This window comes from Cupressus sempervirens, chromosome 7, assembly GCF_028749045.1.
Source record: "Cupressus sempervirens isolate cs-2001-9-10 chromosome 7, ASM2874904v1, whole genome shotgun sequence".
In the NCBI taxonomy this organism is placed as follows: Eukaryota; Viridiplantae; Streptophyta; class Pinopsida; order Cupressales; family Cupressaceae; genus Cupressus; species Cupressus sempervirens.
The window spans coordinates 14,833,526-14,977,704 of NC_143124.1; the positions used below are offsets into that span (position 1 = coordinate 14,833,526).

Consider the following 144,179-nt stretch of genomic DNA (forward strand, 5'->3'; position numbering starts at 1 on the left):
TTCAACCTGATGATAAGGCATTTGAACTGTAGATATACAAATAATTGTAACATCATTATTTCTTTGTCTCCACTTCTTTGCAAGAGAATCTAGTCCATTCTTTTCTTTATTTAACTCATCCATGAGGGTTACAATCCTTGTCAACTGATCATAAAAATTTGACCATTGTATTTTATCCCTCAAATATGTCACACCCTGCCTCCATTTCTCTTCCTGCTGATTTCTAAATTCTATCTGCCACTCATGTAATTTGGTTTTTTCTGCTTCAAATTCCTCTGCAGTATAGAATTGGGGTCTTTCAGGGGTGTCAGGTATCTCAATAATAGGGGTTAATCCCACAGATGACTGTGGGGGATATGCAATTCTTAGTGTACTGGATTCTCCCACTTTTCTCTTTCCAAGTACCTTTTCTAATTGAGATACCCTGTTTTCTAACTCAATTCTCCTTTTTACCTCTTGGTTATAAGCTTCCACCACTATTTCATATTTATTATGCATGTCAATCATTTCCCTCTCTCCTCTTTCCGCAGTAGCCAAGGCAAATTTAGAATAATCCACATTCATGTGGGCTGCCTGTACATTTGAAGTGTCAGCAACTCTTCTTACAATGATACTCCTTGTTAATCCTGAATCATCAGGCTGTGATGAAGTAATTCTGGATCCTCTTCTCAAGGACCACATAACAAGGGCAGCTTGATCATTGCTGAACGCTGTACCCAAGAATTCCTCTTTATTTGGATCCTGGAGTCCTAAACTATTTGAAACAGAATTAAAAATTAATGCGTCAGCAATTTCCCAATTGGGCAATAATAAAACATTAGCATTTTTTACCATCTGTCTTCCCTCATCAGGGGTTATACTTTGGAACTCTTGCACCATTTGTTCCTTTATTAGATTTTGAATGGAGGTCTCATCCATTTCTGGATGTTCTACTTTCATATTATTACACCTTTGCTCAAAAATGTACATGTTTACTCTCCACGCAAACTGATGGAAAGCCCTAGATCTTACAAAATTGTTATCAGATAAAAAATGCTGACTGGCTTGTTCCAAAACAGGGTCCAATTCCCTTCCTCTGAAATCTGCTGTAGTTAATTCAAAACTTGGTACAGGGGGTTCCTGAGGGTTCCCTTCATCAATCTCTGCTTGTGTAACAAAAATTTCTCCTTGTGACCCCATTTGTTCGAATTGCTCATTGGTGAGTTGTTCTTCCTCAATTCTTATTGGGGTTTGAGAAGGTGAGCAACTTTCATCAGGAGATTCTTCCTCCCTTATTATTCTCCTTCTTTTGGGAGAAGGTTCAGGGGGTCTTTCTTCTAGGACAGTGCTGGTGGATTCAACTATCTATTTTTCTTTATGTACAACGGGCACCTGCTGTCGGACAAGAGTATATCCTGTCTTCTTTCGTACCACCAGTGGACCTATTCCAATGTTGGGGGTGAAACCCAATTTTTCATAATTTCTCTGGCTTTATCTAGAAAAGAATTAATAAAATGCTGCTTCTTTTCATTCATTACTTCCATTATCTCAGAGAAAGTACTCATGAGCTTATGTATTTTATCTGCATTGTTTGCAACATTACTAAGAGGACTAAAATCTTTGTCAAAACAATTAATGAATTCCAAAAATTTTGAATAGACTCTCCATTTTTCTTTCTTTATTTCTTGCTCATGGAGAGAGTATTCATTTCTTATTATATCTTCAGGAAAATAGAATTCATGCCGAACTGAACGAAGCTTGATTCTCAATCTAAGGGCAGAGTTAAAGAAACCTTCTATATCACAAAAACGAGAGTGAGACACTGCCATCTTATATTGATCCAAAATTTTATGGAGAAAGACCCACCCTTCTTTAGTTATCACAAACTGGTGGGCTATAGTACAAGTAGGAAAAATTGATCCTGTCCCCCTTTTGTGCAAAAAGGCCTCCTCCACTCCTCCCAACTGCCACAAAAATTCAGCTATCCCTACCTTTAAAGGTACCTAATAGGGTAACACATGGGGTGTTCCTTTGAATCCATAGACCCTGATGACAGTTGAGACTGAATATGGGATAATATCTCCCCAATTATGTGAAACTTTTAGATTATGGGTTTTGTCCATAGGCCTGACAAGGTGCATTAATGCCTTAGGGATTTTGGGATTGTCACTCAATATTAGGCACCTTAGTTTGGAGGCAAAGTGCCTATCAAATCTAACGAAGCTAGCATTTTCTGCTTCCCAGGTCATGTCTGCACTCCATAATTGGACTGGCAGTGCTTCCCCTTCTTGTTCTCTATTTAAAACCATTTCTTTACCAAAATAAGTGGCCCCTTTAAAAAGAAACATATGCATCAATAAGGAATACTGACCCCAAACCTTTTCCACCTTTCCCTGTGCAATCCCCACCAATCCCTGATGAATCTCATTTTCCAAGTAAGATGCAAAATCAAAAATTATTTCCACACCAAAAGAAGAGATTTGGGTGATCATATACATGAAGCTCACCGGAATAAAATCTTCTTCGCCCTCTCTGAAGACTCTGCACAGGGTCCTATATATCTCCACTGCCCTGGCATTAAAGCATGATTTCTTGAATGGTTCTTTAGAAGATCATGTTATGGAGGGGAAGCCTCCAATCCGGCCTATGTGGGCTTTCAGTGCACCCTGTCTAACTACATCCCTCTTGGATATATATTCTTTTTCTAAATCTATCAAATTAATGGGCACATGATACATGGTGAGGGGTCCCAGACTGAAAACCTTCCTAATCTCCTCGGGACTGATGGTAACTAAAGCCTCACCATCCATTCTTCTTACTACCTTAGTGGCTTGGTCATAGTTTTTTGCTATAGCTTCAAGCAGGTCAAAATCCATAAACACACTGGGGACAACAAGCTTCCCAAGATCAAAATTCCATATATTGGCATGAGGGGCATATAACTTCCTTTCCGCAAACCATTTTTTGAATAAACTCAAACCAGTTTGAGAAGTTTGAGCATCCCAGACCCAATTACCCTTATCATACAATCCATCAGCTACCCTTAGCCTAGGGTTGAGTGAGGTTAACCTCTTAACTCGCACCGTTTCTACAGTAGATTGAGGAAGTAACTCAAGCAAATCATCATGCACATTTCTATCCAGGTAGTTTATTGCACCTGTAAATCCCTTCTTAGGAGGCATCTTGGGCTATCTTTTTAAAACTTAAAAGCTCACGAAGATGATGGTAGTTTTACTTACTTGAATTCTGTCTCAATTCTCCTCTGTATTCCTGCAAAATTTCCGCGAACAGATAACTTGACAAATTTTTATCAAACCTTGGCATGCTTTTCTTTCAGTAATGGCTTCTGCACAAGAATGGCTTCAAATCTTTTCTCTCGTGAAATGAAACTAATGCAATCTCTCTGTATTATACTCTGTTTTTCCTCATGGACGAAGCTTTCTTGTCTAATTAATACAGAGAGTGGCACTACATTTTTCATTTAAAACTGCGCCGTTGATTTTCAAAGATCCTACGATCATGCGGTACAAAGAGAATAACTAGGAGTTATATTTGCCATGTCAGTTATTTTACCCAATGAGAACTTGCCACGTATAGAATTCTTTCTTTTGATGGCGCTTACATTTAGACCCACTGACAACAGAGAACACGTGTCAGCATGTCGCTACTTCGTTATGCATAAAGAACAAGCACCTTGCCATGGCGAGGTGGTGACAACCGTTGATCGGATCAAGAAATGATCAAAAGATACGCTATAGGAATTCTTAAGAAAGAAGGAGGTGGTCCCAACTCGCTATGTCGCTGTAATTATCTTCCTTGCAACTCTTCATAGCGAGGTAGCGAGCTCCGTTGATCCACTTCAAGCTGACGTTCAAGATTTCTTGTACATTTAGTCAGATAGGTATTAATGAGAATCGGATCTCTGCATAGCTGGCACATGTCAAAATTTATCACAGTCATCTATCATTACATGTCATCAAAGATCTTGCCGATCTTTTTCCATTTTACAGGGCCTCGCTAACTCGCTAACGACGAAGCACCTGAATTTTTCGATAGCGAGGTAGCGAGCTCCGGCACTTAAAAGGATTCCATGCCGGAAAAAGCAAGGGTTACCCAGTAATTACTTCTATTAATTAAAACTGATTCTGACAACGGTATTTATGACTGGTCATGCCACTTGGTGTAATTATGATACAAGCAAGATGCAATGTCATCATTTTTAGATTTTCACGTGGCCTCGCTACTTCGCTAACGGTGAAGTGCCTGAATTTTTTGATAGCGAGGTGGCAAAACTTCTGGAAAAATCAACATTCCGGCTCTAATGTCAGATATTCTAGTGGGTCCCTCTCCTTTTGTTGGATGGCGAATTGCAAAGTGTACCTGCACAATAAAACATTTAATAAGCAAATCTCCGATCGTCGCATCTTCACTTTATGGTCCCACCGCTTAAAAAATTCAATACTCGCTATCTCGCTATACTTAATGAGCATGCAACTCTCAATAGTGAGGTATCGCCAGCGGTAGATCTAATCGGATCCGACGGTTGGGACAAATAGGAAGAAAGGTAACCTGGGAGAAAGGAAAAGGAATATGAAAGCATATTCGCCTCTTTTGAAATTTGAAAATTTCACGCCTGACCATTTATGAATAGGGATGAATATAGGGCTTATATGGCAATTATTTCTTATAGATGGTTTATCCAAAACCCTATGCTTCACTTAGACATAGAACATTTGACTTTTCTATGATTTAACTGAGAGTTTTTACTACAGAAAAGTCAGACCAATAGTGGCTCTGTCTGGGGATGATAGACTACTTGAGTCTATGCAAGGATTCAGAATCTATGGGAGAGCAGACCACACAGCCGGTAAAGTGACAACTTCTTCAGAGAGCACAGAGCAACACACAAAAACAAAAACTCAGACTGTACAAGGATTTACAGAAAACAGGACGACAGGAAAACCTAAAACTATTGTTCATGGAAGAAAATAAGTATTTTTTCAAGAAAAATACCTCTTCAAGAACTGTCCATGAACTGGCAATTCAAGAATATTATCAAACATATCTTTGATTATGTAAGAATCTTTACCCCAAGCATTCTCAATGAGATATGGGCCTAACCAAATGGGATCAAATTTGCCATGTTTTCCTTTATCTTCAATTCTGGTGTTCTACATTAAGACTAGGTCTCCATTTTCAAATTTCTTGTTTACAGTTCTTTTATCATAGAGTGTTTTGACTTGTAACTGCAATTTTTGATTTCTCAGAGATGCTTCTCTTCTGGCTTCGGTCAATCCTACCAATTCATTCATTCTTTCTTTCATTTCATCAGTAGTATCTTCATCATATGACTGGATGTAATTGTATAATCCCATCAAATTGTTCTGGGGCATTCTAGCTTGAATTCCATACACTAAATCAAATGGAGCCACCCCAATTGCCTTCTTTACAGTTACTCTGTCAGCCCATATTGCCAACTGTAACTTGGAATCCCATGCCCTTTTATTATCGTCCAAGGTTCTCTTAATGATTTTCAACAGGCTTTTATTTGTGGACTCAGCTTGCCCATTCCCTTGTGGATGATATGGGGCAAATGTTGTTCTTGTCATTCCATATTTATCACAAAACTTGATGAATTCCTCAGACCTAAAACACATAGCATTATCTGTGACAACTTTCTGTGGACATCCAAATCTGGAAATGATATTATTCAATAAGAAATTATTTACCACTTTACTCGTTGCATTTCTGGTAGGGATAGCCTCTACCCATTTTGTAAAGTAGTCAGTAGCAACCAGAATCCAAGAATAGCCAGTACTGGACTTGGGAAAAATTTCTCCTATGAAGTCCAGACCCCATTGTTGAAAAGGTGCTTTAGTTTCAACTGGCTTCAGTGGAGTATTTCCTAAGAATTTCATCTTTCCAGCAAATCTCTGACAAGGATCACATTTTTAAACCATAATTTGAGCATCTTTGAACAAAGTAGGCCACCAGAAACCAGCTCTCATTATCTTATGCGCAGTAGTTTTGGCCATGTAATGTCCTCCACATACTCCAGCATGCATTTCTTTCAAAATCTCTTTTGCCCTTTCTTTGTCAACACATTTCAACAGAACTCTTTCAAAGTTTCTCCACCATAAGTTATTTTGAACAATTACATACCTGATGGCTTGCAATTTAATATTCCTTTTTTCATTATCAGGCAGATGGGGAGGAACTTCCATATGTTGCAAGTAATGTATAACATTAATATACCAATCACACTGGTCCACGTCGCATAAATCAGTTTTGAAATCATCATTTACTAAGTTTATCTGATTAGCTTCCAGGTTAGTTTCGGCCATAAGTTTAGCCAAGCCTTGACCTCTTACTAACTTAGTTATCTGCATATCAATGTTAAATTCTTGGATTCTATTGATCCATCTACATCTCCTTCCTGACACTTCCTGCTGAGAGAAAATATCTTTAACTGCAACACTAGGTACAAAGGCAATAATAGTAGCGCCTACCAAATAACTTCTGAATGCTTTTACAGCCTTTACCAAAGCATATGCTTGTTTTTCATTTATTTCATACTTCAGTTCAGCATGCTGCAGGGATTTGCTAAAAAAGGCAATAGGCTACTCATACCCTTCTTGGTTTTTCTGTAATAAAACTGCAGCTACAGTATGGAATGATGCAAAAGAAAAAATATGCATGGGTTTTGTATAATCTGGGGTCCTCAACACTGGAGCATTTTTTATCACAGTTTTTATATCCTGGAAAGCCTGTGAAGGTTCACCATTCCAATCTATAACAGCTCCTTTCTTGAGCATTTTTGAAATGGGTCTACTAATTTCAGCGAAATTGGTAACAAACCTCCTCAGAAAATTAACCTGGCCAAAAAAGGACTGTATACCTTTCACGTTTTTAGGTTTAGGGACTTTATCAATAGCTATTACCCTTTCTGGGTCTATTTTTACCCCATCCTTGGACACTATGTGTCCTAATAACTTTCCTTCTGTGACCCCAAACGAGCATTTCTTTGGGTTTAGAGATACCCCATATTTCAGGGCTTTTATAAAAAAAAATTCTAAATGTTTGCAGTGATCTTCAGCCTTGTTAGAATACGTTGTAAGATCATCCTGGTACACAACCATAAATTTGTCAATATATTCATGAAATGCTACATCCATGGCTCTTTGGAAAGTAGCTCCTACATTAATCAAGCCAAAAGGCATCCTCACATACACATACGTTCCCCAAGGGGTTGTGAAAGCTATTTTGAACTGTTCACTTTCTTTTACCAGAACTTGATTATATCTAGAAAAGCCATCCATCATTGACATCAATTCAGAGCCGGTCACTTGTTGCAACATGGCTTCCATATTAGGTAAGCCATAATTATCTTTTAGAGATGCAATGTTTAGATTTCTAAAATCCACACAAAGCCTAATATCTCCATTCTTTTTTCTTACAGGAACAAGGTTTGAAACCCAAGTGGAATGCCTAATTGGTTTGATTATTCCACCTTCTCTCAGTTTTGTCAGTTCTTCCTACATTTTTGGGGCAAGGGTAGGATTGATTGGCCTCTGTTTTTGCCTAAAAGGTTTTACATGTTCTTTCAACGGTATGACATGCTGGAAAAGGTCCTCCCTATAAGCTTTAAGGTCATCATATGACCAAGCAAAAACATGCCTGTACTTTCTAAGTAGGTCAATCAATGCTTTTCTGATTTGGACCGACAGATCTTGGCTGATGTAAACCCTTTTAGGGAATTCATCCATTCCCAAATTCATTTCTTCTAGCTCCTACGGTTTGGGGTCCTTTATTCCCGATTTTACTGTCTTGGTTATCAAAAATATTCTCCAAGACTACCAACCCCTTAGGCATCTTATTTGTTTTTAATTGCATGATTTCTTGACCAAAAATGGTTTCTTTTCCATTTATGGTTTCAATCAGTCCATTGCAGTCCATCTCCTGACCATGGTATTTGTCTTCATTTAGCAAAAAATTTGTGATATCTTTGTCATCTTCAAACACTTGCCAATTTTCAATATTGTCAGGTATAGAAGGTCTGCTTTGGGCCTCAATCTGGGAGATTCTTGCAAATGATATTTATTTTGGTTTGATAGCTACATTGGCCAGAAGATCAGCCATTTTATTCTGGGTCCTATCTCTCCATGAGATCCCAAATGCATCAAAGAATTCTATTTGATCCCAGACTGCGTTTCTATATTGTTTTAATCTCCTATTTTTTGAGGAGTAGGTTCCTTTAATCTGAGAGATGATCAATTCAGAATCCCCTATGACACACAATTTCTTAATTTTGTGGTGTGTGGCCACTTTGAGACCTAGCAGCAATGCTTCATATTCAGCAATGTTATTAGTGCAAGCAAACTTCAAGGTGAATGAATACCTGAAGGTGTTATTTTCAGGGGACACAAAGACTACACTTGCCCCTGCACCCTCTTTAGAACTAGCCCCATCAAAGAAAATTGTCCACAATTTTGGTGAATTCATGCAACATTCAACCTCATTTTCAATGATATCAGGCAAGTTTTCCACTTCCTGAATAATTAATTCAGCCCTGAAAGCATTAATCTCAGTGTCTAGGAAACAGGTGGTATCTTTGTCAATTTCTTCTCCTAAGATGTGGTTAACCCTTGGTTCCCTATTTACCCTGACAGCTTTGTCCCCTATATGGAAGGTGGCATAAGTAAGGTCACATTGTAGGCTTCCCCCCATGGCGGCACTCCATTTTTTGGAAAGTAGCATCCCGTAGTGTGGGGGTATATCCACCACAAGGACAGACATGGTTAATTCTACCTCAGGAAATGCAGCCAGTTTGAATGGTAAGGCAATTATAGTACCTATTACTGGAACCTCTCTAGCATCCATCCCTCAGCATCTACCTTGCTTAGTATCCACCTTCAATCCTAGGGCTTCCATTACTTTAAAAGGCATTATAGTGTTGGAAGCTCCAGAATCTATCATACAATTTTTCAAGGTTTTCCCTTTTATGATTAGACTAAGGAAAAAAGGATCAATATCTTGTATGAACGCAACTGATGAATCATCTAAGAACATCTGAGGAATCTGGGATATAATACCATTGTCCTCTATTATTAATGGGGTCTGTTGGGCTACAGCTTGATCATCAATACTATTGTTGTTTGCTATTCCACCCAACCATGACAAAGCCTTATTATTATGCTCTTCAATTCTAAAAAGTTCAGACAAGGGTACTTTCACGGTAATTTGAGATAACATGGCAATCATATCAACAGGTTCAACCACAGTAGGTTTTACAATAGTACCTGGAATCGGAGTCTTTTGAGTAGTGGGTACCACTTTTTGCTTGACAACATCTGGTTCTGATTTCTCTAGTTGCACTACGGTCTTTGTTGCTTCACCTTTCTAAAATTGAACCTTCCTTTTTGGTTCCCATTTCTGACCCTTGTTTTCCTTGATCTTAGGCACATCTATACTGACTTTCTTGTGTTGATCATCTGTCTTATGAATGGTGTCTTTGATGAACATACTAGATGGCCTTCCTGCCTCATTATTTATTGCTCTATTTCTCAAATTGTAATTACTATGGACTTGTGAAATCATCTCGGCTGTAATTCTATCAATTTCCTCCTTGGAGGGGATTCTTAGGTTTGTGAAACCTACTTCAAAAAATATATTGCATACCTTATCTGTATCATTCTTTTCATCATCTGAAAATATTTGCTGATGATGTAACTGGTAAGTAATTCTCTGGCTGGTAACATCATTCTCAGGTTCTTCTGAATTAGAATCTATCAAATCATCAGATGTGTTCGCCATATTGCAGCTTATATCATCATGATTTTTTTCTTCTGTTTCTTCTTCTGCTTGTACTCCTTGAGCTTGGGTGAACGATTGGGCAACAAAACAATAATTAGCAGAATGAGGTGATTGGCATATAATGCACCAAGGTACATCATCATTCATATTTACAGTGTTCCTTTGCAGGGGGTCTGGGGTACACTTATCTTTCATATTTTGGGTCTGGTTGGGAACTGGTTTACCATCTTTCCATTGGGTGGTGTAAGGGTAATTCTGCATCCTAGGTTGTCTATTGAAATTGTTGTTATTCACAGGGGTTCTCTCAATAACATTTGTCTTATTGAAAATAGTGGGATTCATCTTCTTGAGCATTTCTAAAACATGGCCTATAGTAGGTTCTTCAGGCCTTTTTCCTATGGGAGTTTTGTCACCTTCCCTTTTATTATTATTCTTAGGGTTGAAAAGCTTAGGATCATCCCTCCTCCCTAATTTGCCAGAGGCCTTTCTATTATTTTCTATATTCACTGCAACTCTATAGGCATCTCTTAAAGTTTTAGGATCCTTATCTCTCAGTTGGTAGGCCATTTTGCTATCAAAGGCATTGAAATAGGTTGTAAGACAGACGTCTTCATTTAACCACATAAACTGAAATAGTTTGTACATCCCTTTCTAAAATCTCACATTGAAATCAAATGTGGATTCATTTGGATTCTTCTTGATATTTTTGAACTCATTCAACATGAATCTTGCATTAGTATTGTCCCCATATTGTTCTTTGAACAATTTCTCCAAATCACTCCATGAAGTAATACTATCATCAGGCAACCTCCTAAACCAATCCCTTGCATCCTCTATGAGTGAATGCACAAATAATTTCATCACCATGTCCTCATGTTCAACTTCATAATCATTGAGCATGTCAATGAAAATTCTCAAATGTTCTTCACCAGTAACAGCATTATTTCCAGAAAACTTAACCACTTTATCCCTTAAATCAAAAGATATGGGATGGGGGGCACCAGGAATACCGACAAATGATATTTGTCTATATTTTTTGAGGTATATAGGTTTCTTCTGGAAACCAGGAGCATTAGAGGTACTAGTTGCATTAGCTTGACTTAGGAGAGCAGCTTGGGATAGCTGTGGTGGGACAAACGGGACTTGAGTGCCAATATTGGAAGATGAGGTAGGAGCAGATTGGGGTGCTTTCTGAGTTGGGATTATGGGAGCATTAACTGGTGCAGGATTTGTAGGTGGGATAGACAAACTAGGCCATGAATTCAATGCAGAATTAGACTTTATGAATTGGATTTTCCTTCTGGTTTCTGCGGCTTGAGCTTCATTTTCAACCTTCTCAAGTTCTTTTGCAAGGTCTTCCCTCTCCTTTCGAGCCTTCTCTAGTTCTAGATCTAATTTTGATATGGAGGGTTGTATAGGTTTGCTCGGTATGGCTTGAGGCTCATTTATTTGGATTCCTATAGCCTTGCCTTTCCCTTTATCTGGAACTGTTCCAGTGGGCTCTATTGGATTAACTTGAATGGGTTTATAAGCTTGAACTTGAGCAATAATTGGTTCTTGCCTTTGATTTAGGAGTTTTTCCTGTTGTTGAACTTTAGCTCTTAGATTATCAACATTTTCAAAGACGTCCTGATGGAGAGTGGGGGTATTCTCTTCTAATTTTTTATTTTTCTCTTTCAAAGCAGCCATCCTTCTTAGCAGAGTATCTCTTTCTATTATTGCATCCAAAGTGACTCGCTCCCTTTCCTTTTCAAGACGGATGCGTTTAGCTTCTTCCTTAGCAATCCATTTCTTCAAAAATCCTATTTCAGATTGCACTTCTTTAGAATCAGCAGAGGTTGCCTCGGAATCAGTAGGGTCATCTAGATCTATAAGGTTTGGTTCCATATATGGGGCTACTCTGGGATTAAAAGGGGTATTAGATGAACTCCTAAATCCTAGCTTACAATTTATATTTGCTACAGGCCCTGGTCTTGGTGAAGCAATTCCCATAGTAGATATGTCTTTATCTTGAAAAACTCTCTGATCTGGTAATGGGGTACTTAAAATACCTCCTAAAAGTCTTGTATTTTCGGATTCAGAACTAAGCGAAGATGACTCTCTTGCTATTATCGGTTGATAATGGGAATTTACGGAGGCATTACCTCTAGGCTTCCAAGTAGGATTTGGATCTATTCTTTTCTTACTTTGGTTCTTCCTACCACCTTGGGGTAAATCAGTATACATTGATACATCGGGATTGGCTCTCATGTAAGCCCTTGTGTTTTTTCTCTTGTCAGCCATATTCTTCTTTTGTTACAATAAGCACTAGCTTCAAAACCTTGACTGAGTCGCCACCCTTTTTCGGGAAAATATAATAACACTCTTACTGACAGAAAGAAAACAATACACAAGTGGGAACAAAAATATGGCACAAAGAGATCAATGACTGATGTTGTAAAACTGCAACTCTTGCTTGTTAGATAAGACACTCGGATAAGCTGGATGCGTCAGTGTGTAGCAATGGTACTTGAGTTTATATCTTCTTTAAATCCTCAAGTTTTGATGCTAAAGATTCCCCTATAGCTACGGTCAGAATAAAGATCACACGACACATGCTTACTTATTAAGACTAAAGACAACTGCAGTACTTTTTACAGATGTGTTAGACATTCCCCAGCAGAGTCGCCATTTTGTTGGTGTTTTATTTTGATGTTAACAGTGCTAAAACTACTAGGCGACAAAAGGCTTAGTACCTAGATATCAGTACATACACAACCTAAAGAATAGCCAATTCTCATTATCACTTGCATATGCAAAGTACTAGGGCCCAACTCCAACAAAACCTTAGACGGTTTTCTACTCTTTTGGCTCTGTAAAAACCAAGGCGGGTGCACCCGGGGATGGTTCAACGATGGAATAATTGTATGAGAATTATTCTTAGTTTCATTTTGATTCTCATCTCTAAATCCTCAAACATATACGTAAATAATTGATAAACACATCCCTTGAACAGATATGGCCAAGAAATCTTCTATAGCTCTGCAGATGTTTCCAATAGCAATGGCTAAATGAAGCTAAAACAATCCATGCAGGCAAGTGCTGGCCAACTTTGAAAATCTTACAGGAAAGATAAGTGAAAACTAATTTTATGATGTATTTTGAAAAAGCCAGTCATAATATACTTCTCTTTTGGCTGAAATACTTTCGATCAGTGCCTAATCCATTGGGAACTCAGAGTCAAGTAAATTCTTAGATCTAATTTGTTGCCTTGCAACAAATTTTCATCAGCAATTCTTACTAGAATTTATCATTCAAAAATCCTTATTAACACCCAAGCAACCTCATCACATTCATCAGAGCCTTTATTTAATCCATTGAATTAACAGCAATAACAAATGGATGTACAGTCTTACTATATTGCAATCAATTGCATAAGCTTTTACTCACACAACATCAAGGTAGCTAACTATTAAAAAGGAGACAAAATTCAGAGAAGAACAGATATGGGGACAGTTCATAATTTGTATTCATTTCCTTTGAAAATGGTATATCCTTTACAAAAGACCCAGAAAAACCTTTAGAGAAGAAGCACAGTTCTTTCTACATTCATCTATATCTCAGAAATTTTGACAGAAAAAGTATACTATAAATTTCTTTCCCAAAATGTTTGGACCAAAAAAAGAACTAAGCATAATACTTAGTGAAAAGAAAATTCGGACCCATCTTTAGCCTTGGGATCTCACTTAAATAATGTGAGATGCAACAAGCTTCAGGCTACAGAAGGTGACAGGTGTCCTTCTTTTGAAAAACAAAAACAAGAATAACAGAAAGGTTGATTACAACAACAATTCTTGGCGGGTCCCTTTCTGTTATGCTTCTTGGTTGTTATGATCTGCTCTCACAATCATTCCTCATCTTCAAAGTACATACCCATAAGGTCTGTAAGTGATGTATCATCTTCTGTTACATGCAAACTTACTTTAACCTGGGGATTTTCTATATCATCATTGCTGACTACAAAAGTAACTATTACTCTTACATCTTCTTCATCATCATCTCCTGACATCTGCTCACTAAACTGATTTTTCCATCTGTTAAAAGTATCATCATCTGGCCAATCAAAATTGAGGGTTTCTCTTTGTATCTTTATTAAAGAATTGGCACTCTCCTCTAAATCATCGAATTCTTTTCTCATATCAGCATAATATAATTGTATTTTTACCAGCTCTTCATTTGTCTTTACCCAAAACCAATGGCCAGTCTCACTGATGACGTTTTTTATTCTGTTATCAAATAATTCATCCATCTCCTTTTTCCATTTGTCTTTTTCCTTTACTGTATCAACAGATTGTAAAGCACAAGGAAATAGGGTGAATTTTTTAGCAAGATATTTTGAAAAATAGAGTATCAATTTTCTCTGTAAAGAATCTCTTTTATTCTCAAAATTATCTAATTGATTTAATAAATCAAAAATCCTTTCAACCTGATGATAAGGCATTTGAACTGTAGATATACAAATAATTGTAACATCATTATTTCTCTGTCTCCACTTTTGTGCAAGAGAATCTAGTCCATTCTTTTCTTTATTTAACTCATCCATGAGGGTTACAATCCTTGTCAACTGATCATAAAAATTTGACCATTGTATTTTATCCCTCAAATATGTCACACCCTGCCTCCATTTCTCTTCCTGCTGATTTCTAAATTCTATCTGCCACTCATGTAATTTGGTTTTTTCTGCTCCAAATTCCTCTGCAGTATAGAATTGGGGTCTTTCAGGGGTGTCAGGTATCTCAATAATAGGGGTTAATCCCACAGATGACTGTGGGGGATATGCAATTCTTAGTGTACTGGATTCTCCCACTTTTCTCTTTCCAAGTACCTTTTCTAATTGAGATACCCTGTTTTCTAACTCAATTCTCCTTTTTACCTCTTGGTTATAAGCTTCCACCACTATTTCATATTTATTATGCATGTCAATCATTTCCCTCTCTCCTCTTTCCGCAGTAGCCAAGGCAAATTTAGAATAATCCACATTCATGTGGGCTGCCTGTACATTTGAAGTGTTAGCAACTCTTCTTACAATGATACTCCCTATTAATCCTGAATCATCAGGCTGTGATGAAGTAATTCTGGATCCTCTTCTCAGGGACCACATAACAAGGGTAGCTTGATCATTGCTGAACGTTGTACCCAAGACTTCCTCTTTATTTGGATCTTGGAGTCCTAAATTATTTGAAACAGAATTAAAAATTAATGCGTCAGCAATGTCCCAATTGGGCAATAATAAAACATTAGCATTTTTTACCATTTGTCTTCCCTCATCAGGGGTTATACTTTGGAACTCTTGCAACATTTGTTCCTTTATTAGATTTTGAATGGAGGTCTCATCCATTTCTGGATGTTCTGCTTTCATATTATTACACCTTTGCTCAAAAATGTGCATGTTTACTCTCCACGCAAACTGATGGAAAGCCCTAGATCTTACAAAATTCTTATCAGATAAAAAATGCTGACTGGCTTGTTCCAAAATAGGGTCCAATTCCCTTCCTCTGAAATCTGTTGTAGTTAATTCAAAACTTGGTACAGGGGGTTCCTGAGGGTTCCCTTCATCAATCTCTGCTTGTGTAACAAAAATTTCTCCTTGTGACCCCATTTGTTCGAATTGCTCATTGGTGAGCTGTTCTTCCTTAATTCTTATTGGGGTTTAAGAAGGTGAGCAACTTTCATCAGGGGATTCTTCCTCCCTTATTATTGTCCTTCTTTTGGGAGAAGGTTCAGGGGGTCTTTCTTCTAGGACAGTGCTGGTGGATTCAACTATCTATTTTTCTTTATGTACAATGGGCACCTGCTATCGGACAAGAGTATATCTTGTCTTCTTTCGTACCACCAGTGGACCTATTCCAATGTTGGGGGTGAAACCCAATTTTCTCATAATTTCTCTGGCTTTATCTGGAAAAGAATTAATAAAATGCTACTTCTTCTCATTCATTACTTCCATTATCTCAGAGAAAGTACTCATGAGCTTATGTATTTTATCTGCATTGTTTGCAGCATTACTAAGAGGACTGAAATCTTTGTCAAAACAATTAATGAATTCCAAAACTTTTGAATAGACTCTCCATTTTTCTTTCTTTATTTCTTGCTCATGGAGAGAGTATTCATTTCTTATTATATCTTCAGGAAAATAGAATTCATGCCGAACTGGACGAAGCTTGATTCTCAATCTAAGGGCAGAGTTAAAGAAACCTTCTGTATCACAAAAATGAGAGTGAGACACTGCCATCTTATATTGATCCAAAATTTTATGGAGAAAGACCCACCCTTCTTTAGTTATCACAAACTGGTGGGCTATAGTACAAGTAGGAAAAATTGATCCTGTCCCCCTTTTGTGCAAAAAGGCCTCCTCCACTCCTCCCAACTGCCACAAAAATTCAGCTATCCCTACCTTTAAAGGTACCTGATAGGGTAACACATGGGGTGTTCCTTTGAATCCATAGACCCTGATGACAGTTGAGACTGAATATGGGATAATATCTCCCCAATTATGTGAAACTTTTAGATTATGGGTTTTGTCCATAGGCCTGACAAGGTGCATTAATGCCTTAGGGATTCTGGGATTGTCACTCAATATTAGGCACCTTAGTTTGGAGGCAAAGTGCCTATCAAATCTAACGAAGCTAGCATTTTTTGCTTCCCAGGTCATGTCTACACTCCATAATTGGACTGGCAGTGCTTCCCCTTCTTGTTCTCTATTTAAAATCATTTCTTTACCAAAATAAGTGGCCCCTTTAAAAAGAAACATATGCATCAATAAGGAATACTGACCCCAAACCTTTTCCACCTTGCCCTGTGCAATCCCCACTAATCCCTGATGAATCTCATTTGCCAAGTAAGATGCAAAATCAAAAATTATTTCCACACCAAAAGAATAGATTTGGGTGATCATATACATGAAGCTCACCGGAATAAAATCTTCTTCGCCCTCTTTGAAGACTCTGCACAGGGTCCTATATATCTCCACTGCCTTGGCATTAAAGCATGATTTCTTGAATGGTTCTTTAGAAGATGATGTTATGGATGGGAGGCCTCCAATCTGGCCTATGTGGGCTTTCAGTGCACCCTGTCTAACTACATCCCTCTTGGATATATATTCTTTTTCTAAATCTATCAAATTAATGGGCACATGATACATGGTGAGGGGTCCCAGACTGAAAACCTTCCTAATCTCCTCGGGACTGATGGTAACTAAAGCCTCACCATCCATTCTTCTTACTACCTTAGTGGCTTGGTCATAGTTTTTTGCTATAGCTTCAAGCAGGTTGAAATCCATAAACACGCTGGGGACAACAAGCTTCCCAAGATCAAAATTCCATATATTGGCATGAGGGGCATATAACTTCCTTTCCGCAAACCATTTTTTGAATAAACTCAAACCAGTTTGAGAAGTTTGAGCATCCCGGACCCAATTACCCTTATCATACAATCCATCAGCTACCCTTAGCCTAGGGTTGAGTGAGGTTAACCTCTTAACTCGCACCGTTTCTATAGTAGATTCAGGAAGTAACTCAAGCAAATCATCATGCACATTTCTATCCAGGTAGTTTATTGCACCTGTAAATCCCTTCTTAGGAGGCATATTGGGCTATCTTTTTAAAACTTAAAAGCTCACGAAGATGATGGTAGTTTTACTTACTTGAATTCTATCTCAATTCTCCTCTATATTCCTGCAAAATTTCTGCGAACAGATAACTTGACAAATTTTTATCAAACCTTGGCACGCTTTTCTTTCAGTAATGGCTTCTGCACAAGAATGGCTTCAAATCTTTTCTCGCGTGAAATGAAACTAATGCAATCTCTCTGTATTATACTCTGTTTTTCCTCACAGACGAAGCTTTCTTGTCTAATTAATACAGAGAGTGGCACTACATTTTTCATTTAAAACTACGCCGTTGATCTTCAAAGATCCTACGATCATGCGGTACAAAGAGAATAACTAGGAGTTATATTTGCCATGTCAGTTATTTTACCCAATGAGAACTTGCCACGTATAGAATTCTTTCTTTTGATGGCGCTTACATTTAGACCCACTGACAATGGAGAACACGTGTCAGCATGTCGCTACTTCGTTATGCATAAAGAACAAGCACCTTGCTATGGCGAGGCGGCGACAACCGTTGATCGGATCAAGAAATGATCGAAAGATACGCTACAGGACTTCTTAAGAAAGATCGCGGTGGGCCAACTCGCTATGTCGCTGTAATTATCTTCCTTGCAACTCTTCATAGCGAGGTAGCGAGCTCCGTTGATCCACTTCAAGCTGACGTTCAAGATTTCTTGTACATTTAGTCAGATAGGTATTAATGAGAATCGGATCTCTGCATAGCTGGCACATGTCAAAATTTATCACAGTCATCTGTCATTACACGTCATCAAAGATCTTGCCGATCTTTTTCCATTTTACGAGGCCTCGCTAACTCGCTAACGGCGAAGCACCTGAATTTTCCGATAGCGAGGTAGCGAGCTCCGGCACTTAAAAGGATTTCGTGCTGGAAAAAGCAAGGGTTACCCAGTAATTACTTCTGTTAATTAAAACTGATTCTGACAATGGTATTTATGACTGGTCATGCCACCTGGTGTAATTATGATACAAGCAAGATGCAATGTCATCATTTTTAGATTTTCCCGTGGCCTCGCTACTTCGCTAACGGTGAAGTACCTGAATTTTCCGATAGCAAGGTGGCGGAACTTTCAGAAAAATCAACATTTCGGCTCTAATGTCAGATATTCTAGTGGGTCCCTCTCCTTTTTTTGGATGGCGAATTGCAAAGTGTACCTGCACAATAAAACATTTAATAAGCAAATCTCTGATCGCCGCATCTTCACTTTATGGTCCCACCGCTTAAAAAATTCAATACTCGCTATCTCGCTATACTTAATGAGCATGCAACTCTCAATAGTGAGGTATCGCCAGCGGTAGATCTAATCGGATCCGACGGTTGGGACAAATAGGAAGAAAGGTAACCTAGGAGAAAGGAAAAGGAATATGAAAGCATATTCGCCTCTTTTGAAATTTGAAAATTTCGCGCCCAACCTTTATGAATAGCGATGAATATAGGGCTTATATGGCGATTATTTCTTATAGATGGTTTATCCAAAACCCTATGCTTCACTTAGACATAGAACATTTGACTTTTCTATGATTTAACTGAGAGTTTTTACTACAGAAAAGTTAGACCAATAGTTTGAACTGAAATTCAAAGAGGAAGGAATAGGGATGCTTTTCTTTCCAATTTAGATCATTCAAGATTGTTTTTTACTTTAAAAAAATGACTCTTTGGACTTTGGTTTTCATTCAAGATTTTGTGTTCTAGTTTGCATGTTTTAAGCCCAAAAATGATATTCCTAGATTGTTTTGATGCATTATAAACCTAAGAAACATTCAATATTTTACAACAAGACATTTGTTTGGAACAAATAACAAAGCTTTTAGGATAATTTTGGCAACCATTTAGGATTCTTAATTTTCATGAGATTTTAAAAGAACTTTAAAATATTTGCAAATGAAGTTCATTTTATCCCTGATTGATGCTTTTAGTTTGATTTAGATTTTTTGTGTGCACTTTGTGTTGATTTTGAAACTTTTGAAATGGAAACTTGAAGTTCTTTTTAAGTTTCCAAAAATGAAGTGTTCCTAACTTTGCATGAATGCATCTAAAAACTTGATGTTGCAAGGATGCAAATGATTGGATTGATTTAGTTTCATTTGTTAAAAAAAAAAAAATTTTGCAATTTTTTAGTTTTTTTTAATGGATTTAAGTATGATTTGGGGGTTCATTTTAAGCACTAAAAAAAGGGGTGTATGATTTTGCTCTCTTAAAAAAATTGGCCAAGATCCCACAAGAAGAAGAAGAAGTAGTAGACAGAATAGAAGAAGAATATAGACAAGAAGAGGAAGAAGAATTCTAAGTGCTTCGTCCACCTATAAGCTTGAAAAATCTAAAAACACTCTAAATCCCATCAGAATGTTTGCAAAGAACTCTTGCTTCATCTTCTTCTTGCTTCCTTGGACCTGCAAAACTTGATTAAATGCCCCTACCAATCACCAAAACATGAAAATTACCCGAAGTTAGTACAAAACATACAATTTTGACTACAAATGATAACAAGTATGATCCATGTGGGGTCCCACCGAGCGTGCCAGAATGTATACGAAGATTAGTAATGCAAACAACATTAAATATCAAATCAAAAAGTTTTCACAAAACTAAATAAATGTAACTTCAAGATAGACTAAGATGAGCTCTCAATTGAGAATATGAGCCATTAATGGGCTCTCTTAATGAGAAGCTCTCTTGTTGAGTGGCTTTGTTTAAATAGATAGGATGTATGCTCAAGCTTATGCTTCAAAAAGGGCTTCAAATGGAGTTGGAATTTGGGTGTGAGTGTATGGTTTTGATGTAAAATGGCTTCTTAAAATGGAATTATGACTTTACTTCATGGATTTTGTTAAAATGGCTTGGGAAAAGATTCCTTGAATAAGCAAAGGGCTTGAGGGATCAAGGGCTAGGATTGAGAGGAGAGCACATGGATTGTGCTTCCTTATAGCCAATCAGGGAGTGACACATGTCATAGGGTCATTGGTTAGAGCAAGAGGGGTTGAGGGGTCAACAAATGAGGCTCAAATCTGATAAAGACCCTCATAATGACTTGTAAGAGCAATGAATGGGCTTGTAAGAGTCATTTATGACTTTGTGGGCTTCATAAAGTTTTATGGTTGGGATATTTGTGAGAGAGTTGAGATATTTTGACTTGGGTTGGATTAAGAAAGTCTTAAGCTTGACTTAGGAATGTGCAAATGATTAAGGCTTGGATTAGGCTTGGGTTAAGATTAGATTAGGCTTGTTAGAGATGGGCAAGTGGATGGCATTTAATGAGGGTGGGTGAAGGAGGAGATATTTGTTGGCTTTGGCTTGGGCTAGCAAGTCTTAATCCATGTTGAGGGAATGTGACAAGGTTAAGAGGGGATTAGGATTAGGATCAAAGATAAGTATTGACATCTTCTAGAAGAGTCTAGGCTTTGGATGAGGATGAAGACTTTCTAGAAGAGTCTAGAACTTCCTAGGATGAGGATAAAAAAGGTTATCAGAAAATAAATAAAGTTTTATTTATTTCAAGGGTTTGGGTTGAGGAGATATTTATTAAAATATTTTTAATAAACATGAGGATTAATATTTAATCTTAATTAAATATTTTGAGTTGGGATTAGGGGTAGGAAATGATGGGATTAGCCTTTAATTGAAATTAAAGAAGGATTAGAAGATTTTGGAAGAGGTTAGTGGTCTTAAGGAAATTGACCAAGTTTTGGGCAAAAAAATAAATAAATTATTTATTTTGGGATTATTGGTCAATTTATTAATTAAATAATTAATAAATAAAAAAATAATGTTTAAATAAGATTTAAACATTTTTGGGAGGGATTTCTTAATTAAATATTTCTAATTAAGATAAAGGGATTTAATGAGATAAAAATAAATTAATTAATTAAATAATTAATAAATTAATAAATGATGATGGACATTTTCAAAAAATAAAAAAAAAACTTTATTTTCTAAAAGATTTTTTAGGTGTCTACAAGGGGTAGCATTTATAGTTAAATTATTTGGAGGTATTTGTTTATCTGGGGTTGAGAAGCTTATAGCCTAGACTAGAGTAGTCTATCAGGCTGGTATTCTATCTAGAATTAATTTTACACATACCCAATCGAGAAACACTCATGGGTTACAACTTTGAGGTCTTCTGGCATCAAATGTGGTTCATAGCAGCAAAAATAACCAATATGATAGCAATAGTCAAGCAAGGGAAATAGAGCTCATAAAGGAAATAACAATAACAATAACAAGAACAAATCAAAGCCCTTTTCCTTGATTGAATGTACACAACAGTGGAAACAGCTAGTATGATAGCAACAAATTCAGCAAAACAAGGAGATACCATAGGCATGAATTGCAGGAAAATTAATGCACATCTCAGCCATCCCCATTGGCCAATAATCTCCAATATTTATTTTAGCCCTCAGTCAACCCATTTGGCATCATAAACTCCCTTCATTGCCCCTTTAGGTACCTCACATGGTCCTAGTTGCCTCTTTATTCCACCAAATCTCGCTCACATCCTCTGTTTTACCCCTACAGACCCAAAATCATCCAAAATTACCAAAACAATTCATAGATCATCCAAAAATGCAAAAAAAATTCAAAAATTGTCCAAAAATGCCAAAAAAATTCTAAAATTGCCTAAAATTGCCAAAACAATTCAAAAAATTGCCCAAAATTATCAAAGAATAAATAAATAAATAAATATTTTTTCAAAAATCAAAAGTCATCTAAAAATAGAAAAAAATTCACAACTAGCCCAAAGCTTTCAAAAGGGGGGGCAATTTCCTATCAACAACACCCCAAAATTCCTATCAATTCCTCAATTAGGCTACACAACAGAACATCAGACATTTGAACCTAACACACCACGTTGATATTAAGAAGAACCATGGTGATATCTTGAAACATTTCGTGGGACTTTGGAAAATTAGGCACAACGCGGATAGCGCAAGAGGTGCCCCCATTCCCTTCCTCTTCTTGAGAGAAACAATTCCCCGTGGATCATTAGTCTTATTTAAGTTGCAATGGCCCTGATTAGTCTAGCCTCCTTCAAAAAATATGTCAATGCTATCTTGAAAGCCCAGATATTCATCGGACTCTTTTGTCCTCGCTCAAACAAAGGCACAGAATATGTAAGCGTAAGTGTGTGAGTTTGGCTTCCCCCTCTAGTGCCTTTTTAGGCCCCTCTAGCACCTTTTTCAAGCCCCGCACATCCTTTTTAGAACCCTCCAATGCCTTTTTAGGCCCCTCTAACACTTTTTTCAAGGCCCAAGTGTCCTTTTTGGACCCCTAAAGTGCCTTTTTAGGCCCCTCAAGCAACTTTTTAGGCCCAAAGAATTTTTTTATAGAATAAATGCCTTTTTAGGCCTCTCAAATGAATTTTTCAGCCCAAACACCTTTTTATAGGCCCTGTTTTACCATTTTTCAAGACCCCCAATATCTTTTGGGTCCCCAACATGCCTTTCTCAAGTTAAAGCACCTTTTCAAGGCCCAATTTGGCCTACTTGAGACCCAAGTGTCCTCTTTTGGGCCCCAAACACCTTTTCATAAGCCTCAAGAATGCTTGTCTCATCACACACCTAGAGAAACATCCCCCATTGACCTTATTATTGTCTGTAATGGTTTGTCATATACACAGACATTTTTTCTTGCTAGTCATGGTTATCCTCACTTTATGGATGGTATTGTTGCCATTTTTACAAGAGTTAAACTATTCCAACATTTATCACAAAAACACAAAAACATTCAAATATTTATTGAACATCCCAAAAATATTTAAATATTCGAAAAAAACCACAAAAATATACAAATATATTTCGAAAATACCAAAAATACACATGACAATGCATTACAATCAACCTCAATTTTTGCAATAGTAAACACAAACTTTTTATTCTTCTACAACAGCATTAACTACATTACATCCCAACAATGTCTAGTGGATTATTTTTTATGGCCTCCTGAGGGAGATGGCACAATCGGGTATCTGATCAATGGTGTCTCTTCTAGCCTAGGTCCAAACAAAGAAGCTCCCAGTGTCAGCCCCCTACATGTCCATACCGCATCCATAGGAATTGGAAACCTTTTACCGCATAATTGCATGTTTAACAAATGTGTAAATTATTTATCTATAAATTGCATCTCCCACTAGTCCTCATGTGAGAATGCTTGATAATAATGTCCCATCCAATAAGTAGCTTCCCAATGTACCTTTGTTGTCTGGTGCATTTCCACAAACACATTCTTCACCATCTTGCTTACCCCCTATGTAGTGATCACTCATTGAGTCACATCCCACTCCTATTGTATTTGATTAGTCATCATTTGCCAATGCTTCGTGTCTTTCTTTGTCTTGCCCAAATGCTTCTACAGTTGCCTCACCTTCCCTCACTTAACACTAACCACTCTTGCAACTTCAACGCTAAGGAGTTTTCCTTCGCAATTGTTTCCCTGAATGACTTAGACTATAACTGCAATAACACTAGCTCATTCTACACACTCTCCAAACCCACCTGCACCATCTTCATCAATTCTTGCAACTGTTGAGATCTTGATCGTTCAACATGCATTCCTACATTACTTCTCTCCACTTGTGCATGTTCCACACACAACTCCATTTTGAGTGATTGCACCTGTGCCTGCTCTGCATCTACCACTGCCTGCAATTGCTTTGCCTCTATTTGTGCCCCATCCTCTTGAGCCTTCTCCATCAATCCTAGCAAAAATGTGACCTCTTGTTTTTCATTCTTTGCTCACACTCTCTCTATAGCCAACAATTTTTGCAATCCTTCCACGTCTCATGGTGATTGATCACTATCTCCCACCTCTAGTTGTGGCTCCCCCATATTTACAATGCTCATTCCCCCTTCTATTAAACCTTGTCCTAGATTCACAAGGCTTATCTACTATCACATCCCTCTTAGTACTTCACCACCACTAACACCTCCCACATCCTTTGTAGTTTCTCTTGTAGACATTTTAGGAGGCTTTATTTCCCCCACTTCTTCCTCCGCTCTTGACATACTCTTCATCTACTCACATAGACTATCCTCCACTTGTGTCATTACCATTTCATCTACTACCCCTTACAATGCCTATTGCACTATAGTCCTAGATAACATCATTAAAGCTGACAAGGGCATTTCTTTTGCCTCCATTCCTACCTCTTTGAGTTGCACCGGCCCTTGTCCTGGCTAGCTTGTCTCACCCAGACCCAAGAGTAACACTTGGAGTTCTGGTTGATCCAACCACTCCTTGGAAGTTCGCTTAATGTGTTTCCACTTATAAGAGCCTCCTCTTGGATGGAACACTATGTGTACCTTGACCAATTTTGTGCATTACCTTACGTGAGGTCTTTTATCTAACATGTGACTGGTTGGCATGCCTATTTTTATTATTTTACGGCTATAGCTTCTATTTCTTAATGATTTTCATGTTTTTCTTGTACATTGTTCATCTTTGCTGGTACTTCTCGGCATGACAAAGTATTCATATCACTATAGCTGAGCTAGTGGTGGTTGTACTTATTCACTTTTATCACATGCTCTATGATGACAATTAGTTTGCATCTCTTTGAAAAAGTGATAGTTAGTTGCACTCATCTAGTTTGCATTTTTCATCTTGGGTTCCTTGCAAAACAAATGGCTAGCACATAAACTAGAATATAATTCACTGACATTAATCAGGAATTTAATGATGGGTTATCACCAAAATGGAAAACAACATCAACATCAACCTCAAAGCGAGTTTCTGAGCACTCAATTATCATGGAATTTGTTTCTACATCCCATCCATGCTAGCATTACACATCATAAGTTCACCATTTCATCATTGTGTTATGTGACCTTTGACCCTCTGACACTTTTTCGTCACTATCAAATTGTATCACTTCATTTGCTACCTTGTGTGGCTTTTGAATCGCAAACAATATCATTTAACCACCTTCACAATTCATTCCATCATCTTTTCTCATCTTCCATCTCCTTCATTTCACCATTTCATCCATTCATTTCATGGATTTTGAATCTCAAAAGTTAGCACTCCAACTCAAAGCCTTTGAATCTCAAACAATTTCATCACCTGTCCTCCACATTTCACCATTTCATCCATTTAATTAAGTGTCTTTTGAATCACAAAAATTGACACTCCACCTCAAAGCCTTTGAATCTCAAATAGTTTCATCACATTTTCATTCAATTTCATCACATTTTCACCTCATTTTTCTTTCATTACATTTTCACTTATCATTTCATTTCATCTTATTTCATATCCTATTATTTTCTTTCATTACATTTCATATTGTTTCATTACCTTTTCCCTTATCATTCCATTTCATTACATTTACACTCCATGTCACCATTCATTCTGTTACATTTTCATTTATCATTTTGTAGATGCTTAAAATCATCCCTAAAGACTATATTAATTTATTAATATTTCCCATGACATTGTAATTAATTATTAATTAATTAATTATATTGTTCATATTCTTCTATTTATTTAATTAAATTATTTTAATTAAATGAGTTCATTCTCCTAAGTATTTAAATTTAATTTAAATACTTCTAGCCTTAATGTGTTAAATTAATTTAACACATGATCCTCCATCATCTCCTATTTAAAAATAAATTTTGTTTATTTAATCCTCACATCCTATTAATTCCTCTAAACCCATGATTAAATTAAATTTCATTTAATTTAGCCTAAAGCCTAGCCTGCACCCATCATTTTCATCCTTTTTAGCCTACTTCTTCTCTAATCCCACTTAATCATCCTAATCACTTTTTTAATCCCCCTCATTAGCCTAGGAGTGTGCTCACACATGTGAGATGGCATGCCTACACACTCCCCTTTTGTACTCTTGTGTCTCACTCTTCTTCTCAAGTTTGCTCACACATGTGTGGGTAAACTTTGAATTCTTGTCCATTTGCATGGCTTGCATGTCACCTTATGTGGCATCTACATGGATGCCACCTCACCAAGCCCTCCCTCAAGCCTATAAATAGAGGCCTTGTCTCAAGCATTTGCAACTTCCATTATTGCATTGTTACCATGTTGGTTTGAGATTTGAGCTTGCATTCATAGTTTAAGCTTGCATGGTAGTTTGAGCTTGCATTAGTAGAGTTTTCATGGTGATTTTGTAGGTGCATACTAACCATTTGGTAGCTGGTTTAGCTTTTCATTTGCATTATTAGTCTAGTTTGCTTGCATTTTCTCATCTCCATTTCATTTTCATCTTATTTTAACTTGCATATTAGTGTAGTTTCTCTTTATTGCATTTCATATCATCATCATTGAATGCCTTCAAGTATGGCTTTCTCCATAGCCATTTCTTGAGGTGTTCTTCATTTCATTGCAGCTTAGGTTCATATTTCATCATTACTCACATTTGCACATTAATTCAAGAAATTCAATACTTTTTTGTGTTTGAGAGAGCACACCAAACATATCCCCCCATCCTAACACACCAACAAGGCCTCTCATGGGTGCCCTTGTTAAACTGTAGAGGTGGCTAGAGGATTTGGTTTGTTGGCTGCTTAGAGTTGCAAAACTCAAGCAAGCATTAGTTAGTTAATGTTCTTTCATTTTGATGAGTCTTTGATACATATTTGGGGTTTTTAACTAATGTTTGTTTGTTGATTCATGCTCCCAACAGGTCATTTCTTCTAGCACACACATTCCATTTCATTATATTTCATATTGTTTCATTCCATTACATTTTCATTTTCATTTCATATTCCATTTCATTTTCATTTCCTATGCTATATCATTTCATTTTCATACCATTTCATTTCAATTCATATTCCATATCATTTCATTTTCATTTCATATTCCACATCATTTCATTTTATTTCATATTCCATTGCATTTTCATTTCCTTACTCATTGCATTTCATTATATAATCCATTCCATTTTTAGTTCATATTCTATATCATTTCATATTCCACATCATTTCATTTCATTTCATATTCCATTTCATTTTCATTTCATTTCTCATCTCATTCCACCTCATTACTCATTTTAGTTCATTTTGTTACATATTGCATTTCATTTCACTTTGTTATATATTACATTTCATTTCATTACTCATTTCATTGCATTTTCATTACTCATTTCGTTGTGTTTTCATTACATTCCCTATTTCATTTTATTAAATCACGATTCACACATTTTATCACATTTCATTTCATTACCATGACCCTCACCTTATTACAATTCATTTCCCACTTCATTTTGTTATACTGCATTACAAATCCTTTTCATTACCTCATATTATATTTCATTATATCCTATCCTATTATTTCATTCCATTGCATTTTCATTACTCATTTCATTGCATTTACATTACATATCATGTTATCACATCTCATTTCATTTCATGTCATTACATTCATGTTACCACATCACATTTTCATTACATTATTAGTAACCTACCATCTATTCTAAATCATGATCCATCTACATTAATCATTCACATATACATATACACATCTACATCCATTGCTACCATAATCATCATCACATGACAGAATAAGTCCATGATATAACAAGTGCACACATCTAAGACATTAATAAGCTTAGATATCTCATAAAGCAACATGACAATCAGACAATCCATCCAAAGACTAAAATCACATTAAAAATAAATAAAATGCATCAACATGCACATCACATGATAATATAACATGCAAGTACATAAATCAAGGATTGACCAAGTACATCAACATAAATGTCCAATGAACATCATGCTAATAATCATACATAATGAAGAATGAGGCCATAGTACAATGATAAACACTCATCCCTATGAGGGTACTTGATCTAACAGTCCCTACTCACTAGGGGCACCTGTATCCTCTTGTTTTGACTACTCTATTGCATCTGTCAATAGTTTAATTGGTCCAATCAGAGCCATCTGACTTGAAGAGACCCCATCTGTCCTTGGTGGCAATGGTGGCGATGTTGGTCCTAGTTTCATCACTACTATAAATGTCTCTAAGGTACTCAACACCTCACCCACTTGAGCCTCTATGGTACTCATCTGAGCCTCTAAATTAGTCAACCCTCTAGGACTCTCTGGTGGTGACTATGCCTCTGGCGGTACCTACAACTGTGCACCTAGTGGATCTTTGATAGGCCCTGCACTCGTGGCCTCTATCAATGGAAAAATTGTACATCCTCTAGCAATCTCACCCTCATCTACTCTACTCCATAATGCTTCCAAACCATCCCTCCTCTCACCCATGTACCACCCTAGCCGTGAATACCTTTGACTCTCCCTACACCCACTTGTCCCTGCACTAGGCCTCGTGCCACTCCCCTCTATGGTAACACCACAGCTACCTAGCCTCATCTCCCCCATGCTATGCCCACTCTGACCCTGGCTCATTGTCTCCCTCTGCCTCTCCTTGGACCATTCTCATCATCATCATCCTCTCCCCCACTTGATAGCTCATCAATACCTAGCATCAGTCCGGCCATATCTATGTACCTAGGGAAGGGATGATCCTAAAACCACCATGCATAATTCCCCTACATCCCTACATCCGCTACCCCATCTCATAAAGCCCAAGGCTATGGTGTTTCTATCATCTGTAAAAAGGCCTCTAGAAAAGCCTCATACTCTAGAGTTAGTCCCTACACCACTCTCTCTGATTGAACCCAAGCATAATATGCAATCCCCTATGACATGCCCTATTGCCGACCAAACTACCTCACCATCTTTTCAAAAATTAGGTTTTGAGGATAAATTTATTTTTTTTGTATTTTTGATTTTTTTGGTATTTTTGATGTTTTTCTCAAAGCTTTTAGACATAAAACCATTTGAGATGGATGTTATTGATAGGTTCTACTAATTCTATACCATCACAATTTGAAAGTTGATAGGTACCAGTCCTAAAGGATTCTATGATAAGGTAAGGAAAAATCCAGTTGGCTTCCCATTTTCCTTCATTTTTCCTTGGTGCTTGGTTCTTAGGGTTTTCTCTGAGCACTAGGTCACCAATCTAAAAGACATGGGGTTTAACCTTTTTATTGTAATGCCTTGATAATCTATTCTGATACACTTTGAGATGTTCATGTGTTGTATGCTAATGTTCTTCCAACAACTCTAGCTATTCTAGTTGGGCCACTCTGTAATCCTCATCTGATAGGATGTCTTGAAGAGTAACTCTCAAGGATGGGATCTCAACCTCTAAAGGGAGAATAGCTTCACAGCCATAAACTAAAGAGAAGGGTGTCACACCTATAGGCATCCTAACACTTGTCCTATAGGCCGAAAGGGTGAGGTTCAACTGTGAATGCCAATCCCTACCAATATCATTGACAATTCTTTTGAGCATGTTGATAATGGTTTTGTTGGTAGCCTCTGCTTGGCCATTTCCTTGGGGATAATAAATTGATGAAGAATGGTGTATAATGTGAAATTTTTTGCATAATTCATCAATTATTTGGTTTTTAAAATACAAGTCGTTATCTATGAGAATTGCATGAGGTATGCCAAACTGACAAATGATATGGTTGAGAATAAAAGAGGAGATCTATTTTCCCATGGAGTCAACAAGTGGCACCACTTTGACCCACTTGGTGAAATATTTGGTGGTGGTGATAATCCATTTATGCCCACCGGAGGAGGGTGGATAGATGGCTCCAATCAAATCAAAACCCCATTGCTAAAAAGGCCATGGTGTAGCCAAGGGATTTAGCTCTTGGGCTGGTGCATGAACAAGGTTACCATGGATTTGACATTTTTTGCAGGTTTTGACTAAATCAATAGAATCTTTTTCCATGGTTGGCTAGAAATAGCCCATTCAAAGAATCTTCTTTCCTATTGTGAACCCACTAGAGTGTGATCCAAAAATCCTTGCATGGACTTCCTAGAGAGCAACTCTAGACTCATCCTTTTTGAGACACCTAAATAAAGTATCATCAAGACCTTTCCTATACAGCGTATAAGCCACCTAGGTGTAACTAGAGACTTGGAAAATGAAAATTTCATTTTTGGTTATGTGAGAGGTCAGATGGAATGGTGTTATCATGGAGGTAAGATACAATGGTATTGTATCAAAGGGAATTGGAGTGTTTAGGTGGCAAACGATAAGGGAATCAGATTGAGTAAATGTAGATTGAACCACCTCTTCCACTAGGAACTCATACTACTCATGCTATTCCAAGAGTAGAAGCAAGGAGGCCAAGGTGGCCATAGCATCTGCTACTCTATTCCTTTCTCTAGGAATTTGTTCGAAAGTAATGTGAAAAAAATATGCCTTGAGTGTATTGACTATATGTTTATAAGGAAACATTTTTTCATCTTTTGTCTGATAAGTATCAATAACTTGATTGATGACTAATTGGGAGTCTCCATAAAATTCTAGGGCCATCAATTTCCATTCCAAAGCCAGTTTGAGACCCAAGACCAAAGCTTCATATTCGGCCATGTTGTTGGTGCAAGGGAAGAGTAGTTTGTAAGATTTAGGGATGGTAACACCAAGTGGCGTGATGAACAAAATACCGGCGCCTGACCCATGGTGTGTGTAGGAACCATCAAAATAAAATTTCCATGCTACTAGTTCTGTTTGAAAGATGTGCATATTAGGGAAGTCAACTAAGATAGGATTGGAACTTTCTATAGGTGCATCTACCAATTGATCGAAAATGGCCTATCCTTTTATTTTCTTCCTATCAACATACTCAATGTCAAACTCACTTAGGATCATCACCCATTTAGCTAGTCTACCTGTTAATGTTGTCTTGCTAAGAAGGTATTTGAGAGGATCAATTTTGGAGATGAGCTTGACTTTGGTAAGCAAAAACTACTGTCAGGCAAGCCTTTTCAATGAAAGAATAATTAAGCTCATAGTTGACCAAGGTGCGACTGATGTAGTAAATGGATCATTCTTTTCCTTGGTAATTTTCTTGCACCAAGAGGGATCCAATTGACTTATCCGTTATAGAATTATACAATAGTAATGGTTTGTGTGATACTAGAGGTACCAACATAGGCAGATTCATCAAATAGGTTTTAAGTGTGTCAAAAGCCTTCTGACATTGATCATCCCACTTAAAACTTATGTCTTTATGTAGCAAGTGTGTGAAAAAAGGTATACACTTTTATGCCAACTAAGAAATGAACTAGTGAACTGATTGAAGTCTACCTTGAAGAGAGCATAATTGATTTAGGTTCTTTGGAGGTTGCATACTAATTATGGCATGTACCTTCTCAGGGTCAACTTCTATCCCTTTGGCTGAAACAATTTATCTTAGGAGCTTGCCTGATTTGATGCCAAAAGTGCATTTCTTGGGGTTGAGCTTGAGTTTGAATGCTTCTAGGCAGGTGAATATTTTGTCTAGTATGGGAAGATTTTCTTCTCAACTATGGGATTTGGCAAGAATGTCATCCACATAATCTTCCATGAAGATATTCATCATATCGTGAAAGATAATGGTCATGGCCCATTGATAGGTAGCCCCAACATTCTTTAACCCAAAGGGTATTACATTCCAACAAAATGTGCCCCATGCACAAGTAATAGTTGTTTTCTCTTAATCTTCTAGTGCTATTCTGATTTGATTGTACCCTAAAAACCTATCCATGAGTGAAAACATGGAATGACCTGTTGTGAGATTGACAATGGTGTCGATATGAGGGAGGGGAAAGTCATCTTTAGGACATGCTTTGTTTAAATCCTGAAAGTTGATACAAATCCGTATGCTGCCATTCTTCTTTGATATGGGGACAATGTTGGAGATCCATGATGCATATGCTAGGGGCCAAATGAAATTGGTACTAATTAATTCTTTTAGTTCTACTTACACTAATAGAGATATATGAGGATGCATCTTTTTGAGTTTTTTTTTCACTAGCTTAACCTCCTGAGAGATGTTAAGATGGTGGAGGATTAAGGTCGGGTCTAAGTCGAGCATGTCTGCATAAGACCATGTGAAGTTTATCTATCTTTCTTTGATGAATTCAATGAATGCCTTCCTTTCTTCTGGACTCAAGGACTATGCCAAATAAATGACCTTTGGTTCTTGTTCTATGCCAAGGTTGACCAGTTCTATAGGCTCAATCAAAATAGAAGATCACTCCTCAGAATGTTTAGATAAGGTATCAATCACCCCATCTGTGGGTGCCGCAATTGGGTTTTCACCTTGGGATGCATCACTTCTATTTGTTTCTATTTTTTATCAAGATTAGCCACAACTTGGTGGTGGTCAATAAGGTTATGAGATGCTTGCCCTACTCTAGTGTGACTGAGGTCATTGATACTCGATCCGACCGTATGCTCTTCTTCCATTTGTCATTGTCGAGATGGTTCAACCGCATTAAGGTAGATGAAAACTTCACAGTCACTGTCAAAATGAGGGAGATGATGAGGCTTAGTTGTATCCTAGTTAATGATTTCAATATGGATGAGGGAAAGTAATTTGTAGTAAGGGAAGGGTTCAATGGGGTTTAAAGACATAACTTCATTAGATGGCTCATATGCTATATCTGTTAGATCTACGACATGGACTTCTTCTAGAGTGTCAGGCAAAGTAGAGCTTGTGAGAGGCTCATAGTAATCATCTTCGACTTCTACTAGGAAGAAGTCAAGAATAAGGTTTGAAATTGAAACTCTTCAATGTGTTCATCTTCTAAGCCATCCTGATGTATTTTGTTTCTTGGTGAAGTGGATCAGGAACTATGAGTTGTTCTTTGTATAGTCAAACTATCAGGGGTAGGTATGTGGACAACATCACATTCTTTATCATGGAGAAATTCCTCAAATAGTGACTCAAATTCCCATTTAGCAGAATCATCATCATCTTCATTATTGGAGGTATTTATGGGTTGTTCTTCCATGGAACGTTAACTTGAGAGGGACAAATTTACATTTATGATATCAATTATTGTTGGGCTATAACTGTCCTTTTGTTTGGGTACCCACACCAAGGTAGAAGAGGTTTGTGCCTTGTCTTGTCCATCATACCCTACCCCTGTTTTAGATTTATTGGACCTGAATTGTACCATCAAAGGTTTGATGGTTCCTTTCCTTTTCCCTATGGGACCATCTCCTATGTATCCCATCTTTTTCATTAAGTCAAAGCCTTTTCCATGTAGGTGGGAGGAGAAGTCAATGTTCTGTTGACTGATGTCTTCCACTGGGTTTGGAGGTATGCCACTTGCTTTGATAAAATGTGCATGATATGGTTTGGTCAAAGTTGGTTTTCCATTAGACCTCAAAGAGAGTGGGGGATCAAACAAGGAGACTGAGTACGCATCTACCCCTTTACGATGCAACTTGCACTTTCTATCAAATTCCTTCATCAATTTATCCATTTCTTCATAACGTAGTTGTTTAGGATCTTTTGATGATGATGCCGGTGAAAAAGCAGAAGGACTTGAACAAACCACTTTCTCTTTACCCTTAGTTGATGTTGATAAGTGGTTGCTCATTTGGTTAGTGGAGTGTGAAGTGCCCATAACTATGGACTAGCTACTAGCATCTATCAGTGTATTAGCTTCTTCTCTATTATTAGGGACAAGTGAGTTACAATATTGGGCAAAGTGTTTATCTCTGGGTATGGTTATCTCTTGACCCATGTATGGAAATTTAAGGCATTGGTGGTAGGTGGAGGGAATGGCTTGCATGTCATGAATCCATGGTCTTCCTCATAGGATGTTATAATTTAATTGTAAGTCTAAGACTTGACAAATAGTTTCTTTCATGATTGGCCCTACTCTAATTGGTAATATGACCATGCCTTTGGAGGATCTTTCTTCATCACCATAAGCCTTGATGGTAATATTTTTTCTTGGGTCAACAACATCCTCTGCATACCCGAGGGCTTTCACTAAATTGAGTATACAAATATTGAGAGTAGCCCCACCATTGACCAATGCTCACTTAACTTGGTTCCTATGGATGAATACTTCTATGTGCAATGGAGAATTTTGTGGCTATATGATAGACATGTCATCCTGAATTGAAAAGGACATGCAGTGAGGAGCAACTAAATTTTTTACCATGTTCTGGAATCTACTCACATCTAGGTCATTTGGCACTAAGGCTTTGTTGAGTATCTCTTTATGCTCCAAGGAGATTTGCAATAGTTTGAAAATGGAGATGTGTGCCAGAGTCTTTAGTAATTGGTTAACCAAGTTGTACGTTGGCATGGAGGAACTTGGAGTTGCTTGGTCAGGATTTGTCACAGGCCCTAGTAGGATAATTTTGGAGGCTTGACCTTAGGTGATGGCATTTGAGGACTATTTATTATTTTTATCTTTAATTATGATGACATTTATAGTGTCATCAAATCCAGAAATCATGCCAATGGTATTATCATAGTGGTGCACATAATTAACCTTGGTTTGCAGTGCTGCATTTTAATTGGCCTTGGAAGACTCCCCCTTTTCATGACTCATGAAGGGATTCTTGAAGGTCGTATGGTCTTTATTATTGCTGAGATTGTTTACTTCAATGGTTCCATCATTTATTATTTTTTGGATGACCCCCTTAAGGGAAAAATAATTTTTTGTTAGGTGTCCTTGATTGCGATGATAGGCACAAATGTGCTTCTCGTTCCACGATTTTTCTTGACTTGGGGTTCGTATGGTTTAGCCTCGGGTAACATGATAAGGTCATTGGCCAGGAGTGTTTGTAATGCACTCTTATAGGACACCCCTATGGGTGTGTGCTCCTTAGGTGTATCAAAAGACTAATATCTTTGTGGTGGAGGAGTTTGATTGTAAGAAACTTGTTGATTAGATCTAGAGGGAGTCTTTGTGTTACATTGAAAAAATAGGCAGGCATTATTTGGTTGAGGTGTGACAATGGGACCTGGTTGATTTAAAGGGGGTTAATTTTGAGTTTTGACATGATTGGCTTCAACTACCCCATCATTTGTAATGTTTTTATTATTGTTTCTCCACAATGATTTTTTTTTGTCAGTGGACCAATCAAAGGAATTGTGCATCTGTGTGGAATTGTTGGAGAAACCTTTACCATTTTTAGATAATTTAATTATGTCATTGTTTACCAAGGTTTCTTCCACTTTAGCGACATTTTCTAAAGTGGTTTTAAATCTTTAGGCCCTTGAAGTTGGAGCCAATAATTCATCAGTTTTGAGAGATTTTTGACAAAGATATCTATCTTTTCTTTATTTGGTATGTCTCTATGATATTTGAAAAACATGTGTCTCCATTGTTGTAGGAAGGCTTTGAATAATTCACCTAAGAGTTGTTTAGTGTTACATAGATCAATCATTGTAAACTCTCTTTCAATGTTATAAGAATATTGGGTAATGAAAACGGAGGCCAATTGATCGAAAGTTTTAATATTGGAAGGCAATTTGGAGAACCACTCCATGGCTTGCCCCCCGAGGCTCCTTGGAAATAAACACATTAGGTATGTTGTGTCATGGAAAAACTCCATACTTAGCATATAGAATTGCCTAAGGTGATCTTGTGGATCCGACGTGCCAAAATATTTATCATATTTTGGTATCTACATATTTGGAGGAAAAAATGTGAAGGTAATTCTTTTTTCGAACAGTAGGGGACACACCTTTTCGAGGCTAAACTTTGCAGGTGATTTTTTCCCTCTTTTCATCTTTTCCATTTCTAGTTGTAGGTCTTGCAATTTTTGTGTGACTACATCTAAAGGTGACTCTTCTTCATCTTGTTTCAAATTGGGCACATCAAAGTTATATGGCAATTTTGCACCTTGTTGTGGTAATGTATGTAGCACTCTTTGTGTCTTTCCAGTATCTTGTCCATGATATTGACAAGTTCGAGATTTTGTTGAAAACCTTCAATTTTAGATTCAATACTTTTGTCATCCCATACATGTGATGAACCCATTGTGGCTAGGGATTCTAAATTTCAATCAAATAAGGGTGACTCGAGAGTAACTTCGTTCTATGCACAATCTGTTGTTGTAGTAGATTTGAGGAGGTTTAGAGGTTCTATGCATTTGTTGGTTCTACTTGCTATCCTAGCACTCACTCATATGGTTGGCCATTTCAGTTTTGTTGGTACACCTATTTTCCATGGTGATATGAAAGGTGAGTTAGATCCTTTTAGTTTTTAGGGATTTTTCAAAAGTGAAAGTTTTCATTGATCATGATTTTTTTGTAGCAACAAGCTAGATTGGACATGGTGTTTGCTAATGTTGATAGGATAAGGCTTACTCTTGTAAAGTCAGGTAAAGGAATGGATGTGTGTCTCTGAATGTTCCTGGCTTGATGTGCAAAGTGAGGTAATGGTACTTGTTGGGTTGATGATGATGTGGTTTTTCTTGTTTCAAAAGATGTTCTCGATTAGACATGGAAATTCTTAGACTTCGTAAAATACCAACAAGGAAAAGGGTATCCAAATTTATTGTTTGTTCACAAGTATCATGTTTGCAGATAGCCTCTATTTCATTTTTTTTCTCAGATGTGTCACAAGAATGCTCAAATGTGTTGTTTTAGTAATCAAATGCATTGTTTCATTGTTCATATGCATTGTTCAAGTACTTAAATGCATTGTTTTCTGATTCAAATACATTGTTTTAAGTCTCAGATGCATTGTTTTATAGATATATGCATCATAATAGAGATCAAAAGCATTACAGGAGTGTTTAGATGAGTTGTTTTATGCAGTATATGCACTACTTTAAGGATTGTTCAACAATGTCTTTGTCTTAGACTTGGTTTCTTGATACCAATTTGAGGTTTGTCGTTCTGGAAGGTTTGTGATCCACACTGGTGTTCATTACTAAGTTTTAAAGCACTTCCAAGCACAATAGTAGTGAGATCAAAAAAAAATGAAAAAAAATTGCATGCACCTAGAAAATGAAAAAAAAATGACTTCCAAGCAAGGTTATCTAAGGTTGGTGACTAGTAGGTCTTAGTGTTCCAACTGTGTTAGAATTTACCTCTCCTATGACAGAGAGTTTCCCACCAATGCCAAGGAGGTTTGGTGCAATACCTTATGGGACTACTACAGGAAGGCTATGTTTTGAATGCAAGTGGCTTGCATTCGATTAGGAATAAAAGATTGGGGGAAATTTCTCTCATTGGCCCTACTAAGGCAACTCGAGAGGTAGCCCTTCTATGGCTAGATTATCCTACCTAGTGAAAAATGAAGAATAGAAGTCACAAATAGGTCTAGGAATCTGATCTCTCAAGAAGAGTGAGAGCATATCCCTACTATTTTGGCTCCCCAAACACAACAAACATGAAGATTCAATTCCCAACCCTTATACTACTGAAGACAAGGGGCTCCTAATTAGATTATGTGTGGGTTTTTTCCACGTTCAATTGTAACCGATGTTTACAGGTCAGGCATTTTGATCAACTCAAAGGAGTTGAGAGCATAGGCATACTTCTTTATCAAATCAATGAGATTGAATGTTCTTATTAAGCTATGTTTGAAAACTTAGAAATGCCACACTTTTAATTAACAAGAGTTGAGGTCCACCTACCTAATTCAAAGCTAGCAAAGGCTAGGGAATTTTATGAAGGTCTTCTTTCTTGTTGCGCACTGTTTGCAATTTAAAAGCTTGTTTGTTAACATAGAAGGGACCTGTAAGAAAAAGATATTCAAATCTAGAAGTTAGATTCAGGAAATTGCAACTTTTATCAAATGCGCTATAGAAATGCTCATATCCGTCACAGAAAACCTCATATGTGCTATTCTATCATGCAAAAGCACTATAAGAAAATAAAATGCACTATAAGATGCTTCATATGCTTTATAGAAATGATCAAATGTGTTACAAAAATATTCAGAAGCATTGTAAGAATATGCAAGTGTGTTATCGAACTATGCAAATGCGTTACAAAACAATGTAGATGCATTACAGTACTATGCAAATGCGTTACTGAACTATGCAAATGCATTACAGAACAATGTGTATGTTCTATAGTAAGATTAAATGCGAGAAAACAAAGTTCATAAGTGTTAGAATATCTCTCGAAAGTGTTGAAAGAGAATACAAAAGCATCAAAAAATTCAAATCCTGCCCTTCTATGCTCAAGAAAGACTTTGGAATGTTGTTCTTGCTGATATGAGGTCTCCCAGATGTAGTAGAACCTGTATTTGATCATATCTGTACAAGAGAATAGCCAAAAACAACATAGATCTATACTAAAATGAAAGGTTAGACTAAAAAACTTGAAAATAGAGAGGCTTTTAGTTCAGCCCCACGGTGGGCACCATTTTGTACACGGTAAGAATGCATATTCATGAAACTTTAGTGTAGAATGCAAATGGACTGATGAAAAACTATACTAGACCCAAGATATCATCATCAGAATGTAATCTCTACAAGCGTCTCATGTCTCCATCACTACAACTACTAAAATAGCTCTCAGACTAACATCTTAGTGACAGTTCTAGAATGGGATTGTGCTAAAAATGTAGATCTATAATGAAAAATGTAAGATCAATGACTAAAATGCATATTATATGTGAAATAAAACTCCTAGAAATGCTCTTGAAATGATCATACTATGAACTAATATCAACAAATGATGCTAAATAACACAAAATGATGTTAAAATGATATGAGCTTGCTACAATGAAAATGCTAAAATGATGAGTGCTAATGTGCCTATAGTGTAGACGCATAAAAACTTGGGTCCCTTGCCTCTTAGATTTCCCTCCTATTTATAGGATTTCATAAGGGGTTGTGGTAAGAACCAGGATTTTCACTTTTGACTGGGGGTGAAAGTGAAACTCAAAATATCTCATAAGAGGCTAGGAGGAAGAGTCCAACAAACTTGGTTTTGAGGATAATATGAGGATTTTTCAAATTCTTTTAAATGCTAAAAGGGAGATTTTCAATCTTGTGATGATAAAATAATTTTATTGATTTAATAAATGATTTATTTTCAACACTTTGTCTTTTTCTGCCTCCCTTTTTGAATTTCATTTTATGAATTTGAATTGTTTTCTTCCTCTTTTAAAGTTGATTTAGGTCTTGTTGATTTGATAGGTGATTAATGACCTAATGTAATTTTTGATTTAAAAGTCTATTGTGTTTCTTCTGATTTCCTCTTTTAATTTGGACTTGATCAATCAGAATTGTGTGACTTATATTTTTGCCAATTTTTGAGTGTCTACAATACCCAACAAATTTGGTATCTCTATCTGAAACTATACTCTTTGGCAGACCATGCAATCTCACCACTTCTTTGAAAAATAACTCTACTACATGAACAACATCACTAGTCTTCTTGCAAGGAATAAAATGTGCCATCTTTGAAAACCTATCAACCACCACAAAAATAGAATCATGCCCATGTTTTATCCTCGGTAATCCAAGAACAAAATCCATGCTGATATCCTCTCACAAATTCTCTAGTACAGGTAATGGTTGATACAACCTTGTATTTTGCTTCACTCCTCTTGCCATCTGACATACTTGGCAACTTTATACAAACTTCATCACATCTTACTGTAACTGTGGCCAATAATAATTTTTAGCAACCAAAGCTATAGTTTTATCTCTACCAAAATGTCCAGCCAATCCTCCACTATGCTTCTCCTTGATGAGGTTCTCTCTCATTGGACTTCTTGGAATGCACAAATGGCTTCCTTTGAACAACATATTATCTTGGATCATAAAATCCAACCATTCTGTCCTCTCAAGTGTAACAGGTTCTGTACAAGCCTTCCACGCTTCACCAAAATTAGGATCATCTAGATACAATGTACTAAGTTCCTTGAACCCAACCACCTCTATCTACATTTCTATCAAAAAAAGTTGTCTTCTAATAAGAGCATCTACAACTTTGTTAGACTTCACACTTCTACATTTCAAAATGAATGTGAAACTTTGCAAAAACTGAACCCACTTTAAATGCATTTGGTTCAATTTTTCTTGACTATTCAAGTATTGCAAAGCTTGATGATTAGTATACAAAACAAACTCCTTGGGAAGAAGATAGTGTCTCCACTTCTTCAATGCTTGAAATGTGGCATAAAATTTTTGATCATAAACATAATATTTTCTTTTTGCATCATTCAACTTCTCACTGAAATAAGCAAAGATTTACCTTCTTGGCTCAAAACAACTTCTATTGTAGTACCACTAGCATCACAATCTACTTGAAACACATTGTTAAAATCAAGAAGTGCTAAAACAAGTTGCTCAATGACTTTCTATTTCAACAGATTGAAACTCTTATCTACTCCTATAGTCCACTTAAGCTCTTTCCTATCTCCTCTCATTATTTCAGTCAAGGGTCCACAAATACTGCTAAAACTTCTTATGAACTTTCTATAAAATGTAGTGAATCCATAAAAAGATCTTACCTTTGTTGCACTCCTTGGAGTAGGCCATTCAAGGATAGCTTTCACTTTCTCTGGGTCCATTTTCAAACCTTCTCTTGAGAATACAAATGCCAGGTACACCAACTCCTTTACAAAACTGCACTTCTTTAGGTTTATCAACAACTTTTCTCCCCTTAACTTTTCAAACACATTGCGAATATGAATCAAATGTTCCTCCAATGTCTTACTAAAGATCAATATATCATCTAGGTAAACAATGACAAACTTACATAGAAACTCCTTTAGTACCTCATTCATGAGCCTCATGAAAGTGCTTGGTGCACTGGTTAGCCCAAAAGGCATGACTAACCACTCATACAGTCCTTCCCTTGTCTTGAAAGTAGTGTTCCACTCATCACCTTCTCTAATACAAATATGATGGTACCCACTCTTTAGATCTATCTTTGTGAAGTACTTAGCTCCACTCAAAAAGTTCATAATATCATCCATCCTTGGCAATGGAAATCTATACTTTATCGTGATCTTGTTGATAGTGCGAGAATCTTTCCACATTCTCCATTATCCATTCTTCTTTGGTGCTAATACTACTAGTATAGCACATCGACTCAAACTCTCTTGAATCAAACCCTTCTATAATAACTCATGAACTTGCCTGTTCAACTCTTCACTTTCTGCTGGTGTCATTCTATGCATTACTTTATTTGAAAAATTGGCTCTTGGAACCAAATCCATCTGCTAACTAATCTTCCTCATTTGGGGCAATCCATCAAGTACATTATCTGATACAATATCAGAAAACTCTTCCAACATATCTGCAACTTCTGCAGTACCTCCTCTACTTCTTCCTTACTATCTTTAGGAATTATAGCAAAACACATATGCTCATGCTTCATACCTTTAAGAAACTCTTTTCCATCAACAAAACATATTCTGGCAGCACTACATACCTTTCCTTATTTATCCTTCAATGACTTCAGCTTATGTTTCATTCCATCCTTAGTATGAGTGTAGGTATTTGCTCGCCCATCATGTACGACATGCCTATCAAACTGCCACGGCTTACCCAACAACATTTGACATATGTCCATAGGTATGGTATCAAATTGTATCTCATCCAAGTAGCTCCCAATCTTGAAATTCACTAAGCACTGCTCATTGACCATAACCTTGTAGTCACCTTGCACCCAAGCAATATAGTATGGACGTAGGTGTTTCTGTCTCTTTAGCTTCAACTTGGCGACTGTCATTTTTGACACCAGATTTTCAGTACTTCCACCATCAATAATCATATCACAATACTTATCTTCACATTTGCACCTTGTTCGAAATAAACTCCTTCTTTGATCAGGTTCATTCTCACCTCTCAGCAAGACTCTTCTATTAACTAAGACTTCTCCTCTTTCAACATCTTTAGAATGTGAAGATCTAGCATCTTCATCAACATGTGCAACTATCACCTGACCTTTTGTTCTTTGATATGTTCATCCTTGGCATTGGGTACATTCAAATGTTATATGCCCTTCCTCTCTATAGTGAAAATATTTCCCATAGAAGCCTCCTCTTCTAGATCCTTGTCCCTTGCCTCTTCCTCTCTGGTCTCTATTATTCTGATCATGGGAATGATTGGAATTGTTTCCCCTTTGGTTCTGGTTGCTACTTCTAGCCTCATCCTTGTTCTTCTGATCATCATTACAGCCTCCATAAGATTGTGTGCTAGATCTTCCACCACAACCTCTTCCACTATTCTTATTGTCAAACTTCTTGATCAGTTTCTTCTCAATTTTTAGGGAAAACTGGTATGCCTCCTCAATATTGTTCATTCGAACTAGGCTCGGTTCATCCTGAATGTTGGGCCTTAACCCATTAAGATAACAAGCGACTTTCTCCTTATCAGCTTTTGCATGGCCAATTCTAATGAGAACTTGGTAGAACTCCTCGGTATACTCTTGAACATATTTTCCCACTTGCTTCATTCCTTGCATCTTCTTCAATAGATCAAGCTCATAATCCATAGAAATGAATTGTCACTTCATTTTAGCTATTATTCGATCCCGTCTAGTGATTTTATCCTTCCCTTTCTATTTCATTCCAAATAAACCTCTTGCCACCAGATCTTTGCATGTCCCTTTAGTTTTGCCTTTGCAAACTTGACCCTATCCGGATCTTCAATATCTTCATACTCAAAGTACTCCTCTAGTTCATTAATCCAATCGATCAGCTCTTCTAGGTTAAGGTTTCCTGAAAATATGGGAACCTCAAATTTAGGTCTTTTTCCAATCTTGGAGATGGCCCTTAAAAGCCTCTCTTCCTCTGGGTTTAGAACTACCTCTACTTTGATATTTTCTTCTACTTCATCTTCATCCTCTCTTTCATCTCTTATGGGAAGATTCATTCCTCTACGCATTTGTTCTTCCAATGCTTGCATTTGTCTTTGGAGGGCTCAAAAACCCTCAAGTGTAACACCTCCAGCTCTTCCGCCACGCTCTCTTATTATTGCCACAAATGTGGAATTACAAAATTCTCAATTACAATGCTAACCCAAATGGGTACTTTCATTATAGTAACCTACAAGATAGTGCTGCGAACTATCACCCAGAGCTGTCCTAGAAAATCTTTGGGCCTTTCTTAAATAGACAATTTTATGTCACTCGGGAAGGTTCTAGATGCTTAAACTTAATATCTAGGCCCGACAGACCCTAACAATACACATAGAGTCAGCCAAATACATCCTTGACAAATTATTTTAGAAATTTTGGTAGCCCAACTTTCGAAGGCCATAACTCACAAACCGTTGCTTCGATTGGTTATTATAGCCACTTTTTAGAAATGCCAACTCCTGATCTACAAGTTTAGAACAGTGCTAGCGCCCTTCCCTTGAGTTTTCAAACCTCATCCGAGCACTTTAAGGCCTCCAATGGTGAGCCTGAAAATTTTTCTACAAATTTTTTTCACCAAAAATCCACAATAACTTCTTTGATACTTAAGCTAGAGAAATGAGGTTTTTATGGTAGGCTTATATCTCTAAAATGAACCTTCCTATAGAAAATGGGAACATTCTGAGCTCATATGATAAACTTACTAAAAATAGTAAGTTCCCATAAATAGTAACCACCCTGTCTATTAGTCCTTATTAAAATAGAAAAGGCTGAAAATAAAATATTTTTGGGTGATGCAAGATTGCCCTTACACCCAGTATGCTCCTGCATCATTTTCCTAACTTTAGCAAGCTTACTTGATTGGTTCATGTTATTTCTCTTAATTATGTGATTGCCAAACAAACTCAAGAGGAATATTAATAATGATAATGATAGATGGAACTTAGTATATGTATGTGAAAAATTAGATGGCTAGAACACTCCTCCATTTTCCCTTCTCTTCAATTAGCAATACTTTATTATTTTTATGCTTTACATGTTTAAATGTTCCAAATTGTTTCCTCACTACAAGTGTGACTTTTTCCAACTACCTCTTTTTAACCTCTTGTCTTCTTCTATTATGCTTCCTCAATGAACTTGCATATAATATTGTAAATTATATGGATTTCAATGAAGTCTTGATAGATCAATTGAATTTCTATGTTGTTATTTGATCTCTACACTTTACTTTTATTCTTGTGAAAACTATAATTTTTTGGTTAAATAATATGGTTCTATTCAACTAATTTAGACAATGTAGATACCTAAATTGATGATTCATCTTGTATTGACTATTTCTTTAATAATTCAAAAACTCTAATTTTTTGGTTAAACAATATGCTTCTACTCAACTAATTTAGACAATGTAGATACCTAAATTGATGATTCATCATGTATTGACTATTTCTTTAATAATTAATATAGTAAAGCCTTAATTATTCAATTAATGATTCAATTTTATCTCCTCTTTAATTAAAGAATAATTTATTATTTACTTAATAAAACCATTGTTCAATTGCACCTATTCATAGTTCAAACAATTTAATCATCTCTTCTTGTATAACACACCTTCAACAAAACAAATTTAATTAATCATTTACTAGAATCCTCCATCCTTTTACCAAGAACTAGATTAATAAACAAAATATTTAGTTTCTCTATTTTTCTCCACTTTTCATCAAGTTCCTCAACCATTTAGCCCTTTATTCCTCACTTGCACAACCTAATCCTAGTCAAGTCTTCTCAAACCATGCACACCTCTACAGTTGCAGTAGTCCAAAGCACATTTTCAATCTCATTCATACACTTTCTTCAACTAGATTTTTCATCACTAATTCTCCCCTTAGTCCCCCCCCCCCTCTCTCTCTCTCTCTCCCTCCTCCAATCACATGCTCAAACACTTGTGCTCCTTGCAATGTAACTCCCAATAGCTCTTAACAAATATAAACCATTAATCCCATATATCTATGGGAGGCCATCCCTACCCATTTTAACAACAATCTCACCTCAACCTTATGCTTGTGAGAATAGTAGTCATATCTAATCATCCTTGAACACAACCAATTCATCTTTGTGCAACAAGGGGTAGTTTGTTGATTGGATTTTCATATTTTCTTTGTGTTACTAACAAATATGTTTAATTATGGATTTTGATAGTATTTTAAGTAGAGTGGATCTATATTGATTTGTTTCCCCTATTTTACTAAGATTTCTATGTACATAACATGTTATGTAAGTCATATATGGATTTTTGGTTAAATGTGTTCTTTATGACATGTTTAGAGCACCAATCTATTGAAGTTTTCACACACAAGCTAGGAAATCCTCTTATTTGATGTTTGGGTGGTCTAATGCTGAACTACTACCTCTCTTAATAATCAAATCATGTTTTATTCAAGTATTGCTCATATTCCAACACATCTTAGATCTTCCTATTAATATGTTTGATTGGACTAACAAACTATATTTTAATTAATATTATTTAGATGCATTCTTTTAAAATATTATATTTCTTTACATTACTTGTTTTCTTTAGCTCACATATATAAAAAGTATGGGTCAATGAGTTTGACTCAAAAACTACACAGTTAAATCTTGATAGCAATATTACAGTTTGACTTGCTGTGGAAATTATCTCCTACTCTATAAAAAGTGCTTTTGTTTATTTTCCATAGCAACAATGTAATAAGGTTTCCCAGCTCTTAGCCATGATAGAAGGAACATTGTTTCTTGAGGTCAAATACATGTTCTTATAACTTAAAAGAAGAAAAGAAAACATACATCTGGCTGAGGCTGATTCAATGGTACTGCTAGTATAATATAGCAGTAAGAATTTTGAATACATGTAGGGCTTTCCATCCTTCATCTTTGTTCAACCTAATTATAAACCCTCTCTTTATTGGGGCTTTACCAAATTCGAACTTCCAAACACGCTTTATTTGTGTTGGGGCAGTAACCATGCATGCAGAAACATATTCTCTTGCTAGAGATTCCATACCACTCATATGGCCTGATAAAGAAGTTGGAATCACAAGACATATGATCCCTGCACTCAATGATTGTGTTTCTAATGATGCCACTGCTTTCTTCAATGAGTTACCGCTAATGTCAACCATTGAAATGTTACCAATCACATCTGATAAAAGCTTTGCAATAAATTTTTTGTCTGTTCCTTCAGCTGCTATCCCATTCACTATCAAATTCTCTGGGGCTCTCTGTAATTCAGAAAAATAACTCTGTTAACTAATTGACAACAGTGGTGCATTAGCTACAACGAATGAAGATAATTATATAGGCAAGTTAGACCACTCAATATACTATTAACTTGGACTAAATACTCTTAACTTTCGACTATGAAGAGTTCAAGGTATGAGGATAGTGAAAGTAGTTGTAAACTATTTGAAGTTTAGCTTTTGAGGTGAGGTGTGCCTGGATATTGTATTGTTTTCTTTATACTAATACAAAATTAGATGGGAATTATTCACTAAAAAAATTGAGGTGGGTTTACACGATTCTATAGGTCCTATAACAAGATTAAAAGGATACAGAAAGCCATCATCATTTACTACCTATGGTTGATCTTGCAAACTTTCGAGTCAAAAGTTTCTCAAAATTAACAGCAAATTGTCTGTCAGGAAGGTAGTAGTAGTGATAAGTACCTGTAACTGACTAATGCAACCGCATATAGCTCCATGGGCTGCTGATATATATAGATATCTTAGTCTTCTCAACTTTTCACTACCTGTGATTTTCTGCAGCTGCCAACATTTATTAATGTGAATTCTCTCCAGACTTGCTAACTCTTTAATTTCTGAGCAGCCTTCCTTTTCCAGATCACAAGGACCCAATTCAGGACTATCTTGTGTAAAATGAATCTCGACTAGGTTTTTAATGTCTCTAATCTCTAGAGAGTTAAGGCTTGGACAACTCTGACCACTAATTGAGATCTTTGATAAAGCTTCTACACCATGAGTGGCTATCTTTTCAAGACTAACCAGAGAAGCCTTAATTTTAGGCGAGCCTCTGCTCCTGTTCAAAGCAAGTTCCCCGCTTACAGACAAATATCTCAAACCTAAATTTTTAAGGTTGGTGAGATAATTAAGTGACTCTGAGAGCAATCTCCCTTCAATTACCATCGATTGACCGATTTCAAACTTTCCCATCCCATTCCAAACAGGACTAAATCTTCTAATTTTAACAATGCTTGTAATGAATTAGGGAACTGATCTTCCACTGATGTGTACTGAAGCTGAAGCTCTTTCAACTGTAAAGGGGCCTGAAATTAACAATTGATAAGTTTCAACAACTTTTTAAAAACTAATGTTATATAATTTTCAATTAATAATACTAATTCTAATGTTTCTGGATTTTTTATTTATTATATAATAAAATTCAATAGTTAGTTTCATTAATATTTTTGTGAAGAATTTTAATAAATTTTAAAAAGCTTATTATGAAAATATGACATTGTAGTTAATAAAATTAAATAATACAATTTATGGCATTCTAATAATAATAATATTATTAAAGATATCATTTGTTTCTATTTTTTATTAATAAATTTGAAAAATGTCTAGCAAAACATAATAAAATTAAATTAAAATCTAATAATTTCAATTTATGATATTATTAAATTTATAATCAATCATCTAATAATAAAATGATATACACTACATAATCATATTATATTTTAAATCTATTTACAAATTTATGTCAAAAAAATTGTATGAAAAAATAATATTCCAATGTTAATGAGATTCTTTTAAAAAAATACTTGGACAATTTTTCACTAGGTGAACCTATTATAAAAAAAAGGTATAATTAAAAATTAATTAAAAATTACTATTTTTCCTCTAAAATCTAGGTGAAACACTATACCTATTATAATGTTCTTGAAATATATTATGTTTTCACTATTTTCTAATCTAAAATTTATAAAATAGTAAAAATCTAATAGATAAGAAAGGAACAAACTAAAAAATCAATTATTTTTAAAATTGAAAAATTATCTTTAGAAATTAAAAATTATTCTAAACCAATCAATCAAACATTAATCAAACAACAAATTATGAAAAATACATTTTTTTAACATTATATGTGAATTTTTTAAAATTTTTTTTAGGTCTCTCTTTAATTCTTTGAAGTTATTTTTTAAATTCCTTAAATAATTCACATTCAATTATTGAAGTGATTACCTAATTAATCCTTTTTCTATACAAGTATGTCTGTTTGTTTTAAATTAAGAAATTGCTATTAGATTAAAGGAGCATCGCCTAGATGGAATGTGTACTAAGTAGACCACTCATTCATATGATAAATGATTTCATGTGAATCATACTCATGAACCATGGATCAATGAGTTTGACTTCATTTTTTATATGAAGAGCTCGGACGATGCTTATTGCCTACCTTACAATAAATATATAATTTAGTGGTTAGAATATATCATAATAATTGTGAATGCACTAAAAGCTCTCCATGTTGCATTTCCTCCTCAAAACTTGCTAAAAAACACAACAAAAAGGTTTATGGAACATTGAGCATTGATTATGCAATTACTACGAAAATCAAAATACAAATTTTTTTACATGTATACCAATTATACAACAATTAAAAATATAAAACTACTACAAATAAACTAAAGAACTATTCCTAATCTCAATCCTAAATGCCTTCAGTTAGTGCTAGGAACTTCACTTAGTGTCACTTGTTTTTTGGACTTCCTTTAGGTTGGAGTGGTAATGATAAAAGAGGGAGTTTAATAATTGTTTCCCTCCTCTCATGACAAAATCAACTACAACATTCTGCAACACAACTATCAGTGGCAAGAATGCTCATGAGCATGGCAGGAAGTAGTGGAATGCAACTATCAATGACAAAAATGAGCATGGTGGGAACTAGTGGAAGAACTGGTCCTTCACTAATATCACTCCTATATATGCTAGTGAATGAGCTAATTCATATGCCATTATATATGAATGGTTCTCTTAATGGTGGTTCTCTTAAGAAATTCTTGCTTCCCATGCAGAAAATGATAGGGCTTAGAGGAGAAAGCTTGGATCAGGGCACTAGGGTTTCAAAAAATCTTTTCTAAGTGTTTTTGTGCAAATAGCTAGGATCTTTGTAAGGTGTTGTAATTATGTTTTTGTTTTGTTTTGATGGATATATAATTTAGTTCATCATTTTGGAAAAATCCCAATGGTTCTTTTCTTGTTTGTTTTGTATATCCAAAGCCCCCTTCATTAAATCCAGAGGACTTCCTTGGGTGTCTCCAAAATAAAACTAAAAAAGGTGTGTGGTCCTTCTAGTCAAAAAATATCAGAAACTTTTTTTTAAATATTGACACATAGTTTTTTCCCTAAATATTCTTAAATATCTGATATGCAATCTTTTTGTGTGAATATAGATCAAATTTTTAGTGATGCAATTCTATTTTGAATGTTGATATTAATTCTATTTTGAATTGGATTTGATTGATATAAATTTCATTGGCAATTATCCAATTAAACATTGAATAATCGTTGCCACTTTCAAAAAATTTCATCTTTTCTTATTCCTAATTGGCATCTTGATTTGAACAATTCTAGAATCAATTTCATATTCAAGCACTGGAGAGGGAGTTCATCGCCACATAGAGAGAAAGTTCATCATTTTTTAGATCTATGAGTCTACAAGTACATTGGCATCTTGATTTGGATTTTGAAAAATTCAAGGCACATGCCAGTATGATGTTATGAGAGTCTGCATTGAAATCTTTAGAAAAGGCATCTTACATTAGTATGTGTTTTCTTTGTGTTGAATTTGAAACCTTCAAGGCATCTACAGTTTAAATTATATAGGTCAGGATTAATTTCTAGATACAAAATTGTCTTGTTCATGTGGCTCTTCTTGTAATCATGCTGCTTATTCTTTCTGTTATGATCTCTTCTACCTTTTTCTAGTCATGTTAATTGAGTCTTAAAATAGTTGTTCTCATTATCATCTTTTGGACTGGTTCCAACTTATTTTTACTTTTGAGGTATGGATGACAAAGTGTGGATTGTAACTTAAGAAAATGGATAAAATATCAGAATTATGGTCATTCAAAAAGTTAAATTTGTAAGCTATATATGTGATCCAATCTACTACCAGGTTTCTCTAATGTCTATGCATAACCCTGAGTAAACTCAAAGTCCCTCAAGTAGGTTAATGTTACCATTCTCTTAATATGTAAGGTGCCTCCAAAAGACATGGCTTTAGATTTTGGGTGGCCCATGATGTAGAAAAGAATTGATCTTTATCTTCATTCTAAATAAGGCTTCAAAAATATTAAACAATGAAATATTTCAAATGGAAATGATATGTTTGATAAGTGTTAGAGTAAATAATTATTTTTTATTTATTTATTCTTTTACTTAAGTTTACTTAGGTTAATGCATTTAGTCAATAGTTATAGCCTAGGAGTTGTTGACAACATGAGAGTTTGTTCCTATCTAGTCATACTTATCCTCTCACCTTGATCAAGGATATTCCAACTTTTGTGGACATATGCTTAGTTGTCAACCTTATCTTCTAGAACTTTCTAGCTTGTTCTACAAGCTTCCTTGAGGCCTTTATATTTGGTCTCTCTCATTGTAAATTCATACGATTTTCACATCGCAATTTCATTTTCTTATTGTGAAATATCTTTTCTCACTTTGTTGAACTGCTCCAAGCTCTTGTTCCTTCTTCTTTGATTTTTCTCTAGCAAGTTATTTGCATGCAAGTGATCTTGGTGAGCTGTGAAGTTGGATTTCATCAACTTCTACATGGTATTAGAGCCTTCTTGTTGCTTCTTGGCTAAAGAATTTTTGAAGCCGTTATTCAGAGACACAAACCCTAGTTTTTTTGTGATTTTTTCTTCAATCAAGAGGAAGAGCATTTTTTCAATGTTTGGAGAAAAATGAGAAAGAGGGTTTGACATAATAGATCTAACATTTTTTGGGCTTTTTTTCTTTATTTTTTTGAGGTGCGATAGCAGTGATTCAGAAAAAATAAATGCAGAGGTCATTTTCAAATAGTGATATCTCCCTCATACAGACTCATTTTTTTGAGCAATTATTTTTGTTTTGGGCTAGAATTTTGTGATTTACACATTGGTGTAGGAAGTTTGACATCTCTATTCTTGAATTTTTTTGCAACTCAAAAATCCCATTTTTTACACCTTCAAAGGCTTCATTTGGGCTCATATGGACACATATTTCAATGCTAGTTTTTAAAAAAGTGCATGATTTATTGTCTACTTTCTAGATCTAGAATCAGTTTGGAGTAATATTGAGCTTCTATTGTTAATGTTGAAGTAGAGGCTTCAATTTCCTCCCTCTCTGCATCCAAAATCTAGGTTCTTTTCTCAATTTTTGTGATTTCTATAATTGTTTCTTTGGTATTTGAGGGATATATTTATTAGTTGTTGGGGGGGGGGGGGGGGGGGGTAGGCATTTTCTTTTCTATAATTTACTTCAGAATAGACCCTTCTGCTTCTATCTTCTTCTCTCAATGTCAAATCCTTCTATGACCCAGCTCATGCCACACAACTATTACACTTGGAAAGCACAAATGACTAGGCTTCTCATGTCACAAGGTTTATGGTCATGTCTGGATGAGAACCAACCTCCTCTAACATGCCCTTTTGAGGTTTTTTAGCATAGAAATAAAATGGATGAGGCCATGGGATTGATTTTACTAGACATCTCAGATAGTCTTCCATTTCACTTGGATGGTTTGACCACTCTGCGTTCTATTTGGATGAAATTCTAGAATTTTTTTGGCACAGTGAATGAGCTTTGGGCACTTCAGCTTGATGTAGAATTGACATATTTGATACCTACCAACTTCCCCACCATTGAGGACTTCTTGATGAAGTTCAAATCTCTATGTACACTTTTGTAGGGATGTAGGAAAAACAAGATTGATGATGAGTGTATCTTTTTAATACTCTCCAAGTTGTGAGGCCAATATCAGATCTTCTCTTCTACTTTCTACTCCATTATGGATGCCTTGGGTGATAGACATAGGATGCCTTCATTTGAGATATTTGTGATTAGCTAACTCATGAAAAGTCTAAGATTAATTAGATGGATTCACTTTCAAGTTCACAATCGCAAGCATTGCTTGCCAAGGATACACAGGAGTAGAAGCCGAAGTAGATATCAGATTCCTCTTCTACTAGTTCATCATCATCTTCTAAGAAGAAGGAGAAAAAGAAGACTAAGACTCATACCTATTCCTATTGTTAGAAAGGATCTCATGATGAGGCACATTGTTTTCAAAAGAGATTTGATGGCTATGAGAAACAAATTGCAGATTTGCAACCTCTTCTCTAGAAAAGTGTTGTTTCCTCCCCATCCTCTTCTACCTCACAAGGGTCTACTTTTCAATCGTCTTCCACACCTTTGAAATCTACACTAGATCTTGGAAAGGGTCATGCATTACAGGCATCCTTTGCATGCTCTTCATAGGTCCCTTGGATACTAGATTCAAGTGCTTCTCAACATATGACATCTTCTTAAGATGTCTTCTCTACTCTTGTGGCTTCTCCTATTCCTCATATTCTCATGGGGAATAACACTACCTTACTAGTTTGTGGGAAATGTTCAGTTTCCATCTAGGATGGTATATTCAATGATGTATTGTATGTTCCATCTTTGTTTTCCAACCTTCTCTCAATTTCTTAGATTACACACAATGGATTAGGGAAGACAGTTGAGTTCATTGCCAATTTAGTCTTCATTCAGGATCGTGTCATAGGAGGCCTTATTGCTACAAGGATAGTTGATTCTTTCACCTATCTTTACACCTTACACTTTTACCCACCATCTCTATTTTTAGAGCATGGCTCTTCTCTTTCATAGGAGCATGATGTGGTGTAGGCTGGATACTTGAACCTTTGTATTGTTCCTGACTTCCCTATTTTGATTGCCACACCACATCTAGTTGAGGGCTTTTCTCCTCTAAAAGATTCTTCTTCTACTCTACCTAATCCTCTAGTTTCATTGATTGAGCCTCCAGGTCCACATGTTGCATATACTATAGCAGACATTCATGCCAGTCTCATCACACCTGCCTTGGGTATTCCATTTTAGGATCCTCCTACTTTTTCCTTTGGGAATCAGCTAGGCCTTCCAGTTTCCCCTCTCATTCAAGGGTTCCCTTATTATGTGCCCTTGTTCCTTCTGCATTGGAATTTCATTGGTTCCATCATTTCTACTAGAGCTCCAACATTCTAGGGGTTCTTTAGTGTCTATTCTCATGGGGGGACTAGTTGTACTTATAGTTTTGAGAGAGTCTCTTGAGCCATTTCCAGTGGAATTTTTCCTTGGTCTTGTTGAGGCCTTCCTTCCTTGTTTTTTTAGCATGTTTATTCTTACCTCTTTTTAGGGGAGGGTTTGTCCCATGAGGTTTTCCCTCTTTCCCTACTTTTAGAGGTTGCATTTCTTTTCTTTGTACATGGGTACCTAAGATGGCCTAGTTGTTGAGACCCATCCTACATTTCATCTTAGCTTTTTATGAGCTTAAGGCATTCCCCTAAGTTGCAGTTAAGGGAGGGTGTTAGAGTAAATAATTATTTATTCTTTTACTTAAGTTTACTTAGGTTAATGCATTTAATTAATAGTTGTAGTCTAGGAGTTGTTGACAACATGGGAGTTTGTTCCTATCTAGTCATACTTATCCTCTTGCCTTGATCGAGGATATTCCACCTTTAGTGGATGTATGCTTAGTTGTCAACCTTATCTTCTAGCACTTTCTAGCTTGTTCTACAAGCTTCTTTGAGGCCTTTACATTCTGTCTCTCTCATTGTAAATTCATATCATTTTCACATAGCAATTTCATTTTCTTATTGTGAAATATCTTTTCTCACTTTGTTGAATTGCTCCAAGCCCTTGTTGCTTCTTCAGTTTCTCTTTAGCAAGCTATTTACATGTAGGTGATCTTGGCAAGTTGTAAAGTTGGCTTTCATCAAATTCTATAATAAGCACCTTCTTTTGAGGAAGTTTGGTAGGATATTAGAAAATCTTAAAGATAAAAAACTTTTATATATCAATCATTATAGTTTTTTGCTCCATGGCTTTGTGCTGATAAAAAATGAAGTTGACATAATGTTGGTAGTAAGTCTTAAAAAAAAGAATTTAAATTCGGCATCAGTAGAGTTTTGTAGAGAAAAATTTCTTAGGATTACATGTAATAGAAAGTTCATGAGCTCCCCAGAAAAGAAAGATATTGAAGTTTGTGTTATTAGAGTTTGATGTAGTAAAATTGCTTAACATTGCCTATAATAGAAGTTCCATTAGGTCCCATACTTTGAGGCAATGCAAATATTATAATTTTCTTAGTGTTTCTGTTTGATGGAGCCTCTAATAATTAATGAGCATTGTTATGTGATGCCCCTTAGGATGGGGTCCCTTCCTCAGATATTTCAAGCATACATGGACACTGGCATCAATCTTGTAGGGGTTTCAAGCTTGCATATCTCTAACACAAATTTCTTTGATTAGATAGAATGTGAATGTATTTTTTCATACCCACCACATTCTCTTTGAATTCACATTCTAGTATACCTAAGCTCTACACTATCCCATCTCTATTAGATATCCATATTTTAGAGTTATTAAGAGTTGTGTATGGGTTCTAGGTGTTCTTTGAGAACCTTCCTAAAGAGTTCTTGCTCAAACTCATGGCCACCATTTTTAAATAAAATGGGAATGGAATATTATCACACTCAAACAAAGGACCATATGTTTCAAGTCCTTCCCTTTCCAAACCATTCTTAAAATTTTGTTTTTGGGTGTGCATGTGCCTTAAATGTAGTAGTTTGAGTTGTAGGTTGTGAAAGGTTTCCCCTCTATTCACTTCACTATTGGCCTCAATTTTTAGGTATAAGGTAGTCACTTATTATCTAATAAGAACATAATTCAAATGTTTCCATTCTTTTGATATTTAATGAATCTGCAATCATTGATGGTGGATCAACGTGACATACTATCATGCTAGACAATGCTATGTATCTAACTATTACTACAACTTTCCCTAATGATGTGGCTATTAAAAGGAGGATATAGTTGTTATAGGTAGTCATTTTTTTATTGTTAGAAAGTGATTAAAGTTGTGCAATAAGAAGAAGAGATGTATTGAAGGTAGCAAGTAATATAAGCTTAGAATCTCAAAACAATTGTTGTTATATCTACATGTTGTAGTAGATACCAATCACTTCACAAGGATGACCACTATGTAGGCATTAAAAATCTTAAAGATTGATTTGGATCCTGGTAACCATAAAAGCATCCTATCTTGTGATTTCTTGAGAACAAGCAATCTTTGGCTAGGTAAGTTGTAATTTCCCTGTATGTTGCTGGTATTCATGCAAAGTTACATGTTGTTTAATGTTCTTGAGGGCCTCACAAGGCTAGTGTGCTCACAAGATTTGTACCCCTACTATGCTATTGTGCTCATTGGTCTAGACTATTTGCAATGTTGTTGTGTTCATGTCAAGAATGAGATCCTCAATTTTTGGCCTCACTTGTTTATACACATAATAGAAATTAAATATAAATCATAATAAGATTGCATTTCTATAATTTAGCATGCATATAAGCTTTCATATTTCTTAAGCTAAATTACTGCATTCTTTGGATCAAGGTCACATTCTTCTTCACATACCCACTTGGTTGGGTTTTGAGATGTTGAAAATGTGTGTTATCAAACACAATGCATAAATGATAAAAGAAAAGGACACCATGATAAGATATGAAATTTAAAGAAGTCAAGCTATCTAGCTTCTTGAAATATAAGCATGCAATCCTGACGGCCTAAGATAACTCTATGATCATAAGATTCTTAGATAAATTGTTTGAAAAGTATTGTTGGTAGGGATGTAGTGTTTTATTAAGTGTTATATGTGTTCCAACACTTATGACATACACAAATGCATGCAATTTTATACTTGTATTCAATTCTTTTGCTCATTTGACCACCATTTTTGCGCTTCTAAATATTTTTGATGTAGATAACAAGGGAGACATCAACAAAAGTGGTATTGTCTTAGCAAGTGATATATCCTTATAAAAAAGAAAGCCCTAGTAGATTTATATTCTCTAAAAAAAGGGTACCATATCCCATGCATTATTCTTCTTTAATGTTGCCATGTCTTTGTTCATGGTAGGTTACAAGATTTTCGAATCTTTTGACATTTTTCTAGTAGTGTTGTATGGTGGATCATAAATGGTTGCTAATTTTTTTTAAAAATATTGTCAATTGCAAATTTGTCCTTGTCTGTCACTAATTGTCCCTTTTTTATTGAATTGTAACCAAGTTAAGAGCAAGGAAGAGATTGATTTATAGATTTTTTTGTAATAAGAAGATGAATGGTTGAGATTCAATTCTTATAATAAAATTTGGTGAAGGAATATGAAAATGATTAATTACATGACTAAGCAAAAACATGATTCATTTAATCAACTAATAATAAGATGGTATACCCCTTTTAAACCAACACATATTTTCCATACTCTATGTACTCCCAGTCTTTCACCACCTCTTCTCTTTTGTTAAAATTTTAAAATAATCAATAGTATGATATTTAAAATAAAAAAATAATATTTTTGGGAGGGTCTACTAACCTCCCCTATTCCCTTGACAATTGATAGTTGCATAGATCGATAGTTACATGGATAGACAGTCAGATGAAAACCCATAAATGTAGGCTGGAAAAGGCCCTGCATAGATTGAATCATGCACCTCATGTGCTCCTGCTCTCATTTATAAATATCATTTTTTTTTCAAATTTTAACTATATTGAATTTGTACCCAGTTTTGTTTCCAAGTCTGAGTCTGAGTTAAAATCCATCTCGTGAACTCAGTACTAAGTCCAATTCTTGTAACAATAGAATAAAAATGATAGTGGACTTATACATGAGCAATGTAAAATATATCATAGTCCTTTGAAAGATTGTAAGCATATATGGCAACATTTGCTACATGCTCATTTTTATAATCAACCAATGTCAATACCAAGTCAAATCCAAAAAATATTTGAAAGTTTTAAAGATTGAATAGAGGAAACAAGAACCTTTCAATTGAATTACTTGAAAGCAATATTTAAGGTCTGCATTGATTCTGAGAATAAAAATGAGAGGAACCACAATAGTATGTCTACTTTTAACAAGGATTTGATAACTGGTGAAGATAGAGCATTTGTTATGATGTATCAAAAAGATCTTCCTCTACATTCAAGTAAAAAGTTTGACTTACATAAGGTATCATCATTAAGCATAGTTTGTGTATACTAGAGAATTTGACCTGTTGGAAGCAAGAGTAAACAAAAAAACATTAGCCAATGTGCATATTTCAAATGTTGAACAATGAAAAGAAACTAACTAACATTTACTTGAGTTTTGCAACTCAAAGCAACCAAAAAAATTAAGTCCTCAAGCAACCTCAAACAGCTCAACAAAGACACCCATGAGAGGCCTTGCTGGTGTGTTAGATTGGAGGGATGTTTGTGTGCTCTCCCAAAACACAACTATGGTGAATCTCTTGATATTCAAATGCAAATGTGATGATGAAACTATGCTATATGGATGAAGAACACCTCAAACAATAGCTATGGTAGAAGCCATGCTTGAGAGCATTCAAGGAAGTGGAGATGGATGCAAGAAAATAAACTAATCTAACAATGCAAGATGAAATGAAAACTAACAAATACCAAACGTTAGTATGCATGCAACTTTAGAAAATCACTACAAAGCTCAAATGGAAAACTAGCATGATAACAATGCATGTGAGGGAGATGAAAATACTTGAGAAAAAGACTCTATTTATAGGCATGAGAGAGGCCCTGGTGAGGTGGAATCTATGTGGCAACCACATAGGTGTCACAAGGAGACATGTAAGAAAGTCATGCAAATGGTCAACATTCAAAGTTTGCTCACACATGTGTGAGCAAACTTGGAGAGAGGAGTGGGTGACAAAGCTGTAAGAGGTGTGAGAAGTATGAGGGGTGTGGGAAGTGTGAGTGGTCCTCACACATGTGTGAGCACACACTTAGGCTTAAGAATGGGTTTAGCAAGATGATTAAGATAATTAAGTGGGATTTAGGTAGTGGGTAGGCTTAGAAAGATGAAAATGATGGTTGTAGACTAGATTTTTAGGCTAGGTTTAAGATTAAATTAAATAGGATTTAATTTAATCAAGGTTTAGAGAAATTAATGAGATGGAGGGGATTAAATAAATAAGATTTATTTAAAAGGGGGATTTATGGAGGATCATGCATTAAATAAATTTAACGCATTAGGGATGAAAGTATTTAAATTAAATTTAAATACCTTAAGAAAGTGAACCTATTTAATTAAATAAGTAGAAGAATATGACAAATATAATTAGTTAATAAATAATTAATTATAATGTCAAGGGTAATATTAAATAAACTAATATAGTCTTTTGGGATGATTTTAAGTGTCTACATTTTGCCCCTCTTTGATATGATGTCAAGATGACATCATATCAAAAATATATATATATAGATTGCCCTAGAGAAGGTAGGAGTCCTAAGAGCAATGATAGAGGAGGAGGGTTCCCCCTTACAAAAATAGCGCCAAAAATAAATTTGGGCAATTTTTGCAAAAAAGGTCTTTAGAAAAAATGAAATAGGAGAAAAATGGAAGAAATGAAGACATTGCATGACCTATGGGAAAATAGAGGATAGACACAACTCAAGGAAGACACAGGCTCAAAAGGGGGCCTCAAAGGGCCTATATAAGCCTCTAAGGGGCTCAAAGAAGGTCATTTGCACACTTAGAGAGTAGAGAATCCAGAGCAAAGATGGACCCTATTGATTGATTGCAGCTTCACAAGCATGTCTGGGAGCACCAACGATCAGCCAACATGGGCCCACTAGTGAGTCATCTGATCCTCTTTGTCAATTTGTGATTACAGTAGGTTAGATGCATTTATTGTGCCATAAATAGGGCAAAAACATAGTCAGGGAGGAGGCAATAGTCTCTACCTTATCATCTGCACAGATGACAAAATGGAGACCACGACATCTACGGAGATGATAGACTGGGGAGAGGGGGTTCGTAGAGATGATAGGGTGCATCTCATCATCTATGTGGATGACAAAAGGGGTAAAAGGGAAGTGGAGATGATGATCTACTATTTGTGGTCTTTGTAGACAATAAAATGCAGCCACCAACAAAAAATTAGCATCATTACAACTATTGGAGATGATGAAATGATGTCTCTACGAACTGCCATTTGTGTTAATTAGTGTCTATGCCAATCAACATCTCTAAAGATTAGCATCTACACCGATCAACATTTACTCAAATTGGCATCTGCATCAATTGAGACAAATTAGTAGAGGACGAGGTAGGATGACCCATTTTGGGGATGGCATAGGCTAAAGAGACTAATCCTCTGCATTTCTATGCTGCAGGAGGAGATGGTAGTTTTCAGGTCAAGGGAACATTATCCTTCGACGATAGTGGTAGAGGACAGATTAATAGAGGTGGACTTGGGGCACATCTAACTATGTGGACTAGAGTACGTGCACAAGTGGCTGGACCTGAGGGCACACTCAACACAGCTATTGGCACTTATTGAGTGATGGCATACACCCACTATGAGCTTCCATCTGCCTACTAAAGAGGTGACAGTCACACTACTGGATGTGTGGCAAATTTTGTGAGTGCCCATCTAGGGAGCATATCTAGAGTAGATGTTGGAGGGTTTAGATCCATTTTTGTAGGAGTGCTTCGATAGGAAACAATAGAGACTACCAATCTAGAGATCATGGCTGACTTGGAGAGGGGCACTAGAGCAGAGATTGTCCAGATTAGTTCTGTATCTAACTTCTCTCATCTAGAGGATTGTACTAGACCATGCTAGGCATGGCTTTCCCATTGGGTGGGTGTGGGTGTTGAGCAAGCTACTACAGGATAACAGTGTTGTATACTATTGGGGCCAAACCATTCTAACAGAGCTCTATCATGATTTGCACATGTGTGCATATAGGACTCAAAGGATATGGGGCTAGGTTTGACACTACTAATGGTATGATCCTAGGAGCACATCGAAGTCATGTGGCCTATTACAAAATAGGAGACTAGACATCCTAGAAATCCATTTGCCTATAGATATCAGCCACTTATTTAGTACACCTCCATAGAGTCTATGGGATTTTTGTGGCACTGCTTGGATGGGATCATCATGTTTGACTAGATGCCATATGATAGGGTGGAGTGATGGGATACAATGTTCACAGTAGGCAGAGAGGATGACTCTAAGGATCAGATGTATCTCCCCTATATATAGATAGACTACTAGCTAATTGAGAGATCCATGCATGTGATCATGTGGTATATGCCCTCTAGGGTGCAACAATAGTTTGGCAAAGTCTAGGATGTGGTTCCTAAAAGGTTTCTATACCTTGTCATGTCACAAGAGTATGGAAGGCTGTGGGTTCATGGGACCACCATGTAGCTAGGATAGAGTTCATGGTTGGCTATGCAACTAGTGCCCTAGGTACATGGTAGGATTGGGGAGATGTTGGGATGACACTAGCTTATGAGCAGTGGTGGACAAAACACCAGTCGATCAGACTGATAGTGTTGGGGGCACCACCATTGACAAAGTAGGCATGTAGAGATTGGGATAGAGTAGGGGATGGTGGGCAAGTAGCTATGATTCCACCACCAGTATAAGGAGCATTATAAGGGTTGTGAGACATAGAGCCTATGTGAGGAGAGCTCCAGGGCTAGTACTAGCACAAGCACTAGCACCAGTATAGGCACTAGCATAGGGGCTAGTAGAGGACCTAGATATAGTCAAGGAAGTGTGGGATAGTCTCTGTATGAAGGATTCTCAACTCCAAGGTGTGGCACAGGGAGACTAGGCCTGAGTAGATAGCGCGCAGTAGGCCTTAGTAGCCTTACAGGTAGAGATCTAGTTATAGAGGGCCAAGATAAATAGTGCACAGGAGGTCCTAGCAGCCTTACAAGCATGGGTGGATGTAGTAGAGTTTGCATATTTCCAAATGTAGGAGGAGGTTGATGAGCTCACCGAGATAGAGACCCTCTGGTGAGAGGTGGCCACTCTACGAGCCGAGCGAGACACTCATTAGGCACAGCTGAACAAATACCAAAGGTAGTGAGATATAGCTAGATAGATGCTACAACCTAGGGCAACTGTCATAGTGATACAAGAGGCCATGGCAGGCAGCCAAGCAAAGGCACGAGTAGTTAGAGAGGTAGCATATTACAGATCACTATATCATGATGCCATGCCTATCGATCAATAGTAGCCAGAATTTCAAAGAGGCTCAAGCTCATGGACCATTAGAGGTAGGGCTAGGTTAGAGCAGTCTATGGGACAACACTGACTCCATGAGGGGGTGACATAGGTGGGGTAGGGCCCTCATAGCCAGCAGCGTGCTTTTGTATAGCGAGTAGTTTTGATAGATATGTGCAGATGTAGCGAGTTTTTGATGATACATTTGTACTACATAATTTTATGTATATGGACTATACAAACATTATTTTGATATATATATGACATGATTTGATGGCCCTATGTGTATGGATTAGCCTATGATATATGCATATGATGACTAATGTGTGTATGATGCAAGTTGACTGGTGACTATAGATGTATGCATTGTGTTATTTTTACATATATGGATGCACTATATGCACTATGAGATGTTTTTATGATGTATATGCCACTATATATGATGTTTAGAATGGATCTATGTAATTAATTAATGTAATGAATTAATGATACAATCTAATTAAATAAAAAAAATGCCTAATGAACATGACAATGAAATGTATCCTAATAAGACACTAATGAATGCAACATAAAATGAAAATGTAATATGAATGAACCTAAGGAATGATCATCTGTCAAAACTCCTCACTTGTAGAAACCAAGTAGTGTAGCGTAGGAGGGGGAATAAATAGGACCCTTGTCTCAAGCATTGCTCAATGAAAACCTATACTACATGAACCCTAACTACATGATACCAAGAGATTCAGTTGTGTTTATATGAAAGAGCACACCTTAGTTTGATTTTGCAAACAAGTTTATGCATTATATGCTATAAAAGCATAAATGACATGACTCTTTTGCATAGACTAGAGACTTTAGAACAATAGGTGTGGTTTGCATAGCCATTTATGATCAAATGTCATATACACCCTAGAGAGGTCTAGGTACATCCAAAGTACTTTTAGGGATCTTTGGTGGAACATGTACTAACCCGTTGCCACCAGTGTGTGCTACATTAACATAACTTGTAACTGACACATATGTATTAAAGCCTTAAAAATAGATCATACCACAAACAACATGTGTAGTCAATGAGATCCATTTAGGTATGACCAAAATATGGAAGATCATGGCACACCATAAAAGGCTTCCACTAACACACAAAATGAAATCAACCAAAAAGAGACCTCATGACCAAGTGGTCATTTAGTCCACAGTTCTTGCCAAGAACCTTAGGTCTAGAAGTGAATGTTGTAATGCCACCTATAGGAAGGATTCATCCTATGAAAGTTTGTTTTGTTTGTCATTAATGATCAAAAATTGTGTGTTTATTTTTGGCAAATGCTATGAAAAGCACAAGTTTCATGAATCATTAAGTCTCAAAGGTGATTTTGTTTAAGTTATATTGTGGTCACTGTTGTGGGAAAAGCTTAGTGTAATGGCATTGCAACAAACACTCGATGGGAAAATGCTTTGTGGACTAGAGGTCTTTGGAAAAATGGGAGTGAAATGAAGCCTCATAGACAAGAGGTTTTTTTACTAGATGCATGAAAAGCATAAGCGAGATAAGACTTTGCACAAATAGGAAGATGAAATGGTGGAATGGGGTGAAGTGAAATGATCCTTATAGATAATGGATCAAAATGCTTTTTTTGGGAACTTTTTCTTATTTTTAGTCTTTTTTTAGGAACATTTTATGAATTTGTTTGGATTTTTCTAATTTTTTTGTATTTTTGTGTGACTATAAGAACACTGTATAGGAACTGCAAAACTCAAGCTTAGAATCGCTTGAGATGTTGGATATTTATAGGCTCAGGGAGCGAATTTCGCTCTAGAGTGGCAATTTGATATGCCTCAGAACCAGATTTGGCTATAATGATAAATGAACCAAGCCAATTAGCTTCAAATTTTCCTTTCTTTTCATGGTTCTAGAGATTCTTCATGTTACGCTGCAAAACTAAGTCACCCACCTCAAATTCTTGTGGCTTGACTTTCTTGTGATACTGAAGCTAAAGGTGATTTTGATATATGTGGAGGTGGTTTAGGGCATCAAGGCATCTCTCATTAAGGAGTTGCAGCTTTTGCAGGAAAGAAACTCTATATTCTATTTTGGACATCAGATTCTTGAGAGAGATTATAAGGGAAGGGAGCTCAATTTTGATGGGTAATATAGCCTTAGAACCATAAACAAGGGAAAATGGAGTGACTCCTATGGGGGTAAAAATGGAGGTATGGTAGGCCCAAAGGGTGAGAGTGATTTGGAGTTGCCAATCACGGCCAACTGCATCAATGGTTTTCTTTAGGATTTTCAAAATGTTTTTATTGATAGCTTCAGCTTGGCCATTGCCTTGGGGGTAGTATTTGGTAGAAAAATGCTGGGCGATTCCAAATTTCTTACATAATATGGAAACTTCCTAATTTTTGAAAGGCATTCCATTATTAGTCATGATATCTTAAGGTATACCAAAATGATAGATAATGTAGTTCAAGATGAACTCCAAAATCTATTTTCCAGTGGTGTAGGTTAATGGGATAGCCTCGATCCACTTTGTGAAATACTCAATGGTGGCAATAATATACTTGTGGCCATTTGTAGAATTTGGGTATGCTTGACCAACAAGATTGAATCCCCAGTAGGAAAAGGGTCATGGGGTGATGGTGAGTTGGAGATCTTGGGTGGGAGCATGTATCAAATTGCCATGCTACTGACAAGGAACATATCTCTTCAAAAAATGATATGCATCTGCTTCCATAGTAGGCCAATAGTAACCCGTTCTAAGAAGCTTTTTTGCTAGTGTAAGGCCACTAGAATGGGCACCACAAATTCCTTGGTGGACCTCTTCTAACTTCATTCTAGCTTCATCTAAACTGAGACATAAGAGGAGGATTCCATCAAAGTGTTTTTGGAAAAGTGCGTCACCTAGAATGGTATATCGAGTTGTGCAATGGATGAAGGTTTTGCTTTGATTTGGGGTGAGGGCTATGGGAATGGTTTTGTGATGTAAATAGGCAAAAAAATTGACATACCATGGAGTCTCAGGACCAACAATCTCACACACCAACTTTGAATCAGTTTGCTCATAAGCAAGAGTAAAAAGATTCTCAACAATAACTCACATTTAAGACTATATTTAGGCATGGCAATCATGGAGGCAATAATATCCATAGCATCTATTGCCTTGTTATTGTCCCATGGGATCTAATAAAAAACTAGGTCTATGAAGTTTTGTTTAAGATCCCCAACTATCTTGTGGTATGGTAACAACTTCTCATCATTTGTGTGGTATTCATCGGTAACTTGTTTAATGACCAATTGTGAGTCTCCAAAGACAAGAAGGCTTTTGATATTTCATCTGATAGCTTGACACAACCCTATGAATAATCCTTCATGCTCAACTATATTGTTTTTTCAAGAGAATGAAATTTTATAAGTCTTAGGAATGAGGTCCCCTTGCGGTGTAATAAATAAAATTCCTACCCGCGATCCCTTTTGTGTGAAGGAACCATCAAAGAATAACTTCCAAGTTGTAGTAAGGCTAACAGTCATAATGGTGTCATTTGGAAAGTTTTCTACTATGGGATGGTCTCCTAAAAGAGGAGCTTTAGCAATCTAATCTACAATTACTTATCCCTTAATGGCCTTGCATTCCTTATTGTCAAATTCACTTAAAATCAAGACCCATTTTGTAGCTCGACTAGTTAGGGAGGCTTTTGATAGCAAATATTTGAGTGAATCTATCTTGAAAATGAGATGTGTAGTATGATTAAGCATGTATTGGCATAGCTTCTGCATGCAAAAGACTACTGCCAAACAAGCTTGCTCAATAGCAGTGTAGTTCAACTCATAACCAACTAGTGTTTGACTAAGATAATATATAGCTTACTCATTACCATTATCGTCTAGTTGTGCTAAAAGGGCACCTAAGGAAACTAAAGTGGCTGAAATGTATATGATCAATAGTCGTCCTACAATTGGAGGGACTAGAACTAGAGGATTAGGCAAGTATGCCTTAATTTGTTCAAATGTTTTCTAACATAGACAATCTCACTGAAACTTAGTGTCTTTATGAAGCAAATGTTGAATTGGATGGACCTTATCTACTAATTGAGCCACAAATCATCTAATGTACTATAACTTTCCCTAAAAACTATGAAGTTGTTTCAATGTGGTAGGTGGAGGCATTTCCATGATGGCTTTTGCTTTTGTAGGATCTACCTCAATACAGGCTTAATACAATATAACCTAACAACTTTTTGGATTTGACCCCAAAAACACATTTCTTTGGATTTAGGCACACTTTATATTTCTCCAACCTTTCAAAAATGGTGGTGAGCACATCAATGTGGGATTCATGTGTCTTTGATTTTCCTAGGATGTCATCAACATAGTCCTCCATTATGACATGTAGAAGATCATGGAATATTGTAGTCATTGCACGTTGATAAGTGACACCAGCATTTTTAAGCCAAAAGGCATGACCTAATAAAAAAAGGTTCCCCATGGGGTGGTAAATGCCATTTTATGTTGATCTTCTTCTATAATTTTGATTTGGTTGTAACCAGAGAAACCATCCATCAAAGGAAATATCTCATGTTTGGCAGTCAAATCCACTATGATATCTATGTTAGGAAGTGGAAAATCATCCTTGGGACATGCAAGATTTAAATCTCAAAAATATAAACAAACACAGATGCCCCTAGATGCTTTTCCTATAGGAACAATGTTGGAGACCCACTCGACATAATCAATAGGATGGATAAACTTTTCCTCTAACATTTTCTGCAATTCTGCTTTGACCAAAAGTGCTACCTTAGGATGCATTTTTTGTAACATTTGCTTCATTAGTTTAATCTTGGTATCTACTATCAAGTGATGCACAACCAAATCTATTTCTAAACTAGGCATATCTCTATATGTCCATGAAAAATTGATTTTACCCTTTTTCAAGAATTTAGTCATTGTCTTTTGTTCTTTAGGACTTAGGGTAGTAGCAATGTAGGTGATTTTTGGATTATCCTCTATACCCAAGTTGATTGGAATCGTGTCTTCATTCAAAATAGATGACTTTTCTGGTGCTAATTATCTGAATGGAAAGTCAACCTCTCCCTCTTTTAGTGCCTTTAGGAGGTTTTCACCAGAAGATACGTCCTTTATTCTATCTTTTTCTTCATCCAAAAGTGCCCTAGAAGAGTTTTCACTACAAGATGTTTCTTTTATTTTTCCATTTTTATTTTCTTTTTCACTTTTGTGACTAAGAGAGTTGACTTGGATACCAAAGTAGGATTCCTTATTGTATTGGATCTCATATTTGTAATCTTAGAGATTCTTAAGGCCAAAGAGCACCATCACTGCTTCATTAGACTTACAAATATCGAGAGCTGGTGGTGTGTCTTGAAGGTCCCAATCTATCATGTCAGGGTTGGTGAGAGGTAGGTCAGGGGATGAAAGGTTGGCTATGGCAATGGCATGGATATGGTTATCTAGGTCATCCTCAATGTATTGAAAGGTTATTTCAAAGAATTCCTCCTCTTCAATCTCAAAATTAGATTCAACTATACAATAGTTGTCAGCAAAGGATACCTTGGGTTTGATGGAGCCCAAACCACATCCTTTAGGATAGCTATTAGCCTCAAGGGGTTTTCTAATTCCATCTTCCTTTGGTCCAAGGCTGGTACCATGATATCCCATATTTTTGATAATGGGAGGGGCCTTAACATATTTATCCTTGGGGAATTCCATAGGTTCATCTTTTCCATCAAAATATAGCCAATCTAGGATATTAGATTCCATGTGCTCATCACTAAGTGAACCCTAATGTTAAAATGTTGTCTTGCTAACTTGCATAGTATCCTTATCTGTAGAAGGTGGTAATTGTGAAGGTTTTCCAAAGGAACAGGGGGAGAGTGGTAGTTTTCCAACACACAAGGCATTTTCAAACTTATACTCTCCCATTCCTAAATCAGTAAAAGTAACCTTCTTTCTTGTAGTATTGACATTAGTATCTTCCACCTTTTCTTTTCCTTTGCAGGAATTGGAATCATTATTGGATAACTATAGCACTATTGTGGAAGGTGATTTTATTATTGTGAGAGGCTTTGGTATAACCTTAGCAAACTCATTGATTGGACAAAAATTTGCTAGTGCACCTTCCAACCTTTTACAAAATGAAAAGGGGTGGGATCGCTTAGGATTGTGACCTCTCTTCCTTGGTGAGGAAATTTCAAGCATTGATGGTAGGTAGATGGTACCACTTTAGTGTATGTATCCAAGGTTGACCAAGCAAAATGTTATATGGAAAATCTAAGTCTAAGATATGGCATTTGGTATTTATGACAACTGGCCCTACCTTGAGTGGTAACATGATAACTCCTTTTGATTTTCTTTCTCTTTCATCATATGCTTTGATTATTATCCTTTTATTGACATCTAGGAGGTTTTCTAGTAGTCCCAAGAAATGAATCATCTTCAATGTACATAGGTTCACACTAGATCCATTATCTATAAGGATTCTTTTAATCTTATGTCACTGTATAAGGACTTCAATGTGGAGTGACAAATTATGGTGAGGATCAAGACCTTGGAAATCTTTGTCTATGAAGACAAGGTGTTGTTGTGCGGCAAGGTTTTCAATCATGGTGATGAATTGGGAGGCATTAATGTTTTCAAGAACACGAGACTGTAAAAGAGCCTTCTCTAAAATTTCTTTGTGGATGGGTGATGTGGTGAGGAGCTCAAGAATGGATATTTGTGCAGGAGTCTTACCTAGCTGGGTCAACACATCATAGCAAGAAGCAAGCCTTTGTGAGGTGGATGGCACAGTAGGTACATGTGGAATTGATGGATTAGGGGGGTTGGGAGTCACATCTTGAAAAGTAATTCTTCCCTGTTGAGTGGTTGCATCACAATCAACTACTTATAGGACAAGGGTATTCATGTGAGTGTCTACCTCTTCAATGCAGCCACACATGGAGTGCAAACCACATATATCATTGGTTTCTATTTTACCACACAAGGAATCAAACCTTGATATGTGGTTAGTAGAATAGTCATAAGGTAGTGCATTTGATGTGGAAGCTTAATTTGCATTGTTCATATTGTTGTTTCCATTGTTGTTATTGTCATTGGTGTGATCAGGAAATGGCTTTTGAAATATTATTAGCTTAGCATTTTTAGAGGATGACCCTCCTTCTACCTCAATTTCTCCATCATCAACAAGATTTTGAATGAAGACTTTGAGTTTTATACACTTTTTTGTGTCATGTCCTTTGATGCGATGGTATTTGCAATATTCATTTTCCCTATACCATTTTGATTTGGGTTGATTTTCATCAAAGGACCGTGTGTTGGGAAATACCATCAAATTGTGATCCACTAGTTTTTGGAATATGGCTTCTAAGGATTCATGAAAGTTAGTAAACTTTCTATTATGATCATAGTCATGATTATAATTTTTGTTTTTGTTAGGGAAAATTTTTGTTTGATTGCAAGATTGCTGATTTTTTTTATTTTGATTGTGATGGTTTAAATTGTTGTTGTTTTAGTTATGCTAGTTATTGTTGTTTCTTCCCTAAAGGTTTTGTATATTTTTAACATCAGTGACCCCATCGTGTGTGACACCTTTGTTCTTGGACCAGAATTTGTATTTTCTATTGTTGATTGTGTCATTTTTTGAGGATAATGAGCTATAATATTTAATAACACCTTTGTCTAAAAGCCCATTTTCAATGTTTTTGTCTTTCTTGACTAATGTAGTGAAGTCTTCAGGGTTATCCATCTTCATGTGAAAAGACATCTCTGATATCAATTTTTTGATAAATATATCCACAAGGTGGGAATCCTCAATTTTCTAGGGCATGCGGTTAGCAAGATGCCTCCACCATTGTAGAAAATTGGCAAATGTTTCACCATTTCATTGTTTTGTGTTGCACAAGTCACTTAATGAGGCATGGTGTTCAATGTTGTAAGAGTATTGTGCTACAAAATTCCCTCTTAAATCATTGAAAGAGGTAATGGAACCCTTGGATAAGTTCATTAGCCACTCTAATGCAGGGCTGCCAAGACTTCATGTGCAGAGCCTCTTAAGATAATCTTCATTATAGGTTACTTCTTGACACAAAACTGAGAATTCCTTGAGATATGTGATAGGACATGTTTCTCCCATGTATTTGTCAAATTTAGGAATCTCAAAGTTTTGTGGGAATGGTATCATGCTAATGGATCTATCAAATGAAAAGGGACAAACCTCCTCAAAAGAGAAATCCTTCACCCCTTTGTTGATCATGGAATGTACCAAGTGTCAAAGTTCCTACAACTAATGGGCTAAATCTTGGTTTGGTTGGACTTGTGACTATTAAGAATTTTCAATCCTACCTCCCAAGCTATAGGGAGTTCTAGACATATTATGAGGTGGTGGGAGTGCTCCACTTTGCCAATGTATTGATATGCAGTCATTGGAATTGGCATAGATGCCTTTGCCATACTTGTCAGAATTTGCAAATAAGTAGAATATATTGGTTGTGTTAGAATTTCCATCTGTTGAGTAAACATTTTCCCAATGTTTAAGCATCCCACAATTGGACTTGTTAAGGTGGACTGCAGAATACTAGCATGCATAGTAGTTTTGGGTATGGCACTAATGATTTGTTGGATATGTAATACACTTAATTGGAATGTCAGTTGTGTGGTGCCACTTGATGTAGATATAGCACTACTTGTCACTGTGGGCCCTTGGCTAGATGCTTGGGTTGTGTTTGGCAATATGGGAGCACCACCCTTTATAATCTGTGTAAACAAGGTGCTCTCATCAAAGCTTGTAGGGATATTAACACCATCTTTAACCAAGTTTAGGAAGATCTCAGATTTGTTTTCCATAATAGATTTTTCCATCATTTTGACACTGTATGGATCTACAAAGAACATTTGGACATGATTAGGGATATTGTTGTTGTCAATAGGGTTTTCCTCTTAGTAAACTTCTTTGTCATCATTTCCCAAGGTGGTGCAGCAAAAAGGATCTTCTAATTCTTGTGTGGATGTTAAGCTAGGCATGCCAAAGTTTGAACTAGATGGAAATCCTCTCCCCAATGATGTTGAGTGTGGAGGAAAAGGATTCTCCATCTCTTTTTTCCTTAATGACTTCATTAAGTGAGAAATGGGATTAAATGTGAATCTGTTAGATCGTGTATGTACCATATAATAGTGACCAATCCAATGGGTGGAAGTCTATGGAAGAAATAGAGGAATGTGTGGGAGAACTGCTGAACCCTACACAATGAAAGGGGCCAATAACCTAGATGTAAAAAAGGACCTTGATTTAGCAAATAAAGTGTGATAATAGGCTAAAAGTATCCTTCTACCAAAGATGGTCAAGTGATCTTTAGGAAAGATAGGACACCAAATTGACTATACACTATTTGGAGATGGACTTGTGATCCCAAATGAGTGATAGGTGTTTGCTTGTGAATAAAAGGTCTAATGTTATAATCTTGGAAGGTGTTCTTATGTCAAAGTCTTTCGGTTCAAATGATCAAGCTTTCTAGACAAAGTTTGCAAATGGAAGACTAGAAGTTTAGAAAAATAAGGTTGATGTGGAAAATGAAGGCATGGTGGTCACTTATGCAGTTAACTCAATCCTCACTTACTAGGAACAAAAACCTAGGATTTACTCCTAGGAAGGTAGACCAATTTCAAATTTTAACATTGTACTCAATTCTATCATAATAGTCTTCTTTAGCTTCTTCTTTTTGGACGTCTTTGATAGCGTATTAGAATTTTTTATCACCATGTGCTAGGTTTTTCCTTTCCTTGTAGACAAATGGTTTGGACAATTTCACCTTCTTATGTTTGACTTTGTTGGTCATGGCAGGAACAAAAAAAAACCCAATTTCAAGCACAAATTACAACTAGACTCAACCAATTTCAACTGCTCGACTAATATAGAACTCTTGAAAATAACTATGAGTCAAAAGGACCCACTTACCACTATTTCACTCACTAAAGTTTAGCTCACCATTTCACTTGTTTTTGCACTTGTTTGATGTTTGGTGTTAGTTTTTGAATGTTTAAAAAAATAGGCATGTAGAACATGCCAATAATCCTAATAAGGTTGCAACTAGGATGTACAAGGCTTATCTAAAGGGCATCCTCGATATACACAAGGTACCTAAGGCCCAAATTTGTAGATGAAAGAAAATAATGCCACACAGCTGGGAGGAGATGGTAACCCAAATCTCCACCTTCACTTCCCAAAGGTATTAAGTTCTTTGGGGTTTAGCCAAGAGTGACAAGATTTTGCTTCCAAGAGAGGTGTCTTTTGATTCACCTCCCAATTCTTATACTCTGCCAAGAAACTGGAGTTGAGGTCATTCCAAGGGGTGATGAAATCCCCAAGCAGGCCTCCTAAAAAAACAAAAAAACAAGAACACTTATTTCTTGTGCACCCAAGATCACCTGAAGGTGCAAGGGGAGAGAATACGTAAGTGGACTCAAGGTTTAAAAGACACTTGTTCTATCCCAATGAAGCTTTAGGTTTTGTAATCTATTTTGAAGACACATGTGTTTATAGCATATAATGTTCTTTCCAACTTGAAATCATCATCAACTTAAGTAAAAGTGTAAATTCATCAACAAGAAAGTAAATTTCTTGTGAACATAAGAAAATTGACAAAAATGAAACCAATTCCCTTAAGTCATTCAAGATTGTGTGAATTTATTTTAAGCACCAAATCCAAAGGTTTGCTGTCCTAGATATTCACGTTAATTTTCTTAAGGCATTCAAGAGTGTGTGAGTTCATTTTAAGCACCAAGACCAAATGTTTGCTATCCTAAACATGCATTCCAATGAAAAGATTGTTCATTATTTTAATGGCATTCAAGAGTGTGTTTGCTACCTAAACATCCATTCCAATGAAATATGAATAAATTCTTTTAAGGCATTCAAGATTAGATGTAAAGTTTTTCTTTAAAATATTCAAGAGTGTGTTTGGAATATACTCATTAATTTGCAACATGCATTCAAAAGACAAGTGGTTATATCATGCAAGTTTATTGACCTTTAATCCTAAAGTGATGAAAATCAGTTCAAATTTCCTAAGTGATAAAAATCACTATGGGTTTTTTTAAAGTCTTCCAAGGTCTATTTCCTATATCAAAACTCATTAGTAATCCTTGAAAACCACTAGTCAATGAGAAATGTGTTTAAAAATTAATGATTCTACCAAAAATCATAGACAACAATTCATAGGTGTAGATGACAAAACATGTAGACGCTGAAATACACATATGCCAAAACTCATAGACAATAAACCATGCAAATGTTAGGGGGAAAAAAAGGTACGACTTGCAATCAGTACTTTTGTCACACACAGATGATAGTTTAAGGATCAAAGATGCTAAAACACATAGATGACAAAAGACACCCAACACACAACATAGATGACAGTTTGAAAAATGAAGAGATAGAATGTTATGCGCAAATGATAGTATGAAAAATGCAGATGATAGCTAGTTAAGCATAGATGACAGATCAATTTCTCAAATTAAAAAATTTCCCACAATGCAGACAATAGAATAACCTATGCAGATGCTAAAACTAGGTTTTCAGATGTAACATGGGTGGATTAAAGCAAGTGCAGAGATGTTGGTCTACATAGATGACATTGTATTCTGTATAGATGACAATGTGAGGTTTTAATAACTAGTTATGGTTTTCTTAACAAATTTTTGAATGGAAACTAGGGATGTGGGTCCCACCGGGCGTGCCAAAATGTATACTAGAGAATTTGACCTATTGGAAGCAAGAGAAAACAAATAAACATTAGCTAATGTGCATATTTCAAATGTTGAATGATGAAAAAAAACTAACAAACATTTTCTTGAATTTTGCAACTCAAACTAACCAAAAAAATCAAGTCCTCAAGCAACCTCAAATAGCTCAACAAATGCACCCATGAGAGGCCTTGTTAGTGTGTTGGATTGGAGGGATGTTAGTGTGCTCTCCCAAAATACAACTATGGTGAATCTCTTGATATTGAAATGCAAATGTGATGATGAAACTATGCTATATGGATGAAGAACACCTCAAACAATGGTTATGGAAGAAGCCATGCTTGAGAGCATTCAAGGAAGTGGAGATGGATGTAAGAAAATAAACTAATCTAACAATGAAAGATGAAATGAAAACTAATCTAACAATGTAAGATGAAATAAAAACTAACAACTACCAAAGGTTAGTATGCATGCAACTCTAGAAAAGCACTACAAAGCTCAAATGGCAAACTAGCATGATAACAATGCATGTGAGGGAGATAAAAATGCTTGAGACAAGGGCTCTATTTAAAGGCTTGAGAGAGGCCCTGGTGAGGTGGAATCTATGTGGCAGCCACATAGGTGCCACAAGGAGACATGTAAGAAAGTCATGCAAATGGTCAACATTCAAAGTTTTCTCACACATGTGTGAGAAAACTTGGAGAGAGAAGTGGGGGACAAAGTTGTAAGAGGTGTGAGAAGTGTGAGGGGTGTGGGAAGTGTGAGTGGTATTCACACATGTGTGAGCACACACTTAGGATTAAGAAGGGGTTTAGCAAGATGATTAAGGTAATTAAGTGGGATTTAGGTAGTGGGTAGGCTTAGAAGGATGAAAATGATGGTTGTAGACTAGGTTTTTAGGCTAGGTTTAAGATTAAATTAAATAGGATTTAATTTAATCAAGGTTTAGAGAAATTAATGAGATGGAGGCGATTAAATAAAGAAGATTTATTTAAAAGGGGGATTCATGGAGGATTATGCATTAAATAAATTTAATAGATTAGGGATGAAAGTATTTAAATTAAATTTAGATACCTTAAGAAAGTGAACCTATTTAATTAAATAAGTAGAAGAATATGAAAAATATAATTAATTAATTATAATGTCAAGGGCAATATTAAATAAATTAATATAGTCTTTTGGGATGATTTTAAGCATCTACAGTTTGAAGTTTAACTTAATGTATGGATGATAGCTTAGTGGGCCATGAATGATAATCCTTGTAGCACAACTTTTAAAGTTGAATTTGATGCATAGAGTGTAAATCATTGAACTACCATAGTCTACATTTTTTATTACATTTTTTGTAATACTTTTGGTTGTGGATGGGAAAAGTTCTTATGGATAAATAATTTTGAACTGTTAAATAAAAATGAAAGCTATCTCATCAAAAAAAGTGTCATTGGGAAGCCAAAGTCAAATAGTGGATATTATATAACAAGGTTATACTTGAACATAATTGCACTTGAATTGGAGTGAACTATCAAGGGTGGCATTGGTAATGATGACACAATAATTGACATTTGCATGCACCACTAAAAAATAATGGATAGACTAGGTTGCTCACTAGGAAGAATGGATAGACAGCTACTCTTCGGATAGTTTAGATGGCTGGTGTATGAAAAAAATATATCATAGGAGGCACCAACCTCGTGACCTCCCCCCTTTCTCCCTAGTGACAACTAGGAGCAAGGTTAAGGCTGATGTTGGGATAACTCCCAAGCAACTTAGTAGGAAGAAATCCAACCAACTATTGCAAGAAGAAACCAAAAGAAACTTGGCAGAAGGGAGCCAGAGAACCATCAAGGAATTCCCAAGAAGCAAGAAATGAAGGTCATTTCTTGGAACATTAAGGGCCTCAATAGGGCTCATAAACATGAACTCATCAGAAATTTGATCAGAGATCAAAGACCCGATTTTTTGCTAATCTAGGAAACTAAGATGAAAAGGGATTTGGTAAACAAGATTTCTTTTAGTAAATCCATGAACAGTGAAGCCACAGATTTGGAAGGAGCCTTGGGAGGGGTGATGATTCTTTATAATAGTAGGGCATTAAAGATGTGCCCCATTTATTTTGTTGAGAATGTTCTGCTTTACAAGGTGTCCCATATCCATAGTGATGACTCTTGGTTCATTTTAAACTTGTATGCCCCTAATACAAAAAGGGAAAGGAAAGCTTTCCGGGACAAGATCTCAGTGTTCTTTTCTAACTACAAAATTAACAAAGGGATAGTTATGGGAGATTTTAATTCTCCTCTCACAAATGGCAAAAAAAGTGGAGGTCTTGCCCTAGATTAGGACAGCAAGCTCGACCTCTCCAACTTCATCCTCAACCTAGCTTTCATGGATCTAGACCTCTTGGGGGGAAGATTCACCTTGTCTAACAGAAGAGTTGGTGGGGAATGCATCTAGGTCTATCTTGACAGAGCTCTCATCTCTCTTGGGTGGCTACAGACTCACTCTTGTAGACTCTCCCTTCTCCCCAAAGTTGGCTCTAACCACTCTCCTATTTCTCTCTTTGTTAGCCCCCTGGCTGTCAAAAGGAATTTCCCCTTCTGTTTTGAGAAAATGTGGACTTCTCACTAGGATCTAGAATCTAAGATAACTTCTTGGTGGAATATTGAGGTTGAAGGTACCGCAATGTTCAGGGTTGCCCAGAAATTGAAGAATGTGAAAAGAAAAATTTAAGTTTGGAACAAGTCTGAATTTAGTCACATTTTCTAGGATAAAGACAAAAAGACAAACCAGCTCTATATCATTCAGGAAGAAATTCAGCACAATGGATATAATGACAAGAATAGGTAGGAAGAACAAGCCATCCTCTCTGACCTCCACAACATAATATCTAAGGAAGAACATTATTGGAAACAAAGATCTAGAGTCAGCTGGTTGAAAGAAGGTGACTAGAACTCTCATTTCTTCCATTTGACTACGCTCAAACATTGTGCAAACAATAGGATCACAAGCATTAAGAAAGGCTAGGACCTTCTTTACAAGGAAGATGAAATTGTGGATGAAGTTGTTTAGTTCTTCTCATCCCTCCTTTCCAAGGACCCCTCTCTGTCGGTGATTGATCAAGCTGAAATTCTATTGGCAATCCCTTCATTATTGCAACTACACCACAATTCTATGTTCAAAGCTATCCCCTCCTAGGAGGAAATCTTCTAGGCTCTTAACTCTCTTTTAGGGGACAAAGCTCCTAGTTCAAATGGTTTCCTGACTTTCTTTTTTTAGACCTACTGGGAGGTGGTCAAAAGGGACATTACTAAGGCTATCCAAGAATTCTTTGGGGCCAAAAATCTTTTGAAAGAGCTCAACACCACTGTCCTGGTTCTCATTCCTAAGATTTTGGGGGCTAATACACTAGACAAGTTCAGGTCTATTAGTCTATGCAATTCCTTTTACAAAATCGTCTCTAAGGTTCTTACCACTAGACTCCTCAGCATTCTTCCCTTGATTATCTCCCCTCAGAAAATTGGTTTTTTCCCTGGTAGGAAAATTCTTGACTCTATTGTCATGGTTCACGAGGTCATCCACTCTCTAGAAGCTGGCAAGAAGGAAAGCTTTTTGCTAAAGTTGGATATGTATAAAGCCTATGATAGGGTGGATTGTAATTTTCTCATGGAGGTCCTTCAGGCATTTGGTTTTGATGCTCAGGTATGCAAGATTATCTCTCAACTTGTCTCCTCTCCATCTTTATCTATTTTGGTTAACTCCCCCTCTCATTTCTTCTTCCCTTCGAGAGGACTAAGGCAGGGTGACCCCATCTCCCCTATTCTCTTTATCATTCTGGCTAAATTCCTGGGAAGACTCATCGACATGAAATGTTAGGATAGGAGTTTGTAGGGTCTCAAGCCCTCTTCAGGCCCCTCAACCTTCTCTCACCAAAAATTCATGGATGACACCATCTTGGGGGGAGAAGCTACTATCTGTGAAGCCAGAGCTTTCAAGGGAATTCTGAACACCTACACCAGGGGTTTAGGTCAAGCTATTAACTGAGAGAAGAGCTCAATTTTCTTCATCAACACCCCTTTGGAGAGACAAAGGAAAATTGCACAAATTTTGGGAAGCAGCATATGATCCCTGCCAGCCAACTATCTTGGCCTGCCCTTGGGCTCTAGACCCTCGGACTCCTTCTGGAATGGTATCATTGATAGATTCAATAAGAAACTTGTTGGATGGAAAGGGGCCACCCTTAGCCAAGCTAGCAACTGTACCCTGGTGAAATCCATATCTTAGAACCTCCCCACTTATGCTTTAAGCCTCTTTGGAATCCCTGCCAAACATGCAGATAGAATCTAGAAGATTAGAGGGACTTCATCTGGTTAGGGGCTGATGACCATAAGAGATATCACCTTGTCGCTTGGGACCTCATTTGTCTTCCAAAATTCTATGGAGATCTAGGCATCAGAAAGATTAAACACCTCAACAAAGCCCTTTGGCCAAATAGTTATGGTGTATCTTTCAAAGCATAGGTGTTTGGAGGGATATCCTGACCGAGAAATATTTGAGAAGATAATCCTTTAACTTCTTGATAAAAGAGACTGAGATTCCCCAGGGGTCCTATATCTAGAATGGGATCTTAAAGGCTAGACCCCTGGACAAGTCAAAAGCCAAATGGAAAGTTGGCAAAGGGGATAATATCTTATTTTGGTAGGATAATTGGACTAGTCAGGAACCTCTTATCAACCACCCCATTTATGGAAGATGGGTAGAACAGTGCATTGAAAGTTATGGTATGCAAGTCAATAATTACAGAATTGGTCAAGGTTGGCAGGACCTCTCTGAGCTATCCCCGAACCTTATCCCTTTGATGATTTTTTTGAATGCCACCCACATCAACAACAATAGGGACTCTATCATTTGGGGTGATAACTTGGATGGGCTTTTCTCTATTGCCTCTAGCTACTTCTCCTTATGGGCCAGAATGGAGAAGCCATTGTGGGCCAATGCCTAGATTTTTGGCCTCACTCCCAAAATTAATATCTTTTTCTGCCTGCTACTATAAGATAAAATTCTTACCCTGGACAATTTATCCAAGAAAGGCCAATTCATCCTCAAATAGGTGCAACCTTTGCAAGCTTAACCTGGAATAGGTAAATCACCTATTCATCCTCTGCCCCTATTCCTCTAAGGTGTAGAATCTTCTAACCAGGGATCTTGGTTTCAGCTAGTGCCCTCTTGCCAACATCCAAGACTTCTTTTGCCAGTGGAGAAGCCACCACTCTATTTTAGATACTCAGTTTTTTAGCTCCTAGATTCTCCCACACTTTTGTTGGGGAATCTAGAAAGAGCGCAACAACCAAATCTTTAAAGACAAAGAGGCTCTTGATTTCATAATTTTAGAGAAAAGTGAAGGTCTAACTATGGAGAATTTTTCGATTACAAAGGGAGGAAACATCAAGCAAGGAGGGAACAGTAAATCCAAGAAGAAAGATAGGGACAAGAGAAGATAGGAAGCAAGATGGTCCTTCCCCCCTAAGGACTAGAACAAAGCCAACTTTGATGGGGCGGCTAAGGGGAATCCTAGACTAGTTGGTAGTGGTGGCATCATTAGAAATTGTTCAAGAAGAGGAATTGCAACTATTTCTTTCCCTCTTGGTCACTAGACCAATAACTTTGCTGAAGCCAGTGTGGCCAGAAAGATTGTTAAGTTGGCCCTGGCTTCCAGGATCAAGAGCCTATGGCTTGAGGGTGACTCCCTAAACATTATCAATTTCATCAAAGGACATGCCCCGCCCTCTTGGATGATTGCTAACATCATTGAAGACCTTAGATCTGACTTGGGAAAGTTCAAAAGGACTTTCATCAACCACACTTATGGAGAAGCCAACTCAATTGCTGACTGGTTCACTGATGATGTCATTATTAGAAACTCGGTGATGACATGGATGAACAGAGATGAAATCCCAATAGTGGCGATTGAGTTACTCTAGTAGGATTAAATCTACGGTACTAATATCACCCCTTTTTAATTATCGAAAGATATGTCAAATCACACATAAGAAGGAGTGTAATTAGAAGTCATGCGGAGCTCTTTTCAATTCATAATCACATGTATGGATGGCACATTTTGAGGGCTGACATGAACAGAACCACCAAAAATCATAATTATATTTTTTTTTTAGTATCTCAAGGAAAACTAAGCTTAGCATTTTTGCTAGAGGAATAGGGTTTATAGAGCTAAAGTCTGCCATGGTAGGGGAAAGGATCAAAAGAGAGCCTTAGGGGGAAACAAAGAAGTTGAAGGGGAAGGAGAAGGTTTGGCACAAGCTCGAAAAAGGGGTTATAACTAGATTCATGGAGAAGCTTCATGGCTTTGACGTTGGGGTTACTAAGGGGATGGTGGAAACATGGAACAATAGGAAAGTCAAAATAGATGGTGTCATACACCAAATCACTGAGGGTTTGATAGTGGAGGTGACAAAAATCTCTCAGGTTGGCATAAACTTCTTCAGGGATAAAAAGATGTTAGCCAATGCTATTAGCAAATTTGGCAAGGACGATGTTGAGAGGAACAAACTTATCAAGATAGACACTTACTATGAGATGGAATCCATCAAAAAATTATGGAGGTATGTTCTCAGGATTCTCATTGAGTATATCACTCTTGACTCCAAGTTTGATAGGATAAGAACGCACCATTTTGTGTTGCTTAACCACTTTAGGCATGCTGTTAAAATTTCCTTTCCTTTCTTTCTTTTCACCTCCATGTCTAAGAATATTGAGGGTTTCAAGAGAAAACCCATCACTAATCCTTCCCTCCACAAAGGTCTTCTCCTCTTGGTTTATAAGTTTTTGAAAGCTCAAACCAGGGGAAAATCCCTCGGTGACCTAGGTAATGCTTTGGAAGACACTGCCAGTTTGGACTCTGAGGATGTTCAAGTTGTTAAATCTGAGGATAGGGATTATTCCACCAAAGTAATCTCTACTGCCCACCACTTTCCCAATAGAAAGATCCCTAGAGCTCTCCCCCCATTCTTCCCAAGCCTGAGCCCCAAGAGGAGAAAGAAGATAGTGAAGAAGAAGAGGAGATTGAGTTTGAGTCTGAGGATGAGGAAAAGTCAAAGGGGAAGGACACTATGAAGGATGAGGATAAGGGGTGGGAGAGAGATAGGGAGGAAACCCTCGATACCCTCGATGGTCCCCTGGATAACCCCAAAAAAAGAAAAGCAGACCAAGTCCTGCTTCAGGAAGACCCTATCACCTTGACCTCTGAGACCCCTAGTCCTATCTCACCCTCTTCCCTACCTAAGGAGAAGAATGTGGAAAAATGTGGGGAGGTGATAAGAAAGGATAGGAGGAGGGCTTGGAGGAATTTTAACATGGATACTGCTAGGTTGGGAATTATCAGAGAGCCAATGAACATCTAGGTGATGGAGAACCTCGATGGCAGAACCCATTATGATGAGCTCATTGACCCCACTCTTTTGGTCTTGTCTGATAACACATGAGAATTTGGCTTTGACCTTTTGGACAATGTGAAGAATGACATGATAGATAACTTTCAATCTCTCAAATGGTTGTTTCAAGAAATTGAGGATCTTAAGGAAAAGAATATCTAGGATAGCAGCTAGAGCCCCCATAGAGTCTAGGAGAACACTAGAATGATGAATGACCAGGATGATAGCCAAAAGCACTATAGCAGCCAGGACTCCAAAAATGATCAAGAGGATAGATTTTCCCTAGTTGAACAGAAAGTCCAGAGGTTAGACAACATCATCCAGATTCTAACTAATCAAATTGTGGATACTCTGCACACTTTGAATGAAAACATTGTCAACCTAGCGGATACTCTTATGAGAGTTGGCATCGGGGGGAACATGGGGAAGATGACTAGCCATAACATTGGTAAGGAAGAGGCTGATCTGAATAATGGCAGGGACCAGGTGGATCATTTGGACCAGGAGGAAGCCAAGAACATTAACTAGGAAGGAGGGAAAAACCAGAAGGATAATGAAGCTGCAGAAACTTTGTAGGATCTGGATAAGGAGAACCATTAGGTTTGGTTTTCCTTGTCAATCTAGTGGTTGGATTTTGCCTCATGGCCTGTAGCCTTTTGTTTCTTTTTGGCTATTGGTTGTTGTTTCGTGTTTTGCTAGACATTAATCTCTTAACCTTTTGCTATAAAAATTTTGGGTTTCAGGTCCCTGTAAAACCTATTTTTCTTAGTAAAAAAATAATAATAAGAGCCATAGAAAACAATAGGAAGGTTTTTGTTGGATGCTTTTTAATAGAATTGGTTAAATATATCTACAGAGATAAGTGTGAGTGATGTCTAGATATAACCCCAACATGTGAACTAGCAATAGAAATAGAACTTAGGAGATCTATTATAAAGGTAGTCACTGAGCCTCCTTTCAATTTCAATGGCATATATGTAGGATACTTAAAAATGAATGATGATGATAAATGATTCTAACTTTTGAGTGAATTTAGTAGACCCAAGCAATTTAAATAGGCCAAAATTTTACCTTTAGATCCACTTATAGATCTATTTAATGTGCATAGTTGAGAATGTCAATGATACTACCAACCAATTCTTCTTTGTTGATGATATTCAACTTCATTTTTACTTGTTCTCCTTATTAAAATTGAAGATTCGACTGAGATACAAAGCAAGTTCATCTGATGTGTGCCTTCTAGCAAAACCATATTGTGAATCACCATATTCATCCCATCATCCAATGGAGGTGGTAGAAATTAAAGAACATTTTATACATAGGAATATATGTAGTAAATCTCAAACATTGTTCTTACCGATGACAATGAAGCATGGAAGGGCTTTAAAGTGCCTAAAAAAAAGTATGTTGTGGAGGCTATGCTACAATAACTAGGAATCAATGGACCAAATTTACTTCTCTCTAGGGCTACAAGGTTTTGGATAAGATTCATGATTGTGAAAAAATCCTAATAAATTTTTGATAGCCATGGAGGAATAAATGCTCATAAGTATATAACAATTTTCAATTTACTTCTTTCACAGATCTCCAATTGGTATGCATACAACTTTATACATGTTTAGCTCAAGGAAAGGGGATAATCTTTTATAGATAATACCTTCTATATTTTGTATCACAAGACAAATTAGTACAGGGAAAGTCCAACATCATAGTGGTATGTAGAACTTGAGTAGCTGAGGCATATCGAAGAGGACCAAGATGTAGGAGCCAAAGATCTCAAAAGATTTTGATGAGGAGGATATCAAAATATACCCATTTGATGTTGGCTTTATTCATTGAGATATTTGATTTCCAATGCCAAATTTGCAACTTCAAACTTGTTATCCTCTAGATAGGGAGAAAAAGATGTTGCTATTGGGGAAGGGAGCAAGAAGATTGATACAAACTGCATTAAAGTTTGCACTACTGTGATTAGGAATATAATATCAATGAACCAAGAAATCATGAATATAAGATTGAAATCATAGGATTGCATAATTATACCTACATAATAATGTTTCTTAAAATGTTGACAACATAAAACAACATGGAGTTTATTTAACAAGATCAAGTACAAATAGAAACATTGAAAAATTACCATCTTTTCTATCATGAGAAATGTTTAATTGAAAATGAAGAAATTTAGTGAAGCAAAAAATGAAACTAAAAATAAAATTATTCATTATAAATGAGCATATCAATCACCTCAAATTTTTTTAATTTTCATAGGGACGTCTCTATCCTAGAAGTGGAGATTACGTACTCATCATTGTTTGACACAGCCACACACGGGATCTATTTTTCTGGATCCTTGTAATGTGAATCATGTGTTGTTTTTTGACTAGTTGATCCCAAGGGAAACCTAGTTGAATTGGTAAATTTCACCTGAAAACAAGTTCCTAATACAGTCAAATTAAATGTATACATTCATTTAAAATAAACTCGTTTCCAAGTATAACTAAAATGTTTTTCTAAGAATCTGCACTTTCCCAGTTGGATTCACATCATTACATCTCCATGTCCAACACTTGCAAAAAGAATTGGATTCTAAAGCTAGGACACTAGAACAAGAGTTTGTATTTAATATTTGAACAATCTATAGAGAAAAATAAGGAAAATTATAGGTACAGAAGAGAACAAGCAAATGAGATTCTGCATTTCCCCTTAATAGTTTTATCTACCATGTAGAGGATGAGAGCTTTCATTTCCCTTGGACAATCCATTTGGTAATATGTGAATTTGATAATGGATTGGATGAGACACATTTGATAGGAACAATTTTCTTATCTTGTTTGCATCCTTGTCATGAACACGTTGTTTGGCATCAATTGGCCACTTGATATCAACATTATTCTGTATGTGTAACATCTAATGTAGTTAATTGTGGAATTCAAGAAATGGCTATTTTAGAAGCTTATGCACATAAAATAGTTATAATATCATATTGTATTAAATCCATTAAGAATGTAGAACAATTTCATGTGACTACCTTGAAATAGGTTGCCTTGTACTTTACGTCCATATTTTGCATATACTAAAGCACCCCTTAACATGAAAATAATTCACACCACTCTTAATATAATTTTTCAAACATCAAACCACAATCAAGGGTTGGATCACAACTACATCTTTGATACTATCTTATATTAAGTCAAGTTACCATCAAATTGCACCAACATAAATGTTGAAAGGGGTGTTGTGTATTGCTATCTAGTTTTCCCCAACAAATTTAGAGATATAAGTAGTTCAAAATTCCAATATACCATACATAATCAACATTAAAGGCATTTGTAAAAAGTGTAGATAAATTTTTTCCCGTAAGTTTAAAAAAGTTAAAGATTATTTTCTTTTAAATGCTCAATGAAAAGGGTATGTGCAGGATCATGGTGTGCCAAAAAGAGGTGATCTAAAAAATATGTAGTTTTGAAATGCCTCAAAGTATTTCAAAATCTATTCTAACTTTTTTCCCACCCATCCTAATACCAAACCAAAATATTAATACCTTTATAAGGCCTAGTATTTCTTTGGATACCAACCCTACATGTTCAACTTAAAAAATGTCCCGAAAACATGTTTTTGGCTTGTTCTTGTGTAGTTTTTACTTCAAACATGTGTCTGATGACCTTTTTTTCACCCAAATTTGATGAAATAAAAAGGGTTTCTTAAGCATGTTCTTATTTTTCCATAAATTTAATGTCTATCAAATTACAAGTTTAGTAAGTAATTATTATTCATTTTCTAATGGAATTATGCATAAAGTGTTGATTGGCACATTGATTGAAAAACAAATATAACTTTCAAATAATATAACATTTTTGAAATCCAAAAGATGTGTCACATTATACACTTCTTCTACTATAAGAAAAATAAAAAATAAATTAAATTATATAAATTTTTGAATTAGTTAAGGTGGTCAGACATGAGAGATTTTTAATTTTGAAAATAGTATAGTAGAAAATTCAAAATTAATTATTTATTTGGAATAAAAATATCCAAAAATATGTGTCACATCTAGGCATGAGTTTACTTCTTACATCTACAATCTTACTTAAAAATATTATCATTTGATTTTGATTAAGATGGTTCGGCATATGCCTAGTTCTTATTTTCGTCCCAAAATTTTTGTACTATTGCATTAAAATTCAAAATTTTGACCAAACAATTTATTTTTTCTTCAGATAAGGCCTAGTAGTTCATAAAGTAAATTCAATTTCCTATAGATTATTTTCTCATAACTTTTTGATTGAAAGTTCATAAAAAGTTTAAAATTGCACATCAAGTTGACATAACCCTAATTTGTTGATTTTTCATTGCCACTTAAGGGCATAGTTTGGTTAACCATGATCCTGCACATACCCAAAACCTTCATTTGAATATGATAGTCCAAAGTGTACATTGTGACTTGATCTTACAACATACTAGATATGGAACTACATAATATAACTTCACGGTTAAAATTTATTTTTAAAAAATTATTTAAATAAATAAAATAATAAAAATGCCTCCATTAAATCTCTCTAACACTTCTTCTAGAGTGGGGTAGTTGAGAGAGGATTTAAGGGGAATAAAATACTATTAGGTGTAGATAACATGGTTATATTTAAGGTTATTAGTTTGAAGATATTGGCAATGGAATGACATCCTAGGTAACATTTTGAGTGTAGGGGAAAGCTAGTTTTAGTGCAGATTGTAAATTGAAATTATTTAAGGGGTAGAGGCAAGGATGTCCAAGAATGTCCCAAACTAGATGAAGCCTTAAGACTAAGTTCTGATACTCCTAAGAAGGTCATCCTAGTTGTGTTAGAGTTTATAGGGTGCTCCTCTTCTCTCAGTGGTGCTATCAGAGTTAATCCCTAGAATATAGAAGCAGTTGTTGATGCCATCAATGTAGCTCTCACCATGCATGCAGTTGAGTAATAGTTGTGCCATGAAAAATTAATTATCAAGCTCATAGCTTTAAATGTGATCTAGTAAGGGCATGTGGGGATCACTATAAGAGAAGGTGTTGAGGTATTGGATTTGGATTGGGGTTCAGAGTTGTGTCTCTAGGTCCAAACTTCAAAAATCTTTCTGTTGAGCATATACTCTCTACATACAAGATGGGTAACTATAGAGAAATTTTGTTGGACTATGACACCTCATACTTTTATCATTAATACCCCCAATGTAGATGTCCTATTTTTTATAAATAGCTTGTGTAATGATTTAAAGAATATAGTCTTTATTATTAGTGGAAGAGGTTGGAAACCTTTGAGTGAATGGTTTTCTCCATGTCAGAAGTTAGGAATTGTAGTGTAACATGCCCTACTACTAGCAGGGAGGAACAAATAGATTTTAAAAAACAATGTGAACTTTTTTTTTACCATAGGTAATACACCTTACATTGAATTTGAAGAAAACAAAGGTATGGCTCTTCCACTCTTGCATTACATTGCTACCCATGTCTAATTATAGTGCACCCTACTACTAGTATGGAGCAACTAATATATTTAAAAAATAATAATCATAATTATAGGTAGTACATCTTGGCATTGAATTTGAAGATAACAAAGGCTTTTCCACTCTTGCATAACATTTCCATACATGCCTGAATATAGTACACCATGAAGATATATTATTTTAAAGACAACATAAACTTCTTTACCATTATATAGGTAGTTCACGTTGGTGGTATTGAATTTGAAGATAACAAAGGCATTGGTAGGGAATTTTTTTTTTTTTTTTTCATTCAATATAGTTATATTTTATATTTTAAAATTATTTTAACTTTCCTAGTTTTACTCTATATATATATATATATATATATATATATATATATATATATATATATATATATATATATATATATATATATATATATATATATATATATATATATATATATATATATATATATATATATATATATATATATCTTACTTTGTATGTCAATTTTTAAATTTACTTTATCATTTCATATTTTAGATTTTAATATAGAATGAAATAAAAAGATGAATTCTTTACATTTTTAGTATTTTTTTTTTTTAAATATGTCCTTTTGTGGTTGTTGCTCTTTTGTGAAAAAATGGGCTTGTATTGGATCTCTTGTTTATGCCCTGTTATTGTTCAAAAAAGTACTTTGCATAGAATTTACTTGCAAACATATGTGCCTACGATTTCTCTTTGGGTTTCCCTCTTTTAATGTATTTTTTTTATGAAATCTGCAACTACTCTATGTAGGCCACGAGGATTTCTAACAATTTTTTTTGTTGATGTTATAACTTTAACAATAAAACTCTTGTTTTATTCTCTGCAACTCAAAACTACTTTCAAAATATGTAACATTGCCCCATGCTTCTAACTTATGTTGACTCTACCATAGATCTAGAATAATTTAATGTCTTCTTGACATGCATTTCTTTTTAGAAAAAAATTGGGCATCTTGAATCAAGTTTTTTTCTATCATGTTTTCACAAGAAGTTTGAAGGTTTCTATCTTTATACAGATGACCAACACTTTTGCTGTATTTTTGAAATATTTGAATGAGGGATTCCAATACTAATAGTTCATGGGTATTTTTTGTACACTTCATTCCTCCTTTTGTTCTCTACTAAATCTGTGGTATTTAATGGGTCAAAGGTTTCCTCTATTAGGATAGATGTATTTCTCCATCCCTCTGTTTCTGTATGCCTAATAAGAAACGATGGTTTAAGTTTAAAAACAACATTCCCTAAATAAAATAATATGCAATGGGGGTGATAGGTAATTTGGTTTGCCTTGTAAGCTGATTAGTAGGTTCAAAGCATGTCAGATTTTGTTAGTACAAAATAGGCATTGAGTTCAGAAATAACATCGATAAAAATGGACCAGAAAAATAAATCTCAAGGATCTCAACTAATGTCTCCTAACCAAACCTTTGCATTTTTTTGTCTTCCAATTCTCAATTTTTTTCAACTCATCACCATCCTGGTGTAGGAGCACCTCAATTTGTCTTACAAGACTTAGTATTGGGTCATGGACATAGAATAAGGGTTTAGTAGTAACCCAAGTGTGTGATTTTTCTCTATCAAATGGTTTGTGTTACATCTTGTAATTATTTCCTTGCTAAAACTCCAAACAGTTAGAAGAGCTTCCTAGCTAGTCAAAAGCTAGTCAAGTGGTCAAGTAGCCCAAACATGGTCAAAAGAATGGAGATAGTTGGACTAGGGTATGATAAGTCTTAAAGAAACATGAGACACTAATTTTGCATCCATTTGTGGCAAGGAAGCCAAATGTTGTCAAAAATTGTCAATTTTGCAAAAATTGGAAAATTCAAGCTAGGCAAATTAGTTGTGTTTGAAAAATGAGACCATGAATAGTTACCTCCACCTCCTCAAGAATTTTAATGAGTGCTAAAATATATTTAAGCCTTTTTTAAATAAAAAATGGGCAGTTGTACAGTTGGAAGGTAAACATTGTACAGAGAATGAAAAACTAAGTTTTTGACTAAAAATATGGTAGTAACACCTTTCATTCATGTGATCAGGAATTGGATTTTTTGTTTTGTTGTAAATAGTATTTATTACTTGTTGTTGCTTAGGTCTATACAAATTTTGGTTGAATTTTGTTGAGTTTTACTTGTATTTTCTTCAAGTTCTTCAAGTGATACCAGATTTTTGCTATAACTGGACAATCTTTACAAAATGTGGTGAAAGCCATTGTTTTCACCCTATGGATTGAGCCAAATAGAGGCAATCGATCAGAGTTTGGGAAACTTCTTATGTTGCATTATGGGTGAGAATCCTAAACAATGGGACTTGGCATTGCCATAACAAATCTGGACCAATTTAGAGGGTAAAATAAGTATATAGAAATTTATCATGGATCACCTATGTGTTTTTCTTGTATTTAATTACTAGAGCCAACTTCTAAGTTAAATTCTCTAAGTATTAAAGGATGGGGTTTTTGGTTTGAGGATTGTGATATATCTAAAATATCATGACAGATTTGAATTAATCTTTTTATGAGTGTTAAATTATGAATTTGAAGACATTTCAAATCTTTAGCATCAAGAAGATATTTTATAAGGTACTTGTACTTATTCTATTTTCTAATTGCATACTTGATTGTAATTTGTAATAGCCAAATTAAATGTCAAAACATTATGATTTTGTGAACAAAAGTTAGTAAGGTTCTTGTAACTTAGACTTACATGAAGTTAATGTTGCCTATATCTGCTAAGATTAGTATTGCAAATAATTTTTTCATGGATCAACAAGTTAATATACTTTGTTAGTAAATTCATGCACATTGTTTCATAAAATAACTCTAAGGTAAAAGTATAAAAAATAGGTTAATAGGAAACAAGCCAACACCTTAAATTTGTAATATTCACATTTGAATATAAATATATATTAATGAAATTGAATGTAATGTTCTAAAGTCTTAAAGTATTTAATTTTGATTAACAAATATTTGGAATGTCTTTCTTCTTTTCTTTGATATATTGAATTGTTTAAGATCAAGGAACCTAAAAATGATATATGAAATCATACATCATCATTACAAAATCTAGGCTTGATGAGTAGTTGAACCAAAATTATTTATATGTACAATCCTATTATCTTCATTTTACTGCTAGTTTTGGCAACCCTATTATATAGGGTTATCTAGACTCTATATGTTCATAAGTAGTCCGAAGGAAAAATGTAGAGATTGAGGAAAATTACATAGGTCTCATGACCCCCCAACCTCAAACTTACAATTTCACAATGTACATTCAATGTTGGAACCTTTTCAACCACCTTCCCCTCAAGCAAGCTAGGAACCTTCACTACTACCTCCACTTTCATCACATTGTCATCATTGCAACATTGTAACACCATGTACTTATAATTTCATGATGTACATTCAATATTTAAACCTTGTCACCCACCTTTTCTTCCATCAAGCTAGGAATCTTGATTTCTACCTCGACTTCCATCATATCATAATTATAAATACTTCTAAGGGAGTAAATTTTAGGCTTAGGACAATTTCTTCAACAACATGTTGGGGAAAGAGTTGTTACCTCTTTAATAAAATGTTCCAAACAATTAAAATGGACTTCAAACTAGTAGTAGGAAGTTGCTAGATGTAATGAGGCCAAATCCATTCACTGAGGCTAGTGGCTAGATGTGTACTAGATAGACATTTGGGGAATAATAAAGTGATTCTTAATGTTATTTAATGGGTATCTACCTTAATACCTTCTGATAAAGGTTTTAAAAACCTAATCCTTGGCAATGAAAAATAGAGTCCATTTGAAGAGCGTGGAAAATATTTTCTTATCTACTTGTTTTAGTCACATTGCAATTAGCATCCAAACCAAGGAACATGGGGACTTGTTAAAGGAGATGTACTAGCTCTAGTGGTCAACCACATCCGAGGCATTCTATTTAGTTGATGATATAAATCATGTTCTTAAGTGATTATTGCATGGAATTAATGTTACTTAGAAGTTCATACTATCTAAAAAATTGTGGGAAAATGGATTCATTTATTAGTGCTTGCATATCCCTTTGAACTGATTTATAATCAAATTGTGTCTAATATTTATGTTTAGCCATCTAAATATTGACGATATGGTTTCCCAATGATAGAATAGAAGAAGATAATTATAATTATTTGAATTAGAATATATTATTTTGGAATGTGATTAAAATTTTGGTAGCTAAAAATCTAGTATAGCCCATATAGATGTCGAGCTATAGTGTGTGCTAAGCCAGAAATTCAATACGTGCTAAGTGAACTTTAGACATCAAGCAAGTATCAAGTGCTGAGTGATAAGTGATGCCGAGTCACTATAGGTGCCAAGAAAAGTATAGATGTCAAGTGAAATAGAATTACTATAGGAGTTGAGTGACACAGAATTCCTATATGTGCTGACCATCAGCAATTAGTAAGTGTTGAGTAACATAGAATCAACATATGAGTTTTTGTCTTCACAAACTCAAATGTAAACAATTTTTGAGTTGACTAAGGATGAATCTCAAAGGATCTTGAAGATAAGATCAAATCTTTTGCATTACTTATGTAATCAACATGTAGCCAATAAGAAAAATGGAGAAAGCATGCAACCACTAGGAAAAGTGAAAGAATTGAGTGGGAAAAGAAGAATGAATATTGATCGTAGATTCATACCTAACCCTAAGTCTTTGAAGCCTTTAAAAGGAGGAAAAATCCCCATTGTGTGTACACATGAGTAAGATTTTATGGGAGAATGCTAGAAAAGTACAGACGGGTGTAAAGACTTAAAAAAAGTAGAACAACATTGCAAAATTTAGTTGATCAAGAACAAAGTATCATAAATTTGAGGAGAGACATATCAGATTAAGGAAGGATCAGAACAGATAGAGAAAAACAAAGATTTGGAATCAGCAATTGAAGATTGCAAGTCATTAGGTCAAAACTTTCTAATACTCTATAGCCATTGTATTAGGAATGAAAAATCCTATGACGATAGGTTGGTCTAATAGCCATGTTGTAAGCCTTTCAACAATGTGCTAAATCCTTTAACAGGGTAACATTCCAAGTGAGTGTTTGTAAATCCTTTAACCAGGTCACTTTTAACAGGGTGTAAAGTCTTTAATAGGACATGCCTTTCATAGGGTAAACCATTGGAAGTGGTCTAACTTTTTAACCTTAAACAATTACATATTGTTGTAGTGATACTTTGTGGGTATCATTTCCACCCCAATTCTACTTTCTCATTCTTGGAGGGTTTTTAGGTTACTAAAATCTTGTGTTATCTATTTTCATGCATGTCTTTACTTTCATGTTTATTATATGAATTAGATGCATGTGAATGATTTCAGCTAAAAGGTTTTAGACGTTAAATATTGTTACTTTTGATTCAACCCCCCCTCAGAAGTAAATCCTCCCACTTGTAAATTCCAACAATTGGTATCAGAGCCAAGTTCTCACAAGGAGGAGCCTTATAGCTCGGAGAAAAGATCTAGAAATGGAAGTCTACAAACTTGGGAAGGTCATAGAAGATCAAGTGATTGATATAAAACTTTCTTTACATACTTTAGAAGAAGCCAAGGAAGAACTAAGAAAATCTCTAAAGAGAAGAAGAGAGATTGCCATACTTGAGAATGATACACAATACAAGGAGATTGACACCTCAAAATTGTTTGCAAATGGAAATTCCAAAGAGTTTGATACAACAATAGTAGACCTAATGGAGAAGAATAGAGACCAAGTAGAAGAAATTAGAACACTCAAGCTTGAACAAGAATCACAAGCCATGATGCTTTGTGAAGTGACTGAATAGAAGAAAAGAGCCATTAAAGATAAGGTTATGCTAGAGGATAACAAGAAAATCTTGCCAATAGACTAGAAGAAAAGTCAATTGAACTTGCAAGAATTTCAAACATCCAACTAGACACCCTAAGCCAAATGATGAATGCACATCATGAACTGAATGTCAAGGGCATTGAGATCTCTAAACTGAAGATGCAAAATGAACAACTGCAAAATGACTTGAAAAGAGAGAAAGAGATAGCAAAAATCTTCAACAAACTCAATGAGACCATTAAGTACTTTGAGCAGCTACTAAAATCACCAAGGACTAGCAATGATACTTCAGGATTAGGATACACTAGCACTAAAAAAGGAGAGTAATCCAAGACTACAAAAGAAAGAAGTAATAAAGGTAAGAACACTAAACCTACTTGTCATTTTTGTGGTAAAAAAGGACATACCTCTAATGTGTGTAGGAGAAAGAACACCCATTAGCATGACAAACCTAAAAATGTGGGTCACTGTCATAAGTGCAACAAGAAAGGACATCAAGCACATGACTTTAGGACTAAGACTATTAGAACACCAAGATTTGAAGGTCACTGCTACAATTACAAGATGTATAGACATAGAGCTTTTGAGTGCAGATCAAAGCCTATGTGCACACCTAATTAGCTAGCAAGGGGAAATAACCATGGACATTACTATGATTAGGACTACAACACTAGGTATAGCTATCATTACTGTTAGGAATATGGGAACATTCCTAAAAATTGCATAAGAAATTTTTTTAGTGGAAACTACAACAAATGGTTAAGTCAAACCAAATGTTTCAATTGTTTGAAGATTGGTCATATCAGTAGAAATTTCCCAACAAGGTCAAAGGCACCCAACCTAGAGATCAATAAAGGAAATAGAAGGTGGATGTTGAACACATCAGAGGAGAAATGAATAATACATGGAAGAAGAAAGATGGGAGCAGTACATCAAATGAAGGGACCACTTCACCTATAAGGTCAAGTGATCACACTTCAACCAACTAAGAAAAAGAAGCTATATGGAACTAATATACAAAGCTTTATCATACATCCGTTCTTAAACAAGCAAGTACTAAAAAGGAAAAGACCATCATGAATAGAGATGCAAAGTTAAGACTTCAAGATTTCATCAATGTTGTTGAGTTAGAAAAAGTTACCTTTAGATGTTGAGTAAAATTTTAGTACAAGCCAAGTTAAGAGCCAAAATCAGTAGAAGCCAAATGATTAGTCATAGCCAAGTTGGTACTGAAAGCCAAGTAAAGAGAAATTTTAGTTGAAGCTGAGTGAGGGGAACTTTAATGGATGTCAAGTGTTCAAAAATCAATGGAAACCAAATAATGCAGAAATGCTTAAGAAGCCAAGTGGATAGCTATAAATGCACTGAGCATTAAATGCTGTGAAATTAGGGTATATTACTGCATTTTGAATCATTTTTATTCATCACAAACAAAAAGAAAATATGAAGAAGAGTGCAACATGATTTTAAAGTAGAGAATCTAGCATTTGAGCAGATTTCAACAGTGATTCAGCACAATTTCTTCGATTCAAGGTATTTACACTAGCATTAAGCTACGCAGTTTTAAATTTCTTCATGATTAAAACCCTAGGTAGCACAAATGTCATCTAGTTTTAGGAAACCATATAAGAAAGAGGCATTTAAGGTTCAACTAGTGTCAAATGAAGTGAACAACTAGATTTCCAACCAATCCCAGAAGTGGTATACAAAAATGACCCAGCTAGAATCCTATTTGTTATACCTCCTAAAGTAGTTATGGTCCAAGATGTTAGGAGATGTTACAACTGAAAAATTGGAGCCATAGGAGATATGGAGATGAGGGAAGCCTATGAAAAATTGTATGAAAATGGAGTATTGAAAAATGAATACCAGATCATTGAGAAGAAGGGTTTGACATATGCCCTAGAATTCCCCATAGTTTTCAAAATTGAATAGATCAGGATAATGCTCAACATGATTCATGATGGAAGTTTATGGTTGGAGGATGTTCTAGTAAAAATAAAAAGAGGATTGTGCATAGAGTAACAAGGTATCCAACTCTAAATCAACTAGAAAATCTTAGAAGTGATTCCAAGGAAGCAATTGAGAAGAACACAGGTGCCAAATGGAACAAGAGAGGAATGACAATAGACACTATCTAAGACCCTCTTGTTGACTTTTCTATTAGGGTTATTGCACATAAATTTTATCAATCTAGCAGACTTAACAGTGTACCATCCATTGCAGTGGATGTTGGTTACAAACTAGTGAAAAAGGATCATACCTATGATCTTGCAAAACTACAATTGCAACAAATCAATGAGAACTTAGCAGCAATAAGGAGAACGAAGGCAGCACAATGCAAAATTGGTGCAATTTTGATTTGTATATTTTTCTAGGTACAAAATGAATTTCCATCCTTTGGAAAAGTTGTATGGAAATCAAATAGGTCTATAGTAGCTTAAGTAAACAAATACATTGAACAAATGGGAGATAATTTTGAAGATTTCATGAAGACCATGAAAAAAAGGCTAACAATACCAGTTTCATTGGTAAAACAACATGTAAGTGATGTATGTTTTCTCTTAGATATTGATTATATTAGATGGCTAAGACCTATTGGCTATGAGATAAATATAGATGAGGCATGTGCAACTATAACTACATTATTAGCTAAGGAAATGGACAAGAGTGCACCACCTTTTGGTACTTACGATGTGGTGAGATCAAAGGTGGATATGGAGTTGAAGACTAACTCCACACTAAAGAAAAAGGATAAACTTGTAAAGAAGCTCAAAGCCAAATTTGGTGAGGGCATTGCAGAAGAAGAAGAGGAAGATGAAGAAGCTAAAGATGATGAAGAAGAACAAGGATAGGAGACACTTGCATTAACCCAAGGCATGGGTGAGGATACAAAAGAAAATGAAGGTATTGAGTAGGAAGCACCCAAGACTAAACCTAAGAAGAGAAAAGCACAAAAATAGCCAGCTGCACAGCCCAAAGGGAAGAAGAAAGCAACAAAGCTAAGCCTAATCAAGCCAACTACAAGGGTAGACACTAGGGAAACAATAAAAGTGGCTAAAGAATAGGAAAAACAAGAAGACATAGAGAAAGGAGGGCCTGTAGAAAAGAAAAGAAGAAAATATGTTGCACCCCCAGAGTTAGATGAAGAAAAGAAAAAATTTGACAATGATCAATTCATATTGGTAAGACATTCCACCAAATTTAATTTGGAAATTGTTTGTGATAATATTAGGGATAATGCAGATTTAACTAGTTTAAAGATCATTGATTTTAATAAATTTCCAAGAGAAGAATAGAACATAGTGGAAGAGTCTATCTACACTATGATGGCCAAGTTCAAGACCACCCCACTTGAACTTGACAATTCTATGCTTAAGGAGCTAAGCTCCATTGTAGAAAATAAATTGCATTACTGCCTAAATATGGAGAAGGAAATAAGGGAGTCAACATTGGCTTGTGTGATGCCTGACCTAACTAAAGGTCAAATAAGAAAGGATAGTAAGAAACATGAGAGAAAATTTGCACCCAAATACAAAGCCTTTAGTATTTTACAAAATAAAATTGAGGATGTTGTAAAGAAACCCACACAATGTGGAAATTGATTTATGGGTTGACAATAGTCAAAGAAGGCCAAGAAGATCCCTTTGAGGGAAGAAATGATGAAGAGGAAGAGGAAAATGAAAAAGAGGAAGAAGGAGAGAAAGAAAAAGAAGAGGTGACAATGGACAAAGAGACACATAAAGGTGATGAGGCAACAACTGAGGAGCAACAGCAACAGAAAAGTGTCCAAGACACCCAATTGCCACCACCCAGTCCCACATACAATAGCTACATCTATAAAAATAGTAATTGTGAAAGATGTTCCTAACATCTAAGGTTAGAACATCAATCCATTGACTATAGAGGATCTCAAAAGATCCTTCACCAAACAATATTGCAATCACAATTGTGCACAAATCCTATTTTGGTGAGTGTAGAAGAGTTACAAAAATTTGTAGTAGAAATTACCAAGGAGAAGGTGACCATGCAAGAACCACCTCCAAAACCTCCCACAACTATAAATGATCAACCAAAAGAGCAAGTAAGGTTGATCCATAGTGATAGTAACAACAACCGCTGAGGAGTTAGCAAAGGAGTAGATAGGACAAAAGGTTCCTACAGGATAAAGCCAAGGTGCACCTCCTCAAATAATTGTCATTGATCATTATAGAAGAGAAGTCGATAAGGAAGAGGAGAAAACCTCTAAGGAAAGAGAGCAAGAGGCAATACAAACATTGGTTAATCTACCTACTACGGGGACTCCTACCAAGGAGCCAAGCACTGATGTAGTACCCCTGCAAATTTTAGCACTAGGCTCAAGCTCCACCAAGGTAGCAAGGGTACTTCACTATGGAGACCCTACACTTGATGAAGAAATAGTCATACCAAGTTATGAATACAAAATAGTGAACCTGGCACACATGAATGAAGTGTGAGAGGCACTTGAGAGAAAGAAGAAGTAGGAGATACTTAGAAATGAGTATAGACAAAAGAAACCATTAGTAGAAATCAAAGACATATTCCTTGATGCATTTATCTTTCTCCTACCTAATGAAACAAAGCCCATCATGAAGAAATTGTCCAATATAGTGGACCAAGTACAAAATGAAGACCTTGATACTAATGTCAAATTATTAGAATGGTTTGAAAATAAATTTCAAATGAAGGTTAATGAGAATATATCTAGTGAGATAGCCCTATCACAAGTTGAACTAGCTAAAAAGGTTGAGAAAGTTAAAACAATACTTGAGAACATATTCTCATTGTACTCCAAATTGTATGATTCATCATATTTCACACAAGAAACTAGCCAAGGAATACTAAGCTTGGAGAGGAACCTTAAGATATCTAGCACATAGCTACTTAAGGATCTAGCTCAAAGTGAGAAGCATTTTGCCACAACGCTTCAGAGACAGAAGGAACTAGTTGTATTAACAGTAGAAGAGGCTAATGTCAAAGCCAAACTAATACAAATTCAATCTGCAATCACCTTGCATTTGGAAGCACTACATAAGGAAGTGGCCTATGAAGAAAATGTTTTAAAGAAAGACCCTAATATTTCTACCTTAGAAGGCCTTGTACATCTTGCAGTAGAGACAACCATCCAGCTCAAAGCACTAGAAATTTCCTTAGATAATTGGGACACTTATCTAAAGATGATAATGGAGGTAAACAAATTTTTTTGGGTTGAATATTCCATTCATTCTTAGGACCTTTTGACATAAGTGTCAAAAAGAGGGAGATATTCATGTAAGGGGGAGATATAATAAATATAGGAGATAATAAGAATGGATGTGTAAATAAAGGGAGTAATACTCAAAGAGTGAGAGATTCAAATTTTGAATTTTAAGGAGAGATAAGGAAATAAAGCCAAAAGGACAATAAAAATTGCAAGAAGATGTGAAAGGGGGAGCAGAAACAAAGGGGGAGTACAAGTTTTTGAAGTTTTGTACATATGATGAACAGAATGTGTAGTATACTCATAGAAACTAGACTCATAATGCTTAGTTAAGTGTTTTTTCCACTCATGTCAAAGGGATAGATTGTTGGTCTCAAATTGGTTTTGACAATTGAGTTTCAACACACTTAACTAATTCTCAAGATGATGCCGAGTATAATATAGATGATGAGCTACAGTGTGTGCCAAACAAGAAATTCAACAGGTGTTGAGTGAACTTCAAATGCTGAGCAAGTATCAAGTGCTAAGTGATAAGTGATGTCGAGTCACTATAGGTTCTGAGCACAATATAGATGTCAAGAGAAATAGAATTACTATAGGAGCTGAGTGAGATAGAATTCCTATATGTGTCGAGCATCAACAATTAGTAAGTGTCGAGTAACATAGAATCAACATATAAGTTTGTGACTTCACAAACTTAGATGTAAACCATTTTTGAGCCAACTGAGGATGAATTTGGGAGGATCTTGAAGATAAGATTGAATCTTTTGCATTACCTATGTAATCAACATGTAGCCAATAATAAACATAGAGAAAGCATGCAACCAATAGGAAAAGTGAAAGAATTGAGTGGGAAAAGAAGAATGAATATTGATCTTAGATTCGTACCTAGCCCTAAGTCTTCAAAGCCTTTAAAAGGAGGATGAAACCCCATTGTGTGTGTGCATGAGTAAGATTTTATGGGAGAATGCTATAAAAGTGTAGAGGGGTGTAAAGACTTAGAAAAAAATAGAAAAAAATTGTAGAATTTAGTTGATCAAGAATAGAGTATCATAAATTTGAGGAGAGACATATCAAATCAAGGAAGGATCAAAATAAATAGAGTAGAAAAAGGATCTAGAATCAATAATTGAAGAATGCAAGTCATTAGGTCAAAACTTTCTAATACTCTCTAGCCATTATATTAGGAATGAAAAATCCTATGATGATAGGTTGGTCTAACAACCATGTTGTAAACCTTTCAATAAGGTGCTAAATCCTTTAATAGGGTAACATTCCAAGTGATTATTTATAAATTCTTTAACCAGGTCACTTTAAACAGGGTGTAAAGTCTTTAATAGGATAAGTCTTTCACAGGGTAGACCATTTGAAGTGGTCTAACTTTGTAACCTTAAACAATTACATATTGCTATAGTGATACTTTGTGGGTATCATCACCACACCAGTTTTACCTTCTAATTCTTGGAGGGTTTCTAGGTCACCAAAATATTGTGTTATCTATTTTCATGCATGTCTTTACTTTCATTTTTATTAGATGAATTAGATGCATGTGAATGATTTTAGCTAAAAGTTTTTAGAGGTTAAATATTGTTACTTCTGATTCACCCCTGCCTCTTAGAATTAAATCTTCCCACTTGTAACTAACACATACCATATTCATCTATAAGTACATCACAGTCAAAGCTCATTGTGATAAAAGGCCCTCCTACTGTTCGGCCAAAATTTGTGCCACCATGGTACTATAAAGAAAAATAATTGATTTATTTTTACATATTCAAAGGTTGCACACAAGAATAAGAAGAATGATAGATAGAATAAAAATTAGTTTTCTAGGAGGTAATCCAACCATATAGTAATTTACAAAGGATCCTCCTTCCTGGAAAAAGTTAGCAACTGCAAAGGCCAGGTATTTAATTGGTCTTCGAACAGTAGCACCCCCTTATTTAGTAAACTTTCAGAGAACAGTGGGAAAATTTTGATTTCACAATGAATTTTAAATAGAATCCAACATTTCTAGTTGCCAAAAATCTAAAATTCCAAGTTATGTAACATTCAAAGTTCAAAATATCATAAGAACATTAAGGATTCATAAGTTATTTTTGTACCAGCCACTCTAGGCCTCTATCCAAAATGTTGTCTTGTAGGGTTTGTTAGGTACAAATTTTTCACAGTAGAAACAATCGCAAGTGTTAATCTATTTGGGATATAGCCCACGAAAAATGTCAAAATAGTGAAAGCTCAAAGGTTAACAAAAAAATTCTAACAAAACCAAACACATGTAGATCCCTAAAAAACCTACAATTTATTATGTTTTCCTACATCCCTTTCAATTACATTCATGGTTACAAAAAATATTTTCTTGTTTGTAAGAATGCATTGCTAAGTGTTTATGTTTGAATTGCATTTATTTGGACACCATGCAAAGGTAATTTCAAGAAAAAAAGATGATGGAACTTAGGTACAAAGATATCCTCTTGTTCTTCATTCAATAGTAAAGAAAAATAGACACTCATCATCTATTGTAATTAGGGTTTAAACCAAATCTGTCTTTTTTAGCCATTGTAACATGTAGGATGGGGAGTAGATTATAGATATGAACCAAAGCATTACAATATAGGGTTCTTTTGACATGTATTATAACTAGAAATTCTTGGTAGACATGCATGAAAAATGTGGAATTGTAGATAAAGCGCCTAAATTTTTTGTTAGATGCCTCAAATAAATGTCATCTCAAGGAATATAGTGAAATGATTACAGGCAGTGCACAAACTTTGTATTTTGCAAGGAATCACTAAACATTATTCATTCACATGGATAACCCTTATTACATTTTATATATAATTAAGCATTAGGTTTTCCCAATTGATCTTCATGCCCATGTTGGCTATCTTGTAGAAAATTAAAGTATATTATTAAGATGCTAGTTATACGTTTAGTGGTTTTCTGAAAATGTTTTCTTGGTGCATGTAGATCATGTAAGAATAAACCTTAAACTCGCTGAGTATTTCCAACAACATTAGTTTTTTTTACATCATAGTAAAACTGCAACTTATGATTTTCTCATAAATATCTATATGCAGAAGTGGGAAGTTGTGGCAAAGCTCAAATAATAAGGAAATTGATGAAAGATGAGGAATTAAAAGATACTTAGATATAGTTGTATTGAAGACCATAAAATGATATATGATTTTTGAGTAAGAGAAAAATTTATGCAAACTTGTAGAAATTGACTTGGAAAACAAAGAAAACAAGGTATATCCACATTCAGTACATTTAAAACATATTACACAATTCTGAAAGGAAGCTAAGGTGCACAGAATCACTTCCTACACTAATCTTTGAGAGGATGATTATACAAATTTGACTAGCTATTGTAGAGATCTCAAGAAATGCATAACAATATAATCAAAATAAAAATGAAGTCATAACACAATGATTACCACGGGGAAACCCTTCCAGGAGAAAAACCCCAACCTCCAAAACCCACACAATGTATTCTCAAATCTGAAAGATTACAATACACTTGCAATGCAAGTTCTTATAGGAGTGCATCACCACAACTCAAACTCAAACTCAGACTCAGAGAGATACTCCTTCTCACACCAATCTTGCAAACTAAACTCGATAATTCAAACACCTCCCCAAGCCCTCCTTTTATAGTGATTTTCCACTTGGAAACCATTTGTGGTTTTACAAAACCATGGGCCAAAACAATGGGCAAAACAACCATGCCACATGTTACCCACTTGTAATTTGTAACTCCAAGAATTCCATTTTCGTCCATAATTTTGTCCTCTAGTTTAGACCCCCATAAAAGTCATATAATGATTTATTTACACTCTAAAATTAGTCCTTCTACATTGTTCTAGAGACTAGATGCATTTTTAACAACTCATACACCTTTTTTCCAACTCATAAATGAGTGGAAAACCACTACAAACAAATTCTAGAATTTTCTAAAAAAATTCTAGATTTTTCTAGAAAAAGAGCTTGCAAGTTTGAGACACAATTCTCAACATTCTACCACTTATTGAACACCTTGCAAGAGTTAGGAGATCCACAGTTTCATGGACTCAATTGCTAGGGGTCGAAAGACCAATAGACTCCAAACACCATCTAAACTTCTTTGTGCTCATGAGCTTAGTTAATACATCAGCAACATGCATCAAAGTCTCCATCTTCTCCACCTTCACCTTTCCATACTCGACCATATCTCTAACAAAATGATATTGTACATTAATGTGCTTGGTTCTGGCATGAAATGTCGGGTTCTTTGGTAGGAAGATTACACTCTGAATGTCACTATAAATTTGCATTCTACTTTGTTTGAATTCTATGTCTAAACATAGTCTCTTTAACCAAATAACTTCCTTGTAGGCATGAGTAGCTACCATATACTCTGCCTCTATAGTGGACAAAGTGACCACAACTTGTCACTTACTCATCCAATTGATTGCACCATCGAATAATGTAAACACATATGCACTGGCGGATCTTCTACTATCAACATCACCAACCCAGTCTAAATCTACATAGCCTTAAATATTCAAGGAATGCCCATATCCTATTCCATGAAAATGTATAGAGTACTCTAAGGTACCTTGCAAGTATCTAAAAACTCTTTTTACTACATCCCAAAGTGTTCTTCCTAGATTAGACATATAACAGGAAAGTACTCCCATTGCTTGGGCAATGTCTAGTCTTGTACAGACCATAGCATACATCAAACTTCCAACAACACTCTAATATGGTACTTGACTCATCTCTTCCATCTCCAATGGGGATGAAGGACACTATGAGCTAGAAAGCTTTGTTCCCATAGTAACATGAACACTCAATTGTCTAGAATCCTGCATATTGAATCTTCTCAAAATAGTACCAACATACTTACTTTGACCTAGCCAAAGGTTTCTATTTTTTCTATCTCTTATAATCTCCAGTCCCAAAATGTACCTTGCCACACCAAGATCTTTCATTTCAAACTGTTGCTAAGAGCTAAGATTTTAATTCTGTAATCAAATCTTTTCCTTTGCCAATAAACAATATGTCATCAACATATAAGGAAATAACTAGGAAATAATCACTATCAGACTTGTATATATAGTGATCAGATTTAGATCACACATATCCCAAACTCAACACATATGTATCAAACTTCTGGTACCAAATCCTAGGACTTTGTTTTAGACCATATGAGGATTTTTTCAATTTATAGACCAAATGACTTTTACCTTTCACTATAAAGTGCTCTGGCTGTGTCATATAAATTTCTTCCTCCAAACCTCCATGAAGGAAATTTTTTTTCACATCCATTTTCTCAACTTCTAGATGATATGCTACTGCAATAGAAAGTAAAAATCGAATGGATGTCATTTTTTCTATAGGAGAAAAAACTTCACCATAATCAATTCCTGCAACCTAGGAGTAACCTTTTGCAACCAATTGTTCTTTATACTTCTCAATGCTTCCATCTAAACCATCTTCCTTTTGAACACCCATTTACAACCAACATATTTCTGTCTATTAGACAATGGTACAAGGTCCCATGTGTTATTCATCTTAAGAGTTGCCATCTCTTCTTCCATGACTATCTTCTAGGACTCTAAATCATTCATACCAAGAGCCTCTTCTATAGATTTCGGTTCATCAATATTAGCATTCAAAGAAAATATACACCTTCAATCATCAGGAGAATATCCATACCTTTCTGGTGCTTTCCTCTATCTACAAGACTCTAGATCGGTTTAGTTTCAGGCTCATGATTAGATTCTGCCTCTTCCTCTAATAATTTAGAACTTGTAGAACTCTCTTCAACAACTTGTCTTTCTAAGGGCCTCGATTCAACTTTCTCAGGTGTAGCAGGAAGTTGAATCACATATTTCTTTTCTTTTATCTATTTTGGCTACACTATAATAGAAAAAGGCTCAATTTCTCTAAAAATAACACTTTTGGAGTAAAATACCTTTTGTGCAATAGGATCCCAAAGCTTGTACCCTTTCACACAATAACTATATCTTATGAAGATACATTTGACAACTTTGTTGTCCAATTTTGTGTACTTCCCTTTGGCACATGAGCATATGCCTCACAACCAAAAACTCTTAGATGTCTAAGTGAAGGCTTATGGCCCGACCATGCTACCATTGGCATCTTATCGACAAGAGCTAATGTAGGAGACCTATTTATCATGTAGCAGGCAGTGACTATAGCTTTAGCCCAAAACTTTTGTTCTAGTCTAGCTCCACTCAGTATATTCCTAGCCTTCTCCATCAAGGTCATGTTCATTCTTTCTGCAACTCCATTCTACTGTGGAGAATATAGAGTTGTCTTGTCTCTTTTAATACCACAATCTTTACAAAATGTGTCAAAATCATTGGAGAAATATTCACGACCATTATCAGTTCTCAAATTCTTTATCTTCTTTCCATTATACAACTCAACCATTGCTTTAAATTCTTTGAAACCACTAAAAACTTTAGCTTTACTTCTAAGAAAATAAACCCATGTTCTTCTAGTAAAATCATCAATGAAAGACACAATAAACTGATCTACCAATAGAAGGAACGTCAACTACACCAAATACATTTGAATGGACGAGATCCAAAATACTTGAGGACTTATGAGAACTTGAGTAAAATTGAAAACAGTTTTGTCTATGATAGATACAATGCTCACAAAAATCAAAATCAAGATTATAGTCATTCAACCCATCAACAAGATTTTTGTTCTTTTAGGTTCATAGACCTTTCTCACCTATGTGGCCAAGTCTTCAGTGCCATAACATAGTCTTCTCTATAGGTAACTTTGATTCAATAGATAGAGCACCCTTAGGTACCTAGAAACCACGACCATTTGTTGAAAGAGAAACCCTATCCTTCTCAAACAAAGTAGTCCTCTTCACAATCTTATCAAAAGTACTATTGCATGTAGATCATGTAAGAATAAACCCTAAACTCACTGAGTTTTTCCAACAACATTATTTTTTTTACATCATAGAAAAACTGTAACTTATGATTCTCTCATAAATATCTATATGCAGAATTGGGAAGTTGTGGTGAGGCTCAAATAATAAGGAAATTGATGAAAGATGAGGAATTAAAAGATACCTAGATATAGTTGTACTGAAGACCATAAAATGATGTATGATTTTTGTGTAGGAGACAAATTTATACAAATTTATAGAAATTGACTTGGAAAATAAAGAAAACAAGGTATATCCAGATTCAATACATTTAAAACATATTACACAATTCTTAAAGGAAGCTAAGGTGCATGGAATCACTTCCTACACTAATCTTTGAGAGGACGATTATGACAATTTGACTAACTATTATAGAGATTCAAGAAATGCATAACAATATAATCAAAATAAAAATGAACTCATAACATAGTAATTACCATGGGGAAACCCTTCTAGGAGAAAAACTCCAACCTCCAAAGCCCACACAATGTATTCTCAAATATGAAAGATTACAATACACTTGCAATGCAAGTTCTTACAAGAGTGCATCACCACAACTCAAACTCAAACTCAGACTCAAAGAGATACTCCTTCTAGTAGTAGTCTTGCAAACTAAACTCAATGATTCAAACACCTCCCCAAGCCCTCCTTTTATAGTGATTTTCCACTTGGAAACTATTTGTGGTTTTACAAAACCATGGGCAAAACAACCATGCCACATGTTACCCACTTGTAATTTGTAACTCCAAGAATGCCATTTTCGTCCATCATTTTGTCCTCTACTTTAGACCCTCATAAAAGTCATATAATGAGTTATTTACACTCTAAAAATAGCCCTTCTACATTGTTCTAGAGACTAGATGCATTTTTAACAACTCATACACCTTTTTCCAACTCATAAATATGTGAAAAACCATTACAAACAAATTCTATAATTTTCTAAAAAAATTCTAGAGTTTTCTAGAAAAAGAGCTTGCAAGGTTGAGACACAATTCTCAACAAATTCCAAGTTGTCATGGAATAACCATGTTGTTGTGGTAAAGTTATTGTCATGATGATGTATTAATTTTTTATGGTAAAGCCAACCTCTTATAATGCATGACAATTATTGATCAAACCCATAAGGATACTTAAGTTTAAGTGGAAATGGTTCAAGTTTTCATGAATGGAAAGATACAAAATGGCACTGTCAAATTTGGTTGAGTTAAATTTTATTTATTTTAAATAATTTGTGTTTTTAAATCATTGCCACTAACATAGTATAAGATTATCTCTTCCATCTTACTTTTATGTTTGTCATAGTCTTTAACATTCGTTATTCTCATGGATAGGTATTAAAGATCTTGCATGAGCGATAAAGCTTGTTTTGATAGTAGGACTTGGAAACTTTTGAAAAGATTGGTAAGGAATTTAGAGTTTGTTGTAAAGAATTTGATGTCAGCGAGGCCCTCTACAAAAAATTTAGAGGTAGTTTGGAACCCAAAACATGTTTATTTCATTCTTAGTAAGTTAATGTCAAATAAATGAAAGATATATCTTCTGAAAAATCATAATATCTTCTTCTTTTTATTACACTCTCTACTAAAAGTGAGTACTTTGAAGAATGATTTTTCATCTCTATTTTGAGATTTATGTGTCTTTTCTTTGAATCAAAAACTAAATTAATATTGGAATTCATAGCATCATAGATGGACCAACATCAAAGGCTTACTATAGTTCAATACCATACATATGATAACATAATAGCCAATGAGGGGAACATGGAAAAATATCGTGTCCATGAAAAAATAGGTCTTGGTGGAAAAGTAAAAAAAAGGAATGTGATCTATAATCATATGATCAGGTATGGGCATAGTGGTATAAGCCCTTGGATGGATAATTATTATGAAGATATGATAGAATTGTAGCCAGTGAGAGATGAAGATGTAACTAACATAGACAAAGTGGCAGAAAGCATAGATGAAGAGGAAGAAATGTTTGACAAAGGGTTTGAAGTGGATAGAATGTTGGATGAGGGTTTAACTGATGATTGGGCCAAGTCAATGGAGGATTTTTTAAAGCTTGTGTATGCTAATTGTAAGTTAAGTCATTTGACAACAATCCTTCAAATTCTTAACTTTCAAGTGGTGCATGTTTGGACAAATGAGAGTGTAGATCTATTATTGGCATTATTTAGTTCATTGGTACCAATTGACTCTACATTGCCAAAAAAAAAGTCAATGTAGAAATCAAATCAGCAAGCTTGGTTTGGTGTACAAGAACATCCACTCATGCATGAATGGTTGTGTATTATTTCACAAAAATCTTGTAAATGAGAGTGAGTGTCCAAAATGTTATGAATTTAGGTATAGACAATGGCCAAAATTAGTTATGGTTCCTAGAAAGGTTCTTTTCCACTTTATGATAATCCCATGATTACTTAGGATGTATAGGTGCAGAGACATTGCTAAACTTATGCAATGGCATGATCAAAATAAGAGCGCTGATGGAAAAAAATTACATGTGCCTAATTCTAAGACATGGATGGAATTTGGTAACAGGTGACATGATTTTTCTCAAGACCCTTATACTATAAGGTTGGGTTTGGCTCTAGATGGGGTGAACCCATTTTCAGATCAAAGTACTAAATGGTCAAATTAGCTAGTATTTCTAATAAATTTTAACTTTCCTCCATGGTTAGTGACTAAGCAATTTTTCTTAATGTTAACATTGATTATACTTGGAAAGAAAAGTGTGACTTTAAAAATTAAAAATGCTTGTCTAGAGCCATTATATGATTAGCTAATAGAATTTTCAAAAGGAATTGAAGAAATTAAATCTTTAATAGATGGTCCTTCAATTAGATTCACTTTAACAGCTTCCTTATTATATACAATTCATGACCTTCCTGCATATGGCACATTATCTAATCTCTTTGTTCATGGATATGATGCAGGAGCATCGAGCTTGGATTTTAGTGAAGTTATGATTTCATGGTTAGGGATGTGTTGGAGACACATTGGAGACCCTTTCCTCATGATTGCATAGAGATTGGATGGATTGAGTTGAAGTTTGAGAAATTTTTACCTTGCTGCTGGAACTGTGTTTTTCAAGTTTTTAGATGCCTATTACAAGCCATGTAACTAATTTTGCACATAGAATGAGAGGATACATGATAAAATGATTGAAGAGGACCTAGAGTACTATCTCTATTTAAGGGCACAAGTCCTAATTCATTATAGGTTGGGAAATATGGCAATTCTCCTGGAGTATCAATTTCTAGTTGTTTTGCATGATAGGATGTTGTGTGTGACTTTTGGGATGGATGCATAGATATTCTTAATGAATCAGCCTTTGTTTACTTATGGAGTTGTAGAGGACCTAAATTTATACCTTTGGTTCAAAGAATGATTTCTAATTCAATTAGAGCTATGAGATATCACATTTTTTCTTGGATATCAATTTGTAGACATTTAATTGATGTTGGAGGCCGAATTGTGGCTCTTCAAGTATTTAATGTAAGGGGTTTATTTAATTTGTAATTGCTAGGACAACTTGTGGCTTAGTTGGGTATAATTAGGGGGTCTTGTGAAGTCTTTTAGTAATTGAGGGAGAATGGAGAGTGGCTAAAGAGAGAGTTTTTCTTGAGTCTATGGATAGAGTGTCGAATGTGAGGTGGTTTAGAGCATGATTGTGATGGAGTTGTGAATGTGTGGATAGAGTTCTGAATGTGAGGTAGTGTACACTTGGATTTTGGATAAGTAGGAGTATAGACAGGGCTTTAGCTTGAAAACAAGGAGATTTCTTGGTGGGCTTGCAAGCACAAGTTTAGATTTCCTTGGTGGTTTCTTCCAGATTGTTGTTATGTTATAGATTTGGCCTAGCTGGGATTAGTGTTTGGGTTGGATCTTGAGGGATCTTGCAAATCTAATTATGTAATTGTTGTTTATATTTGTCCTTAACCTAGAAGGCCTTACAACTAGGCATATTGCATGTGATCAATTTTTTTATTAAATCAAGTATTGTAATTTGGTATAAGATCTTGCATTATTGTTTCTTATTGTTGTGTTTCCACTATGTGGTTATATTGTTGGGGGTTGGGACATCTTCTTTGGGGATTCTCCTACCTTGCACTACGTCAGGATACCATGGATGTCCCGTTTGCAAATTTAAGGATTTTGTGAGACATTCAAGAAGTTTGTGCAAGTGTATTTATTGTGGACATCGTGCTTACCTTAAAATGGATCATCCATATCATCAAAAAAATACACATTTCTATTGGAAATAGAGATGGAGTAACTGAGAGGGGAGGGGTGAATCAGTTACCACAAAAATAAATCCACAGATGCTTAGATGTCTAAAAATATAGTTGCTGCTGATACTCGGTAACCACACAAATAAATGCTAAAACTTGATAGATGTTCTGTTAACTTATAGAGCATTTAAAGTGATTAACATGCATGCATAAAGACATAACATAAACACAAGAGACACCAAATTTAATGTGGAAACCCAATTTGGGAAAAACTACCAAGTAACTAGTTACCAATTTTCACTTTTCTAAAGTGAGCCCTGTTAGGAGCCAACCCTGTTAAAGGTTACAAAACACACTGTTAGGTGTGACCCTATTAGAGGATTTAATCAGCCTGTTAGAAGTGGCCTTGTTAGAGGTCTTTAAAACAATTCAACTAAATTGTCACCTTGTTAGAGGATTTACAAAATCATTGTCAAACCAACTCTGTTAAGAGGTTTTGAATCATTGTTACAATAATTACAGAGAACAATGAAGTGATCTGAAATATATGAAACTTATCTTTGCTGAATACAGATCTTTGTTATACTTCACTAGATCCTCACTGATCGAATACAACTTTGCAGCTCCATAAGGATATCTAATCCTTCCTCAACATTCGCTTATATATTCAATATTCACTCATTCATAAATTCGCACTCTTATGCATCCACACTCTTACATATTATGAATTCACAACTTGACCTTTTATATATACCTTACAGATTGTCAAGTCAGCTCAATTACAAGTTACAACAATTGAAAAACATTAAATCAGTTGGCTGCACAAAATAATTAAACTTAATTCTTTAGAACAATAAAATTCTTTGCTGCCCGACCCAGCTCGGTGACCACTGCTCTAGAATAGTTCCTCCAGTGTTAACCAAGTGAGGCTCGGTAAACACTACAAACCTTGCACCTTCCTTTGGTGATGGAGTTAACTCGATAAACACTGACCTTCCTTCGCTTACCAAGTGAGCTCGGTAAAAGCTAACCTTCCTTCGCTTATCAAGTGAGCTTGGTAAAAGCTAACCTTCCTTCGCTTATCGAGTGAGCTTGGTAAAAGCTAACTTTCTCTTCGATGACTGAGTGAGCTTGATAGTTATTGACTTTCCCTTTGTTAACCTTGGGAGCTCGGTTAATGTTAACTTTCTGCTACAAAATTCTTTGATGCTCGAGTGAGCTCGGTAAGAGCTAACTTTCTATGTAATGTTCAGGAATGCTCGGTAGTCACTATAAATTACTTTGCTGACCATCTAAGCTTGGTAGACTCTTTCTGATGGCTGATATGACATTTGTGTAACATCAAAGATAATACACAATTAACAATTGTATCCAACAATCTCCCTCTTTGGCATTGATGGCAACACAACATGTCATAGTAGAATAAAATTTGAAAACAAGTCTTTCTCTTATATGGAAACACAATATGTCAATATAACAATTCTCCCTCTAAGATAGAAAACTCTCCCTCTTATAGTAATCTCCCTCTGTGAAGGAATTACATAGCAAACTCTTTATAGTTTGAACAAATTTCAGAGAGATATGACAGTAAAACTCTCCCTCTTTGACAACACATGCCAAAGACAACTCAACTCAAATAAATTTTAGTGTACCTTTAGTACTGATTCATATGCAATATTTCCTGATTATGCTACATCAACTCATAGATCTTCAATCTGGTATGAGTTGATGCATCACTAAAATTTTATTTTAGTGAACTTCAGATAGGGGAGTGACCCCTAACTTACCTCTTAGATATAAGAATGCATCCTTAGGTAATGGTTTTGTGAATATGTCAACAATTTATTCATTTGTATGAACATATTCCAATCTAATCTCCTTATCTTGCACCAATTCTCTGACAAAATGATATTTTATTGCAATGTGCTTGGTTTTGGAATGCATCCCTGGATTCTTAGATATGTTGATTGCACTTGTATTATCACAGAACATAACAACTGGTTCTTTGATTTCCATCTTCATGCCTTCCAACAACTATTTAAACAAAACAATATTAGAATAGTTTACTACTACAGCAACATACTCTGCCTCTATTGTAGATTGAGATGTACAATTTTGCTTTTTACTTGTCCAAGAAACCAACCTCTTTCCAAGAAAGAATGCACCTCCACTTGTACTTTTTCTGTCATCAAGATTTCCTGCCCAATCAGCATCAGTAAACACTTTCAAATCTAAATTTCTTCCAAACTTATACCATAAACCATACTCTTCAGTTCCTTTCAAATATCTCATTATTCTTTTGATTGCCATCATGTGATTTTCTCTTGGTTTTGCTGAAAATCTTGCTACAATACCAACTGCAAGGGAAATATCTGGCCTAGTATGAACTACATACTGCAACTTTCCAATCATAGATCTATACAATGTTTGATCTACTTCTTTTGATTCATCTTCCTCGGTAAGTTTTAATCCAGTACACATAGGAGTCCCAACTGGTTTACAATCTTCCATTCCAAACTTTTTCAATATCTCCTTGATGTATTTTGATTGAGTGATGTAGATACCATTTTTATTCTATTGAATTTGAAGACCAACAAAGAGTTTGATATCACCAAACATAGACATTTCAAATTCTTTGTTCATTTGTTTTGAGAATTCTTTGCACAAATCATCATTTCTTGTGAAAACAGTATCATCTACAAATATTTTTGCCAAGACAATCTTATTATTTGGTCCTTCCTTAATATACAAGCGACTATTATCATTAGTTCTTTGAAAACCAATCTGAATAAGATAGCTATGCAATCTTTCATACCATGCTCTAGGGGCTTGTTTTTAGACCGTACAATGCCTTGTGTAATTTGCAGACCATGTTCTTCTTATCTGGATCAACAAAACCTTTAGGTTGTTCAATGTAAACCTCTTCATCTAGTATACCATTGAGGAATGTTGACTTGACATCCATCTGATAAACTTTGATTCCTTTGTGAGCAGCATATGCTAGTAAGGTTCTGACTCCTTCCAATCTTGCAACAATAGCAAAAATTTCTCCATAGTCTATTCCTTCTTCTTGAGCATATCCTTTGCATACTAGTCTAGCTTTGTTTCTTGATACCTTACCATCTTCATCCAACTTGTTTTTGAATACCCACTTAGTTCCAATCACATTTTTGTCTTTGGCTCTGGGTACAAGAGTCTATGTCTTGTTTTTCTCTATCTGCACTATCTCTTCATTCATAGCCTCAATCCAACTATCATTTTCCAATGCATCTTTGATATTTCTAGGTTCAAAATCAGCAAGTAAACAAGTACCTTTCAACTTATTTCTTGTCATGGTTCCTTCAGATTTATCTCCAATGATCTGATCTGCTGAATGATGTCTCCTGACATACTTAGCTAATATAGGTTCCTTGCCTTTTGAATGGATTTCATTGTTATCTTCTTGCATTTCAACTTCAGGTTCTTTTTGTTCTAGCTCGGTAGATATTTGCTCGGGTCCTTCAAACTCGGTAGACATTGAATTTAACTTGATTTGTTGTGGCTTGGTTTGAACTTCCTGTAACTCAGTTACAAATGACTCGGGAGTAGAAGTTTCCTGATTCTCTGATGTAAATGGTACTGTATCAAGTTCAATGAAGACAAACCTTTTATAATCTTCTGGTTCCCTTTTGCTTTCTTCTTCAGTCCTTTTTGCAAACTCATCAACTTTCACATGTGCACTTTCTATGACTTTGTGAGTAGAGAAGTTCAAACATCTATATGCCTTACTTTTGCATGAGTATCCAAAGAATATACCTTCATCACCTTTAACATCAAATTTTCCTTTTCTAGATTCTTTCAAAATGTAACATTTACTTCCAAATACTTTAAGGTAACTTAAATTAGGTTTATAGCCATACCATAACTCATAGGGGGTTTTGAATGAGTCCTTCTTTAGCTGTACTCAGTTCAAGGTATAAACTGCAGTGCTAATAGCTTCCTTCCAGTATTTGATAGCAATGCTCTTTTCAATAATTAAAGTTCTTGCACAATCCATGATGGATCTGTTTCTTCTTTCAGCTATTTCATTTTGCTGGGGTGTTCCAGGGGCTGATACCTATATTTTGATTCCTCTTTCAATGCAAAATTTATTGAACTCATGTGAAATAAATTCTCCACCTCTGTCTAACCTTAAGCATTTTAATCTTTTCCCTTTTTCCTTTTCTACTCTGGCCAAATACCACTTGAACTTTTCAAATGCTTCTGATTTGTTTCTTAGATACATGACTGTCATCATTCTTGAGTAATCATCAACAAAAAGAATGAAGAACTTTTCTCTAGTATAGCTTTCAATTCCAATGGGTCCACATAAATCAGTATGCATAATTTCTAATATATCTTCAAACAGATAGTTTTTACTTTTAAAACTAGTCTTTCCCATCTTTCCAATCTGACAATTTTTGCATAGACCGACCTCAGGTTTCTTTATGTTAAGAATGCCTCTTACTTTCTTGAATTTTCTTATCTTTACTAGATTATCAAAGTTTACATGGCACAACCTTTTATGCCATAACAAAATTTCTTCAACTTGAGCAATGAAACATGAACATTCACCTAGTTCAAGATAGAATAAGTTACCTTTAGTTTGAGTACCTAATCCAATCAGCTTTCCTTTGTCATCCAGTAGTCTTGCTTTACCATGCATGAATTCTACTTTGAATCCATTATTGAGTAGTTGTGCCACACTTAACAAATTATGCTTTAGTCCTTCTACACAATAGGCATTATCACATATAAGTTCCTTGGTTAGAGAGATTCTCCCTCTTCCTTTTATACAACAAGGTTCATTGTTACCAAATCTTACACTGCCACCATCGTAGTCTTCAAAGTATTCAAACTTAGTTTTGTCACCAATCATGTGATGAGAACAACCACTATCTATGATCCATGTATCATTTTTTCTCATATGAAAAATGAGTGTCATTTCCTCATCATTATCAAATTCGTCTTTCATAGCAATGTAGACAATTGCATCTTCTTCTTCATCATTAGAATCATTAGAATCTTTAGCCATAAAACATGTTTTCTTACCTTTATCCCTTAATGATTTAAAATCTTTCTTGCCATTCCATTTGTGATCTTTCTTTTCATCTTTATTCTGCTTGTTTGGACACCTAGCTGCAATATGACCAAATTCTTCACATGAAAAACAGATTAAGGGTACTTTACCTTTGTATTTTCCTCTATCTCTAGAATATTTCCTTGCTAGAAGGGCTTCAATTACTTCAAGATCACTGTCTGAACTTTGGTTTGATTCATCTTCACTATCTAACTGAGATTTCTTTTTGCCTTTCTCCTTGAGTGAAAGTTTGGTTTCAAATGCTGATTCAATGTTCTTGGAGCTGGAACATAGTTATCAAAGTTGTCTAGTTCAAATGTAGTCAATCTTCCAACTATAGCCTCTAGATTTATCTTGTGATTTTCTTCGCATCTTCTTTCTTGAATTGCAGAAACTCTGATTGCATATATGGGAAGTAGAGTTCTGAGAAATTTACTTATAACTGTTTCTTCACTGATATCTCCTCCAGAAGCTTTGATTGCACTGACACATGCTTTAACTGTTTCAACATATTTTGCAATGTTTTCATCCTCTCTCATCCTCATTTGATTAAATTGTCCTCTCAAACTTTCTGCTTTGGCTCTTCTAACATTATCATCTCCTCCATAGATCTCTTTCATCTTTTCTCACATTTCAAAAGCAGATTTGCAGTCCTTGATATCATCAAATTATTCATAACTCAGAGTAGATGCTATATCTATCATCATAATGTTGTGAGTCTTCTTTTCAGCAATATCATTTACAGATAGTGTACCAGCTGGTTCTTCATATTTTTCATCAAGGTACTTCAGTCCTGTATCACTAATGGATGCTAGGTGAAGTCTCATTAGTCCTTGCTATGCTGAGAAGTTGTTCCTGTTAAGTCTTGGAATTTCCCTTTTGTAAGACATCCTGATCTTTGGCTTAGATCCTTGAAATCTTATCCTGCAAGCACCAAAAGCTCTGATAACAATTGTTAGAAATAGAGATGGAGTAACTGAGAGGGGAGGGGTGAATCAGTTACCACAAAAATAAATCCACAGATCCTTAGATGTCTGAAAATATAGTTGATGTTGATACTCGGTAACCACACAAATAAATGCTAAAACTTGATAGATTTTCTGTTAACTTATAGAGCATTTAAAGTGATTAACATGCATGCATAAAGAAATAACATGAACACAAGAGACACCAAATTTAACGTGGAAACCCAATTTGGGAAAAACCACCAAGTAACTAGTTCCCAATTTTCACTTTTTTGAAGTGAGCCCTATTAGGAACCAACCCTGTTAAAGGTTACAAAACACACTGTTAGGTGTGACCCTGTTAGAGGATTTAATCAGCCTGTTAGAAGTGGCCTTGTTAGAGGTCTTTAAAACAATTCAACTGAATTGTCACCTTGTTAGAGGATTTAAAAAATGGCTATCAAACCAACTCTGTTAAGAGGTTTTGAATCACTGTTACAATGATTAGAGAGCAACAATGAAGTGATCTGAAATATATGCAACTTATCTTTGCTAAATACAGATCTCTATTCTACTTCACTAGATCCTCACTGATCGAATACAACTTTGCAGCTCCATAAGGATATCTAATCCTTCCTCAACATTCACTTATATATTCAATATTTTCTCATTCATACATTCACACTCTTATGCATCCACACTCTTACATCTTATGAATTCACAACTTGACCTTTCATATATACCTTTTAGATTGTCAAGTCAGCTCAATTACAAGTTACAACAACTAAAAAACATTAAATCAGTCGGTTGCACAAAATAATTAAACTTAATTCTTTAGAACAATAAAATTCTTTGCTACCTGACCTAGCTCGGTGACCACTGCTCCAAAATAGTTTCTCCAGTGTTAACCAAGTGAGGCTCGATAAACACTGCAAACCTTGCAACTTCCTTCGGTGACCGAGTTAACTTGGTAAACACTAACCTTCCTTCACTTACCAAGTGAGCTCGGTAAAAGCTAACCTTCCTTCACTTACTGAGTGAGCTCGGTAAAAGCTAAGCTTCCTTCACTTACTGAGTGAGCTCAGTAAAAGCTAACTTTCTCTTCAATGATCAAGTGAACTCAGTAGTTATTGACTTTCCCTTTGTTAACCTTGGGAGCTCGGTTAATGTTAACTTTTTTCTACAAAATCCTTTGATGCTCGAGTGAGCTCGATAAGAGCTAACTTTCTATGTAATGTTCAGGAATGCTTGGTAGTCACTATAAATTACTTTGCTGACCATCTGAGCTCGGTAGACTCTATTTGATGGTTGATATGACATTTGTGTAACATCAAAGATAATACACAATTAACATTTGTATCCAACAATTTCAATGGTCAAGAAGAGAATCATGAAGCACCATTATCAATAAAAAGTGATTATATTATTGAGAATGGACAAAAAAGAATGTCATTTATTGAGAATAATGGGATTATTGGCAGCAAGTTTGATCCATGTAATTAAAGTGGTGTAAGATGACTGTGGATATTGTACAAGTTGCCATACTTCAAGGATATATCCATTAGGCATACTATTGACTTTATGCATATTGAAAAAAATATAGCTTTTGCTATTATAGAATCTCTTTTTGGTGCTCTTGATACTATTTCATTAGGTGAAGACTTTTCAGATATAAAGATTCGTCAAAATCTTTGGGTTGAGAAATATGATAATAAAAAATATAGAAATCAATATGCTCCTTATGCCTTGACAAGGGAACAATGTGAAAAATTCTTACAATTAATCTCTCAGACTTGCTTTGCTATGGGATATGTAAGTAGTAGCATAAAAAGTCAAGATGAAATTAATTTCTTAAGAGGCCTCAAGACTCATGACTACCATGTCATAATTGAGAATATTTTACCTATTGTGGTAAATATAAGAAGAATGACAAAGGGACCAAGATTGACAATTATAAGGTTGGGAGTTTACATGTATTAGATTCTTCAAACTTTGATAGTTTGAGGAAGGAGTTTTTTGAAGGCCTTTGTCTATTTGAAAAATAATTTCCACTAGCAATATTTAAAATTTCTATGCATCTTTTGATACATTTAGAAAATAAGCTAGAGTACTGTGGCCCAGTAAAATCGAGATGGATGTATCCTATAGGATGATATATGAAGGTTTTGAAAAAAAAATGTTTGTACTAGGGAAAAACCAAAGGCCAACATGTTTGAGGGATATTCAATGCAAGATGCCATGGCTTTTTGTATAATTTACATAATTTTTTTTTAAAATGTCAATCAACGTGTATGGGATGATGATGAAGATGAGAGAGTTACAGTTGAAATGTTAGAAGGCAATGGATTTCACTTCAAGCTATCATATCAAGAAAGAAGTGCAATACATGCCTTTGTTCTTCAGAACACATCTTTGTTTGGTAAGTGGCATAGGTAGGAAAAACTTAAGAATACTTTATTTTCTCATTTGTAGTTACATATTTATGTTATTTAGCTTACTATTTGTATGCCACTATTCTATGTAGAAAATATGAAGAAGACCATCAAATTTGGATGCAACATCAACCTCAAAAGTGTAAATGTCATAGTTTGATTATAGGGGATTCTTTTCCAAACTTTGAAGATTGGATTGCTAATGCAATCAATGATGCAAAAGAATAAGGTGAAGATATAAAAATTGAGGAAAATAATCTCTCAAAATCTCCACATATATGGTCTATACAATTTGGTGGAATGTGGGCCTATGATAGTCATTTAAGAGTGGAAGAAAAAGACAAAGGGAAGATAAATTGTGATTGTGTTGTTTGTGCTGAAATTTTTCTTGATACTGAGAATAAATTTTATGTTGGATTCATTCAAGAAATTATTCAAATGGATTTTGGTGAAAATAGTCCTATATTATTAAAATGTAAGTGGATCTGACCATCCGTAGTACAATTTGATGAGTATGGATTTGTACGTGCACATACACCATAATTTTTATCAGAAACACGTGATCTTTATGTTTCCCCACTTGAAATCAACCAATAATTCTTATTTGATGATTATAGAATCCTAGGTTGGCCATAGGTCATTCAAATAGAGTCTCATTCCAAATAAAAATTCATTGAAGTTGTTAATGTATTGCCTAATGGGAATAATGTTAATTTACAAAAAAAATTCAAAGATATGGATGAAGACAATGAGAGACTTCTTGAAGAAAATATTTTTATTTCCAATGAAGAAATTGGGAGAGAGAATGGGCCTCCCATAAGAAGACTTTCTCTTCTTTTATTTCTCGACAAAGGTTCAATAGCTTTCAAAATTCTTTCTATGTCCTCCTTAGTGTCGACTTCACACAATTTTTGAATCAAATTCTCTCTTAATTTAGTATCTTTCTCTACTACTCTTCTCTTCCTATTCAATAATCTATTATACAAATCTTTTGGAATCTTATTTTGGATACTAGCAAACCTTTTCTTCCTCAAAATCGTGTTTCTCACTATAGCATTTTCTAGCTATCTCCTATCCATGTTATAGTACAAGCTATAATATTTATTCAACTAAACAAATTATCTCTATTTATAATTTTCATGTTTAGATTATCAAACTTAGGCTTCCAAGATTTCTTACCAGTTGGTGTCCTTCCTTCTCCAACTACCTATTCAACTTTTTTTTCTCTAGTCTCTTCATCAGACTCCTCAAAGTCATTGATTTGTAGTGTCTTCCTTCTCTTTTCAAGTCCACTAGGGGTTTTCTTGACCCTTTTCTTAGAGGATGGTGTTGATTCTTGCTTAACATTTACCAATATATTTTATTTCCTTTATGTGATAGATACATCATCTTCAAGTTTCTTCTTATGCTAACCATGTTGTACTCTAACTGGTTGAACTTGTGCAACTGCTGCATAAGGTGCAGTAGGTATTTGTGAAGTAAGCCCTGCTACTATCACTTCCACAAATGGTGCTACAATGGAAATGGGTGTAGCTTCCAACACCTTAGTTTTTCCACTAGATTTCATCTCCACAACAATACTTTTGATCTCATTGAATTCTTCTCTTGTTGTGCTAGATTCCTTAAGAATGCATTCAGTCTTCTTTTCCACATTATTTTTTATCTCTTTACTATGAAGTTCAGAATGAACTTCCCTCATTTTCTCTTTATAGGTACCCCATCTTGGACATTTAATGTCCCTTTCTAACTACAATATAATATGCACATATCCTTCAACAAGTTCTTCACTTATTTCATATCCCATAGGTTCAATAAACTTCACCCTAGGTTCCACTACCTCCATACAAGTAGTGTCAGTCTCTACCATAAAACATATTTCATCTTGGTATCTCTCTATAATAGAGGGAGGGATTCTATATCTTTGCTTCATCTCTAATTGGAATCTTTTCATCATCCTATCAATGTCTTTGTCTCTGAGATTTTCTAGTCTATCCTTGTAGCATTGTGTGACCATCTTCATTGAACACTCATTACTATCCCAATTTGTCATTCCAAGAATCTAGTTGGTTGCATGGAAAAACAAATGTGTCAATAATGATTCAAATCTAGAAATTACATTCTTAGATTTCTTTAGCTTTACAATGTTGTCCAACAATTACACTTTGATAATCTCACACATGTTTACTTTCTTCTTCTCAACTTCTATTACATAAGCCATATGTAAAAATCCTGTTTGCACTGAGTTTGCTCTGCAACTATAATTCAACTTGTATCCTACAAGCTTACACAATACTCTAACTCCAATATCCTAGATTAGGTCAACTCTCATGATCCTTCCATCAAACATAGTTTCCAAGTTTGTTTCAACTGTCTTTCTTACATTCTTATCATTTACTGGAGTACAAACTTCATTACTCAAACCTGTCACCTTGTGAATTAGGTCATTGTCAATTACAATAGGAACATCTCCTACCCAAAAAATTTCTTCATGGAATCTACTTAGAATAATTCTACTCCATTCATGATTATCAAAATTCATGTAAAACAAATACTTAATTAGGTTTACTTCATTTAGGTACATGTACTCATATTTTAGGGTTAGGTCACCATTACACATGATTCCTAAATCCTTGTGAATTTTTTTTTTGATTAATAGTCCTTTTCTATTAATAAATAATATACTAAGTTTCCAATTCACAAAAAAGGGTTGGGGGATACAAGATCACCTTGTGAATAAGTTCACATGGTTGTAGCTAGAATTAGACACTATTCATAAAAAAAAACATATAAAGAAACCTTAGGTAGCCAAAGTAGTGCCTACCGAGGGTGGTGGTTCATCACGATCATGAAAGCCCCAATCACCTTTAAGATTGGGGGGAGGGTTGGAAATAGTCCAACCATTAGTATCAATAACAAGAGGATCAATGGTAGCCTCAACATCTTTTATCTCTGGCCGCAGAGGAGAAATCACCACATCCAAGCGAGGCCATTTCCTAGAAAGCACCTACCAAGCACCAGGAGGAGGAGCCAAGGACCAGCCAGAGCCACCATGGGGCAAAGAAGATAAGTTGTACCTCCATCCACCATCGCCACTACTAGAAGAGCAGTGGCGAGAATCCTAGGAGCGTAGGGTGTGCAAGTGGCAACTTGAGGAACGGTGCCACAAACAGTGGCCACAAAGTGTTGAAGTGTTTGCTAAGGCATCTGGAGGAACTCTAGCAATGGTACAGGGGGCATTTCCCCAATGATTCAATAGCTCCTATAGGTGAGCCTCCTCTAGCACAACTTTATTTGCTTGCACCTGAAACTGCACTATTACATTATTGCAAATGCACACCTTAGTGTACATGGCAATATTAATATTTAAAAAATTGTGTGTGAAAAGAACAAGATTCCTATCTCTCCACATAGTAAAAAAAATTCCATCCAAAAAGTATGCCAAATCTAGGTGAATTTTCAAGGGATTTTGGGGGAATCACCCAACATAACCATGTGCCAAGAAAAGGTTTCAGGCCTGAATGGCTTGAAAAAATCATGAATCTAGTGCCAATAATTCTAGGTACACCTACAAAACCAAAAGATATGCATGAAAGACTCTAGTTTCCCACAAAAAGGGGATCTAAGATCTAAAACCCCAATATGCTTGAGCTGAGGCCCCAAGGGAAGACATTGGAAGGTAAGACACCAAGCAAAATGGGCAATCTTGGGTTCTATAATACCATTCCCAATGATATCAAAGCATTTTCTCCATTGAGAAAGAGAAGATTGTAAATGCCATCTCTGATTAAGCATATCCACCATCGAAAGATGGGGGAAAAGCTATCTATAGCCCAGACTTGGCTTATAATTGGAAAAAGGAGTGGTAGGATACCACTTCCAATCATGCTATCAAGGCTGAATAGACTAAATACCCACTTTATGAATTAAGTGAATTGGAATTGAAGAGAGCAATAGGTCAAAAGTTTGTCCATCTAAACGAATAAGGCGGTATTGGACTTGCATATCTTCCTAGGATCTAAAACTCATGATAACCCTTGAGAAGAGATCCTTGGGAGTTTTGATGCCTCATTTGAAAAAACACAAAGGACTAGCACCTTGAGTCTTGGCAAGGGGAGTACCTTGAAGAGTAAAAAGGGGAGACCACCAAATATTCTACTGATTCAAGGAGAGGCCATTGTGGAACTCATCACTAGCCCATTGAAGCCAAGGCTTGATAGCTTCCTAGGCCTTCCATATGCTCTTGATAACAAACAAGCCCTATATGGTCACTTGCTCACACATGATGAGAAGGGTGTGGAAACTAATCTCTTTCCAAGCAGACATGTTGACAGGAAAGTCAGAAGATATGCAATGTTGAATCAAAATCTTCTAGGCTTCATCTCCAGTGATGGCATGAATAATCCATTTAGCACAAAGAGAAATGCCTTGTTTTTATGTGCAAAGCATGCCAAGACCAATAGATTCTTTTGGGAGACAACAAAAATCCCAGGCAACTCTGTGAAAGCCATGATGATTGGAACTAGAAGCCCAAAGAAAATCTCTGAGCAATCTTTCTAATTTTTGGTAAGAGGCTTTGGAGGGAGCACAACAAGAAGAATAATAAACATGAGTAGCCGCAAGAACCTTCAAGAAAATTTGGAATTTGCTAGCAAGGGAGAGTGGTTTTGTAAGCCAATAATCAAGCTTCTTGGTGATCTTGGCAAGCACAACCTTCCAAAGTTCAATAGGTGAAGCTTGGAAAGAAAAAGGAATGCAAAGAAAGCAAAAAATCTCCCCATGAGTAACCCATTTCCATTCAAACTGGCTGAGCCAAGGTGGAGTTGGCAAGAATAACTATTGGAAGCAGAGTGTTTTATGCCATTAAATAGAAGATCCAAAGGCTTGACAAAAGGTGTCCAGGCAACTTAAGGAATTGTTGATGTTTTCTTCATCCTCCAAGTGAGAAAGGAATCATCCACAAAGTGACCATTGACTAACTGGGAAGATGATTCATGTAAGGAAATATGATGAACCAGCCCAAAAGACATAGAATGAGCAAGAAAATAGCCAAATCCTTCAGCAGCAAGGACATAAAGTGTCGGTGCCAAAGGGAAACCTTGCCTAATTGAATGAAAAAGGCCAAAAGCCTTTGATTGTGACTTATTGATGGTAATGCAAGCATTAGCATTGCTAAAGAGCATCTCCATGAACTGCAAAAAATTGGGACCAAAACCTTGAGCCTGGAGTATAGCCAAATAAAGGGTCATTCAATGCAATCATAGGCTTTAGAAAAATCAATCTTTAAAAAAATAGCCTTCTATTTTGACTTGTGAGCCCACTCCATTCCTTCCTAGACAACAATGATGTTATCAAGAATATATTTGGACTTAATAAAGCCAATTTTCTTAGGGCACACAATTAAAGGCAATAGGTACCAAATTTTGAGAGAAATTGCCTTGGCAATAATCTTATAAGAGATATTCAAAAGGGTAATGGGCCTCCAATTGCAAATGTCCTCTGGATCGCCAATTTTAGGTATGAATTTGATATTTCCATTATTTATAATGGCTCCTAAGCTTTTAGTATGATAGGATTCAAGATAAACTTTGTGCAGATTAGGACCTATATGCTCCTAGAGGTATTTGTAAAATTCATAGAGAAACCCATCACACCCAAGGGATTTATCATCAGCCATGGAGAAGATAGCCTCCTTAAGGTCTCAAAGGGAAAGAAGTTGCTCACAAAAAGCACATTGCTCAACTGCAAGGCAGTTTGGAGTAACAAAGATACAATTTCTGAGAGCTTCCTCTTGAGCAACTAATTTCCTCTATGAAGCAAAAACATTTTCATAGTGATGAACAAATGCTTGAAGGATGTCAGGGAGACTAGAAAGAACAATAGTTCCTTGTTTAATTTTTTTAATCCCAACATTGGTATGATGGGCTTGAAGAGCTTGGAAGAACTCCTTCAAAGCTTTATTTCCAACCTCCAACTAGTGGAGACAGGCTTTAATCTTGGCTCCTCGAGTGACATAGTTATCAGAAACTTGTTTGTCATGGAAAATCTTGGCAAGCTAAATTTGCAAATCCACATCAAATGGATTAAGGGTGAGAGCCTTAGAGGCTTTTTTGAGTGTAAAAGTGTTGGCTTCATAAGACCACTTTCTAAAAATTGTCAACTGACACCCATAGATGTGTAGAAAATGAATAGTTCTGATAATGGCATCATTCAACCATTGAATCCATCAATTCTGAGAATGCAAATGTGGCTCCAAATTCTAGACATGTAGGATATGCATGATGGTGGAAGTATGCATCAACACAAACGTGTTGAGGAAGAACTGTGACTTGACAACTTTTGGGACAGCTGTTTGCCATGAAATGACAAAATAAATGGGATAGTGGTCAGATGATGTCACATCTGGTAGGGGAATGATAGGTAAATCATGATCCTCTAAAAAGGGAAAAAAATATTGTGTAGTAATCATGGCATGATCAAGGAATTTCAAAATGTGATCAGAGCCAAATCAAAAGTTGGGCCAAGTGTGCCAAACCCCACTATCCTAGTGGCAGTTGATATTGGGATCAAAGAGGCCCAATTTATTGTGCATGTAATACCAGGCTTCCCTTCCCTAGCTATCTAGTGCAAGGGTAGAATGCCACCTTTTCAGAGGCCACTTCAACGATATTGAAGTTACCACACATAACCCAGGTAGAAAGAGGCAAGTTGTTAGCTAGCCAACCCCACATCTAGGATCTTTCCACAACATCATTAGAAGTATAAACATTAATGACTCAAAAAGAATGACTGTTGATGGAAAGCAAGAGCCAAATAATTCTATGCATGGGGTCAAAACTGTATGAAACAATAGCACAATGAAGACGAGGTGATAAGAGAGTAATTACACCACCTTTTCCAGCTTCATGTTGAGAGGAAAACATAATGCCATCTTGCCAAATGATGCGACATGTAGAAGAGAGCATAAAACCAAAAATCTTAACTTCTTACAGATAGAAAAAATCTAAATTACCAAGTCTATGGCAAGTGTCCCAGACATAGTACTTCCAAGAGAGGTCTGTAAGACCTCGTACATTCCATGATAAAAAAAATTCATGAAAATTCTTCCATATCATCGTCATCCTCAAGAGAGAAGTAGCTATTCTCCAAGAAGGTAGAAACTTGGTTGAAGTTAGAAGGAAAATCTTCTGAACTTACAGCTCTATGTTTCACCTCTGGTATCTCTACACGTCCAAGAGGACTGTGAGAACATCGTGTTTCTTGTGGCACTATGGAAGAAGTAGCAAGAGGGGTATGAACCATAGTCGAGGCTAAAGCCCTGGAGGCTACCTTAATCCCCTGTGAACTAGCAGGGTTTGAAACTTGCAAGATAGCTAAAATGGGTGCTATAGAAACCACTTGTATTCCTATGCTAGCTGGAATTGGCACTCCTATTGGGATAAGAGGAACTATGGTGACTGTCACATAGGACTATTTAGGGGCCAAGGGATTCAAGGTAACCTTGCCCTTACACCCAACAGTAACCCATTCTTCTTTTTTCCCTTTGGCTAGCTTGGTAGGTGCTTCTTTAGGCATGGGCTTAACCATAGGTGTAGCGAAAGGGAAATCCCTAATCTTGTCTTCCATAGATTGGCACCTATAATAGGTGTTGGGGAGGTTCAAATAAAGCACCTTTTGAGAGAAGGTTTGAGCCCCAATCCGGATTTCCACATAATCCTTAAGATCCTTGGAAAGATCCACCTAGATGCAAATGCATCTCTATGGGTGAGCATTAAAAATTTTCTCAAGCTCCTTTGTGACAAATTTGTCAAGGGTTTTGGCAATGGACTCAATGAAAGGCCAACATGGCAAGGATAAACCTGGGAACTCAATCCACACAGGAACCCTATGCTTTTTATCATTAGAGACTGTGAAGTCTTGCGACCATTTTTGAAAAACTAGTAGAGACCTTGTGAATATATTCATCTCCAATACTCTCTAATTTACAACGAATGTATCTTCTAATTTTTTCTACATGAAGTACATTTGGAGGGATTTGAGAAAATGCTCCTGATGGATCATCAATAAGAGAAGCAAACAAGTGATTCTTGAATATACCTAGTTCTCTCACTCACATCACAAACATACTAGCTTGACATATTACTAACTATTGATACTAAAAATTCCAATTTAAAGCTTTTGTTGCATTTTTGGGCTTCTACAACTTCACACTTCAAATGCTTCACTTTGCACTTGAATTCACTGTGAAATTGCTCACAAATTTGTTCCAACTCTTCACATGATCAATTGGTACTAAATATCTTACTTGCATTCCTTAAGTAATTTCAAATTTAACTCTGCATTAAATGTGTGTTAGAATATATAGTCCATCAATATAACCAAGAAGGGGTTGAATTAGTTATACAATAATTATCACAATTATCAACCTTCAACAAACTTAACCACATGAGAAATATAAACTAAAACCACAACGAGATACTCATAGAAAATAACACTAGATATGTTAACTAGGAAAACCTTTGATAAGAGGGAAAACCCTAGTGGGGATGGTACCCACAAGATGATATACTAATATAAATATTCCTTGTAAGAGGATGGATCTTGTTAGGAGTTTGTTACAAAATTTAGTACATATGAGTCCCAGTTAGGAGACTTTGAATCCCTGTAAGGGGATTCCAACCCTATTAGGAGTTGTGCCAACCTTGCTAGGAGTTGTCAAAGATAGTTGGACCTAGTGCTCAAATAGCTTCAAGGTTCAAATCAATAAACCCACTATCCAAATGATCTTTGTATTATTCCTTGCATAATAATATAAATGAAATGTACTTCCTTTCTCTATCTCTGTCCTATCAACCAGACCTCTACTCCTTCTGATGTTGTAGTCAAATAAAAAATCTCGCATCTAATAATCCCTTAGATCATGTATACAAGAAAACCTAACCTATTAGGAGCATGCATAAACAAGAACATATTAGTTGTAGATGTATATCAAGGATTCAAAGTAAATCAAAATACAACTAATTATATGCTTGATTTTTAAAACCTAATGCAACCGAAAAGAAAGATTCCTAATGCAACCTTAGAGTAGCTTAACAAGGGCACCCACAAGAGGCCTTATTGCTATGCTCAATAGTGAGGGATGTGGATGTGCTCTCCCAAACACAACTATTGAATGAATCCAATGATGATTTGAAATGAAATGCAATATGTATGAAGCTAACTAGATGTGAAGAGAATGCTTCAAACAATGGTTATGAATACAACCATGCTCAAAGCATTCAAGGATGGTGAATATGGATGCAAGAAAATAAACTAAGTTATCAATGCAAGAGATGAAATCTAACAACCACTAAAGAGTTAGCAATAATGCATGAAATCACTAAGAGCTCTAGAACTATACTAGTATGATAACAATGCAAATGAGGGAGATGATGAATGCTTGAGACAAGGGCTCTATTTATAGGCTTGAGAGAGGCCTTGGGGAGGTGGCATATATGTGGCATCCACATAGGTGCCACAAGGAAGACTTGTGGCTAAGGGGACAAGCCATGCAAAAATCAAGATTATAAGCCTTTTTGGTGATTGAGATGGCTCAAGGTATGCTCACACATGTGTGAGAAACCTTGGAGAAAGTAGAGGGGGACAAGGGTGTAAGAGTGTAGGAGGATTTTTGGATAAATTAATAAAAGGGAGGCTTTCTTGGGTTTTGAATTTCTCATATGTGTGAGAAACCACTTAGGTGCTAAAAGGGGCTTAGGAAGATGTTTAGGATAATTAAGTGAGATTAACTAGTGGGTAGGCTTAGAAGGATGAGAGTGATGGATGGTAGACTAGATTTTAGGTCTAATTAAGATTAAAATAAATAGGATTTAATTTAATCATACGATTATAGAATTTAATAAAGTGGAGAGAATAAAATAATTTGGAATTTATTTAAAGGGGATTTATAAAGCACTATGCATTAAATAAATTTAACACATTAGAGGGGATGTATTTCAATTAAATTTAAATACTTTAGGGGGGTGAACCTATTCAATTAAATAAGTAGAAGAATATGAAAAATATAATTAATTAATAAATAATTATGTATAATATAAAGGGAAACATTAAATAAATTAATATAGTTTTTACGACAATTTTAAGTGTCTATAGATCCTTTACTAGCATTCTCCAAATGCTCTGCTTCTTTTCACACTTTGCACTCAACACAATTGATAATTCTCGCCTTGTACATTTTTACAAATAAGGAAAACATCTTTCATTTATACCATATCTTCAAAAATATTCCTTGACTTGGCCCTACGACTTTTCCAATTAATTATAATAAGATAATTAATTAATTACAATTACAATAGCACTATCAATTCACAATCTATACAAAACTTCACATGTGTAACTTCAAGGCTTGCGTACTTGGTAATGTCATCATACAACTTTCCTCTGTCATTGGTTGACTACACAATTATTCATTGCATCTCAGATGTAAGATAGTGATCAAACATAAGAACATTGTTCTTCAATACTTTGTTTCTGTACTACTCTCTATAAATTAGGTACAACTTTCATATGCCTTTGACTTAGACTCTGCACAATTAACCACATCATCAAGACATAGTTTGAAACATGTACATCACTGTACATCACTAGAAAATCAAACCATTGTCCATACCAATAAGATCTCTGACTGCTATTCTCCCAGTCTTTACAGAACTAATACTATGTTCACATCAATGACAAACACAATCATGAATACAAAATATCCATACTATCTGATGCTTAGGATACTCCCCCAATATAGTATCATCAACATTCATGCTAACAATCTCCCCCTTTGGCATTGATGGAAACATAGATGAAAAACCATCTAAGTTCAAAGAATACCAGATAGTATTATGCTTTTGTTGCTATTGTCTTCTCAAATTGTCTTCATCAATTTGAAATCCTCTAGATTCTAGAACTGGCATTAGTTGTGCACATGCTAAAAAAAGGTCTCATCACAACTGGTGCATACTCCTTCTTCTTAGATATCGATTGTTTTCTTCACACTAAACAATTCAAAATATATTAGGTGCATATTCCTACTTCCTTACTTGAATATTTCTAAATCTCTCTAAAGAAATATCTCTTGCTTGTACATACTTATGAGTTCTTCTCCCCCATTTATTAGGAGATGTTTTTCATGCAATTCTCTCTCCCATTGGCATCAATGTCAAAGTTCTCAATATTACAACATGCTAATTGTTAAGTACCAATTGCTACATATACTTCTCCAAATATTTTACTAGCTTGAGTGTCCAAAGATACTATTCAACACCAAATGCCAAGAGTCCTCAATGAATCAATACACAAAAGATACTCCCCCATTCAAGAAGCATCAAGATTCAGTCCAGTCTAACAATAGAGCTTTGTACCACTGGACCAATGCACTTTCTGTATCTTCTACTCAGAAGTAGGCATAGGCATAAACCCAAGCATACCTCTTAGGTACTCAAAAGTATTTTTAAGAAAAGGCTTCATAAAGATATCTACAATTTGATCTTTAGTACTCACAAACTGTAATCTAATTTATTTTTCTATTTCCTTCTCTTTTAGCACATGATACTTAATAGATATATGCTTCATCTTAGAATGGAATACAAGATTCTTAGACATACTCACTATGTTTATGTTTGTTGGAATTCTTTAGAATAACTAAGAGGGGGGGTGAATTAGTTATCCAAGGTTCAGATATATAAATAAAAAATTTCATAGCTTAGTGAACCCATAAAACATTTATACTCATGCATGCATCCATAAGATTATGCAATAACTTAAAACTTGTAGGTTACTATCAAATCAACTTGCTAGGAGTGAGCCTTGTTAGAAGACTTTAGACTATTCACTTGGAATGTCACCCAGTTAAAGGATTTACAAATGACTATTAGGTCAACCTTAATCTAAAGGATTTACCCTAAACTGATACAATTGTTAGAGGGTAATAGTAAGGCTTTCATCTAATACAAGTTACAATTTCTCTTATAGATTCTAGATCTTTGTTTAGTCCTCAATTCTTCTTGGCCTTCATACTTTGCAACTATGATATCTTGTTCACCCTTCAAGAATTTATCTCCTTAAGCCTTCTTGCTTAACATACCATTGCAGACTCTTCTCTTAGCTCACTTGATGAAGCAAAACCTTTAACTCCTTGTCTTCGTTAGGTTCTTGCACATGACAACCTTGCTTCATGACCAACCGTTCCTATAAATAGGAAATTAAGATCTTTTTCCACTCATTCTCCATCATCCAAATTAGTGTTTAAATGGATTGCGTAGGATACAAGGTATCTACCCCATATTCTATATCTCTTCTAAAAACTTCTCCTAGATTCCACTTTGGATTCACCTAAAAATGGTTTACCCTAAATTGTATACCACCATGATGGGGACACAACCCAAGAACAGAATGGACACAATAGAAAAGGGAAATTGTATTAACTAAAAAATAAGCTAGTACATTCAATACAGAGAAAATAAACTTCAAAACATGCCCTAAGGCTTACAATAGCATAAATGTGGAGATAATTTCTCCTTTTAGTACCTCCTGTCAAACTCCACTCCGAACTGCCTTTTACAATGCTAGAAATCTCCTTAAATAGACCCCGGAGGGTTAAGGACTAGGAGTAAATTCTAGAAAGTGCTAGTAGGCATCCACTGACCAAAGAGAAGGTTCCAAAAGCTGCATTAGAAGTCGACGCAAATCTAGAAGAATCCAGAAATGGTAACCGAACTTCCGGGAGGCATAACTTTTGAACCATAGCTCCGATTGACGAACCGTTTACATTTTTGAAAAGCTCTCAAAGTGCTCTATAGCCCTATGGAGATCTTTTCTCATCCCCCATTTTTTGGCCCTTTTTGAGGTCATTTAATGCCCCTAACCTAACTTTGAAGCATTCTTAGGAGGCCTCCACAACCCAAAAAAATTGCAATAACTTTCAAACCGTGGGGCCTTTTGACCTGATTCTTTTTCTGGAATGCTCTAAATTACAATTACATTCATCTAGCCAATTTACACCTCCTAGTTCACCAAAATGATGACTCAATTACATACTCCTATTTTTTTGAGATTTACATGAACACTGATAGTGGAACTGTGAGAGTTGGAACCTTTATTTGACCCAAGTGGGTATCCAAAAATGAAAACACATGAAACAGAAACTAAGTCTAAGTATTTTTTTTTTTTGGGTGACACAGGATTGCCCTTATACCTCTGGATGCTCCTGCATCACACCAGTTCATCATCCTTATCTTCCACTAGTTTACATAATCCAAGAAAATAAACTTGTTGCCTCAAATTCATCAAATCAACGATCTTTTAAATAATCCAACAACTTGACATTATCAATCTTTTGATGCTTGGCACATATTGTGTTACTCGACATCCTCTATAAAATCACTCGGCATCAACTAAAGTTTACTGGTTCTCAGCATCAACTAAACTTTACTCAACATCAACTATCTTGCTTGACATCCACTTGAATTTTCTTTTACTTGACTCCAGCTGATTTTTTGCTTGGCTTGCATTAACTGATTCTCGTACTTCATTACATAATCATAACTCAACCTTTCATCTTGGTGCTTTTATTACATCTTTTGATCAAGTCCTCTTCATCAATCAACTAAGTGATAGTACTTAAATCTTATAAAAAATTATCTTACCAACAAATAGCAAGTTTGACATTAGTGATAAAATAATGATTGAAACACATAGTCTTCTTCAACAATCTCTATCTTTTAATCTAGTTTCAACAGTCTCCCTCAATAATGATTTGTTCAATCAGATCTCAACAATTTCCCTCTTTGGCATAGATGGCAAACCAAAATGATCAACCAAATCAATCAAATGATTAACATCTTGTTCAACCAAACTAACTAGGTTAAAATAGTAAGACAGTACCAAAAAGAAAACTTGTATTAAAATCTCTCCCTCTATTAGCAACTTCCATCTCTTGAATAGGTTACAAAACTCTTCTTATAACTCCCTCTAAGTTTCTTCTTGTATCTCCCTCTTACTAGGTCGATTGGGATTTCTCCCTCTTTCTTATATTCATCTCCATCTCCTTTGTCATCTGATCAGCAATATCAACTCCCTCTGATTAATACTCTTTCTCCCTCAGCAATCTCTCTCCTTCAATAATTATACATATTGGCTTGATCAACATAATATCATCTCCCTCTTTGACAACAATATCTTGATATTTCCCTCTTCATGATGATCAATTTAATATACTTTCTCCCTCTTTGACAACAATGCCAAAGACATCTGCCAAAAAATTGTCATCTTAAACATGCAGATATAGGCTTTTTCAATTTCTTTAGTTTCTCCCTCTGTCACCTTGCTTGAGACTATTTTAAAATTTTAGCTCTTTGATTACTATAGGCAGCTCCTAAAGTAAGATCCATTGCATTAATTTGTAACATGTGACAATCAATTTGTTTGATGTAGGGCATTCTTTTTGTTACTTAGATAGCCTTTGATACGGGTATCACCCCTAGTTTACCTCTTAGATACTCATGAGCATCCTTAGTTAATGCTTTTGTGAAGATATCAGCAATTTTCTCTTTTGTGTTAACATATTCTATCTTCACCTCTTTATTTTAAACTAATTCCCTCAAGTAATGATACTTGATTGCAATGTGCTTAGTCTTTGTGTGCATCACTAGATTCTTTGATATATTGATAGCACTTGTATTATTACAATAAAGTGTCACTAGTTCTGTGATCTCTTCCTTCATTCCTTTGAGTAGCTATTTGATCCATACAATGTTTGTAAAATTTATAGTAGTATCAATATATTCAACTTCAATAATAGATTGTGAGGTGCAATTTTGTTTCTTGCTAGTCCATGTAACTAGTTTCTTGCCTAAGAAAAATGCTCCTCCCCTGGCGCTCTTTCTATCATTAATATTTCTACCCCAATCAGCATCATTGTAGGCTCTCAATTCAAATCTTTCATTTTTCTTGTAGTATAGACCAAACTCTTCTGTTTCTCTTAAATATCTCATTATTCTCTTTACATCCATTAAATAATTCTCCCTAGGATTAGCAGAGAATCTTGCAACTATCCCTATAGATAATGCAATGTTAGGTCTACTATATACTACATATTGCAATTTTCCAATCATAGACATATATAATGTTTGATTCACCTCAACTGAATCATCATTCTTTGCCAACTTGTGTCCTACCACCATAAGTGTACTTACTGGTTTGGAATCCTCCAATCCAAAAGTTTTCAATATTTCCTTAACATATCTTTGATTGAGTGATGTATATACCATATTTCATCTGATATACTTGCAAACCCACAAAAAAATTGATCTCTCCAAACATAGACATCTCAAATTCTTACTTCATCTAATTTGCAAAATCCTTAATAAAGCATCTTGACCTCCAAATATGATATCATCAGAAAAAAAAAAAAAAACAAAAACCTTTTCCTTACTCTGTCTTTATGTTGTTATCATCATCAGTCCTTTCAAATCCAATTTTTACGAGATAATTATGAATTCTTTCATACCATGCTCTTTGTTCTTGTTTCAAACCATATAAAGCTTTATGTAGTCTACATACCATGTTCTTATTGTTAACATCAACAAATCTTTCTGGTTTTTCTATATAAAATTCTTCCTCTAATATGCCATTTAGAAATGTAGATTTAACATCCATTTGATAAACTTTGAAACCTTTTTATGTAGAGTAAGAAAGTAGAGTTCTTACTCCTTCCAGTCTTGGAACAGGGGAAAATATCTCGCATAATTAATTCATTCTTCTTGTGCATATCCCTTGCAAACTAATCTTTCTTTTTTCCTTGTGACTTTACCATTTTCATCTAGGTTATTTCTAAATACCCACTCGGTGCCAATCACATTCTTGTCTTCTGGTCTAGGAACTAGATTCCATGTTTTGTTCTTCTCAATTTGTTCAATCTCTTCTTCCATGGCTTTACTCCAGTCAACATCTTCTAATGCATCTCTTACTAATTTGAGTTCCTTCATGTTGAGCAAACATTTATCATTTCTCAATCTATTTCTTGTCATTGGTCGAACATCTATATCTTCAATAATTTGTGCAGCAAGATGATGTCTTTTCACATATTTAGACAATCTTGGTTTAGCTCTTATTTCTTCATTTTGTCTTTTAGCTTCAGAATCACTGTATACATCTCTATCAGGTATCTCGACATCTCTTTCATTTACACTGACTTCAAAATCAGAATGTGCATTTACTTCATTCTATAACTCGACATCTAAATGTGCCTTGGTTCCCAAATGCAACTTAGCATTCATATGATGTGACTCGACAGTCACTGAAACTTGTTGTTGATTTGTAGCTTGATTTGTAATCTTCTTTAGCAGGCATACCTTCATAAAAGTATACAAATTATTTGTATTCTTCTCATTCTTTGATAGGTTCAGCCTCATGTACTTCTGTATATTCATCAAAATTTATATTTGCACTTTCCACAACTTTGTTATTGTTAGTATTCAAATACTTATAAGCTTTACTTGTTGTGGAGTATCAAAGGAATATACCTTCTTCACTTTTTGCATCAAGTTTTCCATTCCTAAAATCTTTAAGAATGTAACATTTGCTTCCAAATACCTTAAAATATTTTACATTGGGTGAGTGTCCATACCATAGTTCAAAAGGTGTAGAATGAGTACCTTTCTTGACTTGCACATGATTCAAGGTATAGATAGTTGTACTGACAACTTCTCTCCAATATTTCAAAGCAAAATTCTTCTTCATCATGAGTGTTCTAGCACAATCCATTATAGACCTATTTATTCTTTTAGTAATTCCATTTTGTGGAGGAGTTCTAAGGGCAAAAGTCTGTCTTTTGATTCCTCTATCAATACAGAACATCTCAAACTCATTTGATGTGAACTTTCCTCCTCTGTATAATCTCAAACACTTCAAACTCTTACCTATTTCCTTCTCAACTCTTGTTAAGTACCACTTAAACATTTGAAAAGCATCAGATTTTTGTTTTAGGAACATGACTATCATCATTCTAGAATAATCATTAACAAATAACGTAATGTACTTATCTCCTTTGTAGCTTTGCACATCAATTGGTCTACAAAATTTAGCATGAACAATCTCTAATATATCTTTAGAGGTATAAGTTTTACTCTTAAAGCTTGACTTTGTCATTTTGCCTAACTGACATTGTTTTCATATTGTATTTTCAATTTTTTTCAACTTGCGTAGACCTCTAACTTTATTCATGTTACTGATACTAACCAAGTTATCAAAATTAACATGACATAACCTCTTGTGCCATATCCATACATCATTAAATCTTACAATAAGACAAGTAGCATTCTCTATATCAAGGTAGAATAGATTACTTCTTGTTTGATCACTGTTTCCAATCAATTTCCCATTAGTGTCATATATCTTAGCAATCTTGTTTTCAAACTCAACCTTACATCCTAAATTATTCAATTGTGACACACTCAAAAGATTATAGTTTAGTCCTTCAACATAGTAAGCATTGTCACATAGAATCTTGTTTGTGAGTTTGATAGAACCTTCTCCTTTTATCAAACATGGTGCATCATTACCAAATCTTACACTATTTCCTTCATAACAAATTAGGGTAATGAACTTACTTTTTTCTCTATTCATATGATGTGAGCACACACTATCAATGATCCATTTATCAATTTTGTTCATACAAGTCACAAGTGTAGTTGCCTCATCTTCATCAGATTTGTCCTTCATTGCAACATACACCACTTCATCATCATGTTCATCAGAATCATCCTTTCTTTCCTCCTCAAGAATGTAGCATACCTTCTTGCTGTTATCTTTGTAATCTTTGCTATCATATTCTCTCCTGCTCTTGTATTTGTTACCACCTATGTAGTTCTTATTCTCTAGACATCTAGCAACAATATGACCAATCTCATTGCAATTGAAACAAATGATAGGTAACTTACCTTTGAACTTGCCTTTACCTCTGTGAAATCTTCTTACTAGTAGTGCTTCCAATTGTTCAACATCTTCCTCATCAGTATCACTATCACTAGACACAAATTTTATCTTTCTCTTCTTTTTCTGCTTCTTCTCATCAAAATCTTTCAATAATAGCTTAGCTTTGAAAGTAGATTCAAGACTCTCAGGTTTATAGTTATCAAAGTTAGATAGTTCAAAAGTAGTGAGTCTTCCTACCAGGCCTTCAAGGGTTAGATTATTTCTTGGTATACATCTCAGTTCTTAAATTACAGAAACTCTAATAGCATAAATAGGTAGTAGTGTTCTTAGAACTTTGCTTAGCATAGTGTTATCTTCAATATGATGAGTAGCTCCTCTTATTTCATTAACAACTTCTTTAATCCTAGCAACATATTGAGTGAATATTCTCACCTTCTTCCATTCTTGTATCATCAAACTCACGTCTAAGACTTTCAGCTTTGGCTCTTTGAACATTAGTGTCTTCTCCATAGATAGTGGTTAGGGAATCCCACATTTTCTTTGCACTATCAAGACCTTTGATATCATCAAATTTGACATAACTAAGGGCAAAGGAAATCTCCAACATTCCCTAGTTGTGTTCTTTCTTCTTCTTCATATCCTCAGCTATTAGGGCTCTAGCTAGATCAACATGTTCCACAAAAATGGTAGATTGTGCATAATCTCCAAATCCACCTAGGTGTAACTTCATCAAACTTTTCCATGCATGAAAGTTATCTCTATTGAGCTTTGACATCTTGATCTTTGTGCTTCTAGTACCTTCAAACTAGTCCTCTTAAGCAGATGGCTCTGATACCAATTTTTAGAATTCTTTAGAATAACTGAGAGGGGGGGTGAATCAGTGATCCAAGGTCTAGATGTATAAATAAAACTTTTCACAGCTTAGTGAATCCATAAAACATTTATACTCATGCATGCATCCATAAGATTATGCATTCACTTTAAACTTGTAGGTTACTATCAAATCAACTTGCAAAAATGTAAACATGAAATATAAAAGATTCATCAACACACTTGACACAATGATTTACATGGAAAACCAATTTGGGAAAAACCACTAGTAGCATGCTACTCTTTTCACTCTTATGAAGTGATGCCCCATGAAAATCCAACCCTATTAAAGGTTATAATACACACTATTAAAGCTGACCCTATTAAAGGATTTCAATCACCCTATTAGGAGTGAGCCTTGTTAGAGGACTTTAGACTATTTACTTGGAATTTTACCCGGTTGAAGGATTTACAAATGACTATTAGGTCAACCTTAATCCAAAGGATTTACTCTAGACTGATGCAATTGTTAGAGAATAATAGTATGGCTTTGATCTGATACAGCTTACAACTTCTCTTGCAGATTTTAGTTCTCTGTTCAATTCTCAGTTCTACTTGGCCTTCATACTTTGCAGCTCTGATAGCTTGTTCACCCTTCAAGCATTTATCTCCTTAAGCCTTCTTTCTTAACATGTCATTGCAGATTCTTCTCTTAGGTCACTTGATGAAGCAAAACCTTTGACTCCTTACCTTCCTTAGGTTCTCGCACATGAAAACCTTGCTTCATGACCAACCATTCCTATAAATAGAAAATTAAGATCTTTTTCTACTCATTCTCCATCATCCAAATTAGGGTTTAGATGGATTAGGTAGGATACAATGTATCTACCCCATATTCCATATCTCTTCTAGAAACTTCTCCTAGAATCCACTTTGAATTCACCTAAAAAATGGTTTACCTTGAATTCTGTACCACTAGCTCATAATCCTTATCTTCTACCTAGTTCATAAAATCCAAGAAAAAAACTTTTCAACTTAGATTCATCAAATTTATAATCTTTTAAATAATGCAACAGCTTGGCATTATCAATATTCTAATGCTCGGCACATACTGTGTTACTCAACATCCTCTATAAAATCACTTGGCATCAACTAAAGTTTACTGGTGCTTGACATCATCTAAAATTTACAACTGTCTTGCTCGACATCCACTAGAATTTTCTTTTACTCGGCTCCAACTAATTTTTTTCTTGGCTTGCGCTAACTTTGCTCAGCACCCACTATCCACTTGGTCAAGCTTAGCAGACAAACTTTGTATAACTTGTTCTTCTAACATTTCTTAGTGTATCCAACATTTGTAACCTTAAGTAGATTATCAATACATCATGTTATCACTATCTTAACTAATTCTTGTACTTCATTACATAATCATAAATCAATCTTTCCTCTAGATGCTTTTATTACATCTTTTGATTAAATTCTCTTCATCAATCAACTAAGTAATAGTACTTAAATCTTATAAACAATTGTCTTACCAAAAAATAGTAGGTTTGACATCAATGACAAAACAATGATTGAAACACATATATTGTTCTTCAATGATATCTCTCTTTCAATCTAGTTTCGACAATCTCCCTCAACAATGATCTATTCAATTAGATCTCAACATGTATATTATCACAATAAATGATAAAAGGTTCTTCATACTCAATCTTGATATCCTTCAACATCTGCTTCATCTACATAACTTGATTATGGTTATTTGCTGCTTCAACACATTCTACATTAGTTGTACTTTGTGAAATATAGCCATGGTTCTTTCTTAGCCAAGAAACCAATCTTCCTCTAAGAAAGAATGTTCCTCCATTGGTGCTTTTTCTATCATCCATACTGCCTAGCCAATTTGCATTAGTATATGTACACAAGGTGAAATAACTTGATCTATCATACCAAATGTCATAATTAGATGTACATTTCAAATATTTGAATATTCTCTTTACTATTGCATAATGATACTCCTTAGGATCAACTTGAAATCTGGCTACGATCCCAACTACATTTTCTATACCTAGTCTGGTGTGAGTCTGATATTGCAATCCTCCAATCACTAATATGTACTTCTTCTTCTCTACTACAAGTGCCTCATCTTTTCTAGATAACTTGTGACTAGTTACCATAGGTTTACAAATTTATAAACCAAACCTTTTCAACAAGTCTTTCAAGTACTTAGCTTGTGAAATGAAAATACCATCATTATTCTTCACAATTTGCAATGATAGGAAAAAATTCATTTCTCCTATCATGCTCATTTCAAACTCATTCTTCATTTCTTCAATAAACTTATCACTTGCTTCATCATTACCTCCAAATATGATGTCATCAAAATATAAAACTATTATCATCAAACCATTCTCAATTTCTTCCAAATACAAATTACTATTTGTCACACCTTTATCAAATCCAAGCTTTGCCAAATAGTTGTCCAACCTTGCATACCAAGTACTAGGTGCTTTCTTTACACCATATAAAGCTTTTTTTAGTATGCATACCATATTTTTTGTCTTCTATCAAAGGGAATCCATTAGGTATTTATATGTAGACTTCTTCTTCAAGTTCTCCATTCAAAAAAGTTGATTTCACATCCATCTGATAAACCTTGAACTTCTTATTTTCCACATAAGTCAAGAACATTCTCACTGCTTCCATTCTAGCTACGGGTGCATATGTCTTCTCATAATCTACACCTTCTTGCTATAAATATCCTTTGTAAATAAGTCTGGCCTTATTTCTCACAACCTTTCCTTATTCATTCATATTATTCTTGAATACCCATTTGGTTCCTATCATATTCTTGTCTTTAGGTCTAGGAATTAATTCCCATGTCTCATTCTTCTCAATCTGATTCAATATTTCCTTCATTTCTTGAATCCAATGATCATCCTTACATACTTCATCTATGCTCTTAGGTTCAACTTTACAAATCAAACACAATTCCTTATTTACTTTGTTCCTTGTCATCACACCTTTATCTTTACTTCCAATTATCTACTCTAGAGGGTGATTCTTTGTCATGTTCTTGTTAGAGGTAGGAGTTTTCATCTCAACTCTTATCTCATCTCTTGGTTTAGATCTCTTCTCTCCTCTTTTCTCAACAGATAACACATCATTCTACAATTCATTGTTAGTCTTAAAGAAAAATTCTACATTTTCATGGTTAGCCTTTGGATCAACGATAGTTACCAAAGCTATCTCTTCTACTACTTCCTCTTTCTTATCAAATTAAGGCTCATTATCTTTATCATCCTCATAATTCAATAATATTTCCATGTTTTCTTTAGATTCTTCATCTTCATTAGAAAGTGAACTCTTTCTAGATTTCCTTATTGTTTTAGGACATCTAGACGAAAATGACCAATCTCTTTACATGTCCAACAAACAAAAATTTCCATAACTTCTTTGTCTCTTTTCATAAGAAGATCAATACCTTCTTTGTCTCTTTTTATAAGCAAATCAATATCTTCTTTGATTTTCATTTCTTCTTCAGTTTTGGATCTGTCTTTGCTTGTGCCACTATTCAACAAAAGGATTGTGGATCCAGAAACACAATATTTAGATCTTTACACATATCTGATAACTCACCAAGAATCTCCATCTTTTGGGTTTCAAAATTTCCTCTATCTGACTTAGAATTATCATTCCTTGGCACTGATCTCCCAAAGTTATTAAGCTTCCTCTTCAAGAACCTGAAGCTATGATACCAATTGTTAGAATATATAGTGCACTGATATAACTAAGGGGGTGGGAGGTGGGGTGTGAATCAATTATACAATAATTATCACAATTATCAAGGTTATATAAAATTAACCTTATGAGCAATATAAATTGAAACCACAACAAGACACTCATACACAATAATGCTAGATATGTTAACAAGGGAAACATTTGATTAGATGGAAAACCCTGATGGAGATGGTACCCACAAAATGATGTACTAATATAAATATTCCCTATTAGAGGATGGACCCTATTAGGAGACTTTGAATCACTATAAGGAGACTCCAACCTTGTTAGGAGTTGTGGAAGACAACTGGACCCACTGCCCAAATAGCTTCAAGGTTAAGATCAATGAATCTACAGTCCAAATGATCTTTGTATTATTCCTTGCAGAATAATAGGAATGAAATGTACTTCCTTCCTCTATCTCTGTCCTATTAACTAAACCTCTTCTCCTTCTAATCTTGTAACCAAATCACAAATACCACATCCAATAATCCCTTGGATCACTTACTCACATTCTCCAAATACTTTGCTCCTTTTCTCACTTCGCACTCAACACAATCGATACTTCATGCATGTGTACATTTTTGCAAACAAGGAAAACATCTTTCCTTTATATCGTATCTTCAAAATAATTCCTTGAGTTGATCCTAAGGCTTTCCCAATTAATTATAATAAGATAATTAATTAATTACAATTACAATAGCATTGTCATCTCATAGGCTATACAAAACTTCACACATGTGACTTCAAAGCTTCTACATTTGTTGACATCATCATATGACTATCCTTTATCATTGGTTGACTGCATAACTCTTCATTTCATCTCAAATGGAAGATAGCAATCAAACATCAGAACATTATTCTTCATTACTCTATTTTTGTACTACTCTTTGTAAATTAGGTACAACTTTCATATTCCTTCGACTTAGACTTTGTGCACTTAACCGCATCATCAAGACATAGTCTAGAACATGTCCCTCACTGCGCATCACTAGACAATCAAACCATTTTCCTATACTAGTAAGATCTCTTACTACTATTCTCTCAGTCTTTATAGAGCCAATATTATGTTGACATCAATGAAAAACACAGTCATGAATGCAACATATCAATACTCTCCAATGCTTAGGATACTACCCCAATGCAGTATCATTAGCATTCATGCTAACAATGTGCATATATTACAACTTCAAAAGCTACTACTGATTGAAAATAAACTTGTTTCCTTTCGTACAACTTCTTGTGACCATAACAATGCTTGCACACTTGACCATAGCTTCCTCTTTATGTCTTCTACCTACTTTTGACTGCACAACTTCTAATTCACTTTCTAACATCAGTTCTGATTAACTGACACTTTGCTTCTTTTGGAAATGCTTAATTCAAATAGGATGAGTCACAAACAATAGCTGACTTCAATCTTCCATCATGTGCATCAAAATATTGTTCCTACAAAACTCTAAGAAATTTCTGGATTACTAGTTTTCACAAACACTTCCTTGAATTCATCAATATGCTCTTTAATTTATATCTTCTAACTATTTTCATTTCTTTTGTCATTTTTGTTATTTTTCCTTCTTTTAATTAGGATTCCTATTGATGTTCCTTTGTCCATTTTGCAAAACCTTTCCATGTGTCCAAAGTTATTTTCAAGTGCTTTGTAATTCCTTGCAATATGTCTAGGATTATTGCATTTGTAACATGTAATCTGGTTCCTTCCTCCATTAGATCTTTCTCTATCATTGGATATTCTTTGTCATCTTCCTCTTCTATTACCTACAGGGTTAGTATTCCTAAACATTCTACTATTTCTTTTATTACTATCAAACTTAGGTTTCTTACATTCTACTACTTTATGTCAATAACCATGACAATTATAACAATAGAAATTTGTAATAGGTCCAAAAGACTTACCTATGAAGTCTCTATTCATATGACCAACTTCATTGCATATGAAACATTTACCTTTGAATTCATGTCTAGCTTCTTTAGATGATTCAACTTTCTTAGGTTCATCAACTTGCTCTATTTTCTTTGGTTCATCATTTTTCTTAGACAAATCAACTTCTTTAGATACTTCTATAGATATGCTTGAATTAATTTTACTTTGATCATATTCTTTAGGCTTAGGGGTTTCAATTACTAGATTTGGTTATTTTCTAACTTCATTTTTCTTGGATGATTTCTCAATAAGATATACAAGGCCTATCTTATCATAAGAAGGTCTTTGGTGAAATATTTGTTCATCAATTTAGTCACTACTGGAATAAATCTTCTCTAACTATTGTTCAGCTTGTTCCAATTCTCCTTTCACAATGATATTGTACTTTTCTAGTTCTACATGCTCTATTTTGATAGAATCTAATTCAAATGTTACTTGAGTCAACTGGGATCTAAGATCTTTATTTTCAAGTTTTCAAATATGGTTCATTTTTATTGTCATCTTTCTTAAAACTTAAGTTAAGTTCAAAAATTTTCAACTCAAGGTTCAAGATCTCATTTTATTTCTTGAGGATTCCTACTTCATCATTATCACTAATCTATTCATTTGATTCCTTCCTAGATTTCAAATCATCAATCTTATCTTTCAGTTTCCTAGTGTAGACTTTTGTATCTTCATACCTATCTTTCAGGTTATCTATTTCATCTGTAAGAAGATCAATTTTCTCAAGAGCTTCTTCGAGATTTATTTTTAACTGTTCTATATTCATAGCGATCTTACTCAAGCTATTAAGCCTCTTTTGAGTAACTATGCTCATATACCAATTGTTAGAAATAGATAATACTAAGAGGGGGGGTTTGAATCAGTATTCTACAAACTTTTTCCCATAACTAAATATTATCAATTAATTTATAACTTGCATATGAAAGTAAACCAACAATGTTTAATAGTAAATATAACCATACACAAAGAGAACTCATAACACCATTCTTTGTTAGTTCTAGGGAAACCTTGACCAAGGGAAAACCCTAGTGGGTATGATACCCACAAGATGATTTGCTAAACAAAAGAATCATGTTAAGGATATTGACCCTATTAGGAGTGTATCAAATACATATGTTAGAAGACTAGGCCTTGTTAAAAGCCTCAGCCCTGTTAAGAGTTTCTTCAACCCTATTAGGAGTTGGTAGATCAAATACAATGTATCCAAGAAGAGCCCACTACCCTAACATGCAATTTACAAATAAGTTTCTTCACAAGAATAGGCATGCATACAATATTGTCTCACTGATGTATCTCACACTTGTTCTAATCACACATCAAATTTCACATCACATAAGGATCGCACATCATATATACTTTCTTCACAATAGTTTGCATCACATACATATCATTACATTATCACTCTTATTTGTGCAAGATATGATCCTTATTTATACCTTGCAAATTACAAAAAACTCTGCTATGTCAATCTTGATGCTTTCACATGCTTGACTACTTATAACTTAGGATAAAATTTTGTATATTTCTATAGCAATAGGTAGAAGCAACCAAAAAACCACAATCTTTTATTTATTATTTTTCTAAGAAAATGACAGAGTAACAAGTCTATTATTAGATAATAGAGATGAATATGTTAATGAAATAAATAATATGAACAAATATATTTCTATAACAGATGGAGGGAAAACCAAATATTTTATTGATTGACTAAGTGCGGTGTGATCACCTCTCTTTTATGGAGACCTTTACATCTTTCTAAATCTAGATCACCATATTAACTTACTCCATACATAGTCAATGGATGATTGTATAAAGAAAAAAAAATCAAACTAATCTTAGTAACTTTTTCTTATGTGTGTATCCCATCTATCATAAGTTTAAGAAATAACCTCAACTATATACATAATTATAGGAAACATTGGAGGATGTAGAGTAAATTATAACAACTTGTAGACATATAGGAGAATTCTTCCAATACCTTTCCCCCCATCCCCACAACCCAACTAGTCTTTCCTTGTATCTATCAACAACTCCATATAATGTGAATTTAGTTTTGTAGGTTCATTTGCAACTCACTACATTATTTCCTTTTGGAAGTTGTCAATTCCCAAGTTCACTTCTTGCTTTGCTTCCCATTCAAAATTTCCTTTTGTTTCCTCGAATGTGCTTAGAGTATAACTTGCATCACATTAGGCATAAGAGAATAGTTAGAAAAACATCCTGGGGCCTTCTTGATAGACTTCAAGAATTCTTCTAGCCTTCCTCGTGTCTTCATCATCACTACCACTTGCAAATTTATTATCCTTTTATAAGAAATGACATACTTTGATATGAATCATCAGTACATAGGTTTATCTTCTTCAAGCAAAATTGGAAAATGAGAAAATGTAGGAGAGTTAACACCTCCAATCTTTGTCAAATTAAACATTTATTTTAATATATTTTTCCTTGTATTATGGTTATATATAACCTACATCCTTTTGACTTTTCACTATTTCCCATCATTATATACTTCTCACTTTTTCTTTCTACTTTACTCTTTCTTTCATCAAGAATGTGAGCATAATAAGTACATCCAAAAAATGTGAAAATGAGATATAGTAGGTTTTTTTCCACTTCATACCCCTTTAGGTGTTTTGTTCATAATTTCTTTTAGGAGTTCTATTCAAAATGTAAACTATAGTATAACTTGCTTCAACCCATAGATTGACTTCTACATTTCCGTTATAAAGCATGCACTTAGTTGTTTCCATTACAGTCCTATTCTTTCTTTTTGTAATCCCATTTTGTTATGGTGAGTAAGAGACAATTGATTCTTTCTTTGTGTCCAAAAAAAA

The 144,179-nt window shown here is 35.3% G+C and overlaps 1 protein-coding gene across 1 annotated transcript; it reads right to left on the minus strand.

Annotated features, from left to right (window-relative positions):
• Positions 1 to 45,923: 45,923 nt before the first annotated feature.
• On the minus strand, positions 45,924 to 118,527 carry LOC149545181 (uncharacterized). The gene is made up of 4 exons (XM_089793713.1): positions 118,258 to 118,527; positions 47,269 to 47,389; positions 46,773 to 47,185; positions 45,924 to 46,328 (listed from the first exon to the last, which is right to left on the minus strand). The coding sequence occupies exons 1-4, from the start codon at positions 118,525 to 118,527 to the stop codon at positions 45,924 to 45,926; spliced, it is 1,209 nt and encodes a 402-aa protein (XP_089649839.1).
• Positions 118,528 to 144,179: the final 25,652 nt, after the last annotated feature.

What these genes read in the sequence shown, in the direction of transcription:
- LOC149545181 (XM_089793713.1), bottom strand. Translation starts at nt 118,527, where the DNA reads ATGAGGGAAGTTCATTCTGAACTTCATAGTAAAGAGATAAAAAATAAT. An exon ending in GTTTGGAATGGGATGGGAAA is followed by an intron (nt 47,186 to 47,268) that starts GTTTGAAATCGG and finishes TTAAAAATTTAG; the next exon opens with GTTTGAGATATTTGTCTGTA. An exon ending in GTTGCATTAGTCAGTTACAG is followed by an intron (nt 46,329 to 46,772) that starts GTACTTATCACT and finishes TCTGAATTACAG; the next exon opens with AGAGCCCCAGAGAATTTGAT.